At 33.8% G+C, this 144,179-nt stretch overlaps 1 long non-coding RNA gene across 1 annotated transcript; it reads left to right on the top strand.

Moving 5' to 3' along the window:
• The first annotated feature begins 43,046 nt into the window (after positions 1 to 43,046).
• LOC126932044 (uncharacterized) lies at positions 43,047 to 114,330 on the top strand. Its single transcript, XR_007718093.1, has 3 exons — positions 43,047 to 43,111; positions 73,690 to 73,815; positions 114,195 to 114,330. It is a non-coding gene; the product is annotated as an uncharacterized LOC126932044 (long non-coding RNA).
• The last annotated feature ends 29,849 nt before the right edge of the window (positions 114,331 to 144,179 follow it).

Genomic DNA, 144,179 nt, shown 5'->3' with positions numbered 1-144,179 from the left:
AGATCTTAACTCTTGAAGCTGGCATGATAAAGCAGCACTATCTATTATAACTGTCTTTAATAACAGAAATAGTCTTTACTGTCCAATACGGTATCCCCTAACCACATGTGTAGATTGAGGCAGAAGAGTCTTACATTTCCATTTAATATGGCTAGTGTGACTGAAAAATTATACTTAAAATTTTATTTAATTTAAATTTCAAAAGTTAGTGTCTACATACAAGACTGCTCAGGTTAGGCTGTGAAAGACAGATAATAAATAAGTAAAGGAAAAAGGTATTTTCTGATAAGTAGTTCTGAGAGCAAACTGAGATAGTGAAAGGATATAGACAATGATTAGGGTGGAAGACACTGTTCTTAGATTGTATCGTAAGAAAAATCTCTCTGTAGAGCTAAGAAGTGAATTAACACCTGAATGATACAGAGTTACCTGTTCAAAAATTTACTGTGGAAATATTCAAGCAGAACGGAAGCAAGAGCAGAAGCCCTCAGGTAGAAGCATCGGGGGATTCAGGAACTAAAAGAACAGCGTGGCTGAAGTAGTGAGGAAGGAGGAGAATAAAGTTTGCAGCAGCAGTTAGTACATACAGAGCCTGGGAGCCATTTCATTTTATACCACGTACCATCCTTCATACAGATACATTTGATGAGTTTCTAAAAGGAAACAGTCATCTCTGAGTGGGAAGTATGGAAGAAAATGATGATATATCTTAGAGTTTTCATCAAGTTTAAAATAATTCACTTTTGAAAGAGTCTTTTGAAGTTCACAAACAGTAGGTGTTAGTATGAGCTCTCAGAGGTGGACGTAAGATTTAAAATATTTAGAAATTTGACAAATTTATTCAGAGAACCTGTGAATCAATAGTCAATGTTCTCATCATAATATTGCAGAAGATAATTTTGGATTTTTTTGCATTATTTTCCTTTTCTTCTTTTTTTTATTATTATTATACTTTAAGTTCTAGGGTACATGTGCATAACATGCAGGTTTGTTACATATGTATACTTGTGCCATGTTGCTGTGCTGCACCCATCAACTCGTCAGCACCCATCAACTCGTCATTTACATCAGGTATAACTCCCAATGCAATCCCTCCCCCCTCCCCCCTCCCCCTTCCCCATGATAGCCCCGGTGTGTGATGTTCCCCTTCCTCAGTCCAAGTGATCTCATTGTTCAGTTCCCACCTATAAGTGAGAACATGCAGTGTTTGGTTTTCTGTTCTTGTGATAGTTTGCTAAGAATGATACAGAATGGGAGAAAATTTTTGCAATCTACTCATCTGACAAAGGGCTAATATCCAGAACCTACAAAGAACTCAAACAAATTTACAAGAAAAAAACAAACAGCCCCATCAAAAAGTGGGCAAAGGATATGAACAGACATTTCTCAAAAGAAGACATTCATACAGCCAACAGACACATGAAAAAATGCTCATCATCACTGGCCATCAGAGAAATGCAAATCAAAACCACAGTGAGATACCATCTCACACCAGTTAGAATGGCAATCATTAAAAAGTCAGGAAACAACAGGTGCTGGAGAGGATGTGGAGAAATAGGAACACTTTTACACTGTTGGTGGGATTGTAAACTAGTTCAACCATTATGGAAAACAGTATGGCGATTCCTCAAGGATCTAGAACTAGATGTACCATATGACCCAGCCATCCCATTACTGGGGATATACCCAAAGGATTATAAATCATGCTGCTATAAAGACACATGCACACGTATGTTTATTGCGGCACTATTCACAATAGCAAAGACTTGGAATCAACCCAAATGTCCATCAGTGACAGACTGGATTAAGAAAATGTGGCACATATACACCATGGAATACTATGCAGCCATAAAAAAGGATGAGTTTGTGTCCTTTGTAGGGACATGGATGCAGCTGGAAACCTTTTCTTCTTTTAAAAGTTATTAATGCAAACCTATCAAATAGAAGAGCTTGGAAATAAAATATATGCTTATGAAGACATATTAGTCATAAAATTTCAAAAAAGAGGGGGACAAATAATTTAATCTAACACCCTATTTTCTAGATAAATAAAAAGTTCAGTGGTTGATAACTTACAGATTTTAATGCTAAGTGCTAAAAGTGGGACTGAAATCTGGGTTCGGTCACTCTCTGTTCACTTTCTCCTCAAGCAATAATGCAACAACACCTTCTCTGTGTTATCAGTTAACCTTAAAAGACACTTTTCATAAAGAAGCATAAATACCCTGATATTTAATACAAAAATACTACTAATTTAATTAGAAATATAATGTTTTGATATTAAGAGTAAGGTTAATATTTTCCTGGTATTTTATTATAGTTTAAAACTTAGTCTTTAGATGAGACATAGAGTTAACCCTAAGTCTATGATTACTATATTGAATAAGGTTCCATATGACAGCTTCAAACAGTAGTATATTATGTATATATATGTATATATCTTTATAAACATACGTGTGTGTATATACATAAGTATGTATGTGTATGAGTTTATATATGATTGTGTATGTATTTGTGTTGGTTAGTATGTGTATATATGTGTGTATGTGTGTGTATAATAAGCTTCTTTCAAAATATTATAAACCATGGCTGTGGGAAAAGTAGCCTGACACTTGGCTTTCCTTGCAGCCACATTCGAGGGTATGCTTATCATAAATGCACTCTACCATACATACACCTCATCTTGAACAAGTTTGCTACATAACTATATAAGTATTGGGCAAATTTCACCTGTATTTCCTTGTATAAGACAGCCACTAAGGCCTCTGATACTTATGTAGAGTTACTGCTCTCTCCTAGCTTCTGTGGAAAGGAACACGATTACTATTGGGTATAAGCTGTTCCAAGTGAGGCCCCTACAGCTAAAGCTTCATCATCTGCATAATTATTGTGCTGTATACTTTTTTGAGTCATCACAGTCATGTTCTCTATTGTCTTGAAAGGCAATTTGGTCACTTATTTGATTTTGAAGTTTTATCATCTTTTCAGCACATTTTTATTCCTTAGAATATTGAAGACAATTATTTTTCGAAGTTCATCAATGTAAGAATGTAAGAATCATGGAATTCTATGCTGACACTGTAGGTAACAGTGGCATCTAAGTCTTGTTAAAGTTTGTATAATCTGTCATAATATTGGGTAACAAGAAAAGTAGCATGGATGATAAAAGAAGTAATTTGGGGATTAGAGAAAATATGGGTGCGTTGGTGAAGAACTAAGAGGCAGGAACAATATCTTTGATAGATTCAATTATGGTCTCCTGTTGACTCCCTCTGAGCATGGAGAGTGTACCATGCTAACACTTGCTCGTGTGTGGTGCTTTCATATTTTTTTCTGAAAAGCCTCCCAACTACAGTATGCCTGGAGCTCTGTTTTTCATCTGGCTGCCTAATTCAAACCATTTCCACCTCGGGTTATAAATACAATCATAACGTCCAGTTTATTTAAAATAATCCAGCCTAGTCCTTATCTTCAGGACCTTCTTCTATTCTGCAGAGTGAAGCAACACACTCAGCTCAGCTCTTACTCCACTACTGAGGACACTTCAGTCGTGTTCTTTCCTGAATAATTTTTAGGCAAGAATTGGATTAGACAGCTGTCTCACTCAAATTCCCTGAGAACCATATCAAGTTTTTTTCTGGGGGACTCATAAAACTAAATGCCACAATACTCCATGGCTTTTTTACAAACAACACCAATAACAACAATAAAAGAAAACCCAGCACTTTACATCTTCGGCCTTGGCTGATTCTCCATTAGAAAGGTGCAAGGTGTTCTTCTAAGAATCACAAAAATTTATCTATTTATTAGGAAAGTTGTTTGACAGTGTTATGCAAGTCTTATATCCTTATTGATTTTCTGTCCACTTGTACCAATTGTTACGTTAGGTGTGTTGACATCTTTGACTGCAACTGTGAATTTGTCTACTGGAGAAATGTTTTGCTTGTTGTATTTTGAAAGTCTAGTATTCAGTGCAAAAGAATACTCAAGATTATTGTTTCCTCTATAATAAAATTTTCCTTTATAAATAAGAAATGAACTCTTACCTCTGATAATATTATTTGACCTAATAGCCTGTGTCTCATAATAATATACCCCAAAGAGCTGTCTTTATTCAAATAAACTTTTTATTTTGGAGTAATTTTATATTTACAAAAACTTTACAAAGACAGTACACAGTATTTCTCTTCATTTGGCATCTCCTAATGTTAAGATCTTATATTACACTGATACATTTATCAAAACTAAGAGATTAATATTGTTTTATTACCATTAACTAAACACCAAACATTTTTTGGTTTCACTAGTTTCACAAGTAATGCCATTTCTATATTCCAGGATTCAATCCAAGACACGACATTGCATTTAGTCGTCTTGTCTCTTTGATCTCCTCTGATCTGTGGCAATTTCTTCATCTTCCCCTGTTTTTCATAATCTTTATTGTTCTGAAGACAGTTTGGTGAGTTATTTTGTAAAATATCCTTTGTTTTTAGTTTATTTAGTGATCTCTCTAGTTTTAGACAGAGATTATAGATTTTGGGGGAGAAGATCACAGAGGTAAAGAACTCTTCTCATAATATCAAGTCAGAGATACAAAACATCGACGTGATATTCCCAGTAATATCAGCCTACATCATTTAGTTAAGGTGGTGCTAAGGTAGGTCTGCCGAGTCTCTTAACTGTAAAGTTACTATTTTTCTCTTCCCACACTCTATTATTTGGAAATGAATTATTAGGTCCAGTGTACACTCAAGATGGGGGTGCAGGTAAGGTGTGCTTAATTCCATCTCTTGGAGAGAAGAATATCTATACACATTATTGGAAAATCTCTAAAGAAAACTGGTATCTTTCTCTTTTTTCATTTAGTCATTCCTTTATTTATATTACAATGGACTCATATATTTACTTTATAGTTTGTTTTACAATCAACACTTGGTTGTTTATTATTTTACTCACTTTATTCTTTTACCTATCTTCATAAGAGAAAATGTAGGTAATTGATTTCATGACTTTCTTCTTTTCTAATATAAGCAGTTAATGTTGCACTTATCATTTTATCTTTTTTTGCGATGCTTTAGTTGTATTTCACAAATGTTGATTTTTTAAAATTTTAATCTAATTATAACTCTAATTTCTCTTGCGATTTATTCTTGACCCATGCATCATTTAAAAGTGCAACTTGTAAATATTTGGAGGACTTTCCAAATAAATACTCATTATTGATTTATAATTTAATTCCATTATGAACAGAAATAATATTTCTTGTACTTTCATCATTTAAATATGTTAAGGCTTATTTTATGGCCAAGAATATGGCTCATCTGAGTGATAAATCCACATATGCTTAAAAAGAATGTCAAGCCGGGGATAGGACAAGTATCCTAAATGTCAATCAGGTCAAGTTGGTCTTCACTATTCTTCAAGTCTTTCACTGCCTTATTGATTATTTTGTCTACTTGTTCTGATAATTAATATTGTGGATTTATCTATTTTTTAAAAATTCGATCAGGTTTTGCCTCATGCATTTTGAGCTCTGTTACTTTATTGTACTTATTTTATCAGTGTTTGCTCTAGATTTTAGAATACACATATGTAATTTTTCACAGTCTACCCACAACTTCACGTATAGGTAGTATAAGAAACACAGCAACATACTTACATTGTCCCCTCCTGATATTTTGTAACAATGTTTGTGCATTTTCATTTTGCACAATGAAAATATATTATAAACCCTATATTGTATTATTATTTACTCAATTATATTTATCTCTAATATTACGGTTATACATATGCTTTACTGCTTGATATCCCACTGGTCATGGAGGTTATATTAATTTGGATTTAGTCTTTTTTTCTCATGCTTCATTTTTTTGTAAAATCTATTGCTACATCTCTAAGTTTACTGACTTTTTCTTCTTCAGTGTCTAATCTTCTTTGAATATAGTATAATGTATTTTTTAATTTCAGATTTTTTTTAATCTCTAGGACTTCCGTTTTGTCTTTTGAATATCATCTATTTCTCTCCTCATCATGTATACATTTTCCTTTGTATCTCTGAATATATTAATGATATTTATCATATAAGTTTTAAAGGCTTATCTAACCATTCCCTCACTATTTTCTGCTTATTTATATTGATAGCTACTATTTTTACTCCTTGTTATGGATTATAGATCTCTATTTGTTTGCATATTGACAATTTTTTTTTTTTTTACTTTTTTTACTACTTTTTTTTTTTAATATATATATATTTTTATTATTATTATACTTTAAGTTTTAGGGTACATGTGCATAACATGCAGGTTTGTTACATATGTATACTTGTGCCATATTGCTGTGCTGCACCCATCAACTCATCAGCACCCATCAACTCGTCATTTACATCAAGTATAACTCCCAATGCAATCCCTCCCCCCTCCCCCCTCCCCCCTCCCTATGATAGGCCCCAGTGTGTGATGTTCCCCTTCCTGAGTCCAAGTGATCTCATTGTTCAGTTCCCACCTATAAGTGAGAACATGCGGTGTTTGGTTTTCTGTTCTTGTGATAGTTTGCTAAGAATGATGGTTTCCAGCTGCATCCATGTCCCTACAAAAGACACAAACTCATCCTTTTTGATGGCTGCATAGTATTCCATGGTGTATATGTGCCACATTTTCTTAATCCAATCTGTCACTGATGGACATTTGGGTTGATTCCAAGTCTTTGCTATTGTGAATAGTGCCGCAATAAACATACGTGTGCATGTGTCTTTATAGCAGCATAATTTATAATCCTTTGGGTATATCCCCAGTAATGGGATGGCTGGGTCACATGGTACATCTAGTTCTAGATCCTTGAGGAATCGCCATACTGTTTTCCATAATGGTTGAACTAGTTTACAATCCCACCAACAGTGTAAAAGTGTTCCTATTTCTCCACATCCTCTCCAGCACCTGTTGTTTCCTGACTTTTTAATGATTGCCATTCTAACTGGTGTGAGATGGTATCTCATTGTGGTTTTGATTTGCGTTTCTCTGATGGCCAGTGATGATGAGCATTTTTTCATGTGATATTGACAATTTTTTAATTGGATGCCAGGTATTAGAATTTTACAGTTAGCTGCAGAAGTTTGTTGTATCCCTTTAAAAAGTACTGAGTTTTGTCTCAGTACATGGTTTAACTACCTGTAGATGTGTTTGATTTTTTTAAAGGCTCTTTTTAAAGTTCTGTTTGTTCATTTTTGTTTCTAATAGTGGCTCCAGAGCAGCCTTTATTCTGGGTCTAATTAAACCCCTTTCTGAAGGCATATTGTTGAAGACTTTACCCAGTGCCCCAGGTAATTCAAGATCTTTACATTGTAGGAAAACAAATTGTTCCTAACCTTGTTTGATCTCTGAGAATTGTTCATCCTACTGATTCCTGGTGGTTTTTTGCTCATCTCTGAGGGTTTCTTCTCACATGTGCACATCAGTAGCAAGAGAGCATCATTAGCAAACCCCAAGGAAGATTCCGGGTGCTCTTTCTGTGAAGCACCATTCTTTTTGTTATTTTACTCTGAAATTTCTCAGTATTCCTGAATTCTGATCTCTTCCATTTCAATTCAGGCACAACTGCTGGGCTGTGTTTCAATTCTTCCTACCAGGGCTGTGGCCTGGAAACTACTTGCAGGTAATTAGGTGGGCAATAGTAGTATCTACTTTATTTCCCTTCCTCAGGAATCACATTTGCGTGGTGCCTTTGTGTAAAATTGAAAAATTGTGATTTCATATCCTTTATTTAGCTTACCAGTTGTTTACAGTAAGGGGCTAATTCCTGTAGTAATTACTCATTTATAAGTAGAAACAGAAGTTATATGTTTTTCATCATCTAATGTGGTTTATTTAGAAATAAAGAACAAAACTTTTAATTATAAATTCATCTGACAAGCCAAATCACCCAGACAACACAAAACTAAACTTCGAAAAATATTTGAATAACATTAAATATTGTGTCATATTGTACCAAAGAGTGTTTCATCACTTTTAATTATATTAAATACACATTTTAATTAACACGTTTTCATTATAATTTGCTTAAAGCAAGCTAACATAATAAATGAATAACAGAACTGACTGAAACAGTTTTTTTCAATATTTCAGTTTGCTTATTTTCTCTCCAAATTATTTTTACATATAGAAACATAAACAGAATTGCAAATGTATGCATTTCCAGAAAATGTTCTAATATTATTATATTTTTCTTTATTTCTGGATGGAATACAACATAATAATTTAGAAATGGGAGATTTTTAAAAATCAGCGACATCCACGAATATTGAAAAATTTGTGATTGTGTATGTTCTGTGGTTTTTAACATGTCTGAGGTTTTAATAAGCAATTTTGGCCAGGGATAGTGGCTCACACTTGTAATCCCAGCCTTTTGTAAGGCCAAGGCAGGAGGATTGCTTTGAGGTCAGGTGTTTGAGACCAGCCTGAGCAACATAGTGAGATCCTGTCTCTATAAAAAACAAAAACAGCTGAGTGCAGTGGCACACATCTGTAGTTCTAGCTAGCTGAGCTCCGAGGCGGGAGAATCACTTAAGACCAGAAGGCTGAGGCTGCAGTGAGTCGTAATCGTACCACTGCACTCCAGTTAGAGCAGACTTTGTCTCAAAAAAAAAAAAAAAAAAAGAGGAAGTGGTGTTTTCCACAGATTTTCTACAGACTTTGAAACTCCCTTTGTCCTAAATACTTATTTTACCCTTAAGCTTATAACTCAAATGTAATTATTTTTTAAAAATCATTGAATAAAGTTTTCATTTATACTTTCTTTAAAGTATTAATTTTAAAGAATATTTTTTAAAAATTAAAAAATATCCAATGCCATGGAGATGTTGTAAGATTTAATGTAGTCTGTTGCATCCTGGCAAACATAAAAGCTTCTGTCCCCTTGTTTATAAGGAAGACATTGTGGGACACTATATTGCCAAAGCCATGATGCATTTCAACATGATCTCTAAAAATGTCTGGGCAAAAAGGTTGCAATGAAAGATTTTCTTAAACCACATTTTCCACTGTACAACACTGTTGTATCAGAGTAAAGGGCAAAATTAATTTGGGAATTTATTTTTACCATCGATGTCTTTACCCTCAAAATGAGGGTAATAAGATCTTCCTACTTCATAGATTTTAACGGAAATGTCCTCGTGATAGTCTGACTAGAACATTAAAGATGACATGTTACAAAGGTGAAAGTTTTATCTGCCAATACACTATGCTCCAGGAAGGAATGCTGTCTCTGATCCTTAAACAAGGGTGACCATTTCCACTACTGTGTTTCCAAAATTTCATTTCTATGATTAGTATTCTCATTCACTACACTTTACCTGCCTAGTAGTAATGAAGATACAACATATTACAGTGGTGATTTCCAGAGAATTTACTTTGCTGAGATTCAAGATAAAAATAAACTGTACCTTATTAGCCTCCATCCTAGAAGCAGGGTAAAGAAATACAGCCACAATGCCACAGTGCGTAGTAATGAAACACTCTATTATTTCAAAAGTGATTTCCAAAGTTTGGGCAAGGTAATATATGAAATAAAATTATAGTTTTTGAAGAAAAAATAAACAAAGCATATACAAAACCATCTCAGTCACAATCCTTTGTGTGGTCTCTGCGTTTTATGGAATAGGTAAATACGCCTCTCATAGTGGTTTTCTTTGGTGCATCACCAAGCAACATATAAACAAAGCACTCAAATCTGTTTCTTCATTCATTGTCAAATAAGATAAACTGCTGAAATACACTTATAGACATATACGTCTGGATCGAAACCTGATAAATATTATGAAAATGATGAAATATTTTTTATTTAATCAATAATTTTGGTCACTATTATTATATCCTAGAAAATCCTAGGTGTTTAAAACTCAGACTATCCAAAACTTGTCCTATAGACACACATTTGAAAGGACACATATGGGAGAAGATATCCTGGATAAATTATCACTCTGTTTCTTATAATATGGCTCTGTATAACTTTGAAGTAAAACCCATAATCCCAGTGAGTTGAACTCAGTTGTATGAGTTCACAAGTGCTGTATTGCCTAAAAATTCCAAGTAAAAGTAAGAAAATTCTGTGTAAAAGTAAGCTGAGATACTCTTTGGTCTATTTCTTTTGGAAGCCAACATATAGAAGTAATATAATTTTTTTTCTGTTGTCTATAAAAATTGAAGAAACAAAATAAAATTGTGACAACTCTGAAACCAGGCACATAGGATATAGTATCATTAATTTTATTTGCTTTTTGGCTTACTCATTGCAAAATAGATGTTCCTATGAAAAAGGAAATGCTCTCTGCAAAGTCAGTTGATGAAAATGAATTACTGTATTTCACAGATGTTTTCACTTTAAAATGGAATATTATGATGGTGCTAAAACTTTTTTACCACCATTACTGTAATTTGCATACCATTACTGATGATGTTTATATTTTGAAAGTTGAAATGTTTTTGAGCTCATCATAACCTAGCACTAATGATTCTCAGTACATCTGTGGAAAACCAACATCTAGGCAGTTTTCTCCAGCTCAATCATCTTTGATGAGTTTGTACTGTCTTCCAAAATATTCAGCTAGGATTTGTATGTACTTAAAGATTCTGCTTTATGTATACACAATCTGAAACTTAAACGGAAGGTAACAAATCAAAATTATGTGGCAACATATGAATAAACGTGTATTCTGGCATTTGTTTTAATAAAAGCATTGTAGTGAACTTACGCTATGTTTTCAGGATAGCCAGATCATTTTATTGCTGAATTCAAGAGGAAACTGATGCTTTGTATGCAAACAATGAAGTAAATTACTCTTAATTCAGAGTCTGAGGTTTAGAAAAAATAAAAATGCTGCAGGTGCCAATAAAAGAAGGCACTAAAGGAAATAATTTCAAATGTAAAATATTTCAGGGAAGACATTATCAGTAAAATTTATGTATAAATAAAAGAGAGAAACCAAAGGTAACAAACAATTAACAGATGTAGTTTTCATATAAATTACCATAAAGTGGAAAACTGAGGTCTCAGTGCATGGTTTCATTATTCATTACTTTAAAAATAAGGATAATTTTCTAATGCCTCTGAACTAATCTGAGTATAACTACATTTTTCAATTTCCTATTTTCCACATGATCATGAGAATGCCTTACCATTAACCACACACATAATGGTAACGCTAAAATTATCCAAGTAATATATTCCATTATGGTGCATTTTCTGTATAAACAAAGTTTCACTTGCATGAACCTTCTACAGCAGTACCATATGAGTATGTGTTTGTTTAGCTGCAACCAAAACAAAATCTCTAGTTTAAACAAGTATATATGAATTACTTTTCATGTTAAAGAAGTTTATAGGGAGCCAGTAGAAAGCTAGTGTGTCAGCTTCCCAGTAAAATGAGGAATCCAAGTTCTCATCGATTTGCTTTATCCCCAGTATATTGTTTCCATTGTTTCCTATTTTATTAATTTATTTTAGTGTAGTTAGAAAACTACATTACCTTCTCAATAAATGTTTAAATGTACAATGCATTATTGTTGACCATAGATGTACAGCATATATCTAGAATTTACTCATCTTGCCCAGCTGAAACCTTATGCCCATTAGTTATTAAGTCCCCATCACCCCTGACAACCACCATTTCACAATTTGAGTCTATGAGTTTGAGTATTTTAGATACCTCATGTAAGTGGAATTATGCAATATATATATATTTTTTTCTATGACTGGCCTATTTCTCTTAGCATAACATTCTCAAGGTTTATCTATGTTGTCACATACCTTTTCTCTTTAAAGGCTGCATAGTATTCCATGGTGTGATTTGAGGTGGGTGTGTATGACATTTTATCCATTCATCTGTGGATGGATATTTACATTGATACCACAGCTTGGCTATTGTGAGCAGTGTTGCAATGACCATAGGAATGCTGTTATTTCTTTAAGGTCATGATTTCAATTCTTTTGAACTAATTCCCGGAAGTGGGATTGCTGGATAATATGTAGTTCTATTCTTAATGCTTAGAGAAATCTCCATGGTGGCTGTACCATTTTTCATTTCCACCAACAGTGTGTGAGGGTGTCAATCTTTCCACATCCTTGCCTACACTTACCACCTTGTTTTTAATAACTATCCTGACAGATGTGAATTCCTAGTTCATTGTGGTTTTAACTTATATTTTATCTCATGATTAGTGATGATGAACATTTTTCATATATCTATAAACCATTTGTATATCCTCTTTGACAAATGTCTATTCAAGTCATTAAACTATTTTAAATTAGGTTATTTGTTGTTTGTTATTCAGTTGTAAGAGTTTCTTATATATTTTGAAGATTAACTCCTTATCAAATAAATGGTTTGCAAATATTTTCTCCCAATCTATAGGTTCTCTTTTCATTCTGTTTGTTTCTTTCGCTGTGCAGAGCTTTTTAGTTTCACATAGTTTTACTTGTTTACTTTTTGGTTTTGTTGCCTGTATTTTTGGTGTCATAACCATAAAATAATTGTCAAGGCCAAGGTCATGAAAGTTTTCCTCTATATTTTCTTATAGTCTTTTTACAGGCACAGGTTTTGTGTTTAAGTCTAATCCATTTTGAATTAATATTTGCATATGCTATAAGACAGAGGTCCAATTTCATAGTTTTGCATAGAGATATAGTTTTATCATAACCATTTGTTGAAGAAACAATCATTTTTCCATTGTGTTTTCCATTATTTCTAGAATAAGGAATAAAAGTCACATGATCCTCTCAATAGATAAAGAGTTTGACAATATTAAACATCCATTCATGATAAAAATTCTCGACATATTAGGTATGTAAGGCACACATTAACATTAAACATTAAAAAGGGCGTATGTGCAAAGTTTTCCCTTTATTTCTGTGTATAATAAATGTTTTTCATTTATTTCTGTGTTTTCTATTCTGTTTCATTGTTCTGTATGTCTGTTCTTTACCGGTATCATATTGTTTTTATTACTATAGCTTTGTTACTTATTTTGAAATCATGAAACATGATGCCTTCACCTTTATTCTTTCTCAAGATTTCTTTGATTGTTCATGCTTGTGATTCTATCTGAATTTAGATTTTTTTTTTGTATTTCTGTAAAAATGCGATTATGATTCTAATAGATGTTGCACAGCATCTGTAGATTACTTTGGTGCACATGAATATTTTTAAAATATCTAGTCTTCCCATATATGAATCTGGGATGTCTTTCCATTCTTGGTGGTTTATCTCATTTAGGTTCTTTCATCAATGTTTTTAGGTTTCAATACACAAATCTTTCACCTCCTTAATAAGTTCATTTCTAGATATTTTATTTTTCCTAAACTGTAACGATATTTTTTAAATTTATTTTTCAAATAGTTTTATATAGAAATGCAACTAATTTTGTATGTTTATTTTATATCCTGTGACTTTGCTGAATTAGTTTAATATTTTTTATGTATTTTTTCTTTATGATGTATTTAGGGTAGTGTATGTTTATATATATATACAATCATGCCTTCTACATTCAGGGGCTTCCTACATTCAGGTTTTTTCTCTCTGATTTGGAAGCCTTTTATTTCTTTTCCTTGCCTGATTGTTCTGTCTAGTACTTCCAGTGCTATGATTGAATAGAAATGACAGAGTAGTTGTCCTTGTCTCATTTCTGAAATTAGAGAAAAAGCTTTCAGCTTTTAACTATTGAGTATAATGTTAGCTCTAGACTTTTCACATATGCCCCTCTTAATGTTAAATGTTAATGTGTGCCTTACATACCTAATATGTTGAGAATTTTTATTATGAATGGATGTTTAATATTGTCAAACTCTATCTATTGAGATGATCATGTGACGTTTATTCTTTATTCTAGTAATGTAACATATCACATTAATTCATTTCTGTATGTTGACATATTCTTGTATCCCAGGGATAAATCTCTCTTCGTTATAGTTATAATCTTTTTAATGTGCTGTTGGAATCATTTTGCTAGTATTTTATTGGTGATTTTTGTATCGATAATCCTCAAGGATATTTTCCTGTAGTTTAATTTTCTCGTGGTTTTGTCTGGCTTTGAATTAGTATAATGCTGGCCTCATTTAATAAGTTTGAAAGTGTTCTCCTCCAATTTTTTGTATGAGTTTGAGAAAGACTAGTGTTAGCTCTTCTTTAAATATTTGGTAGGATTCACTAGTGAAGCCATCCGGTCGGTCCTATGCTTTTCTCTGTTGGGAGGTTTTGCATTATCAATTCAATCTTCTTACTAATTATACATCTGTTCAGACTTTCTATTTCTTCATACTTTAGTTTTGATATACATTTCTAGGAATTTATTCATTTTTTTCTAGGTTATCTAGTTGGTAGGTGAATATTTGCATATAGTAAAATATTACTATGATCTTTTTTATTTTTGTGGCATCAATTGTAATGTTTATTTCATTTCTGATTTTATTTATTTGTGACAAGAGTAGATGTCCTGTCTCATTCCTCATTTCTCCTTTTGCTCTTAGTCTAGCTAAAAGTTTTTCGACTTTGTTTTCAAACAAACTATTATGTTGATTTTTTAAAATTGTTGTCTATTTTCTATTTTGTTTACTTCTAATTTTTTTTTATTTCCTTATTTCTGCTAACTTTGGGCTTATATACTTTTTTGTTTTTATTTTTGTTTAGTTCCTTGCAAGTAAAGTTAGATTGTTCATTTGAGATCTTTCTTCTTTTGTAATGTACGTATTTATTGCTAATAACTTTGCTTTTTTTGCTGCAGTCTGTAAGTTTTAGTGTGTTGTGTTTTCATTTTCATTTGTCTCAAGGTGATTACTTTCAAATTTCTTTTTTGATTCCTTTTTTGACTCAATGGCTGTTTACAAAGTCCTTATTCTTTGTTAAAGTTATCTCATGCTTGAATAAGATGTGAGTGCAACGTTAAACCTACCTGCATTGTGGAAAACAGGTAAAGAAAGATCAAGTGCCCTCTATTCTTTAACAAGATTTTCTAAAGTTCAACATAACATTATCTCTTATGTTTAAAGGGTTAGAATGTAATCTCATCATTGTACCCAGTTGCAAAGTATTTTGAGAATGTGCAAGAATTTAAAACGGAGTTCTGATACTAAATTTTAACGGGAGACTTAATATGGGAATTGCAACTAATAGTCTCTGCCATAGAACAAATTTTATTATTATTATTCAAGGTCAAAATTTGGGGACTAGAATGTTTTGTCTCGACTCTGTTTAGTCACATCATAGAGTCAAAACATAGAGTTTTGTGACAAAAAATTATAGCATTGACTTTAGACTTTGTAAAGTGCCAAAGATACAATTCCCTTCATATATGAGAAATCTAAAAACAGAGACATGGAAGAGCTTAATCACTTGAAATTCAGTGTTTTCTGGTTTAAATATGCTACTTTCTAAGTAAACAGAGTCATTTACTCTAAAACTAGTACATGGACTTTCTGTACTTCTTTAACCAGTTTTTATAATATCATTTCATTTTCTTCTACATGTTTTTCCTTTCTTTTTTAATGCTTTTCTTTTTGTTAATAAATAGTTCTCCTCTTGCTTATCACCGTTTACAATTTTCAGGCTGAGCACATGTGTTGCTTTAAAACTTCCTAGGAGAATATTAAATAGTATTTAAGAACAAATCTTGGAAATCAGGCACACTGGGTTCAAATTCTACCTCTCTCCCAAAATAGTTACCTTTCATAAAAACTTCAAGTTTTGTTTTCTGGATCTATAAATTGCCATAATCATTGTCCCCACTATTTAAGGCGATTTCATAGTTTAACCAAAATAATGATTAACACTACTTGGTACTGTTAAGATTTCTATTATGATTTCTTTTTAATTTGGTCTTAAGTGTGCTCTATTGAGAGCTCTAGCTCTGTTCTGGCCAGAAATTCTTAGATGTATATTAGATGTATACAGTGTATCTTTAATGGAATACTTCTTTATCCTGACAGATGGCCTAATATCTGAGTGTTCAACCTGTGACCTAGTATGCTTTTCATAGGAATCCATTAGATAGCCTTGTGACTCTTACCAGAACTATATCTAGTTACTCCTACTGAGATACCCACTCATTAAGAAAAAACCCTGTAAAAAGATTAGGTTCAGGTGTGTGCATGTCAGGTGAGACACAATAAGGATGTAAAATCAAATGCATAAAACAGAATAAATTTATTACTTATAGGTCCAGAGAGGTTAGAGGTGCCCATGGGAAGCCAGTGGACCATCTGGAGGTGTCAGGGAGCCACCACTGCTAGCTAACTGGTAAAAGCATCATAATTAATTATCCATCCCACATCTGGTTGCCAGTGAGTACTAGTGGGAGGTGGAGGAGGAGTTACAATGGAAAACTTGGAAACATAAGGTGAGGACTTGTTCTTTGTGGATATTTATGTATAATTGCTCTCTACTTTAAAATACTTTAAATAAATTTATGTTGCCTGAGGCCACCAATAGAGTCAATGTAGGAAGTCTGTCATAGTTGGTGTGCAGTGTGTGAAATCTGGTAGATGGACAATCCAATCGGGTGAGAACCTGGGGTACTATGGCAATTAGGGGAGAACGTGCAGTAAGAAGGCAGTTAGGGTACAACATCACCCTACTAATTTAAGTAATTGATCTTTCAATAGGTCATATTGTCATTTGATGAGCTTAGCCAATGAGGGAAGTAGGACAGATTGAAGTTCCACAGTGTGCCTTGTTCTAGTGCACACTATTGGACTGTCTGCGCTTTACAGTGGGTCCACTGATCAAAATCAACAACTTTGGGTGCTCCAACATAAATTAGAATAGATTTTGTCAGACCAGCAGTGATGGATGTGACTGTGACATGGTGTGTGGGAAAAGATAGTAGGAGTCCCATGAGGAGTCACTTACAGTAAAGCAATACCCGATAGTGGCAGTGGTGACCAGTAGGGGGCTTAGGTAATTAAGATGTCGTGAGCAAGGATCGTCTACCTTAGGCACCCTACCCTAGTGGGAACATCCAAAGTTTTGTTTGGGGACAAGTTTCACAGTTATTTATAACTGTTTTACCTAAGGAAGGAGTTAAGGGTATTCTCTCTGGTAGGCCCAAATCTACAAAGGTTGAGGTGCCCTGGTGACCCAAAGTTATTTGAGCCCATGCTACCAATGAGTGTGGCACATCAGATTGTTTTTGTTTTGTGTTTTTACATTGAGACAACATAGGCCTGTTTGGCAAGAGTGTCTACAGTGTTGTTAAAGTGAGTCTCAGATGTATCACAGTTGTATGCTCAGACACGTGACATGAAAATAGAAAGCATGGTTGTAGCCACTTCCTGCCAAATGTGGGATCCCCATAGTGGCTTATTATGCATTTGAAAGTTATGTTTTCCCCTTATCCAAACCATACAGCTAACCCATTTGCCATCTCCCAAGAACAGGTGAAAACTTTTAATTCGTGAAGGGCATGTTTTAGGGTGTCTTTAAGAGCCAGTCGTCAGTTACAAGTTTGGCGAAGTGGGCTGAGCTAAGGTTGCTTTCCTCCACCAGAGTGGTGTGTGCAGCCAATGGTGTGCTGCAGTGCTCCAGTGGGCCCCACTGCATACAATGGTGGCACTGTGATCAGTGAGGTACATGGTCTCCCAGGTTAAGCAGTTGGTTCCAAGGCACTTCCTACCTAGCCAGAGAGTCGAATAGTAGAGATACCATCCATCACCCGTTCCTCAAAGGTGGTGGGCAAGGGGCTGAGTATGGGGAAAGCCACATCCTCCTTTAATTTTAAAGACCTTTTGAATTAGGTTTAGCTCTCTTCTGAAGATACCATTTCCATTTTAACAGAGAGGCATCTCTGGACTTGCTGATCCCCTTCTGAGAACCATCTCTAACCCAGGGCATTACAGGAACTTATCACATGCATGTAGCGTCATCAGCCTTAAGCCAGTGGACACCTCTGTCTCTGATAGTCCCCAGGAGGCTATCAAAATATAGTTTTCTAGAAAAGGATACAAAATGGTTTGTGGTAGTCACCTGGTCCACAAGCCCATGGGTAACCAAGAGTTGGCAAGTCATGTCCACAGGCTCCAGGAAGCATAGTCTACAATGGCCAGTGACTCTGCACAAAAGTCAGACCATGGAGGCACTAGGGGCAGGGCCGTTGTGCTGCTTGTTGAACCAATTTTCATACCCCAACTCTGGGACTTTCCAGAGTGGAAGGAACTGAATCTGCATGTAACAGTGTAGATAAGTTTAAGGGATAATGTGAAATGTGAAATGTGTTGTGGGTAAACTGAGTGAAGGCTCGGAAGGTGTTATGTTTGAGTATCTGAGATGGTTAAATTGTGAGTAAATGATATTTGACTATAGGGGAGATTTCTCAATGTTTAACTGCCTATATAGTCCCCAGGAACTTTATTGAGGTGGCAGGCCTCTATATTTCATGGGGAGCAATGGCCCAACCTAGGTCCGGTACATATTCAGTTAGAATATTTAAATCATTTTTTTTACTGCCTCTCTAGCAGGCCCCTTTAATATCACTCCATGTAAATAGTGCCAAACCTGGCAATATTTTAATTGTGATGTTAGAGAGCTTGCTGGCAAAGGTTGTGGGCAATAGCTGGGCTGTTCAGGTATCCCACAGGGAGATGAGTGAACATGTATTGTGCTCCCTTCAAAGGGAAGGCAAATTGGCTTTGGGAGTCTGCTGAAATTGGAATGGAACAAGATCTATTGGCCAGACCCACTGCTGAAAAATGGGAACCGAGAGCCTTTTGGGTACTGTCCATTAATTCAACAACGTCAGCAATGGGGGCTTTAATAGGTGGCACCTGGGAATTTAAGTTACATTAATTTTTAGTCTCCATTCATTTGTGGTGACTTTTAATACAGGCCAAATTGGACTATTACTATAAAATAGTGGAGACAATAACTCCTTCTAGTAATAGAATTAGTGGTCATAGACCTTCTGTACCTAGTTTTAGTAGTTACCATGGTGTATTTACCACCTTGACGGGGGCTGGCAACTGTAGTGGGTCCCACTTGCATTTTCCCACCAGCAGTGCTATGAATTTAAATTTGTTCTGGCTGAAGTGGCAGTGAGCCAATGCCTCAATCCCTATAATGAGAAAAGAGTCAGTAAAGCCACCATCACTAACAGAATTAATGAAAACATTTCTAATAGATGCAAAAATTAAGATGTGTTTCTCTTAAATAACCTTTCTGGCCATGCCCTGCAAATTGTATGTGGCATCTTTTGAGTGTAAACTAAGATTTCCTAAGATAACAGAGACCTGGACACCAAGTGTCCACAGGACTAAGAACCTTTGGGACTTACCCATCTTCCAATGAACCACCAATGTTGTAAAAGGGTGATTGTCCTGAATGGCAGGACAAGACCCAAGGAGAAGCCAAACTCCTATGGCAGGAAGTTAGGGATCACCAGTTCTGAGGTTTGGGGGAGGGAGTTGGCTCCCCTTATTGTTTGAGAAGATTGTCCCCTTGGGATCCCTGAATGGACGCTTGGGGAGGACACCGCCAAAGCTGTAGTTGTGTTAAGTACATCTTTTTTCCTTCATAATTTAAAGTTAGGATGGCTTGTGATTAATTCATCTGGAACGTCCATATCCCTTAATTGACAGCATGGTGGCCATTCAGAGGGTCTTTGTGGGAGCATTTCTAGATGAGGAGGTCTTGGCACCAGGAGGAGGGGCATGGGTTATATCGTCCTGTATTGGGGGCTTCCCTCAGTATTCAATAATTTGGAATCAGGGTGAGAGCTCCCCTCAGGACGGGACAACAAAGCTCTACCCACTAATGCTTCTTGTATGGTATGTATAGTGCCTATCTAATTTAACAATAAGGCCTTATAGTTAGGAGGGGCATATTGATAAAGAAAGATCTGTGAGAATATATGCTTTAGCATCTATTATATGTATGAAAGGTTTTATTTTGGAATTTATGTAGATGTATAGTACATGGTCTCTGTTATCAATGAGCTCATAATATATAAAGTCAATGATAAACACATAAATACTATATAAGGAACTGTGACAGTGATCATAATAGGGTTATAAAAATTGCTATGAAATATTGAAGAAAACAGTTTATTCCATCTTAGAGAACAGGTCAGGAAAAGTTTATTGATTTTTATCTATTAGTATAATGGTCCTGTTCCTCATCATTAATAGTGTGTCCTGATTTTTCATTTTTTTTCGTAGAGTTGGATTTATATTGTGTAAGCTACAATGATCATAAAAGGAATTAACCCATTTAGTGACTAAATGAATGACCCTGATTTCACTCATCAGAGTATTGCTCTACATGCCAAAGCCTGCATTGTTTCATTATTTTCCCTTGTTCTCATATTGCTGTTAAGCTTTTCACACTTGCTGTTAAGGCCCCACCCAGTAATTTTGTAGGACTCTACTGAATCTTCAGGACTTTTATTTTATTTAACCTGAATATGCAAAACAATCCCTCCTCTGACTCTTTTTTTGTCTGTTTGTTTACTGATATTAAAGGTCTTATGGAATTTAGAAAAATCTAAGAATGAAGCTGTCATCAGTTCATAAGTAAAGTGGAGATTGTGAGAATGTCTGAGTGGGTATTATGAAATTAATTTTTGTTTTTTAAATGCTTAGCAAACCACTTGTCTCATACTAGATTCATAATATATGTGTATTTATTATGGAGAAAATCCTATCTCTTGTAATGGTAGTGTACACTTTTCAATACATAATGAACGACAAGCAATAGTGATGGTCTACATCTGAGGGCTAGAAGTTGAAGTAAGGATATTAACGATGTATTTTGTTGCTTCAAGTTAGACAGGTCCTACTAAAATAGGAAGATATTGTTTAACAAAAACACCTTTAGAATTGTAAATTGACAGAATTTTCTATGGGAAGATATTAATAAATGTTAGCTAATGCAGACAGAAATAAAAGTTCCTTAATGTTTATGGATTGTATTTTCATGAAATGTATATACAGCCAATGTCACAGCATTCATTTGTCATTATTTCAAGTTTTCCATTAAAAAATTAAAAGCATCAATATCTGCACTTTCTATGTTATGATATAACAGTAATAATGGCAGTTAGAAAGAACTGTCTGCTACTGTTATATCAATATTTTTTGGTAATTAGATTCATCACACAGTGACTGGTCTGGGCTGCTTATTACCTGCTTTCATACAGCTTTAAATTATGTGTTCTTAAGTTGAGTAAATTTCAAAAGTCATACACAGCATTTGCTGAAAGTATCTCTGAAGAATACGATAACAACAATTGAAATAATGGTCATGCTATAATTTTATTTTATGAAAGGGAAGTATACCTAATTGTAACATATTTTCCCCCAAACTATATGTGCCTCAACTGTCAATCAGATGGATTCCTTACCACTGAATCTAATGAAATATATAAAGTTTTTTTTTTTTAAAAAGCATTTGATTGACAGGAAAGTTTGTCATACATAAATCTGATACTAGAGTTGAGTATAACAAGGGTTTTGACTGACAGGTTAACAACTGAACTATCCACCCTTATTTTGTGTTGCTCTATAACATTTCCAAAATTGAATGAAGGATTCCAGGATTCTAATCTCTACAGAAAGTTTTTTTTTTTTTTTTTTTAATACCAGGGATTTTTTTTTTTTTTTTGAGGAAGACAATAGATTAAAATCAGAACAGATTAAAATGGCAAGGCTAAGATGGAACTACTTTGATTATATTCTTTTTGGAAAATTAATTTTAAATTATTTGACATGTTTTAGTGTCAGAGTAACTAGGAAAATAAAAGGAGCCCCTAAGACAACAAAAATAACTGCCAGATTAATAAGAAAAATAGTTAAAATACTATGTAGAATTTTAATATAATAATTTATTTTTATGATTTATTAGGTAGTCAACTCATTTTGGTTACAGTTCAGATTTTAGTTATAAAAAAACAGTGGAAGTTTACTAGGAAAAATATATAGCAACTGCAAATGTACCATTTCTGATATTGTAAATTCAGTTTTATTGCCGATGCTTTCATTTTAGATTTAGTTTTATTACAGATAGAATGAGACTATGTTTTATTTTATATTCAGCTATGTCCCAAAACAAGAATGTTAGATTTTATATATCAAAGTAAACTTTATAATAATCACACACTGTTTGTGTAAAAAACCTTTCAAATGTAATAATTGTATTTTAACCAATTGTGTTTTTATTTGGCATAACTGAATTGACTGGTTTAAATTACTTGTAATAATGAATAGCCCATTTATGGCAAAACTTAAAAGAATAAATGTTCTTAGAAAGAATAAAAAAAATGGGAAATGAAACAACTCTGTGCCAAATAAGATACCAAAGATAAAATTACTTTTTGAAGAACTAGCATAAGCTTTGAAGTTGTGTTTTAAAACACTACAAAATATTTCAATTAAAAAATATATTGTTTTGTTTTTCTTCACATAGGACTCATGTTTTCTATTTTTGTAAGAGTGGAATTTATTAAAAAAGGATTGGAATGTTTCAGACCCACTGTGTCACTGAAGATTAAGTTCAACTGCGAGAAGCAGTAAGCCCTAAGTAACAGTGATTTACAGAAAATACTCAAGCTGGGTTCTGACTCTGTGAAACCGCAGTCATTGGTCTACCTATAAACTCTTCCAGTATTTAAATAAACTACTAATAATGGCTCAAATTTTGCTTAACCTTGAACTCAAGCATGCTTACTTCCAACAACATATGCCCCTCAATTATCCCCATTGTTTCGCACTGATAGACACATGTTCATAATTGCTTAACTTAAATTTTGGTTCTCAGAACTAGCAAGGACAGCCTTCACTCAAATATAACCCAACGATATAAGCAAAAAAAAAAAAAAGAAAAAGAAAAAAAATATATATGTAGTCCCTGAAGTACTCTAAGGCATCATTCAGTTGTTTGGTTGTATAATAGGGGTTCATTAAATAATTGTTAAGTGAATGAATGAATGAAAGTTTGTATCCTAATGCAAAAAACAAAATCAAACAAACAAAACACCCAAATTAACATGTGACTTTAAAAAGCAACCAATGACAAATTAAGGTACTACCAGCTAAATGAAAATACAAAGTTTTTATTCTAGTATTAAAAAATGTCCCAATGTATTATGCATTTCAAAATTGCTAAAAGAGTAGATCTTAAGAGTTCTTACTGCAAAAAAGTATATGAGGTAATACATGTATGAAATAGCCATATTTAATCATTCCATACTGGACGCACATTAAATAAATACAATTATTATTCATCAGTTAAAAACAAAAACCCTGTCACACTACCCAGAAGCAGGACAGATAAAAGTCACCTGTTTCCTCACTGATCAAAAGATGTTTTTTTGTCCTTTACTTTCATTCCTTAAGAAACTCACCTTAATGCAAGTTTTTATCTGGAATTATGGGATTAAAATATTTTAATAAGAAGGAGCGGGATGAAAACAATATGAGTAATCGTATTCCAGCACCCAAGGGATCATCATAGATGAACATGAACTTCTAGGGAACACTGACCAGGAAAGAGAGAGAGAGCTTGAGGTATTTATTGCCTCCATTCCTACTCTATCTCACCTCAAACATGACAGTGGTCTGGTTTGTGGTTAGAGTTGCTTTGCAGAGGCCTTCTTTCCAGCTTCCAAGGTTTCTCTGGCCTCCTTTAACATTGTCCCTTCCCTCTGTGCCTTCAAGTTGGGTGTGGGTATCAGCATTCCTCTGCTACTAACCCCTGGAGAGTTTACCAGCCTTTTTATTCTCTTTAACTCTGCTTGCATCTCTGTAAATAAACCCTTCATTAAACTATCCTCAGTTAAACCCCTGGAGCGTGCCATCTATGTCTTCCTAAAACCAGCTTGCACAGTTTTTGACCTATGCATTTTCTTAAGTATTTATTGATGCCATGATTTCTCATGTGTATTTCACTTCTCTCTTTCTAACGATTTTTAAAATAGCAGTTATTTTTCTGTGTGCAATGAAATAATTGGATATGTATTTTTTAAAAAGAACACTAGAAATGACAATGACTAAACAATGTCTCCTGGGAGTGATAAGAAAAAAAACATAAACTATCCTTCTAAGAAGAATGCTGCTATTGTCAAATGAATTATTTAGAAAAATATATTCAGCAATTTTTCACATGATTTAAAGCCTCTCTAATTCCAGGATAAAAAGAAATACAGGTGGATTTTGGTGTTTATGTATATGGAAGAAGCATGAATATATAAGTGGGTGCAGAAAGATCTTCACTAATAATTTAATGAACTGTGTTAAATATTTTAATTTCATCAAAATCTCAGGTTACTTGATTCTTAAAAGAAGAATGAAAGTCCCATATATTGCAAAAGCATTAATGACAAATTGAGTACTTACTGAAGTTCTTTGAGACCCATCATGAAGCATATGATTTAATTTTAAACTATTAGACATTATAAAATAAAGTCGTGTTTTTAGTTTTCCACATAACATTTATTTCAAAATATCTGTTATATGAGAATGTCTAAATTTCCTCTAAGACTTATTTTTGAAGGTTTTTTTAAAATCATTAAGAGACCCCCCCCCATGTTTTAAGAGAGTTTTATATTATTAACTAGAAAATTATAATTTTAGAATACATGCCTATGGATTATTGTAGCCAATTTTTTGAAGTTTGTATATTATATTCTTTAATTTTATAACCTTTAAATGGTGTTTAATTAATTCTAATAACTTTTCTTTTGTACTGTAGGTAGTTATGATGGCAGCGTCGGTCGGTCTGAAGCTGCCGCTGCCATGACACATGACACGGGCTATAGTGGGGAGGTGTGGCCGGGGCTGTAGTGGGGAGATGTGGCCGGGGCTGTAGTGGGGAGGTGTGGCCGGGGCTGCATGTTTCAAGGAACCAGCAGGAGCTGGGAACAGGCAGAAACCCGCCCCCTTCCAAGTTGGAGGGCCAGGAGTCCTGCCCTCCTGGGTGTCGCAGCAGTCATCTAACCACGACTGCAAACCGGGAGCATCTTTGCACTCTCCGGTACCTGGTAACCCTCCCGTGCCCCCACAAGCTCAGAAGTACCTGACCCTGCTGCTGGGCCGGTCCCCGCTCCTGGTACCCACTCCTATTTCGGAGCAAAATTGTAGCCAAGACCAGGTGTTGTCACAACCCATAAAGATGTGTGTGTGCTTGGCCTCTTCCAGACTTTGGGCGCTGACAAGCACCAGAAGGAGGCAAAAGGTAGGCTAAGGGCTGCGTGGTGCAGGTCTGCAGGCAACCCTCGGCAGGAACAGCTCGGGAGCCATGGGAACCGTGGATGAGAAGTTAATTGCAGTAGGAGGCAGACAGGCTTCTAGGTGGAAAGGGGAGGGTCCCCAGTGAAACGCCATCTTCAGACCAGGGACAGCCTGATGCCTGGGTTCCAGGCTGCCAGTTACTGGGACCAGAGTGAGAACTGACGGTGCTCTTTCCCGGCCCACCGATAGCTGCCCATTGACCAATCAGCATGCACACCCTCACTTCTGAAGTGCACAGAAACCCGGGACTCAGCCAGACTTAGTGAGACTACAAGATGACCGGCCTGTGGAGAGGAGCTACCCATTGTGGGTCTCCTCTCTGCTGAGAGCTGAGCAGGCAATGGGACAACCTGCCTGCAGAGAGGAGCCTGTGTCTCTTTGCTGACGGCTGGACTCTGGTTGGGACAACTTGACTGTGAAGAGGAGCTACTCACTGCAAATCTCCTATGAGCTGTTCTGTCACTCAATAAAGCACCTCTTAGCCCAGTTCACCCTCCACTAGTCCACGTACCTCATTCTTCCTGGATGTGGGACAAGAACTCGGGACCTGCCATATGGTGGAGCTAAAAGAGCTGTAACAAAAATGGCTGAAACACGCTCCTTGCTGTCCATGTTGTGGGTGACAAGTAGGAAAGAAAAGCTGTGGATCTTTGGGAAGCCCAGACCTAGGAGCTCCTCGAGCCAGGACTGTGACATCCTCTTTGGTGCTCTGTGGTTCCTGGCATCTCCTACCTTCTGTGCCAGCTGTGGAAGCAGCTTGAGCTATGCCTGGTCCAACACAGCCTCTGAGGGAGCTGGTGCCCGTGTTGGAGCCTGGAGCTTCCCAACCCGCTGCAGCCACTGTGCCTGGCTCTGTGCAGTGGTCGGACCCCATGCTCGCCTTTTCACACACCCTTGCCACTCCACGCCTGGCTCACCCTTGGCAGGCATGAGATTCAGGCCGGTAGCACAAGCCCAGTGCAACCTGGCAGGCTAAGTGGGAGGAACAAGGCCAGCAGGCCCAAGCAAAACTTGGGCAAAGGCACCACCAGCCACAGAGATTTATGGTTGGAAAACCAATACCGCAAGAATCTTGTAACAGTTACATACATAAATTTTTCTTTAAAATAAACTATTTCACATCACCATATGTAGAAATATATTTGGGGCTAATTTTGTTTATTGGGTTCCCAATTTTTCTACATAGATATTCCTAATAAGTAGGTTTTGTGTCAATGGGAAATGCATCTTAGGACTGCTAGGAGCATGAAAAAGGAAGATATTGATGCACTGATGCTGGTCATTAAATAATTATTATTACGTTGACTTTTAAAAATTCTACTATATAATTTCAATTTTAAATATTCAAAATTCTATAGTGAACAGAAATTTACTTTCATTAGATTGAGTAAACCAAATACTCATAAAGTGATATAATAAGAATTTTAAGAAATGGACAGCTCATGCCTGTTAAGAGCTTACACTTTCAGAATGTTGACTTCAGAGAACAATTTGAGTTTAGTCGCTATGCACGTTTTTCTTTGATAAATCCTTTGGAGTGGGACGGAGCAAAGAGCTCTTCTTGCTTGAAAGACACAGAAATCAATGGTTGGATATCAGAATCATTTCTAGGAAAGATCGCTTCCAGCCATTTTTGCCTTTTATCCACAGTCTCCAATGCTACACTATAGTTTCTAGACTCTATTATTTTCTGCATCCAGGTAGGCATCAGAATCATCTAAAGTACTGCTTCTCAAAATGCTACATACACAGGAAATACCTGTGTCTCTTGTTAAGATGTTGATTCTGACTCAGTATGTCTAGAATGTGGGTGAGAATTTTGAATTTCCGAAAAATTCCCAATTGAGACTAATACTGCCAGTCTACAGATTATATTTTAAGGAGCAAAGACTTAGGGCATCTATTAAAAAAGACTGTTGGACTCCCTAATTAGAATTCTGTTTCAGAACATCCATGGGTAGGCTAGGAAATCTTTATTTTTAAGGCAAGCGCTGTTTTTCTATTTCCACCAGTCTGCTTTCTATTTAAAAATTAAGGCCTCAGATTCTCTGAATAAAAATTAAAGGTCTGTCTTCTTTTTGTTATTTGAATTTCCAATCACTTACTCAAAGGTCTAGTCAAAGAAATGCCTCTGATAGACCAGAAACACAAAAGTGTCATAAGAAGCACAACTTGCACACTTATCTACATATAGGAGATAATAGATTCCAGGAATCAGACAGCATGCATTTTAATCCTGAAAATTTCACACAGGGTTGGATGCAATTTTAATACCCATGCCTTTAGATATACCTAAGCATCAAGGTTACTTTAAGGAATATATAAACAAAATAAATGCTGACTAGCTTTTCAGAGCTGCAAAAACACTATTTAAAAAATTTCCATGCATATATAAAATATTGATTCCTCAATTACTAATAAAAAATGTAATATACATATTGGAAAATAGCACACCATATAACTGATAATGTTTTACATTCAAGTATTATTCATCTGCCTTTTATTGTAATAACATATAAAAATAGAAGTTCTTGGGGAAAAAATGAAGAAAGGATACTTCTAAGCATTTTTGTAAAATAATTAGCAACAATTGAATGCTACTATTGTAGTTAATAGGAGTGTGTGCTTTAATGCATATCTCCGGAATCATTAATTCAATACAACATAATTCATACAACAAATGTCAATGAATGATACTCATTCACCATATCATTTCAAGTAACTATTTTTTTTTTTTTTTTTTTTTTTTTTTGAGACAGAGTCTCGCTCTGTCGCCCAGGCTGGAGTGCAGTGGCGCGATCTCGGCTCACTGCAAGCTCCGCCTCCTGGGTTTACGCCATTCTCCTGCCTCAGCCTCCCGAGTAGCTGGGACTACAGGCGCCTGCCACCTCGCCCGGCTAGTTTTTTGTGTTTTTAGTAGAGACGGGGTTTCACCGTGTTAGCCAGGATGGTCTCGATCTCCTGACCTTGTGATCCGCCCGCCTCGGCCTCCCAAAGTGCTGGGATTACAGGCTGAGCCACCGCGCCCGGCCTCAAGTAACTATTTTATGTCAGGCACTGTTTTAGGTGTTAGAAATTCAGAGGCAAAAAAAAAAAAAAAAAAGAATCTACAAATATGGATCTTATATTCTACTGAGAGAGACCAAAACTAAAATAAAAATACTGACATTCTGTTAAATTTTGCATAGCGAAAGTGTTATAAAAAATAAAATCAGTGAAAGTAAATAGAAAAATGCAAGAATTGTTTTTGTTTTGTTTTGCTTTGCTTTGCTTTTTTGAGGTTTGAGAGGGCATTTATTGAGCAGATAAAAGAATGACATGAGGGAGAGGAGCACGTAAGAATCCAGAGGATTCATCCCAGGCAGATGGAACAGCAAAAGTGGGAGCACTGCACCAGGAATATCTTTAGTGGACCTGAAATCAGAAAAGAAAAGCATGTGTGTGTGTGTGTGTGTGTGTGTGTGTGTGTGTGTGTCGGGGGCGGGGAGCGGGGAGTGGGGTGGGGAAGGGGGTTGGTTCATGAGGACCTGGATGAATGAATTATGTAAGGTCTTCAGGCCACAAGAAATTGTTTTTACTCTATATAAAGCATTGGACATTTTTGAATAGGATTTTTAAAGGACCACTGACTTCCTGCGTGGAAGATGAAATAAATGGGAAGAAAAGTGAAAGCAAGAAAGCAAGTTAGAAGGCTAATATAAAAAGTAAATAAAAATGCAGAAGAAAGATGAAAAGGTCTTGTAATAGGATGGCAGTATGAAGGGAGTGCTTGAGAAATATTCACCATTAAGGTGTTTTGAAAAAGTGGCTGATTTCATTCTTGCTGTGAGAGATGAGAAGTGACTATTCATCAGTAATTTTTCATAAATTATTACCTGAACAAACTCTTTAATAACTATCTCTTGCATAAGCATGTCATTTTAATGAATAAAAACATAGACTATGAATGACAGAAGTTATACAGCCTTGTTATTTTAAAGCTTTTTTAAGAATAAGCTCAATATTATTTCATTTGCATAAAATTGTAAAAAACCAGAATTTTTGAATTACGTTTTTGTTTAATGATATTTATAATATAATTACCATTGACTTTTATCTTACAATTTATCTAGGTAGAAAACTATTTTCCCCCTAAACTTTGAGAATATATTTAAAGGAATTTTAACTGGTTGTTATAATTACAATAAGATGAGTCAAGTCAAAATTACTGAGATGAGTATCACGATATCAATGAATATTTTCAGATTCTTTTTTTGACAAATATAGTTAAAAAATTTAAGCAGATACAAATTACTATACTGTACCATAGACATTTTTACAAATGTAATTCATGCAACATACACTTTTAAGTATGAGGTTGACAAAAATTAAATATTACCAAGAAACTAAACTTGTCCTTTTCATTAAATATCCTTAGAGCAAAATTCAATGCCAATGTTGATGGTATGTATAACACTCCAAACAAGGAGTTTTGTGGCCCATTCCACAGTCCCAACACTTCTAAATCAATGAACACAAATGGAACCTGTTCATCATCGAGAACTATTCCACCCTCCAAAATTTTTAATCCATCCTTGCATGTTAGGCTTTCTTTCAAGAGCACATCACCAAATATAAATCTTTAATTATAATCTCCATATGAATATTTTCCAAATCCAGACATCTATCTTGTCCTTTCTCCTCAATCTATATATATATATGTATATATGTGCATATATATACACATATATATGTATGTCCTGATATGGAGATATCAGTAATATCTAGTAATCTAGTCCTGATATGGACTACATTTTTACTATGTATTTTTCTAGTTCAAGATCTCCTCATCCCTAATCTAGACAATTACAAACGTTTTCTAACTTTTCATCCAACTTTCAGCCCCTTTTCTCTATACATCTCACACATTGCTATCATGGTTATTTTCCCAAACATAGCTGGATCCCAGCTTTTTTATGTGACTTCCTCATAAAAAACACAATGAATGCTACCCCTTGCCATCAGAATATATTACAATTCCTTATGAGATACAAAGCAGTCACTTATCTATGCCCTTCACTAGTGAGCTACAACCTCAACTCTTTCAGAATATTTTTAACATTTTATTTAATTTATAATCTTTATTGTTCTATTTATAATCTTCACTTTGATTGTTGATCACTGTCCACAGCACTGTAACACACAGTCTCAGTTAGTAACTCTATCACCTTGAATTAGACACACACATGAATATGCGTACACACATACATATATACAATCTTTCTTTTTGAATGGAGTGCATGGAATAGTGGCTGTAGAAGACTAAACTACAGGCTATCACATCTACCTGCATATTTAACAGATCTAGAAACTTTTAATACAAGCTCATTAAGAGAGGTGACATAGTAAAATTTAGGTGTTGTGAAGGGAAAAATAAATGTTGAGTTACAGCCGTAGGGTCCCTACTCTCCAGCTTCTGGTCACATGGTATGATAATTTACAGTCAGGCATCTGTGGTCTACAGATGTTTGTGCCCTTGCCCTTACTGAAAATGTAGTGCTACAGGTTCCTTCTGGAACAATACCAAAATCTGCAACTGCCTCGAAAGACTGGGTTGAAGCCTTAGAGATGGCAAGGTGAAGTCAGAGGGATTAGAAGTATTGAGCTCGGGGAAGCATCCTAAAAAAGTACATGTTGTGAAAATGTTAGTGGCCTTCGTCTGTGACTAAAACTCATACCTTTCCTAGAGCTCCAGTCCTTTTTCTAGTTATCTTGCACAGAGCATCACTATCCATATAAATAGTACTTCATACTTTCCTTTCATTTAATTATTCCAAAATCCTTGTCACAATAAAGTAATTCAAATGATCATTGTTTCAAATATATTATCATACTTAGGGATACATTTTATTGATCAACATATCTTTTTATGTAGATTAAGATAATTTATAAGACCCAAACACATCTAAATCCTTAACATGGACAGTTTTCGGATCTGTATCCTTAGGAGAAATCATATTAATAGGCTGCAGTACCAGAAAATAAATTTATTTCACTGACATTTTGCTTTTATTTTCCCATGGTGCAAATGAATAAACAAAACTAAGAAACTTTACAGATACATTCATTGCTGTGGTCTTGCCACAGCATAGATTAAATCACAATAGATATATGTTTGAAACATTTTGAGATAGGAAAAGGAATACTTTTACTCTAAAAAAAAACCATGCCTTATGAAATGGAGGTTTCAAAGTAAAATTAGATCAGTACAGTTTATATTTATTATTCAATGAAATAAAAATAAGTGCCTACCTATCTCGAACAGTGGGAGAAAAGAGAAGATACAAAATTTGTGTCTGAGTTAACATTTTAAATCTCTGCAACATGTATTGAGTTTTTCTTTTTTATTCTCTTCTCTCATTGAAGCAGGACTATATACATACTGCTAGGAGAAACATGTACAGTATATAGAGAGATAAACAGAAAGATAGACATAGATAAAAAGAGCGGGAGAGGAGAGATGAAGGGAGAGAGAGTTCCCTGGGTGGGATCTATGTTGTAATGTTATTAAAAATGAAAAATATAAAATCATTATTAAAAGTAAAAATGGTCAGGCACAGTGGCCCACACCTGTAATCCCAGCACTTTGGGAGGCCGAGGTGGGTGGATCACGAGGTCGGCAGATCGAGACCATCCTGGCTAACATGGTGAAACCCCCATGTCTACTAAAAATACAAAAAATTAGCTGGCATGGTGGCGAGAGCCTGTAGTCCCAGCTACCAGGGAGGCCGAGGCCGAGATAACGCTACTGCACTCCAGCCTGGGCGACAGAGTGAGATTCCATCTCAAAAAAAAAAAGTAAAAATGTATATTGTTTTATTTTTACTTATAGTAGTACTTTATTTGAAAGCACATTTCCAGCTTGATATGTGGAACTTACAAGTTATGACTTTTCATTTCACCTATTCTATCCAGTGCCACAAACCATATGTGGAGATTTAAATTTAAACTTAATGATTTACATAGAATAAAATTAAAAATTTAGTTTCTTCATCCTACTAACATTTTAGGTGCTCAGTAGCTACATATGACTAGCTCTAATACTGGACAGCTATGAGCAGCATTTGTAAAGACTATCTTAGATAACACAGAATTCCTTAATGCACATTGAATTATTACATTTAAAATAAGTTCTTATATTTTTTCTTGACAAGACTTGAGAAACATTTTTAACTATGGCAGAAAAAGAAGGAAAATTTATTCAGTTAAAAAGAGAAAACTTCACTCGAATATTCAGGTCTTCTTATAAAGTTAGTTACCATAACTCACAGAAGAGAGTAAGTTCAAAGGGGAATTACTCCCTTACTCACAATTGAACAAGTTATGAAAATGCTCAAAGATAATAAACAAGAAGTTTTTGATGAACACGAATATTCTCCACTAATTAAAATTTTTAAAATGTGTTTATGCTTTAGAAATAACTGAAAACCTTCCATAATTTAAAAATTATTAAGCAGCATTTCTACATCATAAGACATTTGTAAATTTATCTCCTTTTCAATCTTTCAAATGCCATAGGACTAGGACAATTAAAAGCCTTAACTGACTGAATAAATTAAAACATTATTATGATCAATATAACATCACAAATCACTGTCACATGCTCATTAATTTTAGTAAGTGCATTTTAAAAACAATTATAGTTTGTATTTATTGCATGCCTACTATGTAGATGATCCCATTTAGACCTCATTACAACCCTATGTTTGTTAACTTTATATTCTGATGGATAAGTCAAGGCTCAGAACAGTTAGCTAGCTTGCTCAAGATGACATTTCTAGTAGTGCAGCTAGGTTTTGAAATCTGGCAGATCATCTCCAAAGGCTCTACTTAAAAATTGCTATGATAATACTGATGTTTTGTTTATTCAACAAAGATATTTGAGCCTCTCTTTTATGTGTGTGTATGAGTGTGTGTGTATGTGAATGTGTATGTGTATATGTGTATATACACACCAAGCACTGTCCATTTCTTTTCTTCCCTAAAGATATAACAGAAAACGAAACACATACAGATACACACAAATACATACACATACCACACACACATTTTTAAAACTAAATTGAAGATTTACATTACATATTTTAATTTATAAGGATCATGTAGATATGAATTATGAAATTTAAAATTTTTCTAAAGGTACATATTTAAAAGCACTTAGAACAATGTTTTAGTTCCAGCAATTAAATGGCTTAGTTAAAAAGAAATCACTTTTTTTATATGTGGTTTTCTTTTAAAAGTAAAATCTGATCAAGTAATGAAGAAAGAGGTAGGTGAAAAGCAAATGCTATAGGTTATCTTTTGCAATAATAAATAATAATAAATGTAACTTAGAACAAATACTTAATGGTAATTAATTACAAATATCTAATTTCACAACATGTCTGCTTTGCTAAAATTCTGTCACGTAAAAGGGAATTCTTGACTCTAATCTGGAAGCCTTGTACCAAATATTTAGTATGCATATGACATGTTTGTGAAGACTTAACTACCTGAATAATGTATTTAATCAAGAAACTTAAATGCAATGTGTTTTTCAATGTCTGCTGATTAGGAAAAAGCATGATCAGCCCCCCAAAACTTAAAACTTAGAGCTAATAGTATGTGTAATGTTCATTTAGAGTTTTGATTTAAGTTTTAAAATAAAAATTAAAAACTTAAATATGTCTGTTTTAATTAGTGATGCATTCTTTCAACTTCATAAATAACAGCAAATAGTAAAAAAGAGATAATTTTAAATTAACAAAAAATAATATATACATTTTTATCATAATTCTTTGATGAATAAAATCCCTACTTGGAATCCTTTTCTTTTTTTTCTTTTTCTCCTAAACTATGAAAGACACCCTGATAAATATAAAACTTTTAATATAAAACTATTATATAGTTTAAATTTGTTTGTTTAAATGTGTATTCTATACATTTCCCAGGACACTATTGTTGAGGAAGAAAAGGATCGCACATGGGAATTTGCAACATGCCCCATGTGATGGTTAATATCAACTGTCAACTTGATTGGATTAAAGGATTCAAAGTATTGTTTCTGGATGTGTCTGTGAGGGTGTTGCCAAAGGAGTGAGTGGAATGGGAGAGACAGATCCACCTTTAATGTGGGTGGGCAACATCTAATCAGCTGCCAGCATGGCTAGAATAAAGCAAGCAGAAGAATTTGGAAGGACCAGACTTCATGCATCTTCTGACCTTCATTTTTCTCCTGTGCTGGATGCTTCCTGCCCTTGAGCATTGGGCTCCAAGTTCTTCAGCTTTTGGACTCTTGAACTTAAACTAGTGGTTTGCCAGGGGCTCTTGGGCCCTTGTCCACCACTGAAGGCTGCACTGTTGGCTTCCCTACTTTTGAGGTTTTGGGAGTACAGGCTTCCTTGCTCTGTAACATGCAGACAGCCTATCATGGGACTTCACTTTGTGATTGTGTTTGTCAATTCTCCTTAATAAATTCCATTTCACATATAAGTATATCCTATTAGTTCTGTCCCTCTAGAGAACCCTCACTAATACACCCCATCAGTTAGATTACTTGAATTCCAGTTCATTCTTCTCTCATTCCTAGAACATTCTCTTCCTCTAACCAGTGCCAAGGATGAGGGACAGAAAATATTGCTGAAATAGTTTAAAATGCATCATAATATGCAATGATTCTCCTGCTCACTGATATAATTGCCATAGCTATTGTCGAGGTACTTACGTATATTTTCCTCCAAGACAAACTTCCGTCTAAGACACGTAATTCCTTCTGAATGCTTTATTCATCCTTCAGGAGAGGAAAACTCACTTTTCAGTGCATACTTTAGAAAAACTGGCACAAGTCACTCCTCCAAAATAACTCCTTTGGTAGAGATCAGTCTTTCCTAATCTTTACTGTAGGGCTGCAGCTTTCTAGTTTGAGACATTATGCTGTATCTCTTCAGAGAGATTTAGTATGAACCTCAGACAAACAAACATGAGTTCCAGGTAGCTTCTACTTCTTCCATCAGTTTTCCTAATTAATTATTTATATCAAACCTTGCTGTATGCCTATTCCGTTCCAGGCACTGTGCCTCAAATGTTAAATATAAAAGTGAACCAAATCTAATGAAACTTAAGCCACTGGGACATAAACAATAATCAAATAAAGACACAACTGTCAGGGCACTTCTTTTTTTTAGGAGGTTTTGTACGTGCTCCTCATTTTTGAAAATTTTGCAGCACTTGCAAATTTCTGATCAATCTTCCCAGCATTGGATAGGAGGCAGAGAACACAAAGTCCCTAGTGACATCATTGATGTTATCTGGAATGTGGCATGCTTCCTCCCTTCACTGTTCACATTACAGTGCCATCAATGTATTTAAAAATCCAGCTGAATCATTCAGGATGTTAATCCTTTGTGAAGCGGATATGGATTGGGTATAGATTTTGGTGTGTCAGCCAACTAGAACAATTCACATAGTAGCAAATCCCCTCAATTCTTCTCATGACTTAGTGAATTTGGACTGAAAATCCACATATGGAATCCTCTGCAGATACAGCCATTGTGCAAATATATTTCTCTCAGAGTACACAAGTAACTATTGGGATCTTCTGGGAATGGCTAGTAAAATCATATCTTGCCATGTACATGATATTGAGATATCTACTTTCTGAATTCAAAGGTGAAAATTCTTAGTCATTACTGTCTAAAGTGTCAGCACATTCAAGTGATTATATGTTCTATGAAGTAACCAATACATAGATTGTAATATGTTTCACAGCTACTATATGCAATCATAGACAAGCCATCTCAACAGTTGCATTTTCTCATTCATAAAACAAAGATAACATTTTGTAAAATAATGTAATCGATGTAAAACATTGAAAGCACTGCCTGGCACATAATACATACATATGAAATTATGTTGTTTGGTTGATATTAACTATATATTAATTGATATATAACAAAAACGATGTACACCAATTCTAGGATTTGGCTGCTATGGATAGGTTTTGTGTATGATAAATAAATTGAAATTTATTTTTATAGAAACACACATTTTAAAATCTCAGAAAGGTCTCTATATATGGCAGATATTTAACAAGCCACTTAAAATATGCTTTTTAAAATATTGACTGTATTATTACAATATGTGTTGGAAGGATAACACATAAACCATTGCCTTTTACGTATTCTCACTCACAGCTACCATTCACAGGAAATTACTGTCTTAAATTTTGAGTTCTATATACTTCTTTTCATATCCCTTGCCTAGAATTTCTTAATATAATACCTTAAACTTCTTAAATCAGCACCATCCTAGATTACCTTAGAGGCATTATGAAAAACATCATGGACATGATGAAAAACATTATGAAAAACAACAGTGACATGTTTTCAGCATCTATGCAGCCCCCTCACACAAGTTTCCTTAATATTTATCACATGGCCACAATTTCCTGTCTCATAATAGACATTAGCAATATAAAGATAAATACATCTCTCCCTTGCTGGACTAATCATCCATCAGGCAGATACATATGATAAAGCATCTGTGATCAACAGAGGTAAGTCGTATTAGCATCGCAACAAAGGGTACAGAATGAAATGTAAGTTCAACTGATTGAGTCAAGTCCCTTCATAATGAAATAACACTGGAGATATGATCCAAAGGGGACAAGTTGAAGGGAGAATATTTCAGGAAGAGAGATCAGCCCAGTAAAAGTAAAACTATGTAGGGTGTAGTGGTGCATTCCTGTAGTTCCAGCTACTAGGAAGGCTGAGGCAATAAGATTACTTGCAACCAGGAATTCAGGACTTTATTACATTATCTTCTTGCCTGTGCCTGGCCACTGCACTCCAACCTGGGCAAAATAGAAAAATCTTGGAAAAAAAAAAAAAAAAAAGAAACTACAAACAACAACATCAAAGATGTAAAAATGTGTGCTGTTAATTGGGGGAACACTGAACAATTCATTTTGGCTCGGTATAGAGCACCTGGCAGAAGGCACAGGCAATGAGATTGCAGGGAAAGTTGCAGTCAAGTGTTAATTTAAAAAAGGGCAATATTTGCACACACACAAAAAACAGACCTTAGTAGAATTAATAGACCATAGAAGAGCTAGCATGAGATAAGGATGGATGTATAAAAATTACAAAGAAAACAGTTGCAAAAATTACACATGGATAAACTAATGGTGGGCATTGACATGAAAAATGAATGGATTAATAAGAGAGAATTGGAAAATGATTTTACTAGATTTGGCGACTGATTCAAATTTGGAAGAGAAAAAAAGAGAGAAATGAACGTAAGAAAAATTAGAATTGTCACAGATGGAAATAATTTGGAATGAAAATTTAGTTCTGCAAGTCTCACATAGGTAAAACCTGCATAGTCACAGCTCAGATAATGTACAATAACACTATTTAATACCTCTGCATTTGTTTTATGTGGCCTATTTTCATTTTGCAGCAGACAACAGCTTTCAGATATCCTAGTTCATTCTGACTAAAATAACATATATTTTAGGTCAACAGTCTATTAAATTCTGGAACAATTAGCTCAGACAATGTTAGAACACCTTTCATCTTACTTCTTCATTCAAACATTTTTGTCTCCCCTGTATGTTAGTTCTGTTTCTATTTTTATGGGATTTATGTGTTTGTATCTCTTAGATATTAGGAAGCATAAGAAGAATGGATTAGCATACAGACATGTAGGTTTTGCGGAAATTTAAACACATAGTCCTTCTGTTTGCACAATCAAAAATTTAAAAATGGAATCCACATGAAAGTCGTCTGCAGAGGAAACCTGAAGTGAAAATTGTCACCAGTCACCGAGCCAGATTGGTGCAGGAGCCACTTACATGGGCTTATTGGGGCCAGTTATGTGACATTCTTCCCATTTCTCTGTTTATTGACCTCATATTGGTAGCTTGAAATTAGCCATGGTGGGCATATTTACACTGATAAAATTTTATCAAATGCTACATGTAAGATTTCCCTCACTTCCACCCCTAGAACTGGCTGTTAAACATTTACTAGTTCATCTAACTATTCTTCTTGGCCACTTCTTTATCTTTCTTCCTCCAGGAGTCAACAGCAACAAGCATGTTTGTGGTGTTTGCACTCAGAAAACTCCCAGTGTTAAGTGGATGTAAGTTTTCTCAATTCATCAGTAATTTCCAAATCCCTGGAATGTTCTCTTATTATTCCAGTATTCTCTTTCATCAGGAAATTATTAGTGAAAGGGGAGAAGATAAATTTTCCTTCAACATGTCCATCACAGAATGGCTCTCTTCATGAAAGCTTCATGGCAAAAGGCAGAGCACCAGTTCTGAATCTGCCAAACCATGTTCTTTGATGACACCCTGTCCCCCACTTGCCCTTAACTGTGCTGTCCGTGAGAAAAAAAATCCATGTCTTCTGTTTTGGCCCTAAATATAATTTGTGTTTGGTCTGATGATGAGAAATGTCATGGAAATCTAAGATTAAGTTCTGTACACAAAATTTATTGTATTTCTTAATCCATCATACCTAACAGTATTACAACTTAAAATTTTATAAAAACACAGTCATAAAATCACCAAAATGTTCAGCACTTTGAGTTTGGAAAAAATGTTTTATATTTTATTTTTCAATAGTACTTAATGAGTAGTATATGTCAACTATGTGTTAGGTGCTATGTTGCATTACCAGTGACTTTGAGGGCCTCACTGTTCAGTGAGGAAGACAAAATGTAACTACTCGAAGTTTAGTAATAAAAAAGATCAAAAGAAAAAATAATTGAGAAGTTGAATGGGTTAAAATAGTTATTTGGAAAATAAAGGAAAGCAGATAGAATATTCATTATGATTCATAGGGAAGCATAAGGAAGGGACTTTGTAAATTAGGTATATGTGAGAGATAATGTGGACTGGCAATAGTCAAAACTAATGGGAGAATACAGGGAATTGGGGAATAGGGTTGTGAAGAGATAGAGGTCAAAGTTTACAAAGTTTCTTGAAATGCAGTGAATATAGGGCTTGATATGAAATATAAAAGCAATATAAATTATTAAGTGGCAGTGGCATCATGAAAGGAGCTGTCAGTAGAAATATTCTTCCCCACTCCTGATGTTGTCTTCTATGTGGAAGGCCTCTTCTTGTCCCTCACTCTTTTATGTTTTTTAATTTATTTTTAATTAATATTATTATACTTTAAGTTCTAGGGTACATGTGCACAACATGCAGGTTTGTTACATACTATACCTGTGCCATGTTGGTGTGTTGCACCCATTAACTCGTCAGCACCCAACAACTCGTCATTTACATCAGGTATAACTCCCATTGTCATCCCTCCCTCCTCCCCCCTCCCCATAATAGGCCCCGGTGTGTGATGTTCCCCTTCCCAAGTCCAAGTGATTTCATTGTTCAATTCCCACCTATGAGTGAGAACATGCGATGTTTGGTTTTTTGTCCTTGCGATAGTTTGCTGAGAATGATGGTTTCCAGCTTCATCCATGTCCCTACAAAGGATACAAACTCATCCTTTTTTATGGCTGCATAGTATTCCATGGTGTATATGTGCCACATTTTCTTAATCCAGTCTGTCACTGATGCACATTTGGGTTGCTTCCAAGTCTTTGCTATTGTGAATAGTGCCACAATAAACATACGTGTGCATGTGTCTTTATAGCAGCAATATTTATAATCCTTTGGGTATATACCCACTAATGGGATGGCTGTGTCATATGGTATTTCTAGTTCTAGATCCTTGAGGAATCGCCACACTGTTTTCCACAATGGTTGAACTAATTTACAGTCCCACCAACAGTGTAAAAGTGTTCCTATTTCTCCACATCCTCTCCAGCACCTGTTGTTTCCTGACTTTTTAATGATTGCCATTCTAACTGGTGTGAGATGGTATCTCATTGTGGTTTTGGTTTGCATTTCTCTGATGGCCAAGGAGGAGCTGATACCATTCCTTCTGAAACTATTCCAATCAATAGAAAAAGAGGGAATCCTCCCTAACTCATTTTATGAAGCCAACATCATTCTGATACCAAAGCCTGGCAGAGACACAACAAAAAAAGAGAATTTTAGACCAATATCCCTGATGAACATTGATGCAAAAATCCTCAATAAAATACTGGCAAACCGGATCCAGCAGCACATCAAAAAGCTTATCCACCATGATCAAGTGGGCTTCATCCCTGGGATGCAAGGCTGGTTCAACATATGCAAATCAATAAATGTAATCCAGCATATAAACAGAACCAAAGACAAAAACCACATGATTATCTCAATAGATGCAGAAAAGGCCTTTGACAAAATTCAACAGCCCTTCATGCTAAAAACTGTGAATAAACTAGGTATTGATGGGACATATCTCAAAATAATAAGAGCTATTTATGACAAACCCACAGCCAATATCATACTGAATGGGCAAAAACTGGAAGCATTCCCCTTGAAAACTGGCACAAGACAGGGATGCCCTCTCTCACCACTCCTATTCAACATAGTGTTGGAAGTTCTGGCTAGGGCAATCAGGCAAGAGAAAGAAATCAAGGGTATTCAGTTAGGAAAAGAAGAAGTCAAATTGTCCCTGTTTGCAGATGACATGATTGTATATTTAGAAAACCCCATTATCTCAGCCCAAAATCTCCTTAAGCTGATAAGAAACTTCAGCAAAGTCTCAGGATACAAAATTAATGTGCAAAAATCACAAGCATTCTTATAGACCAGTAACAGACAAACAGAGAGCCAAATCAGGAATGAACTTCCCTCACTCTTTTTATCCCAGGAGTCCCAGCGTTTAACTGATTGGTAAGCTGAAAAATACTATTTAAGTTTACTGCCCCACATTAATAAGCCTGCCTTTAACCTACCTCTGGTCCTCCTGGATGAAGCCACTTCCCTGGGGTCTGGGCCAGTTTAGAACTTTCTTTGCTTTAGGTTGGTAAGTTTGCCAAATTCTTGGGCTTGGGTATCAGTCATATTTAATTAGACTCCCCAACATTGTCTTTATTGGTATATTGATATTTTGTCATCAAATTTGCTTTTTGTTTTTGTCTTATTTTTTAATTTGTTGAGAATTTGAGAAGGGAAGAAGGGTGTCTTTATTAGACTGGTTAACAGATCCTCAAATGAGTATTTCAGGAAGAAGAGTCTGGTAAATTGGTAAATTGAGCCAAGTAGGGAATGGAGGGTAAAGATGTAGTTAAGCAGCTAATTAAAAAGAGATTTCAGTGTACAGTGATATGTAAAATTGAACAAGGTTTGACTTTAAAAATAAAGATGAAAAGTATATTTCCAAGAAAACAGAAAGAGAAACTCCAATGTGAAAAAAACAAAGAACATGTAGAATTTAGATAATCAAAGATACAGCCTTGTGCACTTGAAGAGTAGCAGCTCATTAAAGAACAGTTTGGTCTTAAAAGGATTTTTTTTTCTTTTTCTTTTGTACATATGTCTTCACTTATTTAAAAATATGTTCTTGGTTGAGGCTTATGATTTTTAATCATGCATTAAAATTTATCATGTCCAACTATAATGAAGTGTTTTCAAAACAAGTTAATCAACATTTGCATTTCCACCATTAGCTTGCTTCTTAATTGTGGTTCTAATCAAAACTGAATAAACTTTACCAAAGAAGAAAATGTACAGTCTTTACATATACTGAAAGATACAGAGGAGTCTGCTAATGAGGTTCTAACAACTTTTCCCAAGTTTACATTTGTATCACAGAAAGACATAGAGGGGAGGAAAGCAGGATAGGAAATCTAATCAAACTTGTTTCTGCCTTATTTATTCTTTAGTGGAAAAATGCCTGGACAAATTTGTGACTTGAGTTCCTCTTTATGAAATGTGTTGCAGTAGGCCAATCATATTTCACTTGGGAGATTTCAAATATGGTGTGGAGGTTTGTAAGTCAAGAGAGAAGAATGCTGTACTTCATAGTGGCTCGCACTGGTAGTTATTTTATGAAATGAGGTTTATAACATTAGCAATGAAAAGGTGAATTATCCAGATCACCTAGCTGTTTCCCTCTAGTATTACCTTCAATAATTGTTTAAATCATTCAGATAGGCTTTACCATGTCAACAGAATCATTAAGATCAATAAAAAACAGTAATAATAAAAATAACAATATTCAAAATATTATTTAATTATAGATTAATGATTATATTTCATTATAGATTACCACATGTCAGATATTTTTTCTAAGCAATATTGTTGATTTTAACTATATCTATTTTGAATCTGTTAAACAATAGATATGCATTGTGTGTTTGTGTGTGGGTATGCACAGGGTATATGCAGTAAGTGTTGAAAGTTATTCTCCTCAAGTAAAACAATAATACAAATCTTTGAATTTGATGAAGCTACTATTAGCGTAATAACTGGATGAAAACATAGATATAGTTATGCTAAGACATTTATGTATAACTCTTTTTCACACTATCACACTTTTTAATAAATTCGGAAGAAACAGAGGTGTTCAGCGTTCCTAAGACGTACTCTGCAGCTTTTAAGTTTGTAAAAACTGGTGGCCATGCCACTCTGAATGTGCCCAAACTCATCTAAGTTTCTAAAAACTTCGATGACTGCAGTGGTTAGCTAATGATATGTGTAAGTAAATGAACTCTGTGAAGACTAGGAAGGGCCAAGATGAAATGGGAGAGATTGAATTACAAATTAACAAACTGAAAGAAAAACTCAAGTTGCAAAAAGATAGTCGCAGAGACAGCAGTAACACCTTCTGGCTATAGTCTATTTTCATCTTTCTCATCCTAGTGTTATCAAGAGAAAAACAGTCTTAGATGCAACATAAAAATTTCAGAGACAGAAGAAATCTTCCTTTGAGGGCAGGTAAGCCGGTTAATATTCTGCTTTGTAACAGATTGTATATCCCAGTCAAAATAGAAATCAATAACTTGTAATGTTTTATGTTTGTTTATTTTTTGTAAATATAGAAACATAAGTTATCATTATCCAAAAGTCCCATAGATGCAAGAAACCAAATCGAAATATGCCAGAGTAAAATTAAAAGGGTGTAAATAAAAAACGGACGCTTCATAATATCGATTAGGGGTACAGACTCTAGAGCCAGACTAAAGATTAAATCATGTCTGAACTACTGGGCTGAATAACCTTAAGCAAGTTACTTAACCTCTCAGTTCCTCCATCTCGTCATCTAGAAAATAGGAATAATCACAGTACATACTTTATAATGAGGGATATAGTGAGATATAATGAGGATTAAGCGTGTTACCAATAATACTATCATTCTTTATGACCATGTTTACACTATGTAAAACCAACTTAAAACTTGAATTAAGAAAATTTTCAGCATATTTAATTATTTAATTCTTTATAATGCCTGAAAACCTCATAAAATCTAATTCATATCAATCATTGGCGTGAATTACAAACCATGATCTATTTGTTAAACAGAGATACGTAAATATCTTCAATGGTGTTAAGGCTTGAGAAAACTACTCTTTGTTTCCATAATTAAAAGTAATTTATAAAAATCAAATAATTCAATAATAGCCTATCTAGGATATTTTCTGAAAATATTACAAAGACTTTTCAAATTGTCAGGCTATTCTTATACATTCACATTTACATCATTTTTATGTGTAGTGCAGTACAATTCATACATAATACTGAGATCTGCAATACAGAACTTTGTCAGAACTTAAAATCGGGTTATGGTATTAAATTAATAGAACACTAATGAAACTGAAATGCTGTTGGGATCAGTTCATAATGATTTTATTTTCCCAATCACTTCACTTTTTTGTTGCTTGAGATTTTCATTTGGACTCAGGGCACAGAAGATTCTTTCCTTTTTATATTTGCACAATAGGAATAAAATGTTGCAATGACACAACAGAAATTAAAATAATTAATTTGTACTAGGACGTGGGACAATTATAGACACTAAGAAAGGAAATAAATCATAAGGGCATCATTTTTATGAATATGTATAGGGCTGTAGATATGAATGATATATAATTAATATATATACTTAGGCTTCTCATTTATTTTATTGTAGAGAGTTGGGTCATTCAGATTACAGTAGTTAATGCAGAGCACCTGGATTTAGTGTACAGATTATGCAACCCAAAAAATACTAGCAAAATTTAGAAATCAGATGGAGAAATGAAAATTCTCAATTATCTTCATGATTTAAAAGGCAGACAAGGTTTATTTTTAAAGTATATTAAAAAATAAGATATGTTTCTGTGCCATAAAAGAACAGAAATGAGAATATTTTCTTTAATTTATACTTTAATTGTTCATTGGCATATTTGGCAAATACAAAACTGGTGTTTATAACCCTAGTTATGAGATAAGCATATACACAGCAGACAAAATAAGCTAATTTTTAGATAAAAGACACTTACGAAAGGATTAGCAAAGCACGTGCTCTTATGTCTTTCTTGTTGAAACACATTTATTAGATCATGTACCAATATACACTCTAAAGTTAAAACATACATCAACAAACCTTATATGAAATATTTATGAAAGAACTGTGACTTTGCATGCATTGTACAGTGAATGCAAAGCTCAAGAATAGAATAGATTGATATTATAAACTTCTGTTTATAATACTGGCAGGAACACTCTGAAATACCTGTTACAAATGAAAAAAAAAAAAAGCCATCTCTTTGGTTATTAAGAGAACGCATACTATCTCATGTAAAAGAGTAAATTGATATAATTTTTGCTAGAATTTAAAAAACAAACTGTAAGAAAATACCGGCTCTTTTCTATGATTCTTTAACTGTGTCTTCAGTAGTAGTTTGTGCTATAATTTAGCCAATTTGCGTATGTTTTATTTTTCCTGGTCTCCTGCTTCCCGTGCACTATTTCCCTTTGATTGAGGAGTTGCTATGACAGAAGATAATGGAGCTTATGGCACTCAGTGGGGAGCCTGTCATTGCTGACTCTGGCTGCTGCTTTGTATTTCTTTGCATGTACTCCTTTGATTTTCTCAGGCACAGTGAGAAACAATTATAAAAGCCATGAGCCATTATAAAATATTATACCCCCAAATGGTTATTTTTAAGAGCCTTTCAATCTTCTAGGTCTCTTTGTTTATCCATAGAAGTAGCAAATTGTATCATTATTTTTCATTCAAGCTGCAGCATAGGGATGAGAGATTGTTTTCTGCCTTTGGGGAGGCAATCTTATGTTGTGTACAGTTTATATTACTTTTTATTTTACCTCTCATCTCATCAATCAAAAACCTTATGCATCTTGTATCTTCTATGCAAAGTCTTCCTTTTCTGACCTTGCTGACATTGTCTCCTGTGAATTCCCATGTCAGGAACAAGACATTTTTTGAGGAAGATCTGGTGGACATAACTAGTGTTCACCAATATCCAGTTCTCATTACCTTTCTGCACAAGGAAGACAATACTTGTTAGCCCACTTCTATATGAGATTGGTTCAGAAACTAGTCTGACCAATGAATATGAGGCACATGATATCTATCACTTCTGGAATGTGGAAAATGTTGTTGATGAAACCCCATGCTTTCACTCCCGGCATGGCAATCAAGGAGACCTGATGTCCTAATGATGCAGCTACAGAATTTCATATTTCTGTAAGTCTTTGTCTCCCAGATGTACATACCGTTTTTTAGACATATAGGACAAGTAGTGGAAGTTAGCACTTGTCTTTTGTTTTGTAAGTCACAGAAATTTTAGCATAATCCTTTCTAATACAGACTAGCAAAACATACGGTTATGGCAGGATTAAAACATGCTGTCACACCCATCTCATCTCTGTATAGCAAATTCCTAGAGAAAACTGAGGAGAGAAGGAACTAAAGAAGTACAGAGATAAATGGGACCTAGATGAAGAGGCAGTGGGACAATTTGGAAAGAGAATAAGCTTGTATTCTAACCCTACTAACTTAACACTGTGTGCTATTCAACAAGTTATTTAATATTTTTGACTCTCATTTTCTTTAGCTTTCAAATAAAGGATAGTATTATCTTGATAAATTTATAATGAATTTCAATATAATATTAACATACTGAAAAGCCAAATGATGTATGTATATGTATGTGTGTATATATAGCTAATTCTATGTATAGATATATACACATACACAACATCTATCCATCTACCTGTGTGTATGTGCGTGTATAAATGACTTATCTTTTCTCCCATTTATTGTTATACACTAGACTCTCTAAACCTTAACTTTGTCATTCGTAAAATGGAGAGTTTGACAAAAATATCTGATATATAGATTGTTGTAACAAGTAAATGGTATATTGAATACAACACAAATTGCAAAGTCTGTAAGATATTGGATACTCAAATAATATTAGCTATTTTAATTGTTATTATAGTCGCATAAATATGTTAAAATATGTAGGCTAATTGGTAAAACAATAATACATAAAAAGTTTTACCCTTTCAAAATGGTAAAAAGTTGTTTTTTTTTTTTTTTTTTCTCACTAGCTTAAGATGTCTTTTAACACAAGTTTGAATACCTTCAGTTTTGCTATTTATTTTAATGTTCTCTTTAAGGTTAGTCAGGATATTGTTGAAAAAAAAATTTGAGTTCACACTATCTTGTTGAACTCTTCAATACACTTTTATCTCTCAGAAGAAACCCAGTTAGTCTAGGGATTGTTTGAAATTTAAACTGGTTGTCTTGCTCCTAGTCAAACTCAACCCTCCAATTGGTGCAAAAAGTAAAGTGAAAGTGAAGTAAAGTGAGTGCCACATTAGAAACTACAAATTCAAAAGTAAAATCACATGATGTATTTTTTGACAATTAAGACCACACATTATTAATCTTTTTCCCTTAGCATATAATGTTGCCCACCCATTGCGATAAGTATTGTAAATAACTTTGTAAATGTAATATATCACTTAAGATACGTTTTCAGGATTTATAGGTTCTTTTTCAGTGTTCTTCATTTTCCTCCTTTAGATACTTTTTTTCATTCCACAAAAGTAAAGTTTATTAATTTCTATTAAGTGTTCTTGAGTTACTCTTTGCATGACCAATGTCAAATAATGACAGCAGACAAGTGAGCATGATACCAAAATAAAACATATCATTTAGGTCCTGTGTTTTTTTAAAAAATTTAATAGACTTCCACTATTTAATCCATTGTCTTCAAACTCATGTTTCATTGACCAATTTCCATCCTGAGGTCCTTACAAGAAAATAGATCAATGCTCTATACAACACAAACAAGCATAAGGGAAGCAAAAAGCAAATATATTTTATCATATGTTTCCTATGAGCATAAATGTTTTAGGTAAACTTTTTGGCAAGAAACAACAAATAATTATTTTGGAATTAAACACCAGTGGGAAAAAAATTAAACCTTCTAGATGCTTTGATCTAGACTCTGAGAACTCTGAGAATCAATCATGTAGCAAAACATATACTGTATAATCAGTGGTTTAAAATTATGGCCATCCAGTATCTGAATTATCTAAGAAATGTTAGTCAAAATAATTTTGCATCAAAGTGTCAAATCCAAAACAACTTCCCACAAAAAGTCGTTTATTGACCTTATTTTGATAGTGTTAACAAAAATTGATTGACCATATCTAAGTGCCCTTTGTTCTTCTAATATAGCTCTATATTTGAGAAACTATAGCAAATATTAAATTTGACAAATGCTTACAATAGAAAGACTTTACCCATACTGTTAAGATGGATAACCTTTTTATAGTTTCAAATAAATTAAGAAAGTAACTTGTTGAGTCACATGATATAATATTCATAGCTTACAAAAATGCAACTGAATTTGCAATAAGTTAAGGCATTTTTAGATTTATATTTATTATGCCAAAAGTTTACCTTAGAATCCTGAATTGACAATAATATTAATTTGATGAAAAAAGACTGTTTTTAAAAATTACTTAACAGATATATAGATAGATCTAGATAACAAATTCCAGTTGTTTTTAAATTACTTCAGCTGTTTCAAGGATATTAAGCATAAACTCATTACATTCTAAGGGTGAAAATTCAAAGGTATTGTTTGAATCCCAAGCCATTTTTTGGCTTGATTTAACATTATTTTATAAAATTTAATACTTATACCCCTTTAAGTTATGATATTTTCATGTCATAGCTTTTCTGTTAACGTGTGTGTGTGTGTGTTTGTGTGTGTGTGTGTGTTGTGTTGTTTTTTCTTTTTTTTTTGGTGGGGGGATGTTCTTCATTAGGAGGCAGTATAATGTAGTTAAACAACTTTACTCCAGAATTTCACAGACTTGAATTTAATTCCAGCTCAATACTTAGTATTTACTGATTTTGTTGGACTTGTTTGGACTCTAAATGACTGAATATCTTCACCCACAAAATAGGGTTTGTGAAAGTCATTGATTCAAAGGGTGTTCATGAAAATTAAATCAGATTGTGAATCAAAACATTTAGCTCATTTTCTAGCACTTGGGAACAATAAATTATAGCTAGCACTGTGATCATAGTTCTATTTCTGAACCCAGGATATTAAATGCTTACTATTTTTCAAAGTGTGTACACTTTTACAATATATGAGTGGATGATTGTGTCATCTAAATGCTTATCCTAAGTGATGTTTTGATTTTCTATTCCACAGTCTTTTATAATCATTCAGATAAATTCTGTGACTTTGTAATTTTGAAATTTTGTGTAGAGGACTACATGCTCGCAAACCAGATGTTCCCGATAAGTCCTGGGTGTTCTTTCCCTGTAAACAGGGAGGACTAAAGGAGCCAGCGGCAAACAGCAGACCCTGGGGGCTTGTTTATGTGTAAACATCTTGAAAATCCAGAAAGTCAGGGAAAGGTCAGAAAAACAACAATGTGTCTTGTGACTTGGCAACATTCCACAAACGACTGTATAAAATAAAGCAGAGCACGCCATTCGAGGCGGCCGCCATGTTTGTCTTGTCTTGTGTTGTCTTGTGTGTTCATTCCTTTGTTTAGGGAAACACGCGGACCCCAACATTTTGAATGACATTATTTTCTTGGAACTCAAAAAATCATTTGTATACTTTATATATTTTATCACTACATTGTTTATCTTGATTTGTTTGGTCAATGTAAATTTTAAAATATTATTATACAGTTTAATAACTTATTTAAGTTAATCTATTGATATAATACCAATAGTTATTCTTATATCAGAATACATTGTTTTTTCCTCAATCTGTTAATTTAGTGAGTTTCATATAATCTTAGCTGTCAGGGTGTCCTAGTGTGATGGTTAATACTGAGTGTCAACTTGACTGGTTTGAAAGATACAAAGTAACGATGTTGGGTGTGTCTGTGAGGGTGTTGCCAAAGGAGATTAACATTTGAATCAGTGGGCCCGGAAAAACAGACCCACCCTTAATCCCCGGTGGGCAAAATCTCATCAGTTTCCAGAGAGGCTAGAATATAAACAGGCAGAAATATGTGAAAAGAGAGACTAGCCTTGCCTCCCAACCTACATCTTTCTCCCGTGCAGGATGCCTCCTGCCCTTGAACACCAGACTCCGAGTTCTTCAGTTTTGGAACTCCGACTAGCTCTCCTTGATCCATTAGTTCTGTCCTTCTAGAGAACCCTGACTAATACATCTACAAACTTATGTCTAGGTTCTCACCATTCATCTCAATTTGGACATTTTTTATAAATCTGCTCTACTGAACTCATCAATTTATTGACTCCTACCAATAACATAGTCAGTTGCTTAATTTTTAGAAATTTGCTTTTATTGCATATTTTAAGCTGTACAACATATTTAATATGCATATACATGGTGAAATATTTACTATAGTAAAAGAAATTAACATATTCATCACCTTCCCTAGATATACTTTTGTGTGCGTGGTAAAAGCACAAAAAATTTACTCTCAGCAAATCCTCAGTATAAAATATAATATTATTAACTAAAGTCCTAAAGTTCTTCAGATTTCTAGAGTTATTCATTGTACCTAACTACAAATGTCTGCCCTGTGATTTATGTCTCTCCATTTTCTTCTCCTTCCCTGTCCCTGGTAACCGTTCTAGTCTGTTTCTATTTATTTGACTTTTTTTTTTTTTTTTTTAAGACTGCACATATAAATGAGGCCATGGGGAATATTTTTACTGAGTCTGGGCTATTCCACTTAGCATAATGTCCTCTAGTTTCATTGATGTTGTTACAAATGGCAGTGTCTTTTTTATTATAGGTCTGAATAGTATTATATTGTGAATATATACCACAATTTCTTTATTAATTCATTCATCAGTGGACACTTAGATTGTTTCCACATCTTGCTTATTAAGAATAATACCACATTAAAATAAAAACTAATACCAATCCTCCTCAAAGTGCCCTGAAAAATAGAGGAAGAGGGAATACTTCCAAACTCATTCTACAAAGCCAGTGTTATGCTGATAGCAAAACCAGACAAAGACATGTCAAAAAAAGAAAGCTACAAGGCAATATCTGATAAATATTTGTGCAAAAATTCCCAACAAAGTATTAGCAAACAGAATTCAACAACACATTAAAAACATTATTCATCATGACCAAGTGGAATTTATCCCAGGGATGCAAGGATGGTTCAACATATGCAAATCAATTAATGTAATATATCATATCAATAGAATGGAGGACAAAAAACATATGATCATTTCAATTGATGCTGAAAAAGCAATTGATAAAATTCAACATCCCTTCATGATAAAAACCCTCAAAGAAACTGAGGATAGAAACAACATGCCTCAACATAATAAAAGTCATACATGATAGACCCATAACTAGTATTATAGTGAATGCAGAAAAACTTAAAGTCTTTTCTCTAAGATCTGAAACACAACAGGATGCCCACTTTTGCCAATTCTTATTTAACATAGTACTGGAAGTGTTAGCAAAAACAATCAGACAAAAGAAAGAAATAAAGGGCATCCAAATTGAAAAGGAAGAAGTCAAATTACCCTTGTTTTCAGATAACATTATATTAAGAAAAAACTAAAGACTCCACCAAAACAACTGTTAGAACTGATAAACAAATTCAGGAAAGTTGCAGGATACAGATCAACACACAAACATCAGTAGCATTTCTATATGCCAACAGTGAACCATCTGAAAAAGAAATCAAGAAAGTTATCCCATTTTATGATAGCCACAAATAAAATTAAATACCTACAAATGAACTTGACCAAGGAAGTGAAAGATCTAGACAATGAAAACGATTTAAGATGTTCATGAAATAAATTAAAGAGGACATACAAAAATAGAAATACAATTAATTTTCATGGTTTGAAGGATGTAATATTGTTAAAATTTACATTTTACCCAAAGGAACCTACAGATTCATTTCAATCCCTATCATAAAATTCTTCACAGAAATAGAAAAAAAACCATCCTAACATTTACGTGAAACCACAAAAGACCCATGATAGCTAAATATATTCTGAGAAAGAACAAAACAAACAAACAAAAACTAGATAAATCACATTATCTGGCTTCAAATCATATTACAGAGCTAGAGCAAACAAAAATAGCATGACCCTGGCATAAAAGTAAACATATAGACCACTGGAACAGAATAGAGAATCCAGAGATGAATTCATACCTCTACAGGAGTCTACAGGGAACTCAATTTGGACAAAGATGTCAAGAACGTACACTGAGGAAAGGAGAGTCTCTTCAATAAATGTTGCTGGGAAAACTGGATATCCACATGCAGAAGAATGAAACTAGACCACTCTCTCTCACCATATACAAATATCAAACCAAAATGAATTAAAGTCTTAACTCTAAGACCTCAAACTGTTAAAATACTACAAGAAAACATTGAGAAAATTCTCAAGGACATTGTTCTGGGCAAAAATTTCTTGAGTAATACCCCACAAACACAGGAAACCAAGCAAAAATGGACACATGGAATCACATCAAGTTAAAAAGCTTCTGCACAGCAAAGGAAATAACACAGTGAAGAGACAACTAACAGAAGGGGAGTAAGTATTACAATTATCTATCCAACAAAGAATTAATAACAAAAATATATAAGGAGCTCAAACAACTCTGTAAGAAAAAAATCTAATAATCTAATTTAAAAAAGGCCAAAAGGTCTGATTAGACATGTTTCAAAAGATGATGTACAAGTGGAAAACAGATATATAAAAATATGCTCAACACCACTGATCATCAGAGAAATGCAAATGAAAACTACAATAAGATATTATCTCACTCCAGTTAAAATGACTTTTATCCAAATGACATACAATAAGAAATGCCAGAAGGATGTGGAGAAAAATCAACCCTCATACACTGTTGGGGGAAACGTACATTTGTGCAACTACTATGAAGAACAGTTTGGAGGTTCCTTAAAAATAGAACTACCATATTATCCAGCAATCCCACTCCTAGGTGTATACCCAAAAGAAAGGAAACCAGTATATCAAAGAGATTTCTGCACTTCCACATTTTTTTGGCAGCAGTATGAACAATATTAAAGATTGGAGGCAACCCAAGTGCACATCAACAGATGAAAAGATAAAGAAGATGTACATTATGCAATGGAGTCCTATTCAGTCATGAAACAATGAGATCCTGTCATTTGCAACAACATGGATGAAACTGAAGGTCATTATGTGAAGTTAAAAATGTCAGGCACAGAAAGATAAACCACATGTTTTCACTTATTTGTGGGAATTAAAAATTAAAATGATCAAACTCATGAAGATAGAGAGTAGAATGATGGTTACTAGAGGCTGTGAAGGGTGGGTGGGGAGTGGGAGGGAAGTGTGGATGGTTAATGGTTACAAAAAAATAGAATGACTAAGATCTAGTATTTGATAGCACAAAAGGGTGACTATAGTCAATAATAATTTATTGTATATTTTTAAATAACTAAAAGCATATTGGATTGTTTGTAATACAAAGGATAAATTTTTGAGGTGATGGATACCCCATTTACCTTGGTACAATTATTACACATTATATGCCTATATCAAAATATCCTTTATATCCCATAAATATATACACCTATTATGTATCCAGAAAAAAATGTTTTGTTTTGTTTTTTTTTTTTTTAAAAAGGCAAAACACAGCAGTTGTTCCTGAGGATTTGAAGAAAGGGGAAATTTTATACACTATTAAGGGGAATGTAAATGAGTACAGCCACTATGGAAAACAGTTTATGGAATATTCCAAAAACTAAAATATAACTACTATGAGGTCCCGCAATCCCGCTTCTGGGTATTTATCCAAAGAAAAAATAAATCAGTATATCAAAGGGATACCATTCCCACATTTACTGAAACAGTATTCACAATAGCAAAGATATGGAATAAACCAAAGTATCCACAAATGAATAAAGAAAATGTAGTGTGTATATATATACACACACATATACATGTATATGTGTGTGTATACATATATACATGTATATACAAATATACATATATATACATATATGTGTATATACATATATATGTATATACACACATATTGTTACAACCTGGCTGAACCTCGAAAACATTAGGCTAAGTGAAGTAAGCCACACGTAAAAGGGCAAGTATTGCATGATTACTTTTATGTGAGGTACCAAATAAGCAAATTCATAGAAACATAAATTAGATTAAGAAGTTACCAGAGTGTCAGGGAGGAGAGAATGGAAAGTTATTGCTTATTGGGTACAGAATTTCTGTTTGGGATGATGGAAAATTCTGGAAATACATAGTGATGATACTTGTAAACCTTGTGAATGTAATATATATACATATATACATATACATGTGTATACATGTATATATGTGTATATATACTCACTACATTCCATTGTACATCACTTTTTGTGAATTCTTTCACAACACAATTAAGCAATTATACATTCATTTATGTATATATATGTACAAAAACGTATTATGAAATAAATAATATTAATAAAGAGATAGAAATAATAAGGCCAAATTGAAATTCTAGGTTAAAAAGTACAATAACTTCCTGTAATCCCAGCACTTTGGGAGGCCGAGGCGGGCGGATCACAAGGTCAGGAGATCGAGACCACGGTGAAACACCGTCTCTACTAAAAATACAAAAAATTAGCCGGGCGCGGTGGCGGGCGCCTGTAGTCCCAGCTACTCAGGAGGCTGAGGCAGGAGAATGGCGTAAACCCAGGAGGCGGAGCTTGCAGTGAGCCGAGATCGCGCCACTGCACTCCAGCCTGGGCGACAGAGCAAGACTCCGTCTCAAAAAACAAAAAACAAAAAAACAAAAAAAACAAAACAAAACAAAACAAAAGTACAATAACTTAAAAGAAGAATTCACTAGAAGACCTTAAAAGTATATTCTAACAAGCATAAAAATAAATCAATAAGTTAGAGGCAAGATTGGTAGAGATTATGTAATCTGAAGAACACAGAGAAAAAAGAATGAAGAAAAATGAACAGACCCTCAAAGAAATGTGTAATATCATTAAGGGCACCAAGACACACATATTGGAGTACAAGAAGAAAGGAAGAGGGAGGAAAATAAGGAGAGAGAACAAAAGACATAGATGGAGAGTAGAAAAATATTTGAAGAACTGATGGGCTAAACTTTCCAAATATGATTTAAAAAATTAATCTACGCATACAAGAAGCTCAATTAACATCAAGTAGAAAAAAATGCAGATCAACACCCACACACATCCTAGTGAAATGTTGCCAGCTAGATATAGAGAATACATTGAAAGAAATTAAAGCAATCATTTATTTACAAGGTAATCACCATAGGATTAGCAGTTCACTTTTCACCTGAAATGATAAAAGCCATGAAGCATTGCCTAAAGTTCATCAACAGATTAATGTATAAAGAAAATGTGATATATACCACAATAGTATTATACACAATGGAATACTATTTATTAATAAAACAATAAAATCCTGCCATTCATGGCAACATGAGTGACCCAGGGGGGCATTATGTTAAATGAAATAAGTCAGGCCCAGAAAAATAAATACCACAGATTCTCACTCATATGTGGGAGCTAAAAAACGTTGAGCTCATAGAAGTAGAGAATATAATTGTAGTTTTTAGAGGCTAAGAAGGTTAGGGAGAGGGGAGGTTAGAGAGGGTTTGCTTAATGAAAACAAAATTATAGCTAGATGGGAGGAATAAATTCTAGTGTTCTGTAGTACCGTAGTATTGATATAATTAGCAATAATTTATTGTCTATTTTCAATAGCTAGAAGAGAGGACTTAGAATCTTACCAACACAAATAAGTGATAACTATTTAAGGTGATAAATATGATAATCACTCTGATTTGATTATTACACATTGTATTTGTATATATCAAAACATCACATGGACCTCATAAATATGTAAAATTATTAGATGTAAACCACAAATGAAAGAAAAAAATATGTAACATAAAAGGAAAAACACAAAATTATCAAATAGTGTTTATGTTATGAATTCACAAATAATTAATAATCAGAGTAGATATGTGGTATTGTTTATGTTGACATATATGGATAAGGCATGATCTTAATAATTCATAGAAAAAAACAATAATTATAAAAGTACATCACATAAAATAAAATTCATTTATAATTTTAAATGAGAATAATAAAATACAATTGCATAACGTGTCCACACTAAATTGTAAATTTTTTTTAACACAGAATGGGAGAAAATATTTGCAAATTACCCACCTGACAAGGGATTAATAACCAGAATATATAAAGTAAATATTTTTAAAATCTGGGCATTAGTTTTCCAGAAAACCTATATAACAGTATATACCTCTCTCTCTCACTCCCTTTCTCTCTCTCTCCCATATCTATATAATATATAAAGATATTATATATATATATATGTATTTTAAACTGATTATTGGGCTTTCTTAAAATAAATCTCTCATACATTAGAGAAAGAAATTATAGAAATTGGCTCATGCAATTATGGAGACTTAGCAAGATCAAAATCTTTAGGGTAAGCCAGCAGGCTGGATACCCAGGGCAGAGTTTCAATTCAAGTCCAAAAAAGCCTGCTGCCATAATTCTGTCTTCTTCTAGGGAGATTAGTCTATTTCTATTAAGCCCTTCAATTGTTTGGATAAGGCCTACCCACCGTATGAAGGGTAATCTGCTTTACTCAACTTCTACTGATTTAAATATTAATCTTATCTAAAAAATACTTTCTTAGAAGCATCTAGAATAACATTTGACCAAAACCTGGATGCCACAGCCTAGCCACATTGACACATAAACAAATCATCAAAATCCAGTATACATAATGAGTTGGTCCATTCAAATTATTATTTGTTCTATCAAGAAATTTTTTTTCAATTTCTGCAGCATTTAAAATTTTTATTTCAATATAATTTGGCAGATACCAAAATAGCCACAATTCTTTACCCTTTTCTTTCATCTCTCCACTTTACAAGAGTGTTGTTTTTTGCCTAACTACTGAATCTGGGCTGTCCTTGTGACCTGTTTGGTAACATATTTCTTCAGATGTGAGTTATGCCAGTTCTAAAAATAAGCCTTAAGGGACGTTTTCTGCTTCCATTCTCTTGCAACCGCTGCATCTGCCTTATGAACAAGGCTGGTTTACCTTTCTGGAGCCTGTGAGACAATGTGGAACTGAACCTATTCAGCTCAGTTTCTACTAGCTCCAGTTCCAGAAATAATATCATACCTTACCAAGAACACCAGAAATGCTTAGCCCACCTGAAGACAACCATAGATGCAGGAAGAAACCTAGGAAATACCAGAAGACAACCCAGCAGATCCACGTAGATTCATGAGCAACAAACTGTCTATTGTTTTAAGCCAGTAAATATGGCAGAATGTCTTGTTACACAGCAGAGTAACTGATAAATTTTATTTCTAAACCTTTATTTCTAAACTTTTCCATGTTCAAAATTGGATATCTTTTGATATAATTTATACAACAGTTCAAGAACGTCCATTCATTTGTCTCTCAAAACCTTGTGAATTGTTTTATTGTTCTCTAACATTTGATTTGCTGATAAAAAAAATTTGTAACCTATTCTGAATCTCGTATTGGTAGATTATCAAATTTTACTTTGGAGCTATCTATTTTTAACATTATCCCTTAATATGTAAATGTTACCAGGCATTGTCTTCTGTGTATCTATATGTATATTTCAGCTTTAGTAATACACTTCAATCTTGAATAAGACATATTTCAGCATAGGAATTTTTTTCTAATGGATTAATGATTATCCCACTTATTCTTTTAATATCAAAGTTCTAGTTCACATAAAAATTTCTAGAAATGTCTTCTGTGTCATATAATTTTCATTTAAATTTATTTATTTTGGGTCTTCTTACTATAAATATTCAAAGAGCAAAATTATAATTAACTAATGTCTTTTTAAGTAATATTCCATCTGCAATTTAGTGCCTCTAAATATGAGACAATATGCAATTATATGTGTGTGTGTGTATGTGTGTCTGTGTGTAGATGTTTTAATTTTACATAAATGGTTTTGAGATTTTTTTTTCTACCTCTATACCATGTTCTGATTTCTTGAACTCAATTTCACATTAATTCTTTTATTAAGAATTAATGTAAAGATCTTGATAATTCTAATTAGGATATTTTAAATTGTATTCAATGTTTGGAGTCAACTGAGTTTTTAAAGGGAGGCATTTGCTTTATCTCAGCTTGGAATCTCTTTATGTATATGAATTTTAACTATATTCAGATCTGAAAAAGGAAATTTCTCCAATTTACTAAGTGAACATTATGTGATAAAAAAGATTGCTTCATGGTACATCTTTGTGCCATATTCTGCTGCTCTAAGATTAGAAGTTGTTCTGGGTTTTAGCTGAAAAATTACCCAGTTCATTCTCAAAGTTTCCCTTCCCGTGCCTCTTTTGAATTATATCACTTCTTTACTCATATTTTCCATATTGTCTTATGTTGTGTTTATCATCATCTACTATACTGCACTTCTTTTTTTATATACTTTAAGTTCTGGGGTACATGTGCAGAGCGTGCACGTTTGTTACATAGGTAAACACGTGCCATGGTGGTTTGCTGTACCCATCAACCCATCATCTACATTAGGTATTTCTCCTAATCTTATCCCTCCCCTTGTTCCCCACCCTCTGACAGGCCCCAGTGTGTGATGTTCCCCTCTCTATGTCCATGTGTTCTCATTGTTCGACTCCCACTTATGAGTGAGAACATGCAGTGTTTGGTTTTCTGTTCCTGTGATAATTTGCTGAGAATGATGGTTTCTAGCTTCATCCATGTCTCTGCAAGGAACATGAACTCATCCTTTTTTATGGCTGCATAGTATTCCATCGTGTATATGCGCCACATTTTCTTTAGCCAGTCTATTACTGATGGACATTTCGGTTGGTTCCAAATCTTTTCTATTGTGCTACAATAAACGTACATGTGCATGTGTCTTTATAGTAGAATTATTTATAATCCTTTGGGTATACGCCCAGTAATGGGATTGCTGGGTCAAATGATATTTCTAGTTCTAGATCCTTGAGGAATCACCACACTGTCTTCCACAATGGTTGAACTAATTTACAGTCCCACCAACAGTGTAAAAGTGTTCCTATTTCTCCACATCCTCTCCAGCATCTGTTGTTTCCTGACTTTAATGATAGCCATTCTAACTGGTGAGAGATGGTATCTCATTGTGGTTTTGGTTTGCATTTCTTTAATGACTGGTGATGATGAGCATTTTTTCATATGTTTGTTGGCTGCATAAATTTTTTCTTTTGATAAATGTCTGTTTATATCATTTGCCCACTTTTTGATGGGGTTGTTTTTTTCTTGTAAATTTGTTTAAGTTCTTTGTAAATTCTGGATATTAGTCCTTCGTCAGGTGGATAGATTGCAAAAATTTTCTCCCATTCCTTAGGTTGCCTGTTCAACTCTGATGATAGTTTCTTTTGCAGTGTAGAAGCTCTTTAGTTTAATTAGATCCAACTTGTAAATTTTGGCTTTTGTCGCCATTGCTTTTGGTGTTTTAGACATGAAGTCTTTGCCCATGCCTATACAGAGTTTCGTTAGTATGCGCCAGGTGTCATGCTGTATTTTATTTATTTTTGCTTGTATATCCTATGTAAAGTCTCAAGAGCCCAATGAGGAAGGTACTTTAATACTATATTTATAGTTTGGGAAACTTGGCCTACAGAAATTAGTCATCTTATTCCAGATGGCATGGTTCTTAGTTTGCAGAGCTGGTACTCTAACATAGATCTATCTGATTATAGTTATTTACTTTGGGGCTATCTGATTTTAATGTTATCCCTTAATATGTAAATGTTACCAGGAATTGTCTTCTGTGTATCTATATGTGTATTTCAGCTTTAGTAATACATTTCAATCTTGAATAAGACATATTTCAGCATAGGAATTTTTTCTAATGGATTAATGATTATCCAGCTCATTCTTTTAATATCTAAGTTCTAGTTCACATAAACATATGGCTTATGGCAGGGCAGTAGAATTTGCTCTCTCTCTCTCTCTATCTATCTATCTCTATCCATTCATCTACCTATCTGTCCCTCTACAATGTATATAGATAAAAAGAACAGTGTGTGTGTGTGCGTGTGTGTGTGTGTATTTTTTAATGAGCTATTGACAAATAATAGGGTTCAGTGCATGGATTCAACTGATATTTGGGAATCTGAAATTTTCCTGTTTCTCAATGGAAAACAGCTTATCTATAATTTAATGGAGAAATTTGTAAATGAAGATTAGTATAACATTTGCCGCTATGTCTTAATGTAATTTTTTGTTCAAATTTAATTAAATTCAAACTTTGAATTTAGATTAGAAACCTATATAGATTGTTTTGAGGAGTTCTGAAAGAAATTTGCTGTGCAGGAAGAATGAATGAATAAAAGAATGAATTAATACAAGTAGGGTCAAATTAGGCCTGGTAACATTATGCAGAAATGAAGATGACTCACATAAAGTTACTGGGCTAATTTTAATACAGTTTCACATAACATGGCCTTAAATTTATAGTAAAAAAAATTGTTGACATTGTTGCAACATTAAAGAATGACAGATCATTCTTTGTATAATTTAGTCAGCACAAATATTTTAACTTTAAATAAGTCCCTAAAGGCAAATCTCAACATTTTCCAGTTTGGAGAGAAAAAAGGACTATTCTGCCAAATTGCACACACAAGAGTATAGAAAAACTCGTAAAATGTTTGATTGTTTTAATCTTTAAATCTTTAGCCACCTTTGTCTGAAAGAGAATTACTTTGGCTAATGTAAAATTTAATTTATTTTAATGTCAGATTCTATTTCAGTAAGTACAGTTAATTTCTAAATTAGACACTTTTAAAAGTATTTGTTTTTAAAATGCTTATGTATCTTTTAAGTAACCACTTAAATCAGCCCCTTTGTAATACAATAAGCTGCATATTATTATGGTACTTTTAAACCACATGTCCAACTTTGTAATCGTGTGAGCATACGTTCCACATAATGACAGTCATCAAGATAATGTAGATGTCTAATTCATTTTGGAAGTTAGCCACATTCTTGCCTGCTCTGAACACAGAAACCTGTCATATGAATATATCATCCTACTTAGATTGGTAATTAGAATGTGTAGACCTTTTTGACAAATCTTAGAAAACAAAATCAAAAACTAAAACAAACAATAAATAGTGTTGTACCCCTATATGGATCTATGATTAAAATTAGCTTCCATGTCTGGTTTTTATTGTTTATGTCTATTTTGTTTTATTTATTTATATATTTATTTTTAATTTCAACTTTAATATATAAATAAAAGAGATATTTATTTAAGTTTCCCTAAGTAAATCCGATGCAAGTTCCTTTATTGTTATGTTTATTTAATTGTGTTAAGAACACTTAACATGAGATCTACCCTCTTAACAGATTTTTAAGTGTACATTACCTCTTCTTAATTACAAGTCTAATGTTATACATCAGGTCTCTAGAGCTTACACATCTTGTAAAACTGCAACTTTATACTCATTGATTATCAACTCTAAATCTCCCAAATGATATCTAAAAGTACCTCACAATCACATTCTAGAAACTCTTTGAGAGGAAACTGACATAATCAATGTTTAAAATATTTTCTTACATAGTTGTATGTCACTTTGCAGAAGCCAGTTCAATAATTGCATTTTGGATGTTAGAAAATATGAACATCTGGTGAGAAAAATCCTTAGAACAAATATAAGATAGGATACAATAGTCTATCAAAAGAAGGCGATTACCTTGACAATTCTCTTATGGTTTGATTTGACTTATTTCTATTCTTTATTTTCATTTAATTGCTATGGTTTTTTGGGGGAAGATATCTAGCTTTTGGCAGAAGAAAATCAGTGACAATGACTTAGAAGAATCTTAATCTCATGAAAGAAATAAATGCTTGTCAGTCAAGAAGTTGTAACCTTTACCTTGTTTTGACCTTTACATTTTCAAGGTGAGTCTATTATTTGGAAGGGAGTAACACAAAACTCCACAGGATGCTCTATGATCAATACAATCAACAAACCTTCACACTGTATGTTTAAAGGTATTAAGAAGATAAACAAACACATCAGAATTTTACCAGTTGGAATAATCCTGTATTGGATGCTTGCCTCATTTGGGGATTTACCATTGATCTCTTCTCTATCCTGAACTTCACAGCATTATTCTCAATGACTCTACAAAAGTAAAGGATAGCTGTTAGTTAAATATTAGAAAAATTTTTGGTTTAAAATTGAAGACAAGTTGCATATTTATTAATTGTATAAGGTAAAACATGAGAAGGCAAAATTATTTTTTAAATTAAAATTTTAGCTACATTTGTCCATATATTAATCCATTAAAATATTTTTTGTACCTTCTATGTATATGTGACTGTTCTATTATGTGAGGACAGAGAAATAAACAAAATATACATGTTGTCTCCCCTTTTAGAGCTTATACACTAGTGCAGAAATGAATGAGGGGATATTAAAATATGTAATCAAAATTGTGATAATAATTAGAAAGAAGAAGAATATGACTAGAGCATAGGACAAAATGTCCTGACCTGACCTATAAGAAAACTTATTTGAGGCCGGGCGCGGTGGCTCACGCCTGTAATCCCAGCACTTTGGGAGGCCGAGGCGGGCGGATCACAAGGTCAGGAGATCGAGACCACGGTGAAACCCCGTCTCTACTAAAAATACAAAAAATTAGCTGGGCGCGGTTGTGGGCGCCTGTAGTCCCAGCTACTCGGGAGGCTGAGGCAGGAGAATGGCGTGAACCCGGGAGGCGGAGCTTGCAGTGAGCCGAGATCGCGCCACTGCACTCCAGCCTGGGCGACAGAGCGAGACTCCGTCTCAAAAAAAAAAAAAAAAAAAAAAAAACCAAAAAAAAAAACTTATTTGAGGAAGTTTAATCTTGTTGTCTTAAAAGATTAAAAGAAATTAACTAGCTTGGGGGTATGTGCCCTGAGTGACAAGGTGAATTTAGGAGTGGAAGCAAAAGAGAAGAGACATCCCAGAAAATGTAACACAAAGGTCAATATCACTGAGATGTGAAGGAGCACGTCACATCAGGAACTGAGAGAAAACATTATCATTAATTATCAGAGAAATGCAAATCAAAATGGCAGTGAGATATCATCTCGTATCACTCAGATGGCTGCTGTTAAAATGTTAAAAATAATAGATGCTCCTGGGGTTGTGGAGAAAAGGAAAGCCTTATACACTGTTGGTGGGAATGTAAATTAGTTCAGCCACCATGGACAGCAGTTTGCTGATCTCTCAAATAACTTAGTACAGAGCTACCATTCCACTTAGCAATTCCATTACTAGGTATGTAAACAAAGAGAGAAATAAATCATTCTACCAACAAAACATATGCACATGTATGTTCATTGCAATGTTATTCACAACAGGAAGCCATGGAATCAACCTAGCTGCCCATCAACTGTGGATTGGATAAAAAATGTGGTACATGTACACCATGGAATACTACATATCTATAAAAAGAACAAAATTATGTTATTTGCAGCAACATGGATGCAGCTGGAGGCCATTATCCTCAACAAATTACTGCAGAAACAGAAAACCAAATACTGCATGTTGTCACTTATCAGTGGGAACCAAACATTGAGCACACATGGACATAAAGATGGGAACAACAGACAGTGGGGGGATTACTAGATGGAGGAGGGAGGGAGAAGGGAATGAGCTGAAAAACTACCTATTGGATACTATGCTTGCGACCTGGGTGACTGGATCATCTGTACTCCAAAACTCAGTATCATGCAATATACCCACGTAACAAAACTGCATATGTACCTCCTGAATCTAAAATAAAAATTGAAAATGAAATACTGGTAGAAAAATTTACAAAGCATGTGTTGGGGTGATCAGATTCAACACCAGGCCATGGGGGCTACGAAGTCTGGCAGAGTCAAAGGAATGAGATAAGACAAGTTAAGGCATAAAGTGGGACCAGGGGGCCAATGCTAGTATGGAGGCTGCAAAGGCCCAGGACTCTGGAAGTCCACACTATTTTTTGGTGATCAAACAAAGAAGCACATGGTGATGATATGGGGATTGAAAGAAAGCGGTGCATCAAGTGCATGATCTACAGCTGTGACAGTTTAGCATTTTCTTTGAAGCATATGGAACATGTTCTGCTACTTGATATAATGGGAAACATGTTCTTCTGGTTTAAGACAATCGATCCACAAGCCTGGGAGTACCAGAAGCAAGGAGTCAGCAAGTCTAGACACATTCCAGAGGCCATGAGGGATTTTATGCCCTGAGCCCTGGATTCCATCCAAGCCACGAGGGGTTTTATACCCTGGGCTTAGATTGCTGTGTGGCAGTGCAGTCTTCCACCCTTTGGTACAGAGCTTGGTGTTCCAAAGGCCACGAGGGGTTTTAGACCCTGGACCCTGGACATGTTCCAAGGCTCTTTTACATTATGTTAGGCATGCAAGCCCTGCCTCAGCTTTTCCCAACACTCAGCTTTTCCCCAACAGCATGTAGGGCAGATAATGAAGCCTGTAAAGCTTCCAGGCTTTACTCTTTAATGGCATTTACCCTGAGAAGGCTCAGTCATCGGTATCTGTGTAAAAACTCTCTGTCTCACTTGGTTGAAGTTTTCATTTCTACTAGATAAAGTTTTGTTTTCTTTTAGAAAATTGCAAATAAACAAGGGAGTTATATTTTGGAACTTTCCGAAAACACTGTTTATCCACAGAATTTGACAGTAATCAAATTTGCCTGAATTTAGTTAGCTTTCCTTCTGTCCTTTAAGCATGCATCATTTGGTCTTTCAGCATTCCCTTGGTTTCTGGTCAATGACATCATGGGCTTACCTTGTATTTTCACTGCTTTAGATCTACAGCCAACATTTTTTTTTTCCCAAAGATCCCTGGTTTCTTTATTGGAAAACTGTATATAGTAACTAAGATTTTGGTGCTGGATATGGCATTGCTTCTAGGTATTTTCAGTGGAGATAGCTAGGGATTATATTTTGAAATTATGAGTCATATTGTTTTATATACTTACATTTTCAACAAAGATTTTCCCAATTTATTGGATTTTGTAATTTATTATATGTTTGTTTTTGCTCATACTGATTTCCTGTTTCTAGTAACAACATATTTACTTATTTAAACTTAAATACATATGATAGATTTAAAAATATCATCTTCAAAATTATTTCAAAAATAAAACTACTGAGTAAACTTTCCAATTTCTTTTCTGTTCTTTTTGTACTTAAGATATAGTTTGCTAAATATTTACAGAAATTAGCTTGATTTTCAAGCTTATGATAGGCCTGGATATCCATTACTATGGGTTTAGTTGTATGACACCAGTGCCTCCAAAATATGGTTCAAATTTCACCTCTAGATCATCAAATCACAACATAAGCAACAGATATGCATTATAATCAGTGACCAATCATGTCACTTTTTTCAGTCTGCTGCTGATTGTTTACTTCATGTTATTCAGTTTATGCATGCCAATGAAAGCATGGAGTTATACTGTCTCTATCTTTCAGTGATACACTTATGTGAGATTTTGAAAAGTGAAAAATCAAAGGTGGAATTGACCAGTAGATGTAAAAGTACAACAAATAAACAAAAATGGCAATGTTGAAAGTGAAACTGAAATTCAACAGAAATAGAAGAAATAGCAGACTGGGGGGATACTGACTTTGACACCATTTGGGGGACTCTAAGTATGATGCCAGAGGAACTTAGTGATGGCAAACTTATCAATATAAAATGAGAATATTGGTTGTCAACTAGGTAAGTAGGTTAAAGGTTTTATTTAAGTTTTCTCTAGTCTTCCTCATTTTCGTCTCCCTATTCTTGAAATTTTTGAGCTAAGTTAAAACTTCCAAATATTATTTTAAATCTGTCTATTTGTGCTTTTCAGATTTATCTTTCTTTTTGTTGTTGTTTCTTTTATCTTGAAGGTCTGAATTAAGTACATGTACATTAGCTTTCTTAACATTACTGCTTGGATGATATATCTTTTTTTCCTCATATATCTTTGCTAACATCTGTCTTCACAGGAAATAGGTATTTCCTCTAGACACAATTTAGTTAGGTATTTTTTCTTACATTTTATCATACAATATCTACCTTTTAGTTGGCATGTTTTGGCCATTTATATTTGACATAATTATTAGTTTAGTTGGGATAATTCTAACACCACATTTGTTTTCTATTTTACTCATTTGGTGTTTCTTTTATCTCTGTTTTTCTGTTTATTGGTTATTTTTAGAAATTCCACTTAATCTCCATTTTTAAATTAGCTAAAACTCTTAATTTGTGAGCATGCAAGTTTGTGTCGTGCTGTTCTAAAGTTTACTATATATATTTTATTTTATTTTATTTTATTATTTTATTTTATTTTATTTTATTTTTGAGATGGAGTCTCGCTCTGTTGCCCAGGCTGGAGTGCAGTGGCGTGATCTCTGCTCATTGCAAGCTCTGCCTCCTAGGTTCACAACATTCTCCTGCCTCAGCCTCCGGAGTATCTGGGACGGCAGGCACCTGCCACCATGCCCAGCTAATTTTTTGTATTTTTAGTAGAAATGAGGTTTCACCGTGTTAGCCAGGATGGTCTTGATCTCCTGACCTCGTGATCCAACTGCCTCGTCCTCCCAAAGTGCTGGGATTATGGGAGTGAGCCAACACGCCCGGCACAATATATATTTTTAGCTTATCACATCTACTTTAAAATAATATGAAACCATTTTATGTATAAAAAACAGAAATTCACATTTTCTTTTATATTTTTATACTTTTTTGTAATACATTTTACTTTTACATATGCTTTAGTCCCAAACACTATATATATATAACTTATATAGATATGTGTGTGTGTATATATGTATATATAAATATTTGTGTGTGCATATATATATATATATTAAAAAACAGTCCATTGATTTTTGAAAGCATTAAAAGTGAAGAAATTGTTTTAATCTCTGCCAACATATTTATTAATTATGGCACTCTCCACTACTTTATGAAATTGTAGTTTGCTTCTGGTATCATTTATCTTTAATTTGAAGAACTTCCTATGCCATTTATTATTGAAATTATCTGCTGGCAATGATTTTCTCATATTTGCTTTTTCTTAAATATCTTTATTACAATTTAGTTTTTCAAAGATATTTATTATAAGTATAGAATCCTGGGTTATTTTCTCATTTCTGTCCTTTAAAGATATTTGTCAACTCTCTTGTGCCTTGTTTTTCACATGTCTAGTTTGCTTTACTGCATACTAACATTGCACATTATGTTCATAGAGCATGTAGATTTTGTTGTCTGCCTTTCAAGAATTTGAAATTTGTTTTGGCAAACAGTTAAGTTACTTCCAGATTAATTGATGACTTGAGGCTTGCTTTATTTTTTATATCGATGGGTCTAATATATACCAATGCTAATTTATACTTAATTCTAAGATTGACCTTCCTGGACACTCGAATGATCACTCACTGGTTATCAAGGTCTCTCTGATTAAATGGAATTTGAACATCTCTAGGCTCTGTCTTCCAAGAATTCTTCAATCTATAGTTTCCTGGCAGTTGGTCTTTACTCATTCATATAATTTCACCTAACACATGTACATATTAACATTTAGAGTCAAGAGATCATGTGTGTAGATATCTGAAGAATTCTTCTTTATCCTTGTTTGCTTTTTGTGTAATTCACTTGTTTTCAGTACTCTGCCTCATAAACTTAAGCAGCTTTTTCCTCTGTCTTCCTAACCCAGAACTGTCTCCATTGCGTTCCCACCCATTTTTCATGGTCCAACATTTTTCTCCTGACCAAAAACCAGAAGGATTACTAGAATTATCTAATTTGTTTTCCTTCTCTCAGGGACCACAGTTTCACAATGCTTATTGTTTCAATGCCTAAAAACAGTTGTGTATGCACTGTTCAAAGTTCTAGATTTTTAAGGCAGTATGCCAAGTTCTATGCCATTAACTCCTTCATAGCCAGAAGCCATATAGTTTGTTTGCTTTTAAGCTTATTTGGTGGCAGTGTTGCTATAGTAATGACTTATTAAATCCTAACAGAATGCAGAAGTCTAATCAATTTTGTTATTCAGTTTAGTTTTGTTTAAGCTTCCTGTTTTAAAAAATGTCTTTAATACATAACAGATAGCTATAAATAAAGATACTTTAAAACCACATTATGATTAAAACCACCAAAGCTGTTAGCGATTAATATACCAAGGGGATAAATGAACTAATCAATAACCACTGATTTACTCTAATTAATTATTTATGATTATGTAATTTATTTTTTTTCTAAAAATAGAAACTGAAACAGAAACATAACCACGTGCATCTACTTAGGCTCTTCTATCTGTAGTTTTAGTCCAGAGAAATATGGACTAAATGGCCTTCAAAGAGTTTATATATTTATCTATCTATCTATATATATATATTCAACATATAATTGGTATGCATATATGATTAATATAAATAAAACACATATAACTACATGTCATAAGTATATGTATAAAATTTGAGATATGTATGGTACTTTTAAGTTATTCTTCTGCCTATAACAACTGTGCCTCAGACTTCTTTTTTATACAAATAATTTAAGTAAAATTATTTGTTGATAGAAAAATGAAGTATCAGTACAAGTCTTCAGCTTTGTTTTCAACAAGTTTGCATCTCATAAACTCATCCAAACTAAAAATGTGATAGCTTCCTTCATGAGCAACTTTAGATCAATGATGTATAAAGTAAAAATATCAAGTACTGCAAAGAGATATTCAGGAATAGAAACCTGAAGAAAATATTGCACAGGTAGTTCTATTTAAACTAATTTCTCATACAACGTGACTATATCTGTCACTGAAATTGTGCTTGCTTATAGTCACACTCAATAAATCTGTCATAAAGATTTACTCAAATAAATGTTACATAACATTGTGATTGCTAAATACAACTATTTAAAAGTCTTCTGAATACACTTTTAACATGAAATAAATTTTAGTGGTGAGTGCCAAAGTGAAGCTCTAGAGGAAATGCAAAGTCTGTCTACACTTCTATAAGTAATCACCCTCCAAAACTTACATTCAATGTATCCCAACTTACAAAAATGACAATATAAAGAGGTATAAAGGGAATTTCTTTGACCATTTCATTGATCATTTCCCTATGCTTCTTTTCTCTTCAAATAATTATGTTTCAAAAATTTGCAGCTATGCAAACAAAGCTATGTCCTTGGTATCTATTAAGTACAGTGTGCCACAACTGTGCTCTTTGCTAGAAATACACCAATTAATAACGCTGAGATGCTTCCAGTCTGGCAAAAAAACAAAACAAAACAAAACAAAAAGACAGTTTCACAGTTTCATTGTGTTCTTACTATTATTTGGCTGTTTATTGGCACCAATAGTGCTTTCACTTCCAAATTCACTCTATATGTTTCATAGTGATTTTCCCAAGTCCTATTTGGTCAAAATGCCCATTCTTCCAAAGTATTAATAACAATCTCAGCCAGCAATTGGGAGAGCATTGAGTTTTTTCAGCAAAATAACATTAAGGTGTAAATGACGCACAGCCTAGATTTAAAGTATTAGTATCTGGAAGAATATTTTAATTTATTTTTAATACAAAATAATAAATCACTAGAAAAAGAATATTCAAATCTCAAACTGATCTGGAGAATTGTGGACAGGCATTATTTCACCCAGGGAATTTTAAACAGAAGAAGAAGATTTGGGGGACAGTTAATATGTCAATTTATTCCTAAAAGAAACTACTCATCAATTTGGTAGCCATCACATTACAAATTAACTCCAAAGCCAATTTTTAATAAGTAATTTAATCTACTTTTGGCATTTGAAATGTGGGGCTTATCTTCATACGTACACGTACACTTAGTGATTGGAGACAATTGGTATTATAAGTACCCTATGACACAACCTTCCAAAGAGGAGGCTACAATAGAAGACCAAGGATTAGCAAAATTTATATTCAATATGCAAACATTTAGTAGCAAATTGGCACTAAAGAGTCAAACAATGGGTGCTGGTAAACAAGAGGAACTTACTCTCTGAAATTAACTTAGAAAACATATATCATATTAAGTATAAGAAAGTAGCTTCCCACATACACAATATAGAACAAACATTTTATTAATCAATTTAACCATTGTTTTCTCATTTCCTCACTGTCTCATTTGTTGTTTTATGACAGTGATAGATGCTCATGTGGACTTCAAAAAATCATACCATTTTCCTTTCTACCACTGAATTTTCCACGTTGATTCAGTTCATCAATAATACAATCTTGTGATTTAAAGACAGATTTTTAAAATGTGATTTTCACTGCATATTATTTCTTCAAAGAATGTTGTTTATCATATATCATCATATTTGTTTATCCAGTTCTAAAAATAATTTTAACTCACATTTATGTCTGTGATTATAATGCTCATTTCTTGAACTTTTACGTTACAACCTTTCAGTTCTTGCATTTTTCACATGCTCACTTTACTGGTGTATGTATTTACGTATTGATTTCAAGTAGGTGACCTGAATTATTTGAGTCCCTAAAGCATGTATATATTTCTCTGACTTTCCTTTAAAAATGACATTATGGCTGAGTGTACGTTCTTGATACCTCTATAATCTTTTCAAAAACATTGTGAATGGTATTCAACTATCTTATGTCATTTAGTATTGTTTGAGTAAGTGTATAAGAAATCTAACGTTTGTTCTACATCTGACAAACTTTTTTTTTTTTTTTTTTTGGTCAGCTGCAGAACAAAAGTTAGATTTTATTTTCAGGAAAAGTTTATAATGCTTGTTGTCCACAGCATTATTTGGCCTATTTTCTTTCTTTTTTTATTACGAGAGATTTAGTCCCATCCATATTTTCGCCAAAAACAGGTTATGTGGTGGTCCTTATCTTGTCCATCAAGCCCTTTTTCCCAAAGGATAACTGAAGGAGATCACATACATTCCAACTTACTGAGTCTGACAGACATTCATCTGATGAGATCCTCTTCAGCTGAGGTAGAACCTTTTATTTCTCCCACTATTCTCACTATTATAACTGATAAAGTGCAGTAACTTTCATTTTTCATCATGTAAAGCGGCCATGGACCTTGATGTCTATGTTTATTGCCTCGAATGTTTTATAAATGAAGTCAATAAATCACTTCCTCCCTCCACATCCACTCGCTAGCATTCTCCCAATTCTTATCTCATTTGTTCTATGATGGAGAATGAAAAAATAATATATTGTGTGGGAAAGTGAGATGAGAGATACCTTAGTATATTAATATTCTCTGTTGTATAAAGTTATTCCAAAACATAGGGGCTTAAATAATAAAAAGTGTTTATCACCTCACACTATTTATATTGCTCAGAAATTTGGGAGGGAGTTAGTTGGTTAGATTTTGCTCAGGATTTCTCAAGGTTTTATAGCCAAGTATTAGCAAGATATGCTGTCATTTTAAGGCTTGATGGGGCTGGAAGATTCAGCTCCAGGATTGTTCACTCACATGACTGGCAAGTCTGTACTTCCTGTGGGAAATATGTCATGATTCCTTGACATATGGATTGTTCTATAGTTCCATAGATTTGCTGGGATATCCAGATCATAGTCTTGGTGTCCACAGGAGTGAGTGCTCCAAGAGGGAGCAAGATAAAAGTAGTAATAAAATGTCTTGAATGTTTTCAACTTGGAAGTCACACACTATAATGTTTACAATGTACTACTATAAGTTACATAGGCAAGGCCTATATTCAGTGAGGAGGAAACTGACTATACATGAATGTGACTATCAGGCTAAAGGAATCATTTGAAGCTTTAAAAAATATTTACAGATTTAGGAGGTACAAGTGTAGTTTTGTTACATGGACACATTATGTAGTGCAAAGTCTGGGCTTTTAATATACCCATCACCTAAATAGTGAATATTGTGCCCAATAGGTAATCATTCAACTCTCACCCTCACTTCCACCCTTCCACCTTTTGGAGTCTTCAGTGTCTGTTATGCCCTTCTGTATGTTCACGTGGACCCGTTGTTAAGCTCCCACTTCTAAGCAGGAATTTGACTTTCTGTTTCTGAGCTATTTCACATAGAGAAATGGCCTCCAGCTCTATCCATGTTGCTGCAAAAGACATGATTTAATTTTCTTTTAGGGCTACATAGTATTCCATGGTGCATTTCTGTTTGTGTTTCATATTTTTTTCTAAATCCAATCATCTGTTGATGAACACGGGTTGATTCCATGACTTTCTATTATGAATAGTACTATGATAAATATTTGAATGCAGGCATCTTTTTCATATGAGTTCTTTCCGTTTGGGTAGATATTCAGTAATGGGATTGTTGGATCAAACACTAGTTTCTTTTCAGTTACTCGAGAAATCTCCATACTGTTTTCCAAAGAGGTTGTATTAAGTTCCATCCCACCAACAGCATATGAGGGTTCCTTTCTCTCAGCATCTTTGTCAACACGAGTTTTTAATAATAAACATTCTGATTGGTGTGAGATGGCATCTTATTGTGGTTTAAATTTTCATGTCTCTGATGATTAGTAATGTGGAGCATTTTTTTCATGTTTGTTGGCCATTTACATGTATTCTATTGAGAAATGTTTGTTCATGTCCTTTATTCACTTTTTAATAAGGTTATTAGTGTTTTTCTTGTTTAGTTGTTTGAGTTTCTTGTAGATTCTGAATATTAGCCCTTGCTGGATACACACAGTGAAAGAAAATGTTATCCTAACATTATCTGTGTACTTTGCTGATTATTTCTTTTGTTGTGCAGAAACTTTTTAGTTTAATTAGGTCCTATTTGTAAATTTTTTGTTTTCTTGAATTTGCTATCGAGGACTTAGTCATAAATTTTTGCCTAGGCCAACGTCCAGAAAAGTTTTTTTCTTTTTTTCTCTGTGATTTTTATAGTTTTAGGTCTTACATTTAGTTCTTCAGTCCATCTTGAGTTAATTTTTATATATGGTAAGAGATATTGATCCAGTTGAAGGCTGGCACCACACCTAAGTTCCCCACAAAAAGCCAAAACGGTAGAAATTTACTCTCTACTTTTACCTTTGGAGTGGGCCTTGCATTGCTAAGACTCAGAGCAAAGAGTGGCTAAAAGATTAAATTACCTTTTGGTTGACACCCTTAGCCTTTTACTTATAGTCTTTTATCTGTGGCAGTGCTTATGACTTCACTGTCCGTGGGCTTATTGAGTATTTGGGCCTGGTTTCTTAAATGCATTGTGTTTAGTAAATATTTGGTTATGACTGTGATATTGCAAATTCTAGATGTCAATATTATGAGTTTTCAAATTAATGTCTTTATATGTAATCTCAGAGAAATTGACCCAGTTATTATTTGTCATATGCTTTTATTTTCCTAATAAAAGTAAGCTTAATTTTGCTAACTTGTGTTATTCAATTATATGTAGAAAAATTAATTAATTAATATTAAGAATGTTAATGTTATTCAGACTGACAGGTGTTTCCAAACCTGACACACAAAGGAAAATTGATCACTATGTATATTTACTCACAATATTATTTTTGTTTTAATTGTTTTATACATATTTTCCATTAATTGTTTTTTAAAAATGTGCATAATAAAAGAACCTCTTCATAAAAAAATGTAAATTCCAGGTGAATGTGCAAAATATATGTAATAAAAGAAAGACTATGCTAGTTGTCAAAGTATGAAAAGTTTGAGATGATACAATTATTAGATAAAACTTTTTTAAACTACAGAGAAAATGTTTTTTATAATTTGTTAATAAGTTAACTTATTTTTAACATTATATTATGATATGTTGAAAAAGAGTAGATTTAAAAGGTGTACTACAAGTCATTTTCATGAGTATTTTAAATAAAGTGGAAGGACTATACTTACATTTTACTTACTGACTTTGATGATATAATGTTTGATAACAGAAATTTTTAGCACTCTATGAATTATTGAACTATTTCATTTCCAGGATTGAAATGCTATTTTTCTTCCCTGGTACAATGTTAAAGCTTTAAACTCTTGTCAATGATGTGATGTTTCATCTGCAATGATCTACACTAGAAAAATAAAAATGTAGTTACTGACAAAAAAGCAGGTAAGATTTTTTTTTTTTTTTTTTTTTTTTTTTTTACTGATTTATGGATATCCTACATTCATATATAATCTTGCTTGAATCCATGTAATTTTCTGGAAGAGTATTGAAAAACTACTAATTTTGTTCAGATATTTGACTATAAACCCACTTTCTATGTTTTATCCCCTAAAGAAACATTAACTGAACTAGTACATATCTTTAGTAAACGATATGACCAGCATTAAGAAAAATCAAGAGGAAAATGTAAATAATTAAAATTACTAACAAAAGTACTAGCAGCTATTAGTTTGGTGCCAAAGTAAATGGTTTTTGCTGTTACTTTTAATGACAAAAGCACAATTACTTTAGCACCAACTGCATACATTGTTATTTTGATTAGAGTGTGATCTGCTTTATGTGATTCGTTTGCTAAAATTCAACTCCAGAAAATATGCACATTTGATATTTTTTAAAGTCTAACTATATTCCTCAGAAAGCTTTGAATCTATCTATCTATTCATTTATATATTCATTTAAATATATTTGTACTTTCTTCTCATTCTGTTTTTCTACCCTAATTAAATTACCATACTTTTTAAACAGAAAATAATTGTTTCATAATATAAGATCACATAGTTGTTTTCAATAAGAAGTATTGTATTGTAAATCCAACTTGTAAACTCAATCATTGTGGAAATATCATTGTGGTACATCGAAATGGACAATTATTTAAAGACATTTCTATAGTTTTTAATAGAATTCAGTCATTAATCTTTCTCTAAATATGAAGCTATACTGTTACTTGAGAAAGACTGCCAACCAAGCTGGTGGCTGAATAATTCATATATTATAAAACTGTGTCTCTTTGTTTTAATATATAGTGTTAATTCTTTTTAAGATATTCATTTTTAAAAGGTATTTACAAACCAAGTTACTCAAATACATGTTATCTTAAATTTCTATGTATAGGAGATGTGTTGCTATGTGTAATGATAATCACCAATATAATGCCAAGTTTTCATAAAATATATAAAGTTTTCAAGAATATTGGTGCATTTATAAAATCAGCAAAAGTTTTAATTTTGAAAACTACTCTTCTGGCTTAGGGACTCCAGGCTTTAGATGCTAATTTTCATTGGTCCTGTACTATTTTTATAGATTTTAGGCATCATAAAGAATACATGGAAAGAGAGAAAGAAGTATGCATATGGCTCTTATGCAACTTATAAAACGTTAATAATATAATCTTTCATATAACATTTGTTCTCTAAGAAATTTTGATATATAAGGATTAAAGTATAAAAGCATAAGGCGACTACTGGTAATACATAAGGCTGAAGAAATGCTAAAAAATATGATCGAACACATGCATTTTGTTATCACCTTCCCAGTTCTGGTAGGTTGCATTTCAGCAGGGGTGGTGGGAAAAATAGTCATATAAATTACCAATTAGTTTTTCAGGAAATTCTAGTGGCAAATTGGCAAGGAATTTTTTTTATTCATCAGAGAGAGAAAGCTTGAATTGTCCCTGGGTCAAACGGATATTGCCAAAGGAAATCAAACTTAAGTTGTTGAAAGTGCGCATCAAAAAAGGCTGCCTGGAGGGACAAGGGCAGCCTTGGAGAAAAAGGCTGAAGGTGTACTACCTGGGATGTGATTGATAAGAGGCTCACCAGTGGGAGCCCAGTTTGAATTGAACATAACAATGGTTCTTATAGCTGAAAATTCCCAAAAAGTCTTGGCATCTTTTTGATATGTCACCAAGTATCAAAGAACTAGATCACAGACTGAGTCAAAAGCAGTGGCAAGAAAAAAACAAAACAAAAAAGACAAAGAAAAAAAATTATCCCTATGCCTAAAAGTGCCAACTTTTTCAGAGAATTTGCATTTTGTATAATAAATAGTAGTAATCACACAACCAAAGAGGTATTCTACTTTTAAGACTGAATAATAGATAACCTATTTTTTTTTAACAAGGAGTTCTTCCTGATATCTTTTTAATCAGACTGTCAATTTCTCCAGGAAGTTTTTCTACTCTTTAGTACCATAGGCTCTGATAATGAGCCATACCAACTTGTTAACAATAAAGAAAACACATTGGAAATGAGTGTGGTTAGATTGTATCATCAATTTTCATGTTTTGATTTCTTTTGTTAAAAGAAAAACTTCAGCTGAATTAAAGTTAAAGGAGTTTAATTGAGCAATGAACGATTCATGAATCAGACATCTCCCAGAATCACAGCAGATTCAGAGACTCTAGGGGTGCATCATGGTCAGAACAAATTTATGGACAAAAAAGTAAAGTGATGTACAGAAATTGGAAGTGAGGTACAGGAATTACTGGAGTGGTTACAGGTTGGCATTTGCCTTATTGGAACACAGTTTGAACACTCAACAGGATATGACTGGTTGAAATGTGGCTGCTGGGATTGGCCAAGACTCAGCTATCATTACAGGTAGTAGTCCTAAGTTAGGTTTTCAATTTTGTCTACCTATTAAGTTAGGTTCCAGTTTGTCAATAAGGACTTCTATATAGATGTATGAGATCCTTCTCAGGCCATATGTACTTCACTTTAGCAATTCCCCTCTTTTGGTCATTTTCTCAATTTTGAGAGATTGAACAAAACTCTTGTCATTGATGTCACTATCAATGCCGTAGGTGTACTTATTTGGTCTTTAAGCCCACTGAGAAATAGTAGAGCAGTGAGTTTTGCAAAGGTAGGAACAATGACTTGAATAGAGGGTACCTCCTTATGTTGGAACATCCTGTTTAGAGGAGAAAAACAAAACCTGATCTGTTCTAGGCACAGTTAACATGACCAATTTCATTTTAGTTTGATTTGGTCTGTTGGTGTCTAGTGCATGAGTTTAGTCTAAAACAATGGCTTCTCATAATTTTGTTTTAAAAATTCTCCCTTTTTGGTCAGGCTCTCACTTAGGTGAAAGTGTGACCACAACTTAGGGCCTTAGCATCATTTTCAGTTACCATCATTTTGAGTTTCCTGTCTCAGCACCTCATTCATAGGTTACAGTGTCCTCATGATTGTATACTTCTTTCAACTCTTGTCATTCAGGTAAAGACCGACCGTTTGACATTCTAGGGGTGGCTGAATGCAAACATTTAGAACCTTTGAGAAAATACAGTGCACCAGGGAAACTATTATTATTACTATTGTTTGGGAGGATAATACCAAGAGTTTGGAGTATGCTCCTTATTCAGACTCCCCATAAACCAAATCACCTAAAATTGAAAAGAGAAAAGAATGAGTTAGATAGGGAGTCTTTTGGTTAATATCCTACAGCTGAATCTCTATAATCTTCATTTAATATAGTTCTTCATAGGCCACAGTGCCAGCCAGCTGCACAGTTAATTTTCTGTTCAACCAATTCAGTTACTTAGCATAACTTTCACAAGAAAATTTAAAGTCTGTTGTGTGACCATAGCCTTTACAGTAGAATCTGCTATAGAGTCTATCATAAGGGCTACATTTCTGGTTATTGCCTCTTTTACTCCAAACCATGGAAAAATGATGCCCTTCTAGAAGAGTGAAGGCCTTCTGGCAATATTCTCTTTAACCCTTGATGTGGGTGAGAATAGTAAATCAATGTTCTGTTTCTGACTGAATATGAAGAAAAGTATGTACCATTAAACTTTCTCACCTGAATTGGGCCTTCATCTTTTATCTATGTATAAGGTTGGCTACAAAATCCTTTACAAAAAAAAGTACACCTCATAAGTGCACAAAACAGACTCCTTTCTTATTTCCATTATTCATAGAGGCATAAACAAGAAAAAAAGTTCAAAGATAAGAGTCTCATGATAGTAGAGAAGTCTTGAACCATGCCAGCCAGCTGCACAGTTAATTTTCTGTTCAACCAATTCAGTTACTTAGCATAACTTTCACAAGAAAATTTAAAGTCTGTTGTGTGACCATAGGCTTTACAGTAGAATCTGCTATAGAGTCTATCATAAGGGCTACATTTCTGGTTATTGCCTCTTTTACTCCAAACCATGGAAAAATGATGTTCATTCAAATTGTATATCTAAAAATTTCAGTATTGTCTGATGTAGCAAAGTTTGGCAAAGTATTTACTTGTTAATTAAATAATTGTCATTCTATTTGTGTTATCAGTTTTATAAACCAGTCAGTCTTTTTATTAAAGTTTTAGGAATTCTTACCCAGTCCAATTCTTGGGGAATTAGGGAATTCATGGGAAATTCTTACACATGATATGATTTTATATTTATTAGAAGCCTGTATTCAAGAGTGCTTTCTGGGTCCTTTCCATCCTTTAATGAACCTCCTAAAAGATACCATATTCTAGGATTTTATGTGCTTATGAAGTTTTCAGGAACTGCATCAGCATTAAGCAATTAATTGTGAAAATGACTTTAAATAGTTATAAAGACACAATAGACAAGGAGATTTGGTTATTTCTGTGGTCTACAAAAACTTAACCATAATTATGATAGATAACAAATACTCAGAAATATTAGAACTTTAGAAATCCCATACAATTTTGGAATATGTTGATGACATATGCTAAAATATAAACTAAAATATAAAGAAGGTTAAACATTATCTCTTAGCTTGACACTGCTTCCCATGCAACCTAACATATCAAATAGCCCTGTTTACCTCTCTTTTGGGTGCTTCGGGGACCCTCTGTAGCACCCCAAAGTTAGAGGTCAGAAAAGATAATTTTCATCCTGAAATTTGACTTTGGGAAGCCTATCAGATATGTGAAAGGTCTAAAACATTTGATATTATGAAATAGAATTCCAGGTCACCATAAATCATTTATTTAGCCAAAATAAAGACTCAAAATGTTTTAAAAAGGCAAAAACTTTTACTCATTGATAGAGGGAAGATTTAGCTTTCCAAATAATCTGTCTCTTGTCTTTCTATTCTTTTTTCAGTAATTTATTCAAAAAGCAAACAAAAATTTGTCATCATGCTTTAATATTACATGGAAATCTTGTTCAAGAGAGAGAGCCAAATGTCACCCTTGCATTAGTCTACTATTAATGTCTACTTCAATTTTTAATAAAATCTTATCGACAAATCTATCCAATCTTAATCAGTTTTACCATAAGGTGAGATTATCATAAACATATTATAACCCTTTACAATTTGTGTGAAAGAGCAGATTGGTGCTCTAAGAAAAACCTGCTGTGCTTTTGTTCCAATGTTCAATTTAGAGAAAAACTTAATAATACCCCTTTAACTATAGCTAATGTTCACAGAGAATTTCTTTTTACAAGATCATATTTTCACAAACCTTCTATAACTTTTTCAAATATTTAGCTTTATTTTATCAAATTTAAAACAATTCTTTAGCCTTGTAATCTAGGCAAAAGCATCCACATCTCCATGCCTTCTTATAATTTTTTACCAAAAACACATTTCACTTTCCTTACACACCTGGCATGTAAAACTGGTTTTTTTTAGTAATCTCAATTACATGTTACAATATTAAATCTTAGCGGCTTTTATTTTTGGTGAAAACCTTGGTAAGTAGGAAATTCTAGTTATGTACTAGGTGTGAGGCCTAGGACACAGACAGAAGTGCAGATAAGGTCTGACTTTTTCCAGTCTTTCCAGAGAAGTTAAGCGGAGTGGCTAACTTCACCACTTGTCATATGCCTTACCTAGCTGTAAAGCAGGCAAGTTGTACAGCATTTTTTGCATCAATTCTCTTTCACAAATTCTTTCATGACTCATGCTGACCTTCTAAGACATGCTTGAACTTTCTGACTTGTCCCAACTATCCCTCTTTTTAAAAAACTAGTCATTTTATTTCAGAACAAGAATTTACCACACAAGAAAGATCTTTTCTTATATAAAATCTCTTTTGTTTATAACCTTATTTGCATGACTAGGGGACATGGCTAATTCCACATTTCCCAGGCCTTATCTAGAGTCTAGTGCTTCAAAATATGTAAATTGAACAATGTTTAAAAGTCAAAGAAGCAGTTTATAACCTTAAGGTGTTTAGCAAATCTAATATGTGACCTGCATAATCTAAACCAAATGTTTACATTTTTGAAGATATTTTTATTTAACCAATAATCTTTAAAACTGTCTTTAGTTCCCAAAGACTACTAAAGTCACATAAACTAAAAGGCATTACAGTTTTTACTTGTTTTTCAAAACATTTGATCTAACCAATTATTTTTCTTTAAGTTAATTAATTAGAGCTCTTTTATATAAACATCACACACACAACACATATATAACTACACAGACAGAAGAAGATCCAGTAATTGTAGGATTTTTCATTTGCTAGTTTTTAAGTTTTTTCATTGGATTATTAGCTTTAAGGTGGAGTACTTTTAAATCTCTTACTACCTCACTTTAGCCATGCCCAACTGCCAATATATCTGGCTTTTGAACTTTATCAAAAGTAACCTCTCAGGTTCTTACAGAAAGGAAAATTCAAGACAGTTCATGAAGAGGAAGATAATTAACAAATGGTGAAAGTCATGCAGATATCAATCCAGAAAGGATTCATTTCCTGAGCCAGGAATTGAACCCTGGCTGCCATTGTGACGGTGGAGACAAAGAGAAAGTACTGCCACGTGGTTTTCTCATTGGAACAAAAACAAAAACTCATGGTCCCTAGAACATAACTGAACAGTTTGCTGGGTCATCTTGATCAGAGGGCTTATAGGTGTCCTAGCTCACATTCTATGCTAAGGTACCCATCTTTATGACAGAAAGATACAGAAGATGAATTCATAGTACAAAGTACACCAGATTCACTACAGCTTAAGATTAGCCTCAGAATTCTTTTTTGCATTAATCAAAACTTTACAGAGGAGATAAAGAGTGATTTTTACCATTCATTAAACCAGTTGGCACAGAGAGAGACAGAGGTCAGCAGTCTAACCGGTAAGAAATTCTTACTCTTTTGCTGGCATGTCATGTTCTGCGTTCCCCTTTCCTGAGCAGCCCTGGTGACCCTGCTTGCTACACTGTAGTTCCAGGAGCCAAGCTGCATCACAAAGAAAAATCATGAAACCACAGGCAAAATCTTCTCAGTTTTGCAAAATGCTTCCCAAGGGGTTGTATGGGGTAACCAAATTAGCATTTTCCATTCTGGTCAGTGCAAAATATGAGTGACAAACATAGACTTTAATTAGCTACTCTGCTTAGCACCCAATATCAAACTAGCAAGTCTCCAACTTGCCCCTTGATGGGCCCCATCCTGTCTAAATGATCTTAGAAGCTTCTGCATATTAATAGGCATCCCTAGGTGACACTAATTTGCAAGCTCTCATTTTTAAATACACTTTGGTGTGTTGTTCATTTGGCACGTTCCACTGTAAGTTTTCTTTAGTAAGATTTCACCATTTCTGTAAGACTTTGCTGCTTCCTGGGCCTAATGTATAAGCTGGAAGAAACCCAGTTTTTCAAAAATTAAATATCCATTTTTACCTAATTTATTGGCTTTGCTTTCTGGTTCCCTTGATTAACTCACCCAATGATTTTCTTCCTAGCTAAGCATGCAAGAAAAACGAAACAAAGGGGTAGAATGCAAAAATCCCCATGAATTTTCAAAACCTAAATTTTACAACCCTGCAATATTACCACTTACTACCAGTTTCTTTCTGATCCAGTCATATGTAAGAGACCTCTAACTGGATCCAAGCCAGTTAATTACAAGATCAAATTTGATCCTGGACCCAGTCCAGTTTCTGTCATGACTTCCAAACTCAATATGGAACAAAATTTGCTCAACTAAACTTGTAGAGCTGAAAACACAAATCCATGGAGTTCTGAAATTTGAGAGAGGACTTACCACAATTCCCACCTGCTCTGAGAGTTCAAAGGACACAGTGGGTCCAGCAGGTCCCTTGCTTGTTCACTCTGCTCATGGGAGTTGTTAGCAGCTGTACTTCAGACCCCATTTTGGTTACATCTGTTTAAAAAAAAAAATAACTTTCAGGCAAACTAAATTTAAAGAAGTTTAATTGAACAATTTGTGAATCAGGCAGCCCCCAGAATCACAACAGTTTGAGAGAGACTCCAGGGGTGCCTTGTGGTAAGAACAAATTTATAGACAAATAAAGTAAAGTGACATATAAAAATCAGAAGTGAGGTACAGGAATAGCTGAATTGGTTATTATAGGGATGGGGGGGCAGAAAAATTCTAGGCAGAAAAATGCAAGTACCCAACAAAACCCTACCCTCAAACTGAAAAACGTAAAACAGTAGCTCAAAGTGAGAACTTGTATCCCTATTGCCTTTTCCTAAACTACCCATGGCCTGCCCCACCCTACATCCTGTGCCTGTAAAGACCCCAGACTCAGCTGACAGAGAGGAGAAACAGCTGGATGTTGGGGACTAAGGCTGGACATCGGAGAGAAACGGCTTGACTTCTGAGGGACAGCTTGATGGTGTAACTTCAGAGAATAATCTAAAGGGGAAGATTCTTCATGGGAAGATTACTTGCCCACCCCATACCTTTTTCAGCTCCCCTACCTGCTGAGAGCTACTTTCATCAGCAATAACATCCCACACATTTGCCATCCTTCAATTTGTTTGTGTGACTTTCTTTTTCCTGGACATCAGACAAGAGCTCAGGAGCCACAAATATGGATACAAAAGGCTCTCACACTGGCCCTTTGCCCTCACTGGCAGAAGGCAGCTGCCTCAAGCTCAAAAGTAGAGGGCCCATTGAGCTGTGAACACTTAAGCAATCCAGGGACAGCAGAGATAAAGAGCAATGGATGCTCCCACAGGGCCAACATGGAGTTTGCTCCTGCTAGCACCTAGAAGCACCTGCTGTGGCTCCTGCACCCACTCATCTGTGTGCTCCCTCCCATGAAGGGTGAAACACAGCGGGTCCAAGTGAGCACTCCAGTTCTCACCTCATTTGCTCTCGCTGTTCCTCCCACAAAGAGTTGAGAGTGGCAGGCTGAGTAAAGGAAATGAGACCCCTATCGAGAGTCCCATGACGGGGTAACAGAAATCCTCCTTCAGGTACAGGTTGGTGTTTGCCTTATTTGAACACAGTTTGAACACTCAGCAGTGTACGAGTGGTTGACATGTGGCTTCTGAGATTGGCCAAGACTCAGCTGTTGTTACAGGCGCATACTTCTAAGTTAGGTTTTCAATCTTGTCTCCCTATTAAGTTAGGTTGCAGTTCATCCACAATGATTCAAATATAGAAGTATGAAATCCTTTTCAGGCCATATTTAGTTTTTATTATGACTTTAAATGTACCTCAGAACCACCATTAAATGAGAGATAGGCTTGGTGGGTGGAGTTATGAGCTATAACCTAGTTTGATTAGGAACAGCTTCTTTGATGGTTAATTATATGTTTAATGTTTTAGTATTTCTTAAATAAAAGTTTTCAAGGCTAAATGCATTATAATAAAATTGCTTGAAATAAATTAAAACTGGGAACAAAATCGGTTTACTCACATGGAATCATATAAATATTAAAAAGAAGGTCAAATATCAGTGATTACATGTAAAAAACAGTTTACAATGTATCTAAAAAATAAGCATGTATTAATAACTGATAAGTTAACCATTTTGTCCAAATAAATTATTTTATTAAAATAGTTTATTCTTCGTTTCTAAGAGATGTGATTTGTAATTTAATAAAGAAGTGCCAATAAGAATCAGAGATTAAAAGTGTAAAAACCAATTCACTACAATTAGAAAAAAATGATTTGACACAATTTCCTTATGTTGCTGGGACTCAATTTTTATATTTTGCTTAATACATTTTTTGAAGTTTTAATTGCATTTGAATTGGCTCATTTTAGTGAATGATTTTTTATTCATTCAGTCTAGTTTTCTCTGTTCCTCTTCAATTTCTTTTCCTAATTATATTCCGTGAAATGAAAGTCAACTAGATTTTGTATGCTGTGAAGCAGAGCCAATGATGCCAAATATAATTTTAACATTATTGTCTATTCTTAATGTATAATTTAAAAAATTAACCTGTTATGTTGTTGTGAAAATATGCTACGAGGATAAATTAGTATGTCTGCAGAAATTTGCTTTATTTTTCTGATTCTTCTCTCCCTAAAGTGTTCACCTAATATAATTAAAATTTTTTCTCATTGGAACAAAAACAAAAAGTTAATATTGTGAATTACATGCTTATCAGTTATCAATACAATAAATTATATTAATCATGCAATTTACATTTCCAAAGTTTGCTTTGTAAGAGATATATTATAAAGGCATGCATTTTGTTTATTTAGTTTAAATATTACTTTTCCTACAAAAAATTTAAATACATATTTTAGTCATTTTAAGATATCAGCCAATCAAAGAAAACAAGCCTTATAAAAGTTCACATGTTAAAAATTATAGTAGAGCACAGAGCGAAATGACTTCCCTGCTTTTAGTGTATTTTGAATTTGTGATGAGAAAAGACTCAAGAGGAAAATAAGCTGGATTTAACACAGCTCAACATCATCTCAAATATTTAAGTACAATAGATGTTTCTTTGGGAAAGCTGTAATTTGAGGTCCATTATTATTTGCTTTTCTGTAGATTTCATTTCAATATAAAGAGCAGGTTATATTTGGAAGGAAGTAGTTATTTCATTTTTCTATTATCATTAGAAACATCACCTTTGGTGAAAAAAATTAAAAAGAGATTGTGGCAAATGGTCATAAATTGGGTCAGGGAAAAAGGTTATCTTAAGGTCAGGGAGTCAGTCTGCTGTGGCTTCCCAGAGACGGCCAAAACTCTTCAAGTGATGCCAAGATGATAACTCCGGACAAGTTGAACCCACACAAGTATAGGGTAAGAAAGTGGTGATAAGACTTTAGTAAAAATTTCATATTAAATCTTGCCTCAAAATCTAGACATGTACTGCTTTGTGGAATTAGGAATATGAATAGTAAAAGACAAGTTGAAGTTTTTTGAATTTTGCTATTTATGTAAAAAAATTTCAAAGAATACTATAACTGTAATGATGACTTATTTTAGTATTAAAATACAGAGATGTTAATATAAAATGTTGAGTACAAATACTATATTTTAATTTTCATGTTAAGAATTTATGCAGAAACTTTGGAGAAATATTTAAAGTTTGTTTTTCCTGATACTAGATGTCAGAGTTATAATATAAAGGAAAAATTATATTAAAATCAAGAGTTTTTAATTTCATTGTCATTTGCTTTTATTTTTAATAGTTTAATACACATTCAAAGGTTTCCCCCGAGAAATGTGTGTCAGAGATATGCAACTTACTGTTCATATTAGTTATTCTCATATCAATGAATTTGCATAATGCCAGCTGTTCCTTTATTAAAGTTGTCTTAATACTTATGAAAGATAGCAAAATGCTCAAGGCAGTAAGGAACTGAGTCTTCTTATTGTGCATGACATAGGTAGAGCTGAGATATTAAAAATATTTAACTTAAATTTTTAAACATTTAAAAAATATATTTTGATTTTGAAAAATAAGACATGTTTGGATAAAACCAAAGTTGTAATCTCCAGCAGATTTTTAAAAAATATTGGGGATATGCAAAATCATTAACCTGCTGTCTGTTGAAATGTGTGATCCTGTTAAAACTGCACACACACTTTGTGTCTGTGCATTTGAATGGGCCAGGGGAAGAAAGGGAATGAGTCAGTTAGATAATATTTAAGCTTCCAATGGATCGAGTCTTTGGTACAAATAGGGTTAAGAGAACTGTGTTATTTCAAATCTAACCCATTCAGGGAGAAAATCTATATTTTAAATATAAATATCCATTTTAAAATTCAAGTCAAGAAACTGTTATGATGTACCTATTAATCAACCAAACAAATGAAATACTTTTACAAATCACATCCTTAGTCCAAAAAGTTGGAGTTTGATGAAAAACAGCAAATTTTCACTTTGAAAGAAAACAAAAGAGATTAATGCTGAATCTAACTGTATGCAACTACAGGGAAAACTGGGGTGACAAAACTGATAATTATTTTATAGTCATTACTGTCAAAAAAAAAAAGTCATGCTATATCCCAGACTACAAACAAGCTATTGACATAGCTCTCCTGCAGTATAGGGAAATGTGCTTGAATTTATTTTTCTGATGACAATTGCAAGCAATATAATAGTTTGTGTAATTGGCTAATTGCAGGTTCGGTGAGCCTTGCTTGTCGTAAAATGATGGGCAGGTGGCTAATGGTTGTTAAAATTATTTCCACACAAAATAAAATGTATGGGTTTAAAATTGAGGTTGTAAAGAGAAAAGTCATTCTTGTTAAATTCTGGCTTTAGTTATTTAACACAGATTTAACAACTGTGTACAAGAGTATCAAAACCATTATATCTTGTAAAATGTCCTATTTTGCAAGAGATTTTTCACAATTAAAGCATTTTCTCACAAAAGTTGTGGGAAAAAGTAGTGGGAAGTATCTTGATGAGGTAGGGAAGCATTTTTAGATTTCACATCATGAGACATTTGTTAATTAATGTGTTAATTCAGAGAAAAATACCAAATAATTGGCAACTACAAATTTGCTTTATTTTTGACAGAGTGACTTCAAACAGAGATGGAAGTACTTGGGATTCTTTATAAGATCAGATTGAGAGTTCTAATGCTTCAGGTTAAAAAACATATAACTATATGCCAAAGAGCAAAAGTTCTGAGCAAAGCAACATGACATAAATGTTTTCTGAACAATATTCCTTTCCTGAGAATAACACTAAGATTCTTACTTTCTTCAGAATATTTTGGGGCAGAAAACATGAAGTAATTAATGATCTTCATGGTTTTGTTAAAAAAAAACTTTTCAGAAGCCTATTAAAATACCATTTGTGAAAACATTGACATTATCTGTGCAGTACAATTGATTGTAGGTGGCCTTCTCTTTTCATCAATCAATTTGTATTTGAAATTTTAGGATATAGCATTACAGTTGATTTGCCATCTTATTGGCGGTAATACATTTAAGTTTATGACATTTCCGTAAAGAAAGCATTAGTCATTTTTCTTCCACATTCAGGAATGATAGTGAAGAATGATGTATGTTATAAGAAAATTCCCAAACCATGTTTTGAATGGAGTTTCCTTATTACTATCTTAATTCAATTTATCAGTATATATACACATTTATATGTGTATGTGTATATATGTGTACATATGTAAACATGCATACAAATGTGTATATATACACGTGTGTATATTATTTTATATACATATATAATTAAATGTGCATAAAATTTTAAAACATAAAATTTTTATATAACTTTAAAGTATCTAATTCTCATTGTCAGGAATTTAAAGGGAATGTATCAAAGAAGGTAAATGTTCAGTGGTCTATCTGGACAACAATTTGTTCAGGCTTTAGCTTTGCAATTTTGGAAACTTGTTTTTACCAACCATAAAGGGTTCTGTTTGAACAGTCTCAAATCACATAAATCAAAAAAGATCATTCTATGAATTAAGATGTCTAATTATTTTTATTTCATCATATCAACTGTAACTCTAAAGTACGTAGAATACTATGGTATAAATAATCTTCTGTAAAAGAAAAAGAAAAAGTCCACCAGAGTCATTAGTCTAATATGAAGGTCAGTGTGTCTATGAGGGTATTTCCAGAAGAGATTAGCATTTGAATTGGCAGACTGAATAAATATTGCTCTCACCAATGTGGGTGAACATCATCTAATTCCTTGAAGGTCTGAATAGAAGAACAAAGTGGAGGAAGGGTGAATTTGCTCTCTGCTTGACCTGGGATATCCATTTTTTCCTAGCCTCAGATATTGACACTCCTTGTTCCCAGGGCCTTTGGACTTAGAATGAGACTTGGACCATTGGTTCTGTTGGTTGTCAGGCCTTTGGATTTGGGTTGGAATTACAGACATTCCTGGGCTTTGCCTCTAGCTGTAGAGGACACACTATGGGGCTTCTTAGGATCTATAATTACATTATAGATTGATTAGATAGATAGATAGATAATTACACATAATTGTAGAAACGTAAAGACACAATGCGATTCAGCACTCTCTTTTTCTTTTTTTTTAAATTATACTTTAAGTTCTAGGGTACATGTGCACAACGTGCAGGTTTGTTACATATGTATACATGTGCCATGTTGGTGTGCTGCACCCATTAACTCGTCATCTACATTAGGTATATCTCTCCTAATGCTATCCCTGCCCCCTCTCCCCTCCCCACAATAGGTCCCATTGTGTGATGTTCCCATTCCTGTGTCCAAGTGATCTCATTGTTCAATTCCCACCTATGAGTGAGAACATGCGGTGTTTGGTTTTCTGTTCTTACGATAGTTTGCTGGGAATGATGGTTTCCAGCTGCATCCATGTCCCTACGAAGGACACAAACTCATCCTTTTTTATGGCTGCATAGTATTCCATGGTATATATGTGCCACATTTTCTTAGTCCAGTCTGTCACTGATGGACTTTTGGGTTGATTCCAAGTCTTTGCTATTGTGAATAGTGCCGCAATAAACATACGTGTGCATGTGTCTTTATAGCAGCATGATTTATAATCCTTTGGGTATATACCCAGTAATGGGATGGTTGGGTCAAATGGCATTTCTAGTTCTAGATCCTTGAGGAATCACCACACTATTTTCCACAATGGTTGAACTAGTTTACAGTCCCACCAACAGTGTAAAAGTGTTCCTATTTCTCCACATCCTCTCCAGCACCTGTTGTTTCCTGACTTTTTAATGATCGCCATTCTAACTGGTGTGAGATGGTATCTCATTGCAGTTTGATTTGCATTTGTCTGATGGCCAGTGATGATGAGCATTTTTTCATGTGTCTGTTGGCTTTATAAATGTCTTCTTTTGAGCACTCTCTTTTTCTTATCTCCTTTAACGATCATGACTGCTCCAATGTCAGCAAATTTGAACAAACGCTTTTTATTCTTTCTCCCTCTGTCTTTGTATGTGTGCTCATGTGTACAAATGCACATATATGTGTGCATATATATATACATACAAGTATATCATACACAAACACAAAACAAGTTCTTTATATAATGATAATCATGAAATGCTAATAAATATTTCTAAATAAAGAGAGTTTTTCTAAATTTAATCTTTCAGGCTTTTTTCTTCCCTGATGTTTTTCAACAAGAGAATAATATACTTATTTTTAATTAAAACAAGAAAGTTATGATTTTTCAAAATTAAAGAACAAAGCCTATAACAGATGGGTTGCCTGGTGGAGAGTAGCAGCAGTGTGTCATATATTAAAACACTAAGGATGAAGATAGAATGAGAAGAAGTAGGAGTGATCTCAGAAGCCTAGAGGGGCAATGCTCTATCTATCTATCTATCTATCTATCTATCTATCTATCTATCATCTATCTCAGAACACAAACCTAAATAAATCAAACATTGACAGAACTGAAGGGAACAATAGCAATACAATAGAAGCAGGAAATTTCAATCCTCCAATATTAATATTAAGTACATCAACATAACAGAAACATCAACAAAGAGTGGACTTGAACAGTAGACCAAATGAACTTAATCCACATATACAGAACATTCTACCCAACATCAGCTGACTATACATTCTTCTCAAGCACTAACAGAAAATTCTCCAGGATAGATCACATTAGATCCCAAGATAAGTATTCACAAATTTAAGATGATTGAATTCATCCCAACTATCTTTTCAACTACAATGTAATAAAACTGGAAACTAGTTGCAGAAGGAAACAGGGACATTCACAAATATGTGAACTTTAAATAATGTATTTTTGTCAACCAATAGGTCAAAGGAGAAATTAAAAGGGAAATTAGAAAATAGGGAAAAAAGGGAAATTTTACATCTGAAGATATAAAAGTAAAATGAATATACAAGCCATCAAAACTTATGGGATGCAGCAAAAGCAGTGGTAAGCAGTACTAAGAGTGAAGCTTATTGCAATAAAAATTGTAATTAAAAAGGGAAAGATCTCAAATAAACAACCTAACTGTACACAACAAGAAACTAGAAAAAGAATAACAAATTAATCCCAAATTAGTAGGAAGAAGCATGTAATAAAAATCACAGTGAAAATTAATGAAATAGAGATTAGGAAAACAATAGAAAAAAATTCAATGAAATAAGCTTTCATTGTTTGAAAAGGTAATCAAAGTTGACAAACAGTAGACTATTTTTTCTTTTTTCTTTTCTTTTCTTTCTTTCTTTTTTTTTTTTTTTTGTTTGTTTGTTTTTTGAGACAGAGTCTTGCTCTGTCACCCACACTGGAGTGCAGTGGCGCAATCTTGTCTCACTGCAACCTCCGCTTCCCGGGTTCAAGTGATTCTCCTGTCTCAGTCTCTGGAGTAGCTGGGATTACAGGCATATACCACCACACCCGGCTAGTTTTTATATTTTTAGTAGAGATGGGTTTCACCATGTTGGCCAAACTGGTCTAGAACTCCAGACCTCAGGCGATCCACCCACCTCGGCTTCCCAAATTGCTGGGATTATAGGTGTGAGCCACCGTACCCAGCCTAGACTAATTATTTTTAAAAAGTACATTCGAAGAAATAATTCAGAAATAAAAGCATTGGTAATGAAGAAATGAAAGCAGTGACATCATTATAACTGATACCATAGAAGTAAAAAGGATCATAATGGACATAGATTCATAAGGATCTATGAATAGTTATTCACCAATAAACTGAATAACTGAGAAGAAATGAATGAATTTCTAGAAACCTACAAGCTACTAACGCAGTAGTAACATGAAGAACTAGAAAGTCTGAGGAGACCTACAACTAGCGAAAAGATTGATACAATAACACAAAACCTCTCAAGGAAAAGTCCAGAACCAGATGACTTTACTGGTAAATTTACCCCAAATTTGAAAAAGGTTTGTCAATCCTTCTTAAAGTAATACAATGTTAAAAAGAATGGTATCCTTTTGAACTCTTTTTATAAAGTCAGCATTATCGTGATACCAAAACCAGATAAAGACACTGAAATAAAGAAAAGAAACCTATAGGCCAACAAATCTGATAAATATATGCAAAAATCTTCAACAAAATAGTAAATCAAAAAAATCATACACCATGACCATGTGGGATGTATCCCTGGAATGTAAGAATATTTCAACATATGCAAATCAATTTATGTAATACCCCACATTCAGATTCAAGAAAAAAAAAATCACATTAAATTCTCAACAGATGCATTTTAATTTCAACACTCTTTCATGATAGAACTCCTGACTTAGTAGGTATAGAATGAGTGTTCCTCAACATAATAAAACTCATTGCTGAGAAGTTCACAACTATCATCATAGTCAATACCAAAACTGAAAGTTTTTCCTCTAAGATCAGAAACAAGAAAGGATACTCATGATCTTCACATTATTATTATTATTATTATTAGAGACAAAGTCTCACCCTGTCACTCAGGCTGGTGTGTCACCCAGGCACAATCAGAACTCACTGCAGGCTTGACCTCCCAGGGCTCAGGGAATCTTTTCATGTCAGCCTCCCAAGTAGCTGGGATTATAGGCCATGCAACAACGCCCAACTAATTTTTAAAATTTTTTGAAAAGATAGGGTCTCATTATGTTGACCAGGCTGGTCTCAAACTCCTGTGCTCAAGCAATCCTCTTGCATCAGCCTCCCAAAGTGCTGGGATTACAGGCATGAGCCACCACACCTAGACACTATCTAAGAAACAACAGAATTTGAATTTAACAAATAGAAGTAAGTTTATCTCTGTTTGCAGATGAAATAATCTTCTAAGTTGGAAACCCTTAAGATTAACAAAAAGCTAATAGAACTAATAAAGAAATTTAGCAAAGTGGCAGAATAAAAAATTAACATGCAAAATTAGTAGCATTTATCTGTATGAATATTTTTAAAAATTAAGAAAAAATCTCATTTAAAATAGCATGAAAAGAGTAAAATAGTGTAAAAGAGTTCATTTTTCTCAGCATCCTCACTAGCATTTAATACACATTGTTTTCTTTTTGGTAATAACCGTTCTTACTAAGGTAAGATGATATCTCATTGTCATTTTGATTTGCATTTCCCTGATGATTAGAGATGCTGAGTATTTTTTTTCATATATTGTTGTCCACTTGTATGTCTTTTGAAAACTCTCTATTCAGATCCTTTGCCCATATTTTAATTGAATTATTTTTTATTTTGCTGTGGAGTTAAGTTCCTCATATTTTCTGGACATTAGTCCTTTGTTGGATGAATCATTTGCAAATATGTTCTCATATTTAATCAGTTATCTCTTCATTCTGTTGATTGTTTCCTTTGCTGTGCAGAAGCTTTTTGGCTTAACAAAAATCCCATTTGTCTATTTTGCATTTGTTGCCTGTCCTTCAGAATCTTGCTCATAAGTAAAATCTTTGCCCACGTCAATGTCCTGAAGCATTTCTCCCCCTTTTCTTTCCAGTAGTTAAGATTTTTACAGTTTCAGCTTTTATATTTAAGTATTTAATCCATTTTGAGTTTATTTGCATACTGTTGGTTGGAATGCAAATGGTGTAGCCTTTATGAAAAAGAGTATGGTGATTTATCCAAAAATTACAAACATAACTACCACACCACATCCAAAAAACTGAAACCAGGATCTCAAAAGATATCAGCATTTCTATGTTCATTGTAGCACTATTTACAATAGCCAAGATGTGGAAACAACTGAAATGTCCAATGACAGATGAATGGATTTAAAAATGTGATAAATACATATATTGGGACAGTGGCTGGGTATAGGAAAAGAAAAATGGGAAATTGCTAATCAACAGGCATAAAGTTTCAATTACACAAGTTTAAGAAACTCTATCTGCTGTACATTGTACCTACTTTAAAAAATACTCTGTTGTACACCTAATTTGCAAAAAGTGCAGATCTCACACTGTGTTCTCATCACTATCAAATAAAATTTTTTAAAAGTCCCAAAAAAGTAAAAAATACTTTCACTTGTAAGTATACAAGAGAATGGCACAAAGACTAAAGCAGAGTGCATCATACACAAATAACAGGAGACAACAAAGGGCAGACTGTAATAATATATAGTAATGAAAATGCTAGAAGTAATAACCTTATCTAAAATAAAGTGCTAAGTATTTTTTTAAATTTCAGGCTAGCTGCGTTACCTCCTAATTAGAATGGTGGTCAATCATGGGAAACATTGCACCAACACTAATGTGCAATGTGTGAAAGCTCCTGGCAGGGTTACTTTACTAGTAAGGGAAAAAGAGCTAGAGTTGGAGTGAGAGTTACAGCAAGAATGAGTGAAAAAGAACAAAATATTCAAATATCCTGAAAACAAAAATGTTACTAGCATGTCCATGGGGGAATCGGTTGCTCAAAAAGGAATGAGAACCCGAGTGACATCATATTCTTCATTTGTAAAATCATATTTCTTACCTATAAAACTGAATGTCAGAAGGAAGTAGAAACACTTAAAACAGCTATGGAATAAGAGATCTGAGACCACGAATTTAATTTGCCATCAAGATATCAATTTACATAAAGACAAACAGAAGATATTTTTAATGCAGTGTTTTAGAAAATATGTACAATTTTTGAGAAATACCTCAAGGAAGTACCTCAATCTAATAAAAAATTAAATCAAAGCAATGTTCTCAAGAGGGTAGAAGAGGAAACTGATTAGATTTCTCTAATAGATTATATTTTAAATGAAAAATCAAGATTTGCTTTTTTAAGCAGGCAAAAATTCAATTAAAATAAAACTGATTAAATTATTTATCAAATAGAATATAGAAGCTGAAATCATTTATGATGCACTGGGGGTAAGTACTTTTTAAAATTTCAGGCTAGCTAAATAAACTCTAATTTATTAAAAACTGTGATTTAATATAGGAGATATTATAGGAGAAATTATACTAATTTCAACTTGATAAAATTGGAATTCTCCCAGAAAGATAAATCAACATTATATGAAGAGTATAGATGTCACTACAGCAAAAGTTTTAAGGCTTTTTTTTACATACAAATAATCACTGTTGTTAGACTTATTATATATTATAGAAATTAAACTGCATAATTTAAACTGCTTTTATCAATAAAAACCACTGTATTTAACTAATAAACAATTTCAAACATTTGTCTATTACTTTCAAACACTGTATTTATCTTAGCTCATTTTAAAATAAAACGGTATGATATAAAAATCTTTTGTTTTATTCTTCAGACCTCACCCGGCTCTGAAATATTGTGTGCATTATTTTTTTCTGGCTCTGATAATCCTAACCTCTCTCAACTGTTTGCCAATTTTCTATTTATGAAGTTGGCTTCTTTTAGTCTTAACATGTTGAGACAGTATACACAAAATTAGTTTACAACACCTGGCCTAGAATATTTAGCTCATGAGAAATCCTGTCCCCAAATTATAATAATTTAAAGTTTTATCTCATAACCATGGTATAAAAACGAAGCCGTCTAAGAGTGTTTTCATGAAAGTAGGTATACTAAGAAAAAGTTTATTGATTACCCAAATATATGTAATTCTCCAGTGAGCAGTGCCATTTCTGTTCGTAAGTCTTAGTTCAGCAAAAAGATATGAAATGTACATTGTTGCCAAGAGCCCTTGACTTCTAGATCTGCTTTATATAGACTAGTTTTTAAAGTAGTAACTAAAATAACATCACTGTTCTAAAGAAATCAGGTGGCATAATTACCTAAAAAAGGTTGAGTACTTAACACACTTAATAATGATATTACTTTCTACTTTTAAATTTAAAGTTTAAATATTAACATCTGAAACACAAGTTGTTTTTATTTAATTCCATTTTTTCCCAATGGCAGTTATATAGTTACTTGTCAAAAAATAAGATATTTTGACCTTTTTATAACATATTTATTCTGAAACTCATTTTTTGTTCAAGAATCTGAGGTATACTAATTATACTGTAAGCAAAAAGGAATGTGTTAATAGAATCGAAAACACTTAAAGAAAATAATAAATACCTACACTTCTGGAAGGAATGCTCTGACACCTCAGCAAAAGAGATTCATGGGATTTCTTGTTCTCTAACAAAATTTAATACTATCCATTCCCAACCCTACACAATTCCTGAAACTTAGCTTATTTTTTCATGTGAAATGGTATGATTTGCTTAGTCTAAAATATAGATTGATTCCTCTAAGATCAAGCATTTACCTAACTCATTTTGCTATGACCCATGAGGAAAGATCAAGTTGTTCACAGCTACCTACTAGTAAGATCACATCGTCATATGAAATAGCTCTATAATATTTGTTTGACAAATCCGGGATATTGAAATTAAAATAAAAATAATTAATTTTAATGGAAACTCTATTATATTTGAAATGCTTACATTAGAGATCATTTTGGTTAATTCTGTATCTTCTAATGATCAAGAAAAGCAAAAATGAGTAAAACTGTGTTGTCTTATAATATTTCAGTATTACCTTAAAATACAATGTTTCATTTTGCTTCAAGAATTTACATAACAACAAAACATAAATGAACTGACATTTTTATGCTGATTGAATCTCTTTTCTATCCAACTTTATCTTTCTGTAATTCAAATGTCTTGGATAGTACGCATATGGGGTATTAAGTGACTCTAATTCCATGTATAAATTAATGACACACAAATTTTTAACTCTAGCACTTTCTTTCCCTATAATATCTAATTGCCTACTCAATATAACTAGCTAAATTTTAATAACGATGTAATTTAATATGCCCAAAATCAAAGTCTTATTTCACCAACAAAACATAACCTTCTCATAGTCTTCTCTACTTAATTAAATGTGACACTCCCACACAATGTCTTAGCAGGTCGTGCAGGGTCTCTTCCCCTAAAATATGTCAAATATATGATTAACCACCTTCACTGCTAGTACTCTAATCCAAGAAACCATAATATTTTACTTGGACTTTTTAATCCTAACAGATCTCCATGCTTCCACTGTTGTACATCCCTCGTTGCTTCAAGATACAACAATCAGAATGATCCCTTTAAATACAGATTGGATAGTGTCACTCCTCTCTCTACTCAGTAAGCCAATAGGGTTTTCATTTTTTTGGATTTAACTTTGAACTTCTAACCATGTCTTACAGGATTTCTGTGATCTGTGCCCTGATAATACTTTTTTTTTCTTCCCCACCCTCTGACAGTATGTTCCCATCTATGTGTCCATGTGTTCTCATCATTTAGCTTCCACTTATAAATGAGAACATGCAGTATTGATTTTCTGTTCCTACCCTAGTTTGCTAAGAATGATGGCCTCCAGTGTCATCCATGTCCCTACAAAGGACATAATATCGTTTCTTTCTTTCTTTTTTTTTTTTTTAATACTTTAACTTCTGGGAAACATGTGCAGAATATGCAGGTTTGTTATATAGGTGTACATGTACCATGGTGGTTTGCTGCACCCACCAACCCGTAAACTACATTAGGTATTTCTCCTAATGCTATCCCACCCCTAACCCCACCCCAGCAGGCTCCAGTGTGTGATGTTCCTCTCCTTGTGTCCATGTGTTCTCATTTTTCAACTCCCACTTTTGAGTGAGAACACATGGTGTTTGGTTATCTGTTCCTGTGTTAGTTTGCTGAGAATGATGGTTTCCAGCTTCATCCATGTCCTTGCAAAGGACATGAATTCATCCTTTCTTATGGCTGCATAGTATTCCATGGTGTATATGTGCCACATTTTCTTTATCCAGTCTATCATTGATGGGCATTTGGGTTGGTTCCAAGTCTTTGCTATTGTGAACAGTGCTGCAGTAAACATACGTGTGCATGTATCTTTATAGTAGCATGACATATAATCCTTTGGGTATATACCCAGTAAGAGGATTGCTGGGTCAAATAGAATTATTGGTACTAGACCCTTGAGGAATCACCACACTGTCTTCCACAATTTATAGTCCCACCAACAGTGTAAAAGCATTCCTATGTCTCCACATCCTCTCTAGCATCTGCTGTTTTCTGACTTTTTAATGATCACCATTCTAACTGGTGTGAGATGGTATTTCATTATGGTTTTGATTTGCATTTCTCTAATGACAAGGGAAGATGAGCTTTTTCCGTATGTTTATTGTTTGTATAAAAGTCTTCTTTTGAGAAATGCCTGTTCATATCCTTCACCCACTTTCTGATGGGATTGTTTTTTCTTATAAATGTGTTTAAGTACCTTGCAGATTCTGGATATTAGCCCTTTGTCAGATGGATAGATTGCAAAACTTTTCTCCCATTCTGTAGGTTGCCTATTCACTCTCATGATAGTTTATTTTGCTGTGCCGAAGCTTTGTAGCTTAATCAGATTCCATTTGCCAGTTCTGGCTTTTGTTGCCATTGCTTTTGGTGTTTTAGTCAGGAAATCTTTGCCCATGCCCATGGCCTGAATGTTATTGCCTAGGTTTTCTTCTAGGGTTTTTATGGTTTAGGTCTTATGTTTAAGCCTTTCATCCATCTTGAGTTAATTTTTGTATGAAGTGTAAGGAGGGTGTCCAGTTTCAATTTTCTGCATATGGCTAACCAGTTTTCCTAACGCCATTTATTAAATAGGGAACTCTTTCCCCATCGCTTGTTTTTGTCAAGTTTGTCAAAGATCAAATGGGTGTAGATGTGTGGCATTATTTCTGAGGCCTCTGTTCTGTTCCATTGGTCTATATATTTGTTTTGGTACCAGTACCATGCTGCTCTGGTTGCTGTAGCCTTGTAGTATAGTTTGAAGTCAGGTAGCGTGATGCTCTAGCTTTGTTCTTTATGCTTAGGATTGACTTGGGTATACAGGTTTTTTTTTTTTTTTTTTTTTTTTTTTTTTTGGTACCATATAAAATTTAAAGTAGTTTTTTTTTTCTAATTCTGAAGGAAGCACTAAATATGGAAAGGAAAAACTGGTACCAGTCATGGCAAAAACATACCAAATTGTAAAATCCATCGACAATATGAAGAAACTGCATCAACTAATGGTCAAAATAACCAGCTAGCATCATAATGACAGTATCACATTCATACATAACAATATTAACTTCAAATGTAAAAGGGTTAAATGCCCCAATTAAAAGACACAGACTGGCAAATCGGATACAAGACCCATCGGTGTGCTGTATTCAGGAGATACATCTCCTATGTATGTGCAAAGACATACATAGACTCAAAATAAAGGGATTGCGGAATACTGACCAAGCAAATGGAAAGCAATATAAAGCAGGGGTTGCAATCATAGTATCTGATAAAACAGACTTTAAACCAACCAAGATCGAAAAAGACAAAAAGGGCACTACATAATTACATTACATATTTTACATAATGGTAAAAGGGTCAATGCAACAAGAAGAGCTAATTGTCCTAAATATATATGCAACACCAGGTTGCACCCAGATTCATAAAGCAAGTTCTTAGAGACCTAGAAAGAGACTTACACTCCCACACAATAATAGTGGGAGACATTAACATCCCACTGTCAATATTAGACAGATCAACAAGACAGAAAATTAACAATGATATTCAGGACTTGAACTCAGCTCTGGAACAAGTGCACCTAATAGATATCTACAGAACTCTCCATCCCAAATCAACACAATGTACATTCTTCTCAGCACCACATTGCACTTATTCTAAAATTGACCACACAATTGGAAGTAAAACACTCCTCAGTGAAGGCAAAAGAACGGAAATCATAACAATCTCTCAGACCACAGTGCAATCAAATTAGGACTCAGGATTAGGAAACTCATTCAAAACCACACAACTACATGGAAACTGAACAGCCTGCTCCTGAATGACTACTAGGTAAATAACGATATGAAGGCAGAAATCTTGAAACCAATGAGAACAAAGGCACAACACACCAGAATCTTTGGGACAGAGGTAAAGCAATGTTTAGGGGGAAATTTATAGCACTAAATGACCACAGGAAAAAGGGGGAAGATCTAAAATCGACATCCTAACATGACAGGTAAAAGAACTAAAGAAGCAAGAGCAAACAAATTCAATATGTAGCAAAAGACAAGAAATAACTAAGATCAGACCAGAGCTGAAGGAGATAGATACATGAAAAATGCTTCAAAAATCAATGAATCCAGGAGCTGATTTTTTGAAAAGATTAACAAAATAAATAGACCATTAGTCAGATTAATAAGGAAGGAGAGAAGAATCAAATAGATGAAATAAAAAATGATAAAGGGGCTATCACCACTGATTCCATAGACATACAAACTACCAACAGAGAATACTATAAACACCTCTACGCAAATAAACTAGAAAATCTAGAAGAAATGGATAAATCCCTGAACACATATGCCCTCCCAAGACTAAACCAGGAAGAAGTCAAATCCCTGAACAGACCGATACCAAGTTCTGAAATTAAGGCAGTAATTAATAGCCTACCAACCAAAAAAAGCCTAGAACCAGATGGATTCACAGCCAAATTCTACCAGAGGTACAAAAAGGAGCTGGTATCATTCTTTTTGAAATTATTCCAAACAATAGAAAAAAAGGGAATCCTTCCTAACTCATTTTATGAGGCCAGCATCATCCTGATACCAAAACCTGGCAGAGACACAACAAAAAAAGAAAAATTTTCAGGCCAATATCCCTGATGAACATTGATGCGTAAATCCTTAATAAAATACTGGCAAACCAAATCCAGCAGAAGATCAAAAAGCTTATCCAACACAATCAAGTCGGCTTCATCCCTGGGATGCAAGGCTGGTTCAAGATACGCAAAACAATAAATGTAATCCATCACGTAAACAGAACCAATGACAAAAATCACATGATTATCTCAGTAGATGCAGAAAAGGCCTTCGATAAAACTCAATACCCCTCCATAGTAAAAACTCTCAATAAACTATGTATTGATGGAACATATCTCAAAATAATAAGAACACATCTCAGAATAATAACAGCTGTTTAAGACAAACCCTCAGCCAAAATCAAACTGAATGGGAAAAAGCTGGAAGCATTCCCTTTGAAAACTGACACAAGACAAGGATGTCCTCTCTCACCACTCCTATTCAACATCGTATTGGAAGTTCTGACAAGGGCAATGTGCCCTGCTCCATCTATCCCTCAACTCCTAGCACTCTTCCTTCTTGCTTTCAGTTTGAGTCATTGATTCATCCCCTTGCTTCTCTTTGAACACAGGAGGCAAATATTTTCTTCCATCCTTAGACAATTGTAGTTGCTATTTTCTCCAAGTTATTTAGTCCTTTGTCTTTATTTATTGTCATCTATAAAATACTTCCTCATACCTTCCATCATTCTCGGTATCTCTGACCTTCCTTTACTTTATTGTATAGCATTCATCATCACCTCAAACAGTATATAACTTGACATTATATGTACATGTGTATGTATATGTACAGTCGGCCCTCCATATTCTTGGGTTCTGCATCTGTGGATTCAACCAAACATGGATTGAAAATTTTTTTTTTAAAAAAAGTTCCACAATGTTTCAAAGACTGAAGCTTCAATCTGCTGTGTTCTGAATACTGTGTTGAATTCATGTGAATGAAGTTTGCTGTAGGCACTGTATTAGGAATTGTTAAGTAATCTAGAGAGGATTTAATAAGTAAATGGGAGGGTACACATAGGTTATATGCAAATACTTTGCCATTTTGTATCAAAAACTTGACCATCTGTGAATTTTGGTATATACTACTTATATATTATTTATATATAAATAATATATAAATATATACATTTATAATTTATTTATATATCATATAAAATATAAATATATTATATATAAATATATATTTTATACATATTATTTTGTATATATAAAGGTTATTTTATATATATTACATATATATGTATCTGTATGGCAGTCACCAGCATGTTTTATAGTATATATCTATATATTATGTGCTATCTCCCACTAAGACGCAAGGCCCTAGGGGAGAAAGACCTTTTTTGTACCTCCTTTATCCTAAGTGCCTGAAAAAATAACATATACCATATAGTGTGTGCCCAATAAATGTTTGCCTGAATCTCTCTTATCAGCATTAAAACATGCCATATATTTCCCAACTTAAAAATAATATACTCTTAATCTGATATTCCCTCTAACTACTACCCCATTTCTGAATTGTATATTTTCACTGTCTATTTTTACTAATATTTCACACGCTTTTTAACATATTTAATCATGTTTTGAGAATGGATCCCTATGTAGCCAAGTAGAATACTCAATAGACGCCATCATACTAAATCTAAAAGCATTACGCGACATGATTGATTACATTTACTTTTTTCACTTTATCTTTGAGGCAGAATTATCTCTTGATTTGCTGTCTACCCCAAGGACCCATTCCTCTCAGTCTCTTTTGCTGGTTGCTTATTATCTTCCCGACATCTAAATAATGAAGTAAGCTGATGTTCATTTTTTATCTTTTTTTCTCTCTATATATACATATCTTCTTGTTAAGCTATGTCATTTCATCCATTTCTCTGAAATTATTTTATTATGACTCTAAAATTTAAATCCCTAATTTCTCCTTGAGTTGCAGATTTGTAAACCCAACCAGCTACATTTCATTTCTACTTATAAATCTAAATGCTATAAGGTTATTATGCTCCAGGTTTAATTTTTAACTGTTTTCTTTCCCAGACAGGACATAAAACAGGGATTTTATTCTCAATAAAATTTTTAGTATTGTAATTTTTCTATCTCCCTGCCTATAACTTTAGAGTTATCATTAGCATCTTAAATATGTAATATACACCAGACAGACCTAACTTCTCACCTCAACCACTAATACCACCCTATCCAACCCACCTTAATCTTGAGTCTAGACTAGATCCTGAGGACACTATTTGACCTTCCTGCTTCCTCTCTTGCCCTCTCCTAGTTAAATCTTGATACAGCCCTGGAATAGTTATTTTATAACAACAGTAAGATCATATGACATGTATGCTTTCAAACATGTAAATAACTCTTACCTAACTTCCTACCAGTTTCCTGCACACTCAGTATGTTCTTGCTTCACTGGGCTTCTTGTCCATTCGTAAGCATGGAATGCATGTTCCCTCTCCAGAATGTAACTTTTCCTCTTTCTGTTCCCCCATCCTGGACTGGCCATCTACTACACATCACATGACATGCTCAGTCACTTCTTTTATGCATCTGCTCATCTTCTACAGAAGTACGCCTTCATCAAACGATTTAATAGGCATTTTGACTTTTTCTCTTTTGGTAGCACATATAATTTTAAATTTATTAATTTCTTTTCCATTTCTGTATGTAGAATATCAACTTCAGGACAAAACAAGTTTTCCCTAGCACATAGTAAATAGTAATTATTTGTTAAATGAGGAAAGAAATATAAGAATGAATGACTCAAAATATATAATCTTAACCAAAAACTAAGCACAAGTGGTTAAATTCCTTATCATAGCTATCCCAGAAAATGGCACATCCATGTTCAATATCTGATATATGTATTGCTTCACAAGAGTAAGTACTGATGCCTCTACATTAAATAAATCACATATGTGTGACTTGCTGACTTCCAGAGGTAATTCTAGAATAGTGTTGATGGTAGTAAGTGAGAGAGAAAATATTATTAAAATATAAACAAATACATTTTTCACTTATTTCAACAAGGATACTTCATTTTAAAATATCTTATTCTCAACTTCTTAAAGACCATTTTTCTTACACATCACTTCTGTTCTTATTTAAATATAAATTACACCAGCTAGCAGAACAGGTCATATTTTAATCAAAATGATGTAAATAACAGGGAAAATATAACCCAGAAAAATATTAATCTGTACATTAGAAAATTTCTATTAAACATATATGGGAATGAGACATTTAAAAGATAGTAAAAAATCATAGTTTATTGAGTTGCAGAGAACGTAAGGAGAAAAATACTGCATTAGTCTTTAAGTCAGAAAATAGTGACTAGTTCAAACTGAGTCACTAATTAGTTTTGTGACCTGTAGCATATCATTTAACCTTTCTGGATCTCAGTTTTATTTTCTGTAATATGAAATTGCTGGATTCAATTATCGCTAAAATCCATTCCATGTCTGAGTTTCTGTAAGAATTTTGGGGAAAAAAGTCTCTAGGAACTCAAAGTGATAAATGCTATCTCTGTCTATTAAAAGGGAAATAAAAAGTTATCAAATTGGTTCAGTTAACTTTGGACCTTAGTAAAACTAAAATCTGAATAAATGTATTTGAAAAGTCTGAACAAATTTATTAGACATACTGACTAAAACCCAACCAGGCTATATGAGTATCAGTGTAATTTAAAGTTCTGTGATACAGTAATGATTAATAAAAAAGAAAAATAAATTTGACTTATAATAAATGATATTTTAATGAACTAGTTAAGAAGTGATATCCTGGACTAAACCCTCCTTGGACAGAAAATTCATGGATGATACTCCTATGATGTCCCTTCCTCCATAATGTAAAAAGTAATATTGAATAATATTGAAAGCATAAATTGAGAATTACTTTTTTGTATTGCCTTCCCACTACAACATAAAACCCTCCTATTTCATTTTTTAAATTTTCTTTGTTTTTTATTTATTTCAGAAATAAAGATGAGGTCTCCCTATGTTGCCCAGGCTGGTCTTGAACTCCTGGGTTCAAGCAGTCCTCCTGCTTTGGCCTCCCAAAGTGCTGAGATTACAGGCATGAACCATCTTGCCCTGCAAACCCTACTATTTCAAAATCTCCACTTTTTCTCACCACATCACTTTCCTAAGAGAATAAACACCTTATTCATTTTAATGTCATTCTAAGTCTACGTTTTACATTAAACTTCTAATATGAACTTCAACGATGAAGAAAAATAAATGATAAATCAGAGTTTTAAATTTAAAAATTAGTACTGAAAATTTTATTACCAAAAAAAAGTAAATAAGGGTGTTTTGGTTTTGCATATTATTATCTAGAACTTCACTGTCCATTACGGTAGCCACTACTCATGTGTGACTATTGAGCTCTTCAAATGTGAACAGTCTAATGTGAACCCTAAGTGTTAAATGTTCACTGGATTTCAAGACACAGTACTCCACCTACTAAAAAGAAAACCTTTAATATTTTATACTGAGTACATATCAAAATTGTAACATGTTGAATACACTGGGTTACAATAAAATATATTATTAATTAATTTCACTTACTTTTCAAATATGACTAATAAGAAATTTAAGCTGATATGATTCACATTATATTTCTATCAGAATTATTGAGAGGATGTTTAGTATGTTTTTGTTGCAGTGGTTTGAATAGTTAAGAGATGGTATTAAAGGTCATCAAAATACTTATAATTCTGTTCTCACCTAAAATATTTATTAATGTCTTCTTACAGTACTGAATACACAAGTTGACATAAAGTTTTAAAAGAATATATTGGTATATACTTCCTGATACAAACAAACATCAACCCTATCATTTTCACAATACAGAATAAATTAACACAATTTAGAATTGTAATTTTTCAGAGAATAATTGTTACTTATACTTACACGTAAGCTTCTGCCACCCACAGAATTTTAATAAGTTATGGTGCTATAAAATGAGATACTATAACATTTAGGAAAAATAGAATATCTATATGAGATAATTAAAACCAATAAAAAGTAATCTATAATGTAAATATATTCTATTTTTTATATAAATTATACTGTCAATATTGAAAATTAAAAAAATATTTAATTTTGTCAATTCCATTTAGTACCTTCCATTACTCATGGCTTAGCAGATATACTTTAAAGATATCATAGGTGTGAATTTTTACTAATTTTGTTTTAGACTTTATTATTTTATAAAAATGCCTTAATTAAATACACATATTAGTAACTATTCTATTTCTTCATAAAACCTAATAAGGTGTTTGGAAAATAAATCTTCAAATATCAACAATGAAGTCTAATGAGAATATTTTTGAAGAGAAATGTGACAATAAAAATGACTTTCACCAACAATGAGTAGACATTAAACATTTTTCCCTGAAGAAAATACATATTCAATCACAATCAAATGGATGTTTCAAAAGTGGAGCAGTTTGAGTGTCAGATATTAACATAGATTATTCTTGTTTTTCACCAGGTTTACTTCAAGATTAACATAAGTTTATGGAGTTGCACTAAAAGGAAGTATTTTTGAAAAAATACAATAAGATCGAATAAAAGCGCCACCACTGTGAAAGTTTCTTGGTTTTGCTTTATTCCTAACCATATTTTTGAGAGTTGTCTTTCATCTCTGAATTTATATAGGTTGTTACTCTGTAGAGTAGTTCAATCATTTGCTCCATAATATCTATAGTTCCCCATCTGTAAAATGGTGCTAATAATCTTATCTAATATTTTGTTGAGTTGATGTGAGAGTTAAATGGAAAAACGCTTGTAAAATACTCAGCATAATATCCTGCACATAAGAAGCACAGAATAAATTTTAGCTTTCACTTTTCCAGCTTGTTATCTGTACTCTTAATCACAGTACGAAACACAAGGAAGTCTTTCTAATTTTATGAAGGCCTTGATAGGCTAATTTTATTTTTAGAAAATATCTCATTTCCTCTTTTATGCATATCTATGAAGAAACTTCTAAAATCATTCATATATGCATGATTTGAATGCTAAGGTACAGCATATAAAAGAGCTGGGTTAATTTAGTATCTCATTCTCATATAGCTATTGAAAAGAAACAATCTTTAGAGTATAGAATAATGGACTGTGGATAGATGAATAAATCTGAGTATTTAGAGAGGCGAATAAATCTGAATCTCCTTGACATACTGTCTTCACTGTTTACCGAATGAAAGATGGCTCTCTCATTTACTTAGAAGCCCTAATTTTAAAACTTTCAGAATACCTGTATTTTTCCTGGAGAAACTGGCTCCTGAGCAACATATGATGAGGATACTTTCACCAATTACAAAACCCAAACACTGTATTTTTCATTTCGATTTGTTCACAGACACAGCTGGGATGAAAACTTTTTACTTACAAGAAATGCTTTATTTTACCCATGAATTATTTGCTATTCACTGGGATGATATACAGTATACATTATAATGTCTAATTTGGTTTCTCAAGCTTATATTCTTTTCATTATAATTTTATCTGTATTCTAGAGAACCGAGTTTTCAATTAAGTACTTTTCCATTTTACTTATTTGTGCCTGTTTTGTATTTGTCCACTCATTTGTTCAAATGTTTTTCCTCTTAACAAATAGAGATAGCATTCATGCCTTTGAGTTTCCAGAGACTTTTTTTCAAATAATAAAATTTCAGATATGGCATGGCTTTTAACGACAATTGAGTTCAATATTTTTATATCATGGATAAAAAGCTGAAGTCCAGAGAGGTTAAATATTTATTGAGGTCTAAAAGCAATTAGTTATTCAGTTTGTTCACTTTTTTCTGGCCTACAACATAAGCATAGAGGTGTACCAGTTTTGCTTGAATATGTATTTTCTAGGCTTTGCTCTCTTCTTCATCATCATCACTATTACCTAATTTTCCCTCTTTCTCTCTCTCTTTTTTTTTTTTTTTTTTTGAGATGGTGTCTTGCTCTGTTGCCCAGGATGGAGAACAGTGGCACAATCTTGGCTCACTGCAGCCTCCACCTCCCAGGTTCAAGCAATTCTCCTACTTAGCCTCCCGAGTAGCTGGGACTGCAGGCGTGCACCACCACGCCTGGCTATTTTTAGTAGAGATGGGGTTTCGCCATGTTGTCTGGGCTGGTCTTGAACTCCTGACCTCAAATGATCCACCCACCTCGGCCTCCCAAAGGGCTGGGATTACATGCATGAGCCACTGTACCTGGCCTAGGCCTAATCTTCTCAGGTGAAGCCTGAAGCAATTTTATCTTAACAAATCTTCCTACCTCCACTTGTAGTGCCTCATGACTATAAAACATATTGATGCTATAACCCCTCTCTTCTGATAATATTAGATTAAGTAGGAGTGTTTACAAAGCAGAACCAAAACCAAAAACAATATATGTAAGTTTATATGTTTACACATTTTAAAATCCCCTAAGGAATACTCTATAATAAACAAAAGCCAAAGATGAATGATGTAATTTAAAAATGCATTGTATTTAGTACATGATTGATGTCCTTAATTTACAAAGAATTCAATGACAGAAAAAAATTAGGGGTAGTAGGAAAAAATAAGAAAAATATGTGGACTAGGTGTTAAAAACATGGAGATATGAATTAACAATCCTTTGTCATTTCCTCATCATAAAATACTTATCTGGTTGTGTTCAGTTCATCTTTATGAGTTGTGTGTTATTCTACCCAATTTACATTTGATGACAATTAATCTCAGAGTTTAAGTAATTTGTCCAAAGTCATCATGTCCTGGACAGTTCGTGTGTATATAATTGTCTTGGCCAGGACATTACCATATGAACGTTGTTCTATATGACCATTTTTAACATAGGACATCACTATGTTAGAAGTGGTCAGTAAGGCTGAGATATTGTGGAGATATCAGTGATACTTTTTATGACACCAATCCTCAATGTTCATTGTCCAAAAGGTTTTGTTGGTGAGTAGGGTGGAATTGGGTGGAGGGAGGTTACTTCTGGAACTTACATCTGTCTTTTTCTACTCTCTTTGTTTCCAGAGAGTATGACACAAAATTTTGTTCCTTTTCATACCCAGAAGCCACAGAAAGTCTGATAATGTCAATGTGTAGCTGATAGCTGTGAAAGAGAAAATAGAAAGATGAAAGACAGAGTAGATGTTAGGTAGATAGAAAGATATAGAAAACAGATTTTTTAATATAAAACATCTTATACATTTGATGGGGTAATTCTCTTAGCTGAGGTATTATTGAATAGTTTAATGATATCTTCTTATTCCCATGCATCAAAATAACTCTTACAATTTTGAGAAGCCAGTCCCTGTGCTTTGGGAATTTCTAGCAGTCAGAAATTTAATGATCAATCGAAATCTGGGCCTTAATGAATCATGATCTATTATGTTTTTTTCTCACAGTGATTCAGGATGCTGTTTCCAGATGACAATCATCAAAAAAAAGTAAATAGATTAGAATTTGTCAAGATGATTTTGTGGTCAAAAACTTTTCATACTTTTTTATTATATTTAGTTTTGATACCACCATATATTTTAACAACTGACACTAAATTAATTTCTAGTTTAAAAATTTTTAATTATTTTGTATTGACTCTCACAGACATTATTAATCCATGTATACACATAGTGTATAGTTCATGATTAAATGTAATTTCCTGCCTCTTGGGCACAAAAAGGTATTGTAATTGACTATTTTAGTTTGGAATCTGGCAACAAGTATCAGTTCTACCATCTTATTTCACAGGCTTTAGTGTCCATCATTTATGCGCTGACTGCAATTGTAAAATTAGCTTAGATTATATAAAAAGAAAACTTGAGTGAGGAAAAGTAAGAATAAAAGTATGAAGACAAAAACTTTATTTGATAGATGTAATTCTCTCAGTGACATTTCTTATTCAATCATGTATTATAATATTTTGTTCTTTTATTTTCAAAAAATCATTTCTCATTATAAGGAAAATATTTTTTAAAGGAGGTGGAAGATCATTTGATATATGTCTGATATGATTTGCACAAAAATGACATCAGAAGTAATTTGAAGACTTTATTTTCTTTAAAGTTTATATGTTATCTTATGAAAATTGTTTTAATTAACACTAATTTCAGTATGGTTTATAAAGCTGAAAACTTTGGATCTTTTTTTAAAATCATGTATTTTTAATATAAGGTTTACAATAATGTAAGTTTTGAAAAGTAATCTAACATTAACATGTCATAGCTACTAGAGATCTGCAACTTATCCTAAAATTCCTGCTAACAATCCAAAAGGAATACACAAATCACTGTGTCACACAATTTGTCATAAATTCAAATTATTTTCTTCACATAAGATATTTTAAAATGTAAACATATGATGGGCCGGGCGCGGTGGCTCAAGCCTGTAATCCCAGCACTTTGGGAGGCCTAGACGGGCAGATCACGAGGTCAGGAGATCGAGACCATCGTGGCTAACACGGTGAAACCCCGTCTCTATTAAAAAATACAAAAAACTAGCTGGGCGAGGTCGCGGGTGCCTGTAGTCCCAGCTACTCGGGAGGCTGAGGCAGGAGAATGGCGTGAACCCGGGAGGCGGAGCTTGCAGTGAGCCGAGACATCCTGCCACCGCACTTCAGCCTGGGCGACAGAGCCAGACTCCGTCTCAAAAAAAAAAAATTGATGAAGTTTTATTTAATCTTCTTTAATTTCAGTACTAGATGGACCAGCCACTAACTTAGTATTAACAATGTCTCAGGCATGCAGAGGAAAATTTTCTCTTTGTGTTCTGGTTGACTGCTTCCCGCCTCTTAGCATACCTGTAGTATTATAAACTCGTAAATGCAAAATTACATCACATCCCCTCCTCTGTAACTTCTCCCCAATCAAAGCAGATACAATAGAATGAAAGTAACCATCTCCCAGGGTAACATCCCTCCAACAGTTTATCAGCTCACTACAGTGTCATACTATCCAATAATTTCAATGCAAAAATATCTTTACAAATATCCTTTACAAAGAATCCTGAAGATTCTTTACACCATGAAAATCATTAGTAAGGATAATTAACTGAGACTGCGGTGATGAATAGAGCTGCATTACTGATCAGTGTAATAAAGAACAGAAGCCACTAATTACAGATAGAGCCTCGAAGCTACTGAAAAATGTAATTTAACATTGCTGCCTGAATTCCACAAAGCCAAATATAAATTTGCAATTAAAACATAAGGTCTTCCAACAGATAATGCTGTTGGGACCAATCCAGGTGTAAGAAAATGTGCCCATCTGCATGGAGTGGCTTGGATCTAGTAAGGATTGTGCCTTAGGAAAAAACATTCAAAAAATTAAAACTCCCTAAACATTTTATTAGATATAGTTATTACAACCCTGACCTCCTATCATGTTATCAGGTAATTTCTTTGAATTTTTAAAAGATTAGAAAGAATTTAGAAGAATATATTGTATAAAAATAGCATAAATATAACAAAGCTATAGGTCCAAAGAGTCACTTAGAATTGTGTGTTTCTTAGATACAAGAAAGACATCATTTCAACTGCAGAGAAATAGTAAGCTGCGGAGCAGTGTTTTCACAAATACTTGACTGTAAGAACTATATGAGGTCCTTGTTACAATCCAGATTCCTGGGGAGTACCTGAGCAACTATAATATAATCTCAAAAGGGAGGGCCTGGGATACTGGTTTCAGTGACAGCTCTAGATGATCATCAGCAAACAAGTTTGAGTGCCGTGGAAACAAATGGGATTTGGGATTTTAATATTGGTTCTTTGAATGTTGGATCTGCCATTTTATAGCCATGTATCCTATTGGGAGCTATTCTTTCTGAGTCTCAGTTTCTTTATTTTAAGAATATGAAAATATATCAAATTCATCTGGTATAATACATATGTTTCAAGTGCATATACATTTCCTATTAGTATGTTTGTACATAGTAGACAAGCAGCCAAATATCAGTTCCCTCCCACTTTCTTCTTTGCTGTATTTGACAGAGTATTTTACCTTTATAGTTTTTAAAAATTCAGTGCAGAGTCTCACTAACAGTGATTCATGCAATGAGAGTCACATTGAAGAAAATGAAGCTATGAGAATATTATCTGCTTCACAACTTAAAGCACCTCACAGTATATATGAATATCTCTTAATCCCACCATAAAAAAGAGGGCGTAAGAAAACAGACTTTCATTGCTATGTCAGCCCGCCGTGTTTTACAGCACCAGATGTGCAAATTGCCTAGAGAGCCTGCCTTCTTCTCTTACAGTATGGAATGTGGTAGCTGGTATATTCTCCAGTTGTAAGTCAAGAGAATTTTAGCATAAGGTAGGGGTTTCATATTTTTATACAAAATGCTATTTGGTAAAATTCCACAGGAGCTAGAAATTTCCCAGAATATGTCAGATAAGACGTATTATTGGGAAATTTTAATCCTTTAAGGGTTTTCCTACATAATTTGAAATATGAAAAATATTTCCTACATAATTGAAGTATCTAGAAATAGCTTCTCAATATTATTACATTCATAAAACCTAAGAGCATGTCTTAGATTCTAATACTAGAATTCAGAGTCTGATTCAAACAGATAATAAAAAATGCTTATCACAAGTTATTGTGTATGATTATCTTCTAATAGCATTAACATGATAACTGATATAATAGCCTCCCCAAAATTCATCTGTAACATCCATGCTGTAAAGAAGTTTCCTTTTTAGAAAAAAAAAATGGTAATCTTATTTTCAAAAAGTCTAGCTTTCATCTTGAATTTTAATCATATATCTTATTCACCTAAATATTTATTCCTGGCACACATGCTTCTGAGCTAGGCCAACTGGGGAATATTAAAATTACACACAGAAAAGATCATACAGATAATCAGTTCTATAAGTATTACATATACATTTTAATTAAATGGCTAAAAGTTTGACTGTGAAATATATAACAATCCATATAAATTTAGAGGAGGACAACTACTACATACAGCATGGCTGACCAGTCATGTACTATAATGCTTTACAACTAATTTAGTGGCACAACCAATTAAAGGTTAACAACAACAACAAAATATTTCAGAGCCTTGGATTTGCATTTATGTAATTTCTTGATGTGCATACTCAAGGGTCAAATTAAACCCTCTCCAAAATGAAATCAAACAAAAGGTAAATAAATAATATATTGTTACTCTTTAGTTTTTTATGCAGTATTTCACAATATTGACATCAAATTATTTTCTTTATTTATCTTTTGGCAGTAAAGATTTCATTCATGTATAAAGCTGCTTTTCAGTGTTCCAGCATACCAGTTTGTCTCTTATTAAACTGGCTACTTTAAAATCTATTAGAACTCTTCCATTCTGAAGAGGAATGCACAATTTTCAGCCATAGATTCACAAATATTACTTCACAAATATTAGAGACTGTCTTGGAAGATAGAAGACAAAGAAAAATGTAGTAGTCAAGGCATAGCCTTAACGTTTGAAGTAAAAAAAAAAAAAAAATCTAGATTCGCAAACAGAATATCCTCTTCCTATTTGCTAAGGTTATTCTTTACCCACAAATATTGCCATTTTATCTCTCTCCTAGATGCAATGATTAATACAGATCCAAGTTTTAAAAATGAAAAAATAGAAATAAAAATAAAAGGGTGGGGGTTATGAATAATAACAGGAAACTTAGGTATTGAATTGGACATAAAGCAAAACTTTGACCTTTCCAGAAGTCTTAAAAGGAAAGTTTTAGATTCTAACATTCTCAAAATAACATAAGAACAAATAAGAGCATAAGAATAAATAAGAACTTTAGGTCTTTCCTAAAAGTGCCATTTTATAGCTGCCTATCTTACTATTATCTCACAGATAATTTATGTGTCTGTTGAAGGAAAGCACATTACAGAGATACGTCAATATATCATTGCTCTTCCAAAGCTAAGAAAAGTCTTTTTTTTTTTTTTTTTTTTTTTTTTAAAGCCAAATATGAAAACCTAGTGGCTGGTATATAGTAAATATTCAATAAATATCAGCCACTCCTCAATGCCTCAATTTTCTTCACTAGTTCTTATTTTATATCTGAAACTAATCAAACTATTATTTGGAGACTTCTCTAAGTGTTGAAATAACGTTTGACAGAAATGCATTCCAGAAGTGGTTCTCTGTTAACACCAATAGTATACTGCTTATGCCCCTAGACATCAAGATAAAACACCTCTGAGAGACCCGCTGATTACCATATCCAATTAGTATGAATACAGTAATTAAATTTGGGGCAGTTTATTATTTGAAATCTCAAGTTAAACTATGCAATAAAACATTTAAAAGTACTTGTAGGAACAGTGAATAGCATAGCTTGAGAAGAATGTGAAACTACTGAGATTATGACACTCATTAAAGTATAAGAAGATTAAGAAGTAGACAAAGCTAAACAAGAGTCTAGAGTCAGGAATTAAATAGTTCCCCATCACCCCCACATACCCCCAATGTGTAATAGGAAAATAAATTTAATCCAATTAGTATTATATCAAGCAATCACTAGTTATAAAGAAAGCATTTTAAATTTTGGTTACATACAAAAGTCAAAACATCCTTTTATACACCTACCTAATTTTTAAATTTATTTTATGTTTAAAATGACTACAATATTAAAAAAGAATACTTGAGTAACAGAAGAAGGTAAATCATGGAAAAGGAAACAGTAAGGGTTAAGAATAGCTCATAGAAATGCCTACCACAAAGCGCTAAGTAGGTGCAGAGATGTACCAAAATGTTTTCTCTAAACTTCCTAATGGTCAAAGCAATCAGGATGAAATTTAGAAACACAGTATCTAAAATATTAGGGAAGTGAGGAGGGATGGGAGCCAGTTGTTTAAAAGATATATACCTTTTGCCAATAGTGAGGCTTGAGAGGAATTTCTCCTTGGGGATACTGTAAAGAGGAAGCTATTCCATACATTGACTGATGTTCTCAATAAGATCTACACAAAAGGAAAGCTAGCGAGTTCTTATGATTTTTTTTTTTTTTTTTAATGTCCAGAAGGTAAACTGGTGGTAAATGCTCAATTGCAATTTAGTAAAAACAATTCTGTCAGGGTATATAGCTCCCTGGTGGTTTCAAATCCAGATTTATTCCTTTGGGATTTAAGAGGAAATGGTATTTTCCTGTGTACAGAGAGCACTCATTGTGATGGGCAGAATGTCTTTATTTTATTCCTTTTAAAGTTACAGTATTAAAAAATCAGAAAAGGTAATTCCTCAAATTAAACTCCAGTCGAAGCAATGCCATACTTCTGTAAAGAATGTCAAACAGCATGATGGTTTAATGATCAGTTCTCTGGAAAGGGAATCACCATGGGAAATTTCTGTTTTGATTTTTTTCTTCCTGAGGCCAGAGCTGTAATAACATTTTTATCTGGCCTTATTCTCTATCAAGGTTCACTTTGAAAACTTCAAAGGCCATGTTTGGAAAATGAAAATAGGTCTCATTTTTATTCATTTTCATTTCAGACCAGCATGTAAAAATGGCAATCCTTTTAATCCCAGGGAAAAATGCTTTTAGACAAACCATGTAGGTGTTCTTTTTTTCCAGGAATAAATTAAAACTAATGTATGAGGAACTATTATAGATAATGCATCGACACAGTAGGCCACTAAAAACAGAAAAGGTAGAAATCATAATAGCTCTATACCAATTTAAACTTTATATATCTAAGATACGACACATTTAATGGAAGCCTTGAGGGCAACAGTGAAATTAAATAATATACACAAAGATGAAGGATCTAATTTTTCCTTTTAATAAGTTATTTTACATGTTATTAGAGACCATAAAGTAGTAATAGATTGATGTAGGGTACTGATATTTTATATAAAATACATTCCTCTTTTATGACCACATGTTAGTCTTGATCTTTTTCTTTGTACCATGAAGGAACTACTGCTGTAAGGAAAAAAGGAGAGCTACATGAGGACCACACAACTCCTGGAGGAGGTTTCCCTGGCAACACAACTTTTCCATTCATCTGGTTGCAGTGTTTTCATCCAGTAGCCTGTCACCTCACTCAAAAGCAAGGTAATGGAAAGAAACTTATCAAGTTTTATCTTTTAACTAGAGAGTAACCTACTTATCGGGTCCCGCAATTAATTTCAGGTAACCCTGTATATGCCCCAGTATACCTTGCTTTATGAATACTTTTATGGCTATAAAATTTTCTTAAGAAAGATAATTTCTTAGAGTAAATTTTTAATATAAAATTATCAGATTTGCCTTTCTTTCCTACTTGAACCACCTTGCATGTTTTTAGTCAGCTAGTATGTAATTTTTTACAAGTTTATATAATCTTATATAAAGAACGAAATCTCCAAGATGGTATTCATACTGTACAGTGGCACAACTTATTAGATAGCAGGTAAATCTAAATAAAACTTTTATATGTGATGCAAACATCCGAAAATATAAATTAATTTTCTTTGGTTTCCATAGATATTAACTTAGTCTTTAAAATTTATTAAACATTTTTTCCTGAATGCTTTTTAACTCTGTATACATTTTAATTAATATACAATCCAAGATTAATGTAATTTCTCTAACTCCTAAGACAGCTTCATAATCATATTTAAGCTCTAGATTTTACCGTTAGCCTAAACAGTATACAATATAAAGGTGACATGCATTTTGTAAATATAAAATAATACACTATTCAAAATAGAAGGAGAACCAGGCAGAGGTTCACAATGCCTTATTCAGAATTCTAAATTCCTATACCTTTGAGAACCAAAATGTTATTCACTTAATGGTTAAATCTGATTCGAGTTGACTAGGATGCTATATACAGTCTTTATAATCATATTTAGTTTGAATATTCATATATTTCACTGTCAAAATATGTGGTCACTCACATGTTTCAAGGGATATGTAATATACACAGCATTACTTTCCTGAAATACCAAAACCTCTGACTTTTGTTCCCAAGGTTCTGTAGACATAAATGGACACGTCACTATGGACAGACAGATACATCAATAGAAAATTTGCAAATTGAAATATAGTAATTGCTTTTAACACATTGAATAAAATAATAATTCATGAATCCAAACTGATATATATAACAAATAAATAGGTAAAGAAAAAGAGAGTTCTTCCTTATGATAGGAAGATACCTATGTTTATATCCACATAGATACAGATATATAGATACGGAAAGATACAAGTGGAATTAGAAAATACTTAATGGTTGCTAATAACGATTGTTGGTGAACATTTGATGAGCATCAAGCTTTTCTAGCAGTTTCAAAATACATTTCTTTTTTTTCTTATAAATCCAAAAGTTAAAATTCATAACTTTGTAATGGAGAAACCTAGTAGACACCACCTTAAAAACATGATATTTAATATCACTAATACTGAGAAAAATCAGTATTATATTCCTCTTGATTTCATTTACTGAGAACAAAAGAAAAAAATCACTTTCAGAGCATTCTCACTAAAAATGTATAAAGTAAATCTAATCATGAAAAATATCACATAAATCCAGATTGAGGGACAGTTTACAAAATAACTGACCTTCACTTCTCAAAAATAATTTCAAAATAAGGAAAGACAAAGAAAAATTGACGAACTGTTTCAGTTTACAGGAGACACACAACAAATAAATGTCATTCCAGTTCATACAATTTTGATGCAGATAAAATAAGTATTCACTTCCTGAAAGAGAAAGCAGTAAGAGACATTATTTAGTCAGGGAAGTTACAAAGTGTTCCTTCTGTGGCTAATAATCATTGGAAACAGTGGAGGAAAACGAAGAAAGAAAGTGAACATAACAGAAGAAAATGAAAGCGAGTAAAAGAAAAAATATAGGCAACTCTGGTAAAATAATTAAAAGTCATCTAAAAATATTTAGTCCTAGATACCCAAGAAACAACTAAGTGATTGCATTACAGTATAGAACATAATTGGTTTTAGCCAATATAAAAATATTTGAAATAATTACTTACATTTTGAAAGATTTAAATGACTCAGCAATTAAAATGTTTAAAGTGTATAAACATAAAGTACCGTTGAAGTACTGAAGTAAAAAGTGCATATTTTATGAGAAGCAACCCCTTCAATAGCTTAACGATGACAGGGTCAATGTGTATGTGTCTCAAACATATTTTCCTGATAAGAGATTTTTGTCATGAGGAATTTTTCAATGTGACTGTCATGCTAGTTTTAGTTTAAATAAAAATCAAAGGAGAGTCCAGGATCGGTGGCTCACGCCTGTAATCCCAGCACTTTGGGAGGCTGAGGCAGGTGGACTACTACTAAAAAAATCAGCCGGGCGTGGTGGCGGGCGCCTGTAGTCCCAGCTACCTGGGAGGATAAGGTAGAAGAACGGCGTGAACCCGGGAGGGGAGTTTGCAGGGAGGCGGAGCTTGCAGGGAGCGGAGATTGCGCCACTGCACTGCAGGCTGGGTGACAGAGCAAGACTCCATCTCAAAATAATAATTAATAATAATAATAATAATAAAAATCAAAGGAGAGTGAAAGAATGCATTAGGAATATTCCTCTGCAATAAAATCGTTTGTTATTTTTTAACTAAGAATTAAGCAAACCAGAAAAACAACGCATTTCTCTGATAAATACAAACTAATTGAGGGTACCTATTAAGTAAAAGTTAGAGCTGCCTAACATAATTACTTTTTAAACTTTTCACTTTGAAATAAGTATGGATTCATCCTGCATACTGTCCACCTAATCTTCTCCAATGATTACATTTTATATAACTATAGTACAATATCAAAGCCAGGGACTTCACGTTTGTACACTGCATGTGCGTATGTTTGTAGGTCCTTACAGCAATTACTTAAAGTTCAATGATATTAATATTAATATTTCATATTCTTAGGATTTACTAAAGATAGCTCCAAATCTGTTTAAATAGTGATTAATATTCACTAAGCATAGGCAATGAATTTTTAACAAAATTGCCACATTTTATTGTTTACTTAATTTTAAATATCTATACCTTAAACATATATACACTAAATATATTTAGATGTTAGAGATGCAGTTGTGACAAGAGACAATAATCCTTGCTTATAAATATTACTGTGTGTATGTGTATGTGTGTGTGTATGAAAATAAAAATAAAGTATAAAAAATGGGTCAGATACTATTAAATCCTATGGGGGTTTTTAAAAATAAAGTGAGGAAGGAGGAAGTGAAATGGTTAAGTAATGGTGCAATGTTATATAAGTGAGCAAGGAAGGCTTAGCAGATAACTGTGTGAAGACCTGAAAGAACTGAGAGAACTAACTGTGATTTTTGTTGTTTGTTTGCTTTTGAATACTCCATGCAGATTTATAAAGGAAGCTGCTGGAGGGAATTCATTCCCTTTTCGCTGTTCTGCCTTCCACCTTTCACTGTGTGAGGACACTGCAAGAAAGTCCTCATCAGACACCAATTGCCAGCACCTAGATCTTGGAATTCTCAGCCTCCAGAACTGTGAGAAATACATTTTTATTTTTCTATAAAATAATAATAATAATAAAAAACTTTCACGCAGGAAAAAAAAATCAAGTTCAAATGTCCTGTGGTGAGGGCATGCCAGCTTTGTTTGAGAAGCAGTAATCATGCCTGTGTGACTGTAATGAAAGGATAAAAGATAAATTAGCATGGAAGAATGTAATGTAGTCCTTTTCACTTTAAGCAAGAAATTTGGCTTCAATTCTAAATCTGGTAAGAAAAAAATAGAAGGTTCCAAACTAAGAAGTGACATGATACGAAATGTTTTAACAGAATCACCTTCGTTACCATATTGCAAATAAAATGAAAGTGCATCAAGGGCAGAAGTAGGAAGGCAAGTTATGAGATTGTTTTGATAATCCAGAGGAGTTGGGATGGTGACTTAAAGCAGTATGGTAGCGATCGGTTAGGTAAGAACATGGAATCCTGGGTATTTATTAAAGGTTCAGCAAAAAGGATTTACAGATGAAACAGATATGGGTCATGAGAAAGAGTCAAGTTAAAGATTATATCAAAATTTTTTATCTGAACAACTCACAGTGCTGTGGTAAATCCTTACCCCAACAATTTACATGACCAATAACTGAGTGGGAACATTAAGGAGGGGATGGTTTGAGGAAGAATCAGGATCTCAGGTTGGAAATATTAAGATGAATATGCCTATTTAACAATCAAATGAAAAATAGTATTTTTGTAATTTTCAGTATTTATTTGGCAAGAGATTAAATAATCTATAGCATTGTTACTACTTTCTCTTTTTCATAAAAGTTATTTTGGTATAAAATCAACCTGACTGGAAACTATTCAAATATATAAGCCTTTAGCTCTGACCTATTACTTATATTTTTTTGCCATTAATAATATGAATATCCACCAAACAAGAACTTGAGACTATAACTCTTTTCTCCACTAAATCTTCATATTAAATTAGTCATTTAAATATGATTATTCTTTTCATTTATTGCTAAATACTTTCCATTACATTCAAACTTATTGAGACATCCTTAAATTTTATAATTTATTTAATGTATTAATTCCCTAGCTTCTAAACTGGTTCTCTCTACTGCAACTCTATTTTCTTCTTAATAACTCATCATCTACATTCCCCAATGTCTTATTTTTCCAAAACAAAAGTGCACTCATGTCCTTCTAGGGCATACATTTCTTTAATGGCTTTCTATTGTTATAGATAAAGTTCAAACTTATTATGACAGCCTATAATTTGGGGGAAAAAACTCACCTAAAAACAGTTTTTAAAAGATTAAAATTCAAATGCTTGAAATTTCAGTTATTTTATGAACTTTCTATTCAAACATGTCAAGGAACTAAGACATTACATACTACACTACTACTAGTACTACTACAAATCATAATAATAACAACAACAATTATAGTTACTCATCTTAGTTTTGGCAGAGGATACCATTTCTATAAAGAATGTAATTAGATTGTAGATATTAAAATAGTTACTAGACAGAAACTAGGATGATGGTAACATTGACTTTTGATCTGAGTCCTGGCTATATGTTTTCTGTTTGAAAAAAAAGTCATTAAGTATAATATTATAATTTTTATCATTTTAGAATGCATATTATAACTACACATTTTTTAAACTGAGAATTTAAGATTTAAAAAGTATAGTAGGGGAAGAGAAGGAAAATATTTTTTCTCTGTGCTTGTTTTAATAAATAATGCCACTGAGGATGTAAGTTTTCAATGTCTAATTATTAAATCAGCATTACTTTCATTATTTTAACAACTTTCATGGGGTTCTTATATTGAGACTCAAATTAAATATGTAATATTAATCCTAATATAGTTATTTATTTCCTAACAAGAGCATAAACCTTCCAAAAATTTTATTCTGCATATTTATAACTGAATTTATGATTCTGACATATTTTTTTCAAATCATGTCCATCAATATATGAACAGGTATTGAATTTATCCATATTTACTTATGTCTTTCTTCAGCCCCTCTGTCAACCCACTTATCTTTTTGATAGCTCAGTGAGCTGGCACTAGTTTTGTACCTCAGGATGTTTACTCTGGCTAATTTAGTCACAGATCTTCTAATGTCTGGTGCTTGGCAATAAAGCCCCAGTTGGAGTTTTCAACCAACAGCAGTTTGCATTCAGTTACTTAATCTCTGTTTTGCAATCTTAGTACCTTCCTTTCTGATTGAATGAAGACAATTGCTCCTAGGGATACCTGAACCTGAAATGAACTGAAAATACTTTATAGCTTTTCAACTTGCCAGGCAGTAGAAGAAAAATTCATACCAATCCCATTGCTACAAACAGCTGTTACTATAAGGTGATATTGCTATGGAATCTTAAAATAGAACAAGGCGAATACCATCCCTGTGAGGGTTCTACTATATTTTGTGGATCTCCAGCTGGAAACTTAATTGTAATTTAAACTGAGCATACAGAAACAGCTTTCCTGCTTCTATTCAGCATACTTTCACGGAATTGGATAATTTAATCAATAAGTTATAACACTCTCTAGTATGAAGCTGCATACAATTCTAGGAGGAGAGACAATGTGATCTTTGATTCCCTGTTATCTTTATCTTCCTGCATTATATTCTCCCAGGACTTTAGCTAATACCTCTCCCCATCACAATAAAGTCTTTAAACACTTAGAATCAATTTTCTGTTTCTTGTGTCCATATCCTATAGCCAAAGATCACCAGGAACACCCCTGAGTTTATTCTTGTTTGCAGCAATAAATACCTCACACAATGGGGAAATGTGAGGTTATCTCAGTTAGAGGGTATTAAAAGAACCTATTGTATCATTTGGGATTTGGTTATTTGGGGAAGAAATTAAGGAAGCAAGACTGCCCTGGATTGCCTGTTACCAGGAAATGGGAGCAATTTTATGATTGGGTATGTCACCAAATCTTACCTATATGGATGATATACTAGAGTGAGGCTAATGTAATTGAGGATAAAGTAACTGCTGAAGAAACAACAGTCACTTGTATCTGGTATGTTGTGACCTGGACAGTGTTCCTGTTTTGTTTATGCTTAGATAAAATTAAGGATTGTTCTTGTTTTTGTCATTGTCCATCTTGGTCACTGAATAGTCTTATTTTAGTTTAGGGTTCTGTGAAATAGTTTATGTTCAACAACCTAAGACTTAAGGACTTAGCTGAGAGTTTCAGTCCAGGTCATGAATGTGAGGGCCTCCATTTTTACTTTCTCACTTATATCTATTTATAAATATTAATAAAATGTTGCACAGTAAAGTATAAAATGGAAAAAGGAAATAGTATGAAATTAAGGTAATTCCTCATCAGGATATTGCTTGATTTATTATTTATTATGCAAAGACCTGCAAAACAACAGTATCAGTCTTTAATAGTAGAATCTTTTTTTCACATCAAATTCTGGGGAGGATAGTATTAATCAAGGCAATAGGCAATGCCAGGTGGAGGTTTTAATATACCTCTAAAAACTTGGCAAATACAAGGTCAGTCTTTTTTGCCCTCTTTCTATTTGCAATTGTAATTTTCTATGTGCTTTGTTTCTAAGTTAGAGCATTTCTAAATTAAAGAAACCAAAGACACGTTTAAAATATTCTAAGATCAAAATATAATTTTCGATGCCATTACTATGCTATATTAAAATTATCTTTATTTTATGCTGAATATATAATACTTCTCTACAAGAAGCCTCTTTATCTTGCTTGATTGGGACAATTATTCAATTAGTCAATTGAAAAATTAGGTTAAATTTGGAAACCATAAAGCAGCAAAAAATGTAGCCATATATTAAAAGTTTTTTTTTTTTAATTTAAAACATATACAGACACTGTATGATGTAAAGACAACGTCTTTACTTTGAGACTTTTTTGGCTGATTTGTATTCCACCTTTTTTACATAAAACTCATCTTCAGTCTTTAATTACAATATCTAACCTTGTTCTCATTAGGTGAAGTGAGAAGTCCAGAAGGTGTAGAGTAGAAGAGAGAGATGGCTACTAGCCATGGTAGTTCAGCCAGTACATTTTCAAAATGAAATGGAAAACTTTAGATTGCTTAAGTAAATACATATTAACTGAGCTTCTATATATTCAGTATATGAGACACAGTCTAATTAGGCTGTTATATATTATCTGTAAGGGTAATAATTATTTTTAAGCATTTTAAAAATCTTATCACATAAATCTTAATGTGTATTCATTAGATACGATATTTTATTCATTTAGTTCCTCATCTTATTTAGGATACTACCTCAAAGTAGTTTGGGAAATTATGAATAAAAACAAATTCTTAACAGTAGATCTATTTAATTTGCTAAATTGTGCTTGTAACTAGTTTAAATATATATATATATATATGCCCACAGAAATAAAATATTATACTCATTCACTATAGAAGGGCTTTTCAGTCAGTGATGGACTGCATATACGACAGCGATCCCATAAGATTATAACACTGTATTTTTACTGCACCTTTATATAAGATTATAACTGTATTTTTACTGCACCTTTTCTGTGTTTAGATATGTTAATATACATCAATACTTACCATTGTGTTACAGCTGCCTACAGGCTTGTAGACTAGGAGCAATAGACTACCTCATACAGCTTAGGTGTATTGCAGGCTGTACCATCTAGGTTTGTGTAAGTATGCTCTATAATGTTTGCACAACAACAAAATTGCCTAACAACACATTTGTCAGATTGCATATACCTGTTGTTAAGTGACACGAGACTATATATTCATAGCTTTTCCTAAATACTAATGATATGACGATGATCTTCCTTGTCAGCTATGCTGTCAGTCAAAACAGATATGATTGTTCTATACCGGCATTTGACAGAAACAACTGAGATTAGAAAATAGAGAGATGGTTTCAGGACTCCAAATCAATCTGTGCAGCTTTCAGTTCCAACCAATCAGTGAAACCTGCATGTTGTAATCATTCTCCTTGGTTACAAGTGCTGGCAGAAACTAGAGACCCGTTTTTCAAGCTAGAGCAAAAAGAGCTAAATATGAATGTGAAAATTCTCTTTATAGACAAAAAATAATCTTCCTTTAAGGAAAAAATTAAGAGGAAAGGCTAGAGCTATTTTGTTCATATTTTTCATTACTTTGCAGGAAAGTCTATTACTCTTAAACACACCAATGAAGGATAAATGTGGTAGGTGTGTTATCTTTCCTGGTCCGTAATAAGAATTCAAACTGCAGCCCCGTGTGCAGCATGAGGTTTAAACTGCTGTATCGGTGCCTACTACACCAGTCTCCTTTTTAGTTACTTGTTAGAGCTGTGTGAACCTTTCATCTTATGAAACTCGCCAACTTTAGGAATATTTTATGAGTTACTAGCTTTGCAAGTTTGCAGAATACATTCAAACATCACTTTTACAGGCCGCAGGACTACAAATGTCTCTCTATAGATTTTTAAAAAAAGATATAAAAAGGAAGCTATGAGAAGAAAACTAGCAGCATTTCCTCATTGTTTCTTAGTAAACCTCCTGGTTTTCTGTAACTTTAAATGAAGTCTGGCACTGAGTTTGGGGTCAGTAGAGGATCCTCCTGAGTTTATCATTCTTAATCAAGCTTTTCTCAAGAATAGCAAAGACAATATAAAAAATAAGCATCTTCCAGTTTTTTTTTCAGGATTAAACAGCCACTCTTGGGTGAAAATAATATATTAATGAAAAATTTAGTATTTTTATTTATCCTTTTCCACCTAATTACCCTTATTTAATCTTTTAGTAAGTTCTCATTTATTAGTATGTAATATTCATTCCATTTAGTAAATGATGTAATATGCCAAAGTGCTATATTTATAAAGTTTCAGGGAGCATGATTAAAGTATACTTTTGTTTTCCAAATGTCCACAGTAGTAAAAATGCCTGTGGAACCCCAGAAGGCAATGAGGACAGTCAAGAGAAGTGATTAATAAGAAAAGGGTGGTATTAGATCTTGAATTGAAGTCTTCTGAAAATTTGACCTGTATAACTAGCTCAGTGAAAAAAACTAAAAATGATTTTGAGAGCACACCTAAACAAGGAAAAGAAAACTGATATTTATAGACTATCAAGGACACTTCAGGGTCTCCATGTAGTTGATATTTTTACTGCTACCTTGTGTGTGTTCTTCCTTCACATACTATTCAAGGTCGAGTTATGGGGTCTCAATATAAATTTGCCCCTGAATTCTTCCAGAGGAAGGCATGACCCCAGCCAAATAGCACATTAAAAGGTGCATGTCTAGAGCCTGTCTATTTGGAATAAATCCCAGAAATTGTGGAGATATATATAAAAGATCTTTTTCAACTAAGTACCAAGCACTGGCCATGAAAGGTCATGGTACATCTGACTGCACCAGAGTAATAAATCAACTGGCCAGCAGAAGCAACACCATCCAATACTTCCCAACCCCACATGCCAGAAAAAGTTAACTGTTTTAATTGGTCTTTGCTGGAGCACATTTCATTTTATCAGCATGTTGTTCCTAAAATTGAAGTGTTGATTGCTTTTCCTAGAAGATAGAAGGAGAAACACATTTTTGTTGCTCATCTTTCAGATGTAACAATTGGTTAAACCAAGAAAATATTCACTGCTCTGTATCTCATGTACTACCAGATGAGATGATGACTTGAACTAGAAATGCAAATATGCATAAATACAAATATGTATTTCTGGTTTAAGTCAAACTATTTAACTTATATTAACATAACCATAAATAATATTATTTATTAAAAAAATGATAAATCTGGGAAAAGCTCAGCCAAACAGAATGCCAGAACAATTAATGTAAACCCTGATTGTCCTGGGAAACCCAAGACGTACAAATTATCTATGAAGAATTATAACACTGATAGTTTGTTGGTGGGGATGAGTAATGTACATATAAATAACCTGTGACCTTTGGCTAATATGTAACAAAAACATGACTTTATTATTTTATCAGTAAACATCCTTCTACAGACTCTCATGCACCAAGCACTATAATACATTTTAAGAATATGAAAACAATCTGGATAAAATTCCTTATCCTAAAATTACATTTATGATGGAAGAAGACATGTTTGCAGATGGTTACAACATGAATATTACAAATAAGATATAAACAAAATATAACAGGAGCTTGGGATGTTGAGTACTTTGCTTTGCTTGTGGATGTAGGAGTGGAGGAAATCAGAAAAGTTTAAAAAAATAAAACTTAAGTTGCAAACCAATTAAATAAGGGATATTTGACAAGTAGTTAAAAAAAGAAGGAGCTTATTAGAGAGTAAGAGAATAAAAAACATGGAAGCATAAGGCCTGTCTTATCTGTTTTGTGCTGCTATAACAGAATACCTGAGACTAGCAATTTATAAAGAACAGATATTCATTTTCTCATAGTTCTGGAGGCTGGACAGTTTAACGTCAAATGCCGGCATCAAGCGAGAAGGCCTTCCTGCTAAGTTATCTTATGGTAGAGGATGAGAGAGAGCAAAAAAGAGCAAGGGCTGAATTCACTCCTTTATAAAGTGAACCCACTCCTGTCATAACAACATTAATTCATTATGAGGATGGAGCTCTCATGCTTAATCACCTTTTAGAAGTCCCATATCTTAACACTGTTACAATGGGAATTAAATTTTGACATAAATTTTGGAGGTGACATTCAAACTGTATTATTTTGTCCTGCTCCTACAAAACTCATGTCCTTCTCAAATACAATATATTTTAATTCCATCACAATAGCCCCCAAAGTCTTATTTCATTCTAGCATCAACTCAAACGTTCAAAGTCTAGAGTATTATCTAAATCAGATATGGATGAAGTCAAAGCACGGTACATCCTGAGGCAACTCTCCCTTCAGCTATGGACCTGTAAAATTAAACAAGCTAATAACTTCAAAGACACAGGATAGATATTCTCATTCCAACAAGAGCAACAGGCAAAAAAAAAAAAAAAAAAAAAAAAAAAAAAAAAAAAAAAAAAAAGTAACAGATCCTGAGGAAAAAGCAGCAAATAATCCTCCTAGACTTAATGTTGTATCTTCCAGGTGCTGGGGCAGGGGTGGGGTCCCCAAGTCTTCAAGCAGTCTCATTCTCTGGCTTGGTTGGGCCCCCAAGCCTTCAGGCAGCCCCATCCCTTTACAGGGCCTAGCTGTCCTGGGTAGGAGTTCTCTGAAGCTGGAGTTGCACACTGGTAGCTCTACAGTTGTGGGGACTCGGAGGCAGGCCTGTTTCCATAGCTCCAGTAGGCATTACCCTAGTATGGACTCTGTAGCACCTCCACCCCTCCAATAAGTCTCTGCTGGGCCCCAAAGCTGTCCACAACATCCTTTGAAATCTAGGTAGAAAAAGCCATGCCTCCATAGCTCTTGCATTCTGTAAGTCTGCAGAATTATCACCATGTGGATATCTCCAAGATTTATAAATTGTACTTGCTAGAATGGAAGCCTGAACAGCACCTGGGCTAGTTCAAGCCAAGGTTGGAGCGGCAGAGGAGTACTGTGCCAGAAGGCAGGTAGCAGAGAAGTGGTGTAGCAGCGAAGGCTGAGATTCTACAAGCACCTGTCAGAAACCTTACACTAAAGGCCTTAGCTTACCTTGAAGATTTCTGAAATGCCTTTCAGGTCATTCTCCCACTGTCTTGATGAATTAAATATGTCTGCATATTATTCATACTATACTCTAGCAATTGGTCACTTGGCTACACCCTTAGTACTTTCTCCCAAACATACTCTTTCATTCTTTACATGGTCAGGCTGAGAAATTTCTAAATCTTTCCATTCTTCTTCCCTTTTAATTATAAATTTTATCTTTAACATTTCTTTTGCATTTTACTTTAAGTAGCTAAAAGAAGTCATGCTGCACCCTGAATACTTTGTTGCTTAGATTTTTCGTTTTGCCAGACATAGTAGTTCATGGCTTTTAAATTCTGTCTTTCATAAAATCCTAGGACATGAACACAATTTAGCCAAATTCTTTGCCACTTCAAAAATAATGAATTTTACTCCAGTTTCCAATAGGCTATTTCTCTTTTCCATCTGAGACCTCATCAGAATGACCCTTCCTGTCCATATATCTACCAACATTCTAATCATGACCACTTAAGTAATATCTAAGAAGTTGGAGACTTTCTCTACAGCTTTCTTCTTCTGAGCCATCACCAGAATCTCCTCATCATTTTGTTTCTGGCAATCTAGTCTTTTGCTGACCTGCTATTCCAAATTCTTCTAGCCTTTACCTATTATTCAGTTCCAAAGTTGCTTTCACATTTTCAGGTATCTGTTACAGCAGCCGCCTTACTTCTCAGTACAAATTTCTGTCTTAGTCAGTTTTGTGTTGCTATGACAGAATACCTGAGACTGGGACATTTTTAATGAACAGAAATGTATTGGCTAATGATTCTAGGGGATGAGAAATCCAAGATCAAGGGGTTGGTATCTGCTGAGGGCCTTCTTGTTGCATCATTTGTGGCAGAAGTTGAGAGGGTGAGAGAGAGAGATAGAAAGAGTGAGGACCAAACTGGCCCTTTTAAAAGTAATTCACTAACACAAAAAGAAACCCACCCCCACAATAATGGCATTCATCAGTTTATGACAGTGGAGCCCTTATGGCCTAACAACTTCTTAATGGTCCCAACTCTTAATTTTGTTAAAATTGCAATAAATTTCAACATAATGTTTGGAGGGGACATTCAGACCACAGCAAGGCCTAAGAACATGGTGTACACCTGGTCCTCAAATTACCATGTTTCAACTTACAGTTTTTAACTTGACAATGGGTTTATTGGGATGTAACCCTCATTGTAAGCCCCTGAGCTTCTTATGACTTACAATGGGGGCACAGTTTCTACTAAACGCATACTGCTCTTGCATGACCCTAAAGCCAGTCAATTATAAGTCAAACCATTTTAAGTCTAGGACTGTCTACTCTGTTGCCAGCATTAAATGCATTTTTGACTTACGGTATTTTTAACTTATGATGGGATGTAACCATATTGTAAGTTGAGAAGCACTAGTATTTGATACTCCGGAAATTATTTAGTTCCCAGAAACTATAAAAAAAAAAAACTTGTTCATAGATTACATTTTAGAGAGCATTTTAATGAGGTCATTTGGTTTAACTAAAGTAATAATATGGCTCATTTTCATATACCACTTGACAGTTTAAGAAATAATTTATATATGCCACTTCATACATTACTATAATATTCCTATAAAAGTGGCATAAAATGGCTTAATAACTTTAGATTAACTTTCTTATAAAACTATTAGAACCTTCCAAGCATTATTTTCACCAGTGTTAAATAATTAACATTCATGTTGAGATAATTCAGCAAATACACTTATTAGATATTTTTCAGAATCTCTTATTTGGTAGTCTTTCAGCAAATGCATTGGTGCTTTAAGATTTTTGATATACCAAATAATTTTAAAAGGTTAGTTCTTAATATGTGAATTTAAGATTTATTATTTTCAACATAAAACTTTTTATTTAAATTATGAAATGTGTTATATTTTATTAAAATGAAAAAAATGCTCTAATGGGAATAAAATTCTCTAAGGAATTAAAGTGCATTTTATTTCCTTTTTGTACTCTACAGCAATTTCTAATTTTAGTGTTTATTTTTAAAATATGGAAGCAACCTCACCATGAAAATTTTATAAGTTGAACCCAATGATAAACGACTTTCATTGATTCCCACCTGTATACTCAGAGAGCCAAGAGAGTACTTTTGTTTAATTAAACCAAATTCAATTTCAAAATAAATTCAGAAGCACTTACCTTCAAAATAATGGAATTTTGTACTTGTCTCTAAACCCTTTGCTTGTCAAGTTTTTCTCATTAGTTAGATAAGCATTTACATTATGTCATTAAAACATTTCTTCTTTACTAAACAAAAATTGCTCAATTCTAAGATGGATATTTTTACCTAAGTACAATATATTCTGTTTTCCTATGATGCCCTACTTTTAAATATCTTAGTTTTTCCTGCACTTTGTTTTGACTCTAATGCCTGGTATTGATGCTTGATATTTTATATATCTGAATCATTAAGTACATAATGAATTATATCACATTTTCCCCACCCTCTCAAACAAATTAAGTAGAGAGAGAAATATTAACAATATTTATGACCTATATAAATCTGGAATATAATGTGGAAATTTGATAACATCCTACTTATGTGGGTCCATTAATTTACCCGGCATATATACTGAAGTATCAACAATTGAGTGCCTAAAACAACAGTAAATGATTGTTTCAGGATGGAAGCTAGAAGTCTGAGATCTAGGTAGCCACCGGGGTTGAGTCCAATTTCCGTGTGGGAGAATCTGCTCCACACTTTTTCCCTAGCTTCTAGTGGTTTTCTGTCACTCTTTCATGTTCCTGGATATATATATAAATACACCATTTTGATTGCTGCCTTTACTTTCACATAGTAGGGTGTGTATGTGTATCTGTCTCTATGCTGAAATGTACCATTTTATAAGGATACGATTACATTAGATTAGGATCCACTACAATGAACTCATTTTAACTTGATCATCTGCAAAGACCTTATTTCCAAATAAGAAAAGCCACATTCACAGGGGGTTTGGGACTTTATATTTTTATTATTCAATCTATAAGAGTGGCTAAGTTTTTGTTTTTCTTTAAGTAGACCGAGTAAATGCTTAACTATGTGTGACAATACCTAGGTTTATAGAATCCATCCTTCATTTTTTTTTTTTTTTTTTTTTTTTTTGGAGACAGAGTCTTGCTCTGTCGTCAGTCTCGGCTCACTGCAAACTCCGCCTCCTGGGTTCACACCATTCTCCTGCCTCAGTCTCCCGAGTAGCTGGGACTACAGGCGCCCGCCACCATGCCTGGCTAATTTTTTGTATTTTTAGTAGAGATGGGGTTTCCCCGTGTTAGCCAGGATGGTCTTGATCTCCTGACCATGTGTGTGTGTATGTGTGTGTATTTGTAAAGCCTTTTCTTATAGTAGAGGGCCAAATAATAAATATAGTCAAAAAAATAACCATTTGGCAACTATCAGTATCAAAATTAATGCAAGCAAAACTGATAGTGCATACTAAAAGTAGTGAGTGAAATTTTGAAGATTCAAAAGTATTTACATTGTCTCAAAAGAACTTCTCATAAGACATTGGAAAACCCAGACAGAAGCAACTTTAAAAACTGATCATGTTGGCCTGGCGCGGTGGCTCACGTCTGTAATCCCAGCACTTTGGGAGGATGAGGCGGGCGGATCACGAGGTCAGGAGATTGAGACCATTCCATCCTGGCCAACATGGCGAAACCTCATCTCTACTAAAAATACAAAAATTAGCCGGGCATGGCGGCGGTCGCCTGTAGTCCCAGCTACTCGGGAGGCTGAGGCAGGAGAATGGCTTGAACCCGGGAGACAGAGCTTGCAGTGAGCCAAGATCGCGCCACTGCACTCCAGTCTGGGCGACAGAGCAAGACTCTGTAAAAAACAAACAAAACAAAACAAAACAAAAACAAAACAAAACAAACAAACAAAAAAACACGTTAACATAGACAGTAATGAGACATCTTGATATATTATGCTAACTGACATGAGGCATTGAAAATAACACATCACTTCTGTGGTGTTCCTGATAAAATATTCACAATCTGAATCAGGAAACATCAGACAACTCAAATTAAGGTTCATTTTATGCACAGTCCTTGACCTGTTCTCTCAAAGCAAAAGGTAATATCCCAAAGTAAAGAGGCTAAAGAGACATAAAAACTGAATGCAATGCATGATCCAACATTTTCTTTTTTTATAAATTGCATTATTGGGACAGTTGCCAAAACTTGAAAAATGTCTTTACATTAGATCATAACACCACATGTTAAGTGTGTTACTCTCAATAGAGTATTACAGAGGAAGAAGACATAATATCAGAAATTCAAATAAGAGAAAAAGAGAGAGAGACAGCAAGAGGGACAGGGGATGGGAGAGAATGAAAGAGTGTGGAGGGAAGAATGTGGGTAAGGAATATATAGAAATTTGGGGTACTATTTCTGCAAATTTCTGGATGTCTGAGATGTCCAAATTAAAAAATAAAAGTTAGAAGTTACTCATTTAACTGATTACATGCTGGATAATAAAAAGTGAAGAGAGAACAAAGTATTACTCTTAAATTTGAAGAAACGGGAAATAAGTAGTGAAAAATTGAGAGACATGAGGGGGATAAAGAAGAATTTGGGTAACCACTTAGATGCAGAGACTGTACAGGGATGAAAACACTAAGAAAGAGCGCAGCAACAGAGTCAGTTGGGAAGTAATGCCTTTATGAAATTTTATCAGTAGCAAACAACAAATGTGAGAAAGTATGTGCAAAAAAGATGAACATCCTGACAAGTACATGTAATGCAAAAATTCAGGCTGAGGAAAAAGAGAATTTTTCTCAGTGAATTGAAATCTTGTATTATGCACATAAGGACATTAGCTGGTGACCTTTGTGGCATTGTTTTTATTAGAAACATATTAGAATGCAGCAACTGGAAAGGTCTAGAGAAAATGGGGTTACATGTATAAATGGGGTTATAGAAGTATATATGCTCCCAGAGGACCAACGTATATCCTGGGCTTACACTAGGCTCCTGTTGGTATTAGTAATTGTTGCTTTGTTGTCTTGATAATAGAAGCTCTTGAATTTATGCTCCCTCATTGCTGTCATGTAATTGAGTCTTATTAAATTTCTTCTGGCACCTAGCTTTCCAGATTTTCAAGTTGCTCTTAATTTTGGAAATTGAACTATGTTTCCATCTCTATGACATTCTAAGGTGCAGAAACACTTTGCAGGACTCATTTGTCAGGTTTTGGGTCATCACTTTGACTATTTAGGCTTCAGTATCAAAACCTAAGTTACTAACTACAAATTGGACAGGCTCACTGTATGGCCACATGTGAAAAAAAATATTAGCTTTGACTTAATTTTCTTCCCCCCATTTCTATTATATTTTAAAGAATTCAAGCTAGCCTCTCACAATATTTAGACAGCAAGGCTTCACCGAATATTTAAATTGTATAAAGATTTCAATAAAAGACTCATCTATCCATCTTTTTTTTTTTTTTCTTTTTTTTTTGAGACGGAGTCTCGCTCTGTCAACCAGGCTGGAGTGCAGTGGCTGCATCTCAGCTCACTGCAAGCTCCGCCTCCCGGGTTTAGCCATTCTCCTGCCTCAGCCTCCCGAGTAGCTGGAACTACAGGCGCCCGCCACTTCGCCCGGCTAGTTTTTTGTATTTTTTTTTAGTAGAGACGGGGGTTTCACCGTGTTAGCCAGGATGGTCTCGATCTCCTGACCTCGTGATCCGCCCGTCTCGGCCTCCCAAAGTGCTGGGATTACAGGCTTGAGCCACCGCACCCGGCCTCTCATCTATCTATTGACATCATTAATTTTTTTGCATTCTCTTTGTGTATACCCCAAATTTTTCAGGCATAACTTCTTACATTTGCTGACTTCGATGTACAGCATTATCTTATTATTGTAAAGGATCTATCAACATATATGAACATTTGGTCCTATAGTAAAAAGTAATAAAGTTATTACTATTTCAGTATATTTTGGGGTTCACTTAGGTTTACATGGGTCAATTATAATTATTTTACACATGACATGTGTGAGTATGGGTAAAATACTCTAAAACAGTCAACATGCAAACCATGCAGAACCTATATACTTTACATGTTGACTGATTTAGAGCTGAATTGTTAATGTAGATAACTAAATCCAAATTTACAGATATTTTGTTCAGGTTTAATTACATTTACAATACTCAGAACAATCAAAAGAATTAAAATATTTTATATAATACCTCATTTACATTTGTAATTGTTTTAAAATTTATCAGTGATATTCTAATATTTTAACTAAATATTGGAAGTCTAAATAGACTGAATCTTACAATGGTTGTTTTCAAGAGATAATTTTTTAAATGATTACAAGATAACATCTGTTTTAATGAATCAATGGATAGTTACTGAACAAGTACAAACTTGTCTGGATCACTATTTTTCATCAAACTTCAATACAGGATGACAGAAGCATAAGAATGACAGAATATTGGGAGTATTGGCCAGCAAGAAAGCCTCACAAATAATCTTTATAACTTACCAAGAATTGAAAACTAAAAAGGTGGTAACTGAGAATGATTATGTAAACATTCATTCGGTAAATCCTGTATCTTTTAGCATTTCACATCCCTCAAATCACTGGGAAGAGACTGCTATATTTTGTTTCATGCCAATTTTGAAGGATTTTCAACTAATAAGTTTCAAAAGCTATAAATTTCTTTTTGTATGGTGATTATGCATCATGTGAAAGCAGCAAGTAAGGTTAAAACATTTCAACTTATTTTTATACATGAATCTTATTTTTCATAGATTTCCATATATTTTACTGTATATATTTAAGGTATACAATACTATGTTTTGACATTTATATACAGTTAAATGGGTAATATAATAAAGCAAGTTAACACATCTAATACCTCACATAGTTACCTTATTTTTGTGGTGAGAGCAGCTATAATCTACTCTCTTTGCAAATTTCCAGTACACAATACAGTATTATCAACTATACTCATCATGTTGTATATTAGATCTCTAAATTTACTCACCCTACATAACTGCAACTTTATACCCTTTGGCAACATCTCCTGATTTTCCCTGTCCTCTCCCCCTAGCAATCCCTAGTACCCAACATTCTACCATCTGTTTCTATAAATCCAAATGTTACATTTTTGATTTCCCATATAAGTGAGATTATATACTATTTTCCTTTCTGGGTCTGGCTTACTTCACTCCTATAGTGTCCTCCTGATTCATCCATATTGTCAGAAATGTCAGGAGCTCCTTTTTTAAGGCTGAATAATATTCCACTATATATATATATTTATATATATATTTTTTATATATGTACACACACACACAATATGATGTTTTGACATATTTACATACAGTGAAATAGGTAATATAATAAAGCAAATTAATTAATGGGTAATAAAATTAAAGCAAATATATATAATTAAAGTAAATACTTACGTTACATATATAATTAATTATATAAATATATAATTAAAACAAATATAATTAAATTACCCATTAACTAATGGGTAATATAATTAAAGTAAATATATACATATATATATATATATGCGCTACAATTTCTTTATCCATTTATTCATTAACAGATATTTAGTTTCCATATCTTGGCTATTTTGAATAATGCCTCAATGAACATGAAAGGGCAGGTATCTCTTTGAGATGCTAATACTATTTCTTTTGGTGTATGCCCAGAAGAAGGATTGTTCTATGGTAGTTCTATTACTAATTTTTTTAATTTGGAATTTTTTATAGGTTATTGGGGTACAGGTGGTATTTGGCTACATGAGTAAGTTCTTTAGTGGTGATTTATGAGATTTTGGTGCACCCATTACCCAAGCAGTATACACGGCACCATATTTGTAGTCTTTTATTCCTCTCCACATGCCCACCTCTACCCCCAAGTCCCCAAAGTCTATTGTATCATTCTTATGACTTTGTGTCCTCATAGTTTAGCTCCCACATGTCAATGAGAACAAATATTGTTTGGTTTTCCATTCCTGAGTTACTTCACCTACAACAATAGTCTCCAATCTCATCCAGGTGGCTGTAAATGCCATGGGTTCATTCCTTTTTATGGCTGAGTAGTATTCCATCATATACGTATATGATGATATATATATATGTGATATATATACATATATGTATGTAAGAGATATGTATGTGAGATATATGTGTGTGAGATATATATACGTGTGTGTGTGTGTATATGTGTGTGTGTGTGTGTATATATATATATATCTCACAGTTTCTTTACCCACTCATTGATTGATAGATTGATGGACATTTTGGGTTGCTTCCACAATTTTGCAATTGTGAATTGTGCTGCTATAAACATGCATGTGCAAGTATCTTTTTTGTATAATGACTTCTTTTCCTCTGGGTAGATACCCAGTAGTGGGATTGCTGAATCAAATGGTAGTTCTATTTTTAGTTCTCTAAGGAATCTCCACACTGTTTTCCATAGTGGCTGTACTAGTTTACTTTCCCACAAGCAGTGTAGAAGTGTTCCCTGGTCAACGCCTTCATGCCAGCATCTACTGTTTTTTTGATTTTTTGAATATGGCCATTCTTGCCAGAGTAAGGTGGTATTGCATTACAGTTTTGATTTGCTTTTCCCTAATCATTAGTTATGTTGTTGTTGTTGTTGTTTTTTTGATGGCCATTTGTATGTCTTCTTTTGAGAATTGTCTATTCATGTCCTTAACCCATTTTTTGATGGGATTATTTGTTTTTTCCTACCGATTTGTTTAAGTTTGTTGTAGATAACTTTTCATTTTTTGAGCAGCCCCCATATCGTTTTCCATAATGGCTACACCAATTTATATCATTACCAATTTTGTATGAGAGAGTTTCCTCTCCTCCACACCCTTGCCAACACTTGATATCTACTGTCTTTTTACTAATAGGCTTCCTAAGAGATGTGAAATTATACCTTATTGTGGTTTTGATTTGCATATTCCCTAGTGATTAGTGATGTTGACCACATTTTCAGTTAGCCATTGGCCATGTTTATGGCTTCTTTGAATAAATGTCTATTCAGGTCTTTTGTCTCTCTCTTTTTTTTAATGGCGTTATTTGTTTCTGGGCTAACATTTCAGGATTTCTAATGAACATAAAAATTAATCACATTTTTTTACGCCAATAATGGCCTACCTGAAAAAGGGTTTTTAAAAAATCCTATTTACATGGCATCAAAAAATTACATACTCAGATATAAGTTTAAACAAGGAGATGAAGTATTTTACTATAAAACATTGATTAAAGAATTTGAATAAAATACAAATAAATAGAAAGATAACCTGTGTACATGGATTGGAAGAATTAACATTGTTCAAATGTCCATAGTACCCAAAGTAATATACAGATTCAACACAATCCTTATCAAAACACTAATGGCATTTTTCACAGAAATAGAAAAAAATTCTACAATTATATGAAAACACAAGACATCTTGAGTAGCCAAAGCAATCCTGAGAAAAAAACGTTGGAGGCATTACACTTCTTGATTTCAAATTATGTCACAAAGCTACAGTACGGAAATGGCATAAAAACACACACAGAGACCATAGGAACAGAAAAAGAAACCCAGAAATAAACCCAAGCATATACAGTAAATGAATTTTCAACAAGGACACCAAGAGGACACAATAGAGAAGCAACGACCTGTTAAATAAATGGTGCTGAGAAAACTGGATATCCATATGCAAAATAAGAAAATTGGACCCCTATCTCTACCATACACAAAAATAAACTCAAAATGGATTAAAGACCTAAAAGTAAGACCCAAAACTGTAAAACTGCTAGAAGAAAACCTAGGGAAAAACCTGATGTTGGCCTTGGATATAATTTTTTGAATATCCTACAAAAAGCTCAGGCAACAAAAGCAAAAATAAACAAGTGGGACTACATCAAATTAAAAAAGATTCTGCACAGTAAAGGAGAAATTCACAAAATGAGAAGATAGCCTGTAGACTGGGAGAAAATATTTTAGAACCATATATCTGATAGAGAGATAATATCCAAAATTAGAAGAACCTTGTATGACTTAATGACAAAAAAAGCAATTTTAAAAAAGAAAAATTTACATCATAGTTCTTTCTCAAATCAATGCATTATTGAACTCTACCCATTTATACATAATATGCAATTTAAATATATCAAAAATTCCAAAAAGAAACAAATATTTTGAATCTTCAGGTAGAAAGGCAGGTGAATAGGTGTATTAATGAATGAATGGAGGAATGGATGTATATTAGATTAATATAAACATACATAAACAAAATCCAAAGAGCAGCCATAGTCAAATGGTTAAACTCAAAGGTTATAAAATCCAATCATCTACATTTAAATACCAGTGATATCATTTACTAGCTGTGTGAACTAGAAAGATTTACTTGACTTTTCTGTCTTGTTTTCTTCTTCTTTAGAAGGGGGATGCTTAATTTGACTAGATTCATTGATATAATGTTGTGAAGGTTAACAAACTAATACAGGTGAATGCTCCTATAGGTAGGCTTATACTTGCTTGCTAGAGCTGCCTTAACAAAATGTTGTATATTGTGTAGCTTAAACAACAGAAAGTTATTTTCTCACAGTTCTGGAGGCTGTAAGTCCAAGACTAAAATATCAGTAGGTTTGGTTTCTCCTGAGAACTCTCTTCTTGCCTTATAGACCACACTCTTCTTCTTATTATTATTTTTTTAATTATACTTTAAGTTATGGGATACATGTACCGAACTTGCAGATTTGTTACATAGGTATACATGTGCCATGGTGGTTTGCTGCACCCATCAGTCCATAACTTTACATTAGGTATTTCTCCTAATGCTATCCCTCCCCTTGCCCCCTACCCCCCAATAGGCCACAGTGTGTGATGTTCCCTTCCTTGTGTCCATGTGTTCTCATTGTTCAACTCCCACTTATGACTGAGAACATGAGGTGTTGGGTTTTCTGTTCCCGTGTTACTTTGCTTTGAACGATGGTTTCACACTTCATCCATGTCCCTTCAAAGGATGTGAACTCCTCCTTTTTTATGGCTGCATAGTATTCCATAATGTATATGTGCCATATTGTCTTTATCCAGTCTATCACTGATGGGCATTTGGGTTGGTTCCAAGTCCTTGCTATTGTGAATAGTGCTGCAATAAATATATATGTGCATGTGTCTTTATAGTAGAATGACTTATAATCCTTTGGGTATATACTCAGGAATGGGATTGCTGGGTCAAATGGTATTTATGGTTCTAGATCCTTGAGGAATCACCACATTGTCTTCCACAATGGTTGAACTAATTTACAGTCCCACCAACAGTGTAAAAGCATTCCTATTTCTCCACATCCTCTCCAGCATCTGTTGTTTCCTAACTTTTTTTTTTTTTTTTTTTTTTTTTTTTTGAGATGGAGTCTTGCTCTGTCCCCTAGGCTAGAGTGGAGTAGACTGGCATAATCTAAGCTCACTGCAACCTCCGCCTCCTGGTTCAAGCAATTCTCCTGCCTCAACCTCCTGAGTAACCGGGATTACAGGCGTACATCACCATTTCTGGCTAATTTTTGTATTTTTTAGTAGAGATGGGATTTCACCATGTTGGTCAGGCTGATCTCGAACTCCTGACCTCATGATTCACCTGTCTCGGCCTCCCAAAGTGCTGGGATTACAGACATGAGCCACCGTATTTGGCCCTGACTTTTTAATGATAGCCATTCTAACTGGTGTAAGATGATATCTCATTGTGGTTTTGATTTGCATTTATCTAATGACCAGTGATGATGAGCATTTTTTTATGTTTGTTGGCTGCATAAAGGTCTTCTTTTGAGAAGTGTCTGTTTATTTCCTCCATCCACTTTTTGATGGGGTTGTTTGTTCTTTTCTTGTAAATTTGCTTAAGTTCCTTGTAGATTCTGGATATTGGCCCTTTGTCAGATGGATAGATTGCAAAATTTTCTCCCATTCTGTAGGTTGCCTGTTCACTCTGATGATAGTTTCTTTTGCTATGTAGAAGCTCTGTAGTTTAATCAGATTCCATTTGTCAATTTTGGCTTTTGTTGCCATTGCTTTTGGTGGGTTAGTTGTGAAGTCTTTGCCCATGCCTGTGTCTTAAATGGTACTGACTAGGTTTTCTTCTGGGGTTTTTATAGTTTTAGGTCTTACGTTTAAGGTTTTAATCCATCTAAAGTTAATTTTTGTATAAGGAAGGGGTCCAGTTTCAGTTTTCTGCATATGGCTAGCCAGTTTTCCCAACACCATTTATTAAATAGGAAATCTTTTCCCCCATTGCTTGTTTTTGTCAGGTTTGTCAAAAATCAGATGGTTGTAGATGTATGGTGTTATTTCTGAGTCCTCTGTTCTCTTCCATTGGCCTATATATTTGTTTTGGTACCAGTACCTTGCTTTTTTGGTTACTGTAGCCTTGTAGAATTGTTTGAAGTCAGGTAGTGTGACGCCTCCAGCTTTGTTCTTATTGCTTAGGATTGTCTTGGCTACACGGGCTCCTTTTTGGTTCCATATGAAATTTAAAATAGTATTTTTTCTGATTCTGAAAGAAGCACTAAATATGGAAAGAAAAACTGGCACTAGCTACTTGCCAAATTTGGCAAAAACATACCAAATTTTAAAGACCATCAACACTGTGAAGAAACTGCATCAACTAATGCAAAATAACCGACTAGCATCATAATGACAGGATCACATTCATATATAACAATAATAACCTTAAATATAAACAGTCTAAATGCCCCAATTAAAAGACATAGACTTGAAAGTTGGATAAAGAGTCAACTCCCATCGGTGTGCTGTGTTCAGAAGACCCATCTCATGTGCAAAGACACACATCAGCTCAAAATAAAGGGATGGAGAAATATTGGTCAAGCAAATGAAAAGAAAAAAAAAAAAGGAGGGGTTGCAATCACAGTTTCTAATAAAACAGACTTTAAACCAGCAAAGATCAAAAAAGACAAAGAAGGGTGTTACATGATGGTAAAGGGATCAATGCAACGAGATGAGCCTACTGTCATAAATATATACGCGTCCAATACAGGAGCACTCAGATTTATAAAGCAAGTTCTTAGAGACCTACAAATAGACTTAGGCTCCCACACAATAATAGTGGGAGACTTTAACACCCCACTGTCAATATTAGATCAATGAGACAGAAAATTAACAAGGATCTTCATAGCTTGAACTCAGCTCTCGACCAAGCAGACCTGATAGTCATCTACAGAACTCTCCACCCTAAATCAACAGAACATATATTCTTCTCAGCACCACATCACACTTATTCTATATATAATTGACGACATAATTGAAAGTAAAACACTCCTCGGCAAATGCAAAAAAATGGAAATTATAACAAGCAGTCTCTCAGACCACAGTGCAATCATACTAGAACTCAGGATTAAGAAAATCACTCAAAACTGCACAACTACCTGGAAACTGAACAATCTGCCTCTGAATGACTACTGGGTAAATAACGAAATTAAGGCAGAAATAAATAAGTTCTTAGAAACCAATGAGAACAAAGACACAACGTACCAGAATCTCTGGGATATAGTTAAGGCAGTGTTTAGAGGGAAATTTATAGCACTAAATTTCCACAGGAGAAAGCAGGAAAGATCTAAAATCGACACCCTAACATCACAATTAAAAGAACTAGAGAAGCAAGAGCAAACAAATTCAAAAGCCAGCAGAAGACAAAAAATAACTAAGATCACAGCAGAAATGAAGGAGATAGAAATAATGAAAAACCGTTCAAAAAATCAATGAATCTAGGAGCTGTTTTTTCCAAAGATTAACAAAATAGACAGCTAGCCAGACTAATAAAGAAGAAAAGACAGAAGAATCAAATAGACACAATAAAAAATGATAAAGGGATATCACCCTCTTCTTTTCACGTCCTCACATGGCGTTTTCTGTGTGTGTTCACATCCCTGGCACCTCTTCTCCTTTATAAGGATACTGACCATATTGGATTATGTTCTAACCCTTCTGACCTCATTTAACCTTAATCACTTATTCAAAGACCCTATCACCAAATGCAGTCAAAATGAGGGTTAAGGGTTCAACATAAAAATTTGAGGAGGGGGAGACACAATTCAGTCTATAACAAGTATTAAATATTATTAATGTTTGATATAGAACATTTTGTGCCAATCATTAAGCAGAGTATAAAGGCCAAATTGGAAAACTGATTTTATGTTCAAGTCAGTGAAAGTTATATTTATTGTACATCTCTAGAGGTCTGAGAATATATGCATTGTGGATCTATTTGTGTTTCCTCTGCCCAGAACCTGACTGCAGCATGGAGATGGCTACTTCAAGCTATAATCAAAGCTTTGGTAGGTGACCCTTATTACCATGTAAATTAATGCTGTTTTCCAAGATCTCATAATGCCTGAATTGTAAGCAATCAAATCAAATAGATGTTAAATCAGCCACTTTTTATCTGGCTCCAAAATATAACATTATGCCTAAAGTTACCTGCAAAGGTTAAGTTAATAACTGAACACTTGTTTCTCAGCCTACACTGTGCTGTCAAGGGTGACACTGGATAAGACAATGTTATCTAATTGCAATTGATCTCTTGAGGGAAATAAAGTTTACACATTAATATATTTAAAGGAGACCATATTTCACTTTCTAAACAGATTTTTAGAGATATTTTGAAAGGAATTATATTAACAAAATCTTTAGTATGGCAGTGAATATAAAAATCTAGTATTTATTAAAATTATCAGGAAATATTAAGAATTTCTGTTCTGCCAAGTAATATCAAGGATTCATAAAATGTAATTATCTAAGGATACTGTAGGAGAGAATTTGGCTGTGCTAAGATGAATGTATGTGTACATACACATACACACACTATAATCTTATGACAAAAAGAACAGTTAATTGTAAGATTCTATATTTTTCCCATTTAAATAATGAAGTCCATGATTAAGTTTCCTGTATATCAGGTTTGACATGCTATAACCTGCTCAACTTTACCCTTAAGTAATTCTAAGGCAATCTTTTTTATGACTCACATATTAAAAAGAGCTCATTTACCTTCTTTGTTCTCCATGATTTTTATTGTGGCTCCCATTTAGTCTTATCGGTTTTGAACACTTGGTTCATTTCCATCTCTATCTTTTTCTATTCCAATTATTTTATACAAAACAGACATCAGTTTTTGTCAGCTTAGTTTGACCCTTGACATAGTTAAATATCATGCTTGAAAATTTCCCTGATGAAACACAGGGAAAACATAAAGCATTGGATATTTTGGCGGGTTGAGTGTTTCAAAGAACAGCCACAGCTCCATTGTGAAAAGCAGAGAAGCTAATGAGAGGCCAAATGTTGATAACCGATAGTATGTAAAAAAGGCAATTCTTGTGGAAGCAATGTTAATCTTCTAAATCCGTGTTTTGTCTTCAGTTCAATTTTTCATAATATGTTCATGCTAAGATGCTTTTATCTTGACAAAGGTCTCCCTCTTGTCTCCCTTTCATTTTCTGAAGAGTCACCTCAGGTTTCAAGAGAGGTTACTTATTGATGTTCCAGCATTTGCCAACACATTTAGTTAAAAGAGAATTTGATTTGCTATATTTCCTGTGTGTCTGGGGGATCTTTCTGGAGTATTATGCACATTACATTCCAGACAAAATCTTGTCAGAATGCCATAGACAATTTACTGATTAGTATACTAAAGCTATTATTTTCCAGAGCATGTTCTATTTACAGAAAGACTGTTAAGAAAAACTCCCAGTAGGTATTTATTTGAAATACATTTCTCTGACTTAATGTGTGTGCCTTCTTTAGAATATGTTATAGAAAAACAAAACATCTGTGATTAACACCTGTATCTCTTAAATGATGTTTCTAACACATTATTTGAATTATATATGTTCAGAAAATATTTGAGAATACTTTCTAGTGTAAACACACTTTAAATATAGCAATCTGATTATTATTCAGCTGAATTCATTAATATTATTATATTTTAAAAATATTTTAATAATAAACAAGTACCTAAATTTTGAGTGATATTTTAATGTAGACATTTTTGAAAATTCTATTTAAACAGGCAGTACTTCGGACCTGTTGTTTTCTTTCACACTGACGAAGCCTATTAGTACACTTTTGGCCTCTGTCTGCACCTTTTCTTAAATCCATCTTAGGAAAGGTTCTGTGGCTTATTTGGTTTGTAAATTTGGGAAGAGGAGGATAAGCATACCTGGTCTGGCTCTGTCCATATGCTTCTTAAATTCTGCCTATTCACAGAAAACGCACATTTGGCTCTGTTCTCCCAGGAATAAATCGGTCTGTACTCCTGTAGATGGGCATCTGCCCTAGCCTGGCATGCTATTCTAGGCAGCTCTGTTAGCAGACGAACTTGGCTTCCTCACCAAGATCTACTCCCACCTTAGCACCTTTATTTTATTATTTTTTTCAATAATAAAAGGGCTATATTAGCTTGATGTGGCTTGGTGCTTATTTTTCAATTGGTTAAGTATGAAGACTAATAATTTGGAATGCATTTGGTGGATGTGCTAAGAATGGATTACAATTATAAATCTATATTTTAATATACATCTACCAAATTTCAAAGAAAAAAATACAAATATAGATGAATTTTATAATATCTTTCATAGATTTTTGGTGTTTCTTTGTTTGATTTTGTTTGTTTGTTTTTTGAGACAGCGTCTTGATCCATCGCTGTGGCTGGAGTATGGGAGTGTAATCAAGGTTCACTGTATTCTTGACCTCTCGGGCTCAAGTGGCCCTCCCACATCAGACTCCTGAGTAGCTGGGACTACAGATGTTCATCACCACACCCAGATACTTTTTATATTTTTATATATACTTGGTGCCTTGTGTTGCCCAGGCTGCTTTCAAACTCCAGGATTCCAGTGATCTACCTTTCTCGGCCTCTCAAAGTGCTGGGATTACATGTATGAACCACCTCACTTGGCCCATTATTAGGTCTTATAGATATTATGTTGACATGTGTAATTTTACTAACAGGTGATATTCATTTCCTTAGGCCATTAAATGCTTTTTAAAAATCAATGTGCTCGGTGATAGAAAGGAGTATTGAAACTTCCGACTAAACTTGTGGATTTCTCAATTTCTCCTAGCAGTATCCACTTTTGTTCATGTATTGTGAATCTCTTTAATTCGGTGTATATTGTGGGATCTGGCCAGCAGCCTGCAATGCAATGGGGCTCTCTCTTTGTTCCCAGGTGGATCGGCAGGTCGAAAAATAATAGACACACACAAGATAGTGAAAGCTGGGTCCCGGGGGTGGCCGCCTTCTGGTCCCGTGATGCCAACAATGCACTGGATATACCAGCATTTATCATTAAGTTTAGTGAGGGCAGGGGTAGGTTAGTGAGAGATTTAGGGTCATTTGATTATGAGGTGAGATGGTCACATGGGGATGAAGTAATTCTTTAACATAACATCTGTATGCAGAAGTATAGTATACAGATATAAGAATTTACAGTATAGTGTGTGCATCAGTAATTTCTAACAGAGCCTTGAAACAGAAACACAGTCTTTCCATAACCTATGATTAGCAAGATATTAATCAGCAGTAACAGTTGCAGCAAAAGTTAGTTACAAAGAATCCATAGAAACAGGTCGTGAAACTAGACAATTGGTTAGGCTAGAAATTCTCAGAAGGGAGTATGCCTTAACCCGAAAGAGGCCTAGAAGAGCCGTGGCAAGATGAGGGCATTTATAGCCCTATCTTATCCATATGGACAGGTGCCCCTCATGTGTCCTTTTATAGGCTCTCCTCAAGGGTGGCATTCCATTCCCAGAGCTATGAACATCT

Source organism: Macaca thibetana, chromosome 12 (genome assembly GCF_024542745.1).
Source record: "Macaca thibetana thibetana isolate TM-01 chromosome 12, ASM2454274v1, whole genome shotgun sequence".
Taxonomy (NCBI): domain Eukaryota; kingdom Metazoa; phylum Chordata; class Mammalia; order Primates; family Cercopithecidae; genus Macaca; species Macaca thibetana.
Note: the sequence above shows the minus strand (reverse complement) of the source record. Positions and strands in the feature narration are given on the sequence as shown.